This window comes from Vipera ursinii (assembly GCF_947247035.1).
Source record: "Vipera ursinii genome assembly, chromosome: 1".
NCBI classification, from domain to species: domain Eukaryota; kingdom Metazoa; phylum Chordata; class Lepidosauria; order Squamata; family Viperidae; genus Vipera; species Vipera ursinii.
Genome location: NC_139512.1, coordinates 311,193,064 through 311,314,959, shown reverse-complemented (window position 1 = coordinate 311,314,959; position 121,896 = coordinate 311,193,064). Strand labels below are relative to the sequence as shown.

The 121,896-nt window shown below is 38.2% G+C and overlaps 4 protein-coding genes across 7 annotated transcripts; 3 read left to right on the top strand and 1 right to left on the bottom strand.

Annotated features, from left to right (window-relative positions):
• The first annotated feature begins 4,393 nt into the window (after nt 1-4,393).
• Nucleotides 4,394-34,289, top strand: RCOR3 (REST corepressor 3). Its single transcript, XM_083367679.1, has 12 exons — nt 4,394-4,650; nt 5,632-5,688; nt 16,019-16,096; nt 18,787-18,839; nt 19,756-19,917; nt 23,207-23,331; nt 25,002-25,080; nt 25,697-25,915; nt 27,876-27,953; nt 29,062-29,119; nt 30,906-31,144; nt 31,589-34,289. The coding sequence occupies exons 1-12, from the start codon at nt 4,482-4,484 to the stop codon at nt 31,931-31,933; spliced, it is 1,662 nt and encodes a 553-aa protein (XP_083223805.1). The 5' UTR covers nt 4,394-4,481; the 3' UTR covers nt 31,934-34,289.
• A 7,225-nt stretch (nt 34,290-41,514) lies between these two features.
• On the top strand, nt 41,515-59,944 carry TRAF5 (TNF receptor associated factor 5). Of its 2 annotated transcripts, XM_083379887.1 has the most exons (13): nt 41,515-41,858; nt 42,121-42,189; nt 47,622-47,863; nt 49,349-49,406; nt 49,883-49,984; nt 51,801-51,965; nt 52,960-53,037; nt 53,367-53,441; nt 53,682-53,774; nt 54,991-55,062; nt 56,370-56,510; nt 57,421-57,589; nt 59,036-59,944. In XM_083379887.1, exons 3-13 carry the CDS (start codon nt 47,646-47,648, stop codon nt 59,611-59,613), a joined length of 1,749 nt encoding a protein of 582 aa, XP_083236013.1. In that variant the 5' UTR covers nt 41,515-41,858; nt 42,121-42,189; nt 47,622-47,645; the 3' UTR covers nt 59,614-59,944. The 2 variants fall into 2 exon arrangements, with proteins under 2 accessions (XP_083236013.1, XP_083236014.1); XM_083379888.1 differs by lacking the exon at nt 54,991-55,062.
• Nucleotides 59,945-61,144: 1,200 nt separating this feature from the next.
• LOC310632373 (uncharacterized protein) lies at nt 61,145-74,614 on the top strand. Of its 3 annotated transcripts, none has more exons than XR_014490848.1 (7): nt 61,145-61,283; nt 63,312-63,383; nt 64,041-64,187; nt 66,566-66,618; nt 69,395-69,475; nt 71,662-71,777; nt 73,445-73,462. XR_014490848.1 is itself a non-coding variant. In XM_083349569.1 (7 exons), exons 2-7 carry the CDS (start codon nt 63,314-63,316, stop codon nt 73,493-73,495), a joined length of 495 nt encoding a protein of 164 aa, XP_083205695.1. In that variant the 5' UTR covers nt 61,145-61,283; nt 63,312-63,313; the 3' UTR covers nt 73,496-74,614. The 3 variants fall into 3 exon arrangements, 2 of the variants coding, with proteins under 2 accessions (XP_083205695.1, XP_083205696.1); XM_083349569.1 differs by having other exon boundaries at nt 71,685-71,777; nt 73,445-74,614; XM_083349570.1 differs by lacking the exon at nt 61,145-61,283 and adding an exon at nt 61,327-61,742 and having other exon boundaries at nt 71,685-71,777; nt 73,445-74,614.
• Nucleotides 74,615-83,704: 9,090 nt separating this feature from the next.
• On the bottom strand, nt 83,705-85,310 carry RD3 (RD3 regulator of GUCY2D; the record flags this gene model as incomplete). The annotated part of the gene is made up of 2 exons (XM_083348400.1): nt 83,705-84,002; nt 85,015-85,310. The coding sequence occupies 2 exons, from the start codon at nt 85,308-85,310 to the stop codon at nt 83,705-83,707; spliced, it is 594 nt and encodes a 197-aa protein (XP_083204526.1).
• Between the last annotated feature and the right edge of the window lie 36,586 nt (nt 85,311-121,896).

Below are 121,896 nucleotides of genomic sequence, written 5' to 3'. Positions count from 1 at the left end.
AACTGCATAAGGGATTCAGAAATATTCTTCAAATATTTGTAGTTATACTCTATTTTGTACTAGTCAGATATCATCTCGGAGACTTTGTCTATATCTGGAATGACATTTTAAGGATTCAGACTAAATGGAATGGTCAATAAAACAGCAAAGATATTAATGAGCTTGTAAACTATGTAGAACGATTGCAATCTATGCATCTTTAACTTTGAGATACAATAACCAATAGCTGAAAGAGTATCACAACATCCCAAGATTAGGAAGCATATTCTCAAATTAGTTTGATTTCTACTGATTGAATTACCAGAAATCTGAAGTTTTCTTTACAACAATAAGTTATTTATTGGGCTTATATGTTGATCAAATCATCACCATCTTTGAGCAGTTAACATGTCCACTTCTGTAAAATAAGGTTAGGAATTATTCATACAGTAAAGTCTACATAAAAAAATAACCAATTCAGAATCTCACACTGGTGACAATAAACAGGTACAGTAAACAGACCAGAAAATCATATTACAACAAAGTAAACTACAACACTACAATAAAAACTAGTATTTTAGAATGAAAAAAGCAAAGAAAAGAGGAAAGACAAAATTGCAAAAATCAAAGAAAAAAAGGATTATAAAAATATTTCCAATTTTCTTTTACAGCAGTTATCAGTATATGTTGGAAAGAAAACCTAGCACTTTGTTTTTATATATGACATCAGCAGCAAGGTTGCTATATGCCCAAAGATGGAAAGAGAAATATAGAATGGGTTCTGAAATTAATGGAGCTAGTCCAGTGCTGAAATTGACTGTTTTGCTTAACTTGATTAAATTTCTTACTATTAAGAGAATATCTTATGAATATTCATATTTTAGAATGTTTATTAGTATTTTATTTTAAAGATTAGCATCATTTGTTTAAAGCTAGAGAAGTTGTTGTTATTATTTCTGGACTAAAAGAAACTCGAAGGTCATCTTTGTTATAAGTTTGATGAATTTTTGTCATTTTGTTTTGCTTTTCCCTTTTCCCTTTTATGTTAGTCTTTTGATATTTGATTGTGAAATTTCATAAAGATATTTTAAAAATAATAAGAGGTTTCCAATCATTATTAAACCTAAGCAATGTCTCATCACTAATTAAAGCAATTTGTCCATCTCAGCAAGTTCCATCATCTTGACTATTGATTTCCCCTTTATGGGTAAAGTTGATTTTTTTTAAGCTTTGTGTATTACACAATCTTACTCCAGTTGTCATATATGATAAAGTTCCATAATTTTTTCCAGCTTATAAATGAATCCCAAAATAAAAGTCTCAGGTTTCAATTGTATATGAGTCTTTAGAATCTTCTGTATTATTATATGTAATTGATTCCAACATTTTCTGGCTTTTTTACTTGCCCACCAACCATAACGTGTCCTTTCTTGTTGGTTATAGTTCCAGCATAAGTTTGAAGAACATTTAGACATTCTGGATAGTTGTTGTATGTACCAACAATACCTTTTATAAAATTTATGTTTAAGATCATGACATAGTGTAAATTTCAATCCTTTCAACCATATTTTCTCCCACTGATCCAATTTACATTGTAGCCAACGTTTTAGCCCATTTTACCATACATTTTCACTTCTTCCTCTTCTATTTCATATTTCAATAAAAAGTTGATACATTTTAGTAATAACATCATTTGTACATAATTCCATTTCAAATTCATCTTACATTGTTCAAAATCCAAGTTATTTTATCTAGTTTAAATCTTTCTAATAATTACCACTAACCAGAATATACTTTTACCATGAGCTCTCGTTTTTATTTTACATTCTCCTTAACAAAATTCTAATGCATCAAAGCAAACCAATCATTTATGTCTAGTCATCATTTCTATTCTATAAAATGCTTCCTGTGCTGAGATCCAAGGGATTTACCTAGGGCAGGGGTAGGCAACCTCGGCTCTTTTATGACTCTTGGACTTCAACTCCCAGAATTCCTGAGCCAGCCATGCTAGCTCAGGAATTCTGGGAGTTGAAGTCCATGAGTCATAAAAGAGCCGAGGTTGCCTACCCCTGGCCTGTGATGGCGAACCTTTTAGAGACTGAGTGCCCAAACTGCAATTCAAAACCCTCTTATGTATCATTGAGTGCTGGGTGGGCATGGCCCTTTGGGTGGGTGTGACCCATTGGATGGGAATGGCCCATTGGGTGGGGATGGCTGCAGTGATAACAGCAGACTGGGTGGGACTAAAAAGTTCAATCAATCAATTCCAACTTTGCGAGAACATTTTTTTTCCCCGCGAGAAGTTGAAATTGATTGATTGAACCTTTTTTTGCACACAGTGGCGGAGGCCTAAAGCGAAAAGGTTTTATAAAACCCAGCTGAAGGCCTAGGACTGGGGCAACGGCGTGCATGCCCATAGAGAGGGCTCTGCGCACCACCTATGGCACCCGTGCCATAGGTTCGCCATCACGGGCCTAGGGTTGTATGTTTCATATTCTCAAGCTGGCACATCTAACAAAATGAATTTTAAAAGCTGCATTAATCTTCATTTTATTGTACTTTAGATATCCATGCCACCCAAATCTCAAACCATTCTAACTCCAAAAGCCTTCTGTTTTTCACTACATCCATTCTTTCATTTAGACCAAGCAGCTGTAAAAGTCAGGCTTTAATGGCCTAAACTCCAGGAAAAACTTCCTAGTGCTGGAAGAAAAGTCTTCATCATGGTTCCTCCAAGCGGGGAATAAACATGGCGACTGCTTTGGGAAGAAGGTTGTAGTTTATTGCAGAGGAAAGCCAGACAGAAAGATGGATCCAACAGAAAAAGAAGGGCTGAGCACATGCGGGTAGTGGGTTTTTATACCCCCTGGACTCTATTGTCTGGAGTTGTTTCCTGTTTCAAGCTTTGTATTTCCTTTGACACGTATTCTGTCCTGAGCCTAGGTGTGCCCCTCCAGGATTCTTGCTGGTTGTCTGTCCCAGCCCACCTCCCTGGGGCAGGGGTATGTAGATTTTAGATGTCTGAAGTCTTCTTAGCTTCAACCTTCCTGAATGATTTACATCTGCATTTCTATAGTTGGTTCCTGCTTGGGGGAGGGAGACGTGGGGCTATTAAGAAAACCTGGGCATGCTTTTCTGCCTCTTTAACTTCTTTTTAGGAAATGTATTTTCCCACCCTTTTAATATTTCCTTCTCTGGGGAGCTGACTTTCCACACTAGTTTTCTGGGGAATTCAGAGAGAAAGTCAGTTTTCATCAATAATGCTTCATGTGTTTTGTCTCTCCAGACTAGCCTCCATCTTTGCCATTCCTTTGGAGATCTTCTAGAAAGGTAAAATATATGCGAGACCAATTCTGCTTAGTTTCAAAGCCTAAACAAGATCAGCCAGGAGTTGTCAACTGCTCAGACAAAACACCGAGTGCCAGATGCATAAAATGGTTTCAGTTATAAAATGACATATGGAATATTAGGAATAAAATCTGTTCCTAATATAATAGCAAGAACAGTTTGGCAGTGGAACTACTTAGCAAGAAAAATGGTGTGTTTCCCTTTGGGGGCCGAGTTCAAGCAGACTAGGTGGCATCTGCCTGGGTTACTTTTGAGTTCCTACCCTGAATAGTTGGATCCCAACCCACTTGATTCATTTCACACGTGGTAATCATTCAGCAATGTTGAAATTACAGTTAAGTCAGCCCAAAGGACACCTGCTTAAGCATTAACTTCAAAAAGTCCAGAGTATTTTTGTGACTATAATTTTCCTGTAACCCCAGAGGATTCCCCCCAGAATGTTTGCGCCCCCCCTCCCTTCTCACTACCCCCTGGAATATGAAAGAAGTTTTCATCCTCATCTTCCTCCCCTTTCATCGTGCCAATAACCCGAATCGCATCACGTTTACGCCTCACACTTTAAAACAGTGAAGCATAAAAATACAGGGTGACAAATTTCACAAGCCATGAAAAAAGTGCCGGAATGAGAGCAGAGAACATCAATCCACAATTGCCAAAGGCACGCTCAAAACGGCGGTGCAAGCTCTATTTAACCCGGGAGCACATCCTCCTCCGATAAGAGAGAATCCAACGTGCGCACGACCGGGTTCACGCGAGGGGTTCCGCCGAGCTGAAGGAAAGCAGTCTCGGCGCTCGGTAACCGAAGAGCAGCAAGAGCCTTATAAAGCGGCGCTCAGATAGCCGCGGAAGGAGCGGTTCTGCCAACTGCGCGCGGCAGAAGACAGCAGCAAAGCTCCGCCGCTACCGCCTTCGCCGAACGTTCCCAACGTGTGAGGCTAGATCCGGCTGGGCTGCGGCGGAGGGATCCCCTACCCGTGGGCGGAGGAGACGAGTAAAGTGAGGGGGGGAGAACGAAGGAGGCGCCGGCGCCGCGGCGGCCCGAGCCGCGGGGGGGGGGCGGGGGAAAGGGGCACCAACATGGCGGCTCCACATTAACTTTCCCCCCCTTCGGCAGTCGCTGCCACCGCCGGCCGCCCCTCTCTTGGGTAGCCGTCATGCCGGGCATGATGGAGAAAGGAGCCGAGCTCCTGGTGGGCGCTAAGAACAGGGCGGCCCCCAACGGCACCAAGAACGGCGGTGGCGGCAGCAGCCCCGGTTCCAACGGGAACTTTTACGAGCCGGAAAGCGGCAGCGGTGGCGGCGGTGACAGCGGCGACGAGCACGGTGCGGGCTTTATCTTCCCCCACCCTTTTTCTCCGAGCGGGTAGACTTGGGCCTAGTTACGTCGCCCCTCTGTACTGGCTGGCTGTGGCGACTGCACTGAGCCTCTATAGTCTGTGTTGGGGTGTATGCGCGAGCATGCGCGCGCGCGCTCGTGCAAAAGAGTGTGAGGTGCGCGCGCGATAGGGTCTACAGGGTGCGGATAACGTGAGTGTAGAGGTGTACGCGCTCGCGTTCTCTATTTCCCTCGGGCGCGCGCACGCTATTTTTGTTTGTGTGTGTGTGTGTGTGTGTGTGTCTGTTTGTCCGTCTGTCCATCATCCGTCTATCCCGTGGAGAGTGGGTGTGCATTTTCACAATGGGCACACGTGTAATGCAACCGCAGTTCAGGCGCGGTACTGCATGGCATTTTACGTGTGTGAACAACCGTACACGTTTAGTGGCATATAACCTTGCGAACGAGTACGTTGTGGGTGTCTGACTATGAAAGAAGGATTGCCATGAAGTGTGGTGCACGCAGGTCGAGCTACGTGCAGCCCTTTCTGTCTTGTTTTTCTCTGCTAGGAATGCATTCGATACATACACCCACGCAACATTGTGCTGTATCAGCACAATAAAGTAAAGGGGACTGTTTCTGTTTCTTTCTGTATTTCTTTTAACACAATTGTTGCCTCTCTGGAAATTAATCCATACCTGGAATGTTAAAGGGAAGTAGGCATTTCTTTTTCCGGTGTATATGGGGGGGGAGGAGAGTAATCTCTTTTTTTTCTTCTTTCTCTCTTTCTACTTGTTCTAAGGCTTTGAGGCTATCAAAGCAGCAAGGCTTGTGCTTATTGGTAATTGTCTATTGCATTGTCTGTGATGCTTCTCGATCACAATCTTCACATTTTAATTTGTAATGACTATACTTCAATCATTGAAGAGAAAGGCGTCCTTTCTCCTCCGCCCCTCTAAGAGATGCATTTATTTTTTCTTCCATTGCAGATGTAGGAATGAGGGTCGGAGCAGACTATCAAGCTCGCATCCCTGACTTTGATCCTGGTAAATATATATATATATATATATTTAAAATTGTAACTTGATATCTCTGTGCTATTTTCAAAAATGGGAGCTTATTGCATGTGTTCATTATAATGGCAATGTAATTGAATGCATTCTGTTGAATATTATGTGAGGGTGAAAGGAGGAGAGTTGCTTTGGTGAAGGTTAAAGGTGTAGGAGTTTCTTTGGCACCCCTCCCCCAAGGCTTTGTGCAGCTTGTTCATGGTCACTGAAGGTTTGCAGAGCCAGCTTTTGCTGTTTGGAAGTTGAAATAAGCAGGCCTTATGTATGGAGAAGGTGGGTCTTCCTGTCTAAGTAAGAAAGAAAGGATTTTAAATTTTCAAAAACTTACCTGTCTTGCATCTACAGTAGTTTGAAAAGAGTATTTTATTCCAAGAATATTGGAAAACCATGCTTCCTTGATTTTCCAATATTTAAAAGTGGAGAGTAATGAAGTTTTCAATATAATAAGTAATACTTCTGTTCCCCATGTGATGATGGAATAGACAAACTTGCATTTCTTGACACTGACTTAGTCTTAATTTGCATGTACTGTATTAGCAGGGCATCACTATTATCCAAATATAGTCTTATTTCTAGCCATATCTACAAGGAAGCACTACTAACTCTTATTTTCCGTAGACCTGGACAATCTGTGTCAGTTGATTACTGCTGCCATAATGGCGCCCTTCTCTTGAAACTATTACTTCACTCCATGGTGATTCTGAATCTTTTGTTTTAAAAAAGAAGCAAACTGTTTCTCTTTTTTAGAAATATTTCATTATTGCTATTAAAAACTTGTCAATTATAAATGTTTAATTTTGTAGCTAGAAAATTGTCTCAACAATAAAAAGCTTCAAGTTTAGTTTTGTTGTACATGTCATATATACTGTTGGCTTTTGTTTCTATTTGTCATATTTTAAAATATTGTCAGTGGTTGACAGAATTTGTGGTTGGATTCTTGATTTTAAAACTGCTTTTTACTTTTGCATATGTAATATAAATTAAGTAATACTCTAAACAATACTAGTAAAAGAAGAATTTGCAATTGAAGTATTGTCCATTCTCGGTTTGTTGTGTTTCTTGTTTGTCCCCAGAAGTTTCTTTGATATGCTGTTTAGACATTTAACAAAAGTCATTTGGCACTTCACAGCTGTTATTGTTCCTGTATGATAGAGTTCCTATTTAGTATAGTTGTAGATAATTTGGGATTGTCATATTTGTTTACAATTCATCCATTTGGTCTCAACTATAAGAGAAACATAATCTATGTATGCAATTCATCAGATAGGTTGCTGACGGCTGAAGTGTGAAACAACTCATAATCACCTAAGTTTATTATGTATTCCATAAAACTTATTGAGTCAATTGATTAATAATTTCACAGAACTGGATATTTATAAGAAAATAGCAGTAGATGACAACAACTTATCTAATAGCTTTTTCTCTCTGACCAACTTAACTTCCAGGATTATCATTTGTCATTTTAAAATATGTTTTAGTCTCCAGTCCCCTAATCATCTTTGTTGCTCTTCTCTACTCTTTCTAGAGTCTCAACATCTTTTTTTCTTTGTAGTATTCCAAGTGTGGCCTTATCAAGGTATTATAAAGTGGTATTAATACTTAACGTGATTTTGATTCTATCCCTCTGTTAATGCAACCTAGCACTGGGTTGGCTTTTTTGGCAGCTGCAGCACATTTCTGGTTCATACTTAAATGATTGTCCACTAGGACTCCAAGATCCCTCTCACAGTTACTACTATTGAGCAAGGTATACTATACCTGTGCATTTGTTTTTTCTTGCCTAAATGTAGAGCCTTACTTTTTCACCATTGAATTTCATTTTGTTAGATAGCGCCCAATGTTCAATTCTGTCAAGATCCTTCTGTATCTATAATGATGATGATGATGATAAGAGTTGGAAGGAACCTTGGAGGTCATCTAGTCCAACCCCCTGCTCAGGCAGGAAACCCTATACCATTTCGGACAAATGGCTGTCCAGTCCCTTCTTAAAAATTTCCAGTGTTGGAGCATTCACAGCTCCATGTTGGAGCATCTTAACCCTATTTTCTGGAGTGTTGGCTATTCCTGCCAGCTTGGTGTCGTTTGCAAATTTGATGAGTTCTCCATCTGTCCCTCATGAAGATGTTGAAGAGCACTGGGCCCAGAACAGAGCCCTGGGGCACCTCATTAAACACTTCCCTCCATGTAGTTGCAGTTCCAGTGAGGACCACATGCCGAGTATGGCCGGTCAGCCAGCTAGGAATCCATCTGGTGGTGATTCTGTCTAACCCACATTTTTCTATCTTATCATGTAGTAGGTTGTGGTCTACTTTATCAAATGCCTTACTGAAGTCCAAGTAAATTATATCCACAGCATTCCCCTGGTCCACTAATTTTGTCACCTGCTCAAAGAATGCAATAAGATTTGTCTGGCATGATCTGTATTTGACAAACCCATGTTGGCTTTTGGTAGAGATTTTGTTTGCCTCTAGGTGTTTGCTGATTCGTTGCTTGATTATCTTTTCCAGAATCTTCCCAGGTATTGAGCTGGGAATATTGAGCTACCTATCTATACTACAGTGCTTCTTGAGCAGTGGTACTGGTATTAAAGATTTATGGAACATGTTAAGAATGGATTGCTATTAGTATTTGGTGCCTATAGTGTGCCAGGCTAGAAGAATTGTCTTGATTTCTCATGTACTCTCTTTCCCTAAGTTTACTTTCTATTTTTTGCTCAATAGATTAAACCCATGAATTTGGTTTTTATGTATTTTACCTAGTTGTTTTCTTTAATTGAATTCTCTCTACTATTTAAATTTTACATTTACCCAGTTTACTTTCCCTAGTAGAAAAGTATCGATTGAATAGCAATAGCAATAAGACTTATATATTGCTTCATAGTCTTTATCGCACTCTCTAAGCAGTTTACAAAGTCAGCATATTGCCCCCAACAATCTGGGTCCTCAAGCTACTGACCTTGAAAGGATGGAAGGCTGAATCAACCTTGAGCTGGTCAGCAGTGACCAGAGTCAGCCAGCAATACGCAGTCTAACCACTGCGCCACCAGAGCTCATATAATATTTTATAATAATTTTATTATATTACTCATATCTTTTCTGTTCAGTAGGGAATTTGAAATATCAAAGTCTAAACATTTTCATATGAGAAATCACCCGGTTTGAGATGGATGACATGTTACCTAAAGATATTTTCTTCATTTGCGCTTACCCATGACATGAACATGCTCTGGCATTTTTTTCTTCTTCTTCTCATCTCGACCCATACCCGAGATAGTTAAAGTTGCCCTTAGCTGTTCCTTGACAAAATAATGCTTTCTCCTTTAAGCAGACAACAAGCTGTGGCAATTTGTAATCTGATATGTTTCATCAAGTGAGTCCTTTTGGTAACACGATCAAAAGATACCTATCAGCATGGTATCTATTGGGTGGTATAGGGTATATGCCTTTTCTCTCGAGCTTTTGTTGTGATTTCAGAACTATTCTACACTGGGCAGTAAGAAAGTGACTCTTACCAGATTGGGCTCTCTTTTGCATCCTTGGGGGGAGTGGGGAGCTCAGCTTCAAGGCTTGGACGAGAAAAGTTGCAGAGAGGGAAGAAAAAGAGAGAAGTTCTCTGTGTTGCTTTATGGTGAAACTCCTGCTGTGCCTATCAGCTTTTGTTTAGGCTACTCTTGAACATGAGAGTAGTACTGTTCTGGAAGATCACTGAAGCCATGTCAGAACGGAGACCAAGTTGATAGTCAAGCTCCCTTTGAATGTGCTCATGCAACATGTATGTGCAGAATCAGCAAATTTCAAAAAAAAAAGACTAAACCTACCATTCTTACTTTCCCCTCAAGGCCTAGGCCAGGGGTAGGCAACCTCGGCTCTTTTATGACTCATGGACTTCAGCCGAGGTTGCCTACCACTGGCCTAGTACCATTCCATGTTAAGGGGAGGCTCTGGTAAATGCTTTCATGTCAGCTGGAGATATGAGGGAAGGGAAGGGAAAAGAACTTCTTTCAGTTTCCATTGTAAAGTGTCCAATGTGTCACAAAGAGAACACGGTTTGCAGATGTTGTGTCTTCCAGGTTAGTTATTGCGGGGGTGGGTGGGGGGGTGCGGACCAAATTTTATATCAGGACAGGCACACAGTACTTCCACTTGGTCAAAAGAAAGAACCCAAAATGACCTGGGGACACAAGCAAAATACAAAAAGAAATTTACCAGTTAATTAAGAAGAAATCAAATTATCTGAATGATAAAATATATGCCAGTATTGTTACCATAGAATTAAACTGCTATTTAATAAAAAAAATGGGAAAATGAAGAATTTTCTTTGGTAACTTATTTAAAAAAAGCCTTCACTATGAAGGCTTGCAGGGAAGCTAGGACCAGGCGAAAGGTAGGGAAATCCTGAAAAAACCCAGAAAATGTGTGGAAAATTATTTTTTTCTCTTTTCTACTGCTGTTGGAGCTACTACTATTACAACACCGTTCTTTGTGGCGTTTTTCTGAAATAGTTGAATAAATGGAAAGATCATTATAAAATGTTTCCTAAAAGGTTCTTTTCAAATTAAGATAAAAAATTGGATTGTTCTTGGAAATACATCAATTTAACAAATATTAATACTTTATTAACATGGTTATTAATAACAATTAACAAATTAACAAACCACAAAAGGACAATGAAGTTTATTCCGCACAAATTAGATTATGATGTTGGATTTATATGATATGCTAAAAGTTTTTAAAAGGCTCAGAAGTCAAATTGCTGGTAGTATTTTAGGTTCAGAAAAACTGAAATGATCAGCTAATCACTTTATTATATAGCAAATATTATTCCCTCTTTTTTCTCACCTTGTTTTGCCTTTGAAATGAATGCTTTTCATATCAGTGGTATAGCAGGGAACATAATATACAACATTTTTCTTTTAGTTTTTCAGTTCCTTGTTTTCAGATGAGTTATAGGTAATCCTAGACTTACAACCACAATTAAGCCCAAAATGTATGTTTCTAAGTGAAACATTTGTGGAGTTTTGCTCCATTTTGCAATCTTTCTTGCCAAAGTTGTTAAATGAATTATTACAGTTCTTAAGTTAGTAACATGTTTGCTAAGTGAATCTGGCTTCCCCATTGACTTTGCTTATCCGAAGGTTGCAAAAGGTGATGACATGACCTGACCCCAGTCACCAGTTGCCAATTATCCAGATTTTGATCATGTGACCATGAGGATGCTGCAATGGTTGTAAGTCATAAATCGCTTTAGTGCGATTTGTAACTTTGAATGGTCACTAAATGAACTGTTGTAAGTTGAGGACTATTTGTATTTGGTGTGTTTTTTCTGCAACATGCAATAATAAAATATGCTAAATTTCTAGAACTGGTTTAAGTTGCAACAAAAAAATTAAAAATTAAAAGTAAATTAAATCAGTAAATGTATAATTCTTGCATGATTTAATTATATTTTTCAGTTTTCATCTTGTATTTCTAAATTAATTGTATGCAGTATTTTATCTTCAACATTATCATATATAATTTTTAGTATCAGGTAAAATGTCCTTGAATTTTTAATACTGATATTAATTTTTTACAATAAAAATAAAAGTATAATAATTCTGCAGGCTGGTTAGTTTTTGATAATATTATAGAATAATTACCTTTTCCTTCTATTAAGACCAAATTTTATTTTTATTTGTTTACAAAATTTATTACCCTCTTTTTGTATGACTATAATTTAGCAATGCAGTATAGATGCCCAGAACCCGGCTGGGTGTTTTATCATGTCTTTTCTTTTACTAATTATCTTCAAGGATATTATTCTAATTTCTCAGCAAGAATACAGGTAGTCCTCAGGCTACAACAACAGTTGGGACCAGGATTTGTGTCACTAAGTGACATTATAAAGTACAATGTCACGTGACCACACTGTTTAGCTGTGGCAATTCCGGCAATCCTGGTGACCACCATTAAGCAAGGACTGCTCATTACCACAACTTCCAACTTCCTGACAGCATTCCCATTGATTTTGCTTGTGGGAAGCCAGCTGGAAATGTAAGAAATTGTGATCATGGGATATTTCAACAGCTGGAACTACGAGGATCCATCATAGGTACCATTCATTCAGTGCCATCATAACTTTGAACAGTTGCTGAAAAAATGCTCATATTCCAAGGACTACCTATATCTACCTTTGTGTCCTGGTTTTCTTCATTGATCATGTGATCATTTTATTTACTGACTTGCCAATCATGGTAATTTTTAGATGCCTCCACACAGAAATCATTCCGTGTCGCACTCAGATTCCTGTTGTATGCCAACTAGTCATTATTAAATGTATAAATAAATGTATATTATAAAACATTTATTTATTTCAATTTATATGGCTGCCATCTCAAATTCATAATTGAGCAGCTAATAAAAAATTTAATATACGGCTTTAATAAATACTTCATGTTTTCTGTAGTTATGGTGTTCTAGATTTTATCTCAGTTTGAAGATATTAGAGTTTGGGAATCTTTATTTTCTTGTTTTGAAAACATTCCTAGGATCTTTGCCACAAGTTGAATTCAGAGTTAATCATAGTAAAATAGATCCATTCAAATCATCAATTCATGACAAATCTGATTTTGGTTGATCTTCCCTAAATGTGATTATATATCCTAAAACACATATATGAGATTTTTGCTCTAATGGGGAAAGACTGATCACTGTTCTCACAATCCTTGATATCAGCACCTTAGGATGGAAACAGATTTCATCTTTAATTACTAATGCTCATGTTTATTTAGCATCACAAGTGCTAGTACTTTTATTGCTGACTGCATTCAATCCCTATTAGATTAGGTGCATGTGACTGAGGTTTGACTATCTATTGCCCATGCCTTGTTGACTACCTATCCTATCTTAGGCATGTTAAGTTTGTTTTTGCTGTTTTCTCATCTTTCTCTTTTCTGCATTGGGAGACTTTCAGCTTACGTTCTTATCACATTTCCACATCATGCTTATATAGATTAATGATTAAGCAATGACTGCTGGTCTTTTCCTTGAGTGAGTATGGCAAGTAAGCTACCTGGTATTTTTGGCCTAGGTTAGCATGATGTAGGAACACAGGGCTATGATTTCATTTGCTTTCATTAAACTGGAGAGTCAATTATTTTTTCCTCTACTTTATGTGGTTTCATTGTCAAGCTTCTAGTTTAATGATGCAACAGTCCGATGTTTATGTATCATGCTTAAACTAGGCTAAATGAACTACCGTATTTTCCGGCGTATAAGACGACTTTTTAACACATGAAAATCTTCTCAAAAGTTGGGGGTCGTCTTATACGCCCAGTCGCCTTATACGCCGGAAAATAGTAAATCCTCAGGAGCAGAGACGTTAGTGGAAACGGACAAATCCAGCGCTCGAGAATGGCGAAAGACGGCCTCCTCATAAATAAACCGACCAGCCCAACCGAGGCTGAGGCTCCAGCTTACCGGCATCCTAGGGCAGCAGACCCTTTTTTTTTTTTTTTTTGGGAAGGGAGCGGGAGTTAAGCGCGTGCCGAGCCGCCAACGCTCGGCGAGCACGAGAGCTCAAGGGAGCACGGGAAGCCAGGCGGAGGCCGACCTGACATGTTCGCGCGGAGCTGAGCTTCACCCGACCCTGGGAGTTCGACTTCAGGGCGTGGTGCCGTGGCCAGACCTACAGCAACACCCGCCCGGGAAGGTGCAGCTCGGGAATTGCGACAGGCAGACCGCAGCGGAAAGCTGGCGCTGGGGCTTCAGCAACCCGGGGTTGCCCCTCCGCCCTGAAGTAGAAGGCGGCCTTTTGAAAAATAAATATTATAATATGTGTGGGGGTTTTCCCCTTTATTTCTTTTTCCCCTTTCTGTATACTCCAGCGATAACTTATGCAAGTGAAAGGAGGAAAAACCCCGAGTTTGCATTTTCTTGGAAAACTTTAGAAAAGTACAGCAAAATGCAGGGGAGGGTAAACGGGCTTCTCGATCTCAGTGCCATGCAGGGCTCCTTCTGGTTTCTAGTTACTTGGAAACTCGGGGCTTTCTTTGAGGGAATCTCAAACTTGCGGCGCAGGGCTGAGCCCGTTTCTTTCACCACCACCACCCGCCCTCCGCCGCCCTTTTCATTAACTAACCTACGGAAATAACCACTTTCTTTCAGACCTGGTGCCTTCCCGAAGTGTTGGGCCACAATGCTCGTCGCTCCTGGCCGAAACAGCCAGCACGTGTGGCTGAAGTAGAAGGGGGCGCCAACGCGAGAGGAGACGAGGTTTAGGCGAGGCAGAGCAAAGCTGATCTCGAGGCCAAAAGCTCTTGATAAACCTTCACCTAATTGAGAAGCAGCCCTGACTTCCTACTTACCCGTATTTTCCGGCGTATAAGACTTTAACCCATGAAAATCATCTCAAAAGTTGGGGGTCGTCTTATACGCCCAGTCGTCTTATACGCTGGAAAATACGGTATTGTCAGCATTTTAATCATGCATATAGGAGAAACAGGCATAATGCATTATCATGAGCATGGATAAATCTGAGCAAATCTGCCCTTTGTTTCCCCTACCAAGAGACTACTTGATCAGGAATTCAGTTGTAATTTCTTTTCTTTTTTTAATATTTATTCAAATATATTATAGGGCCAACAATTTTAGATACATAACTCTAGATAGCTAATAATCAATAATACTCTAATATAAAACTGTATAATCAATATTAAGAATAATCCAAAGTAAAGAAGAAAAACTGAGGTATTTTAATTACACAAAAATAAATACTTGAGCTTCAGCTCCCCTAACATCCTAGCCCTAATGCCATAGTGAGAAAAAAAAAGCCCTAATGCTCTAGGTCCGGGGTGTGAAACTGGCGGCCTGCAGGCCATACGCGTCACATGCAGGCCATACGCGTCACATGCAGGCCACACCCTCAGCTCCGCAAAGGCAAAAAATGTGATATGTCACGATACATCACGTGACGTGATTGAGTTTGACACCTGTGCTCACAGCCTTTCAGACTATAGAGGGTCAAGGTCTTCTGAATCTCAGAGATCCATGATAAGGCATGCCTGCTTAGTCCCGCAAGATGACACTATTTAGTAGTGGAAACCTAAGTATGTCCATTTTCTTTGCCCATTCTCTGCTTTTGCCAATTGCCTGGTGTGAGAACATTTATTTAGTGAATAATATGAGTGAACATATTTTTAAAAAAATTGCTTCCCCCATCAGTGTGGCCCTAAAGCTTTTTATTCTCAGACAATTTTATTTTCATCTCATAATAGGATACATTTGGAGCTAGTGGTAATCTTCAACTCTAACACTTCACAGCATTTCTATTAATGATGTAGAAAACTAATGGTAATCCTTCAGGAAGGGTTGAATAGTCTCCGAGTTGGAAAATTTTGCTTTAAGCAACGTTTTTTCAGGACATGTCTCATAGCATTCAGTGATATGAATTAGTAATGATTCCTGGTGGCTTTACAAAGTCCTTATTGTTTTCTTGATATCAGCAAAGAAGCGGCTTGCTGTTGCCTTTTTTTGACTTTCCAATCTAGTCTAAAGCCCTAGGATTTTCTGGTGGCTTCCCATCCAAGTAGTAACCAGAGATGAAGCTTCATAGCTTTTTAAGATAATCTTTTCTAGATGGTGCTACTTGCTACGACAAGGGTTTGAGAAGCAATATAATGTAAAGAATGCATTATATTCCACAACCTCATAGGAAAATAAGTAAGAGGTTCAGTTTGTATTTCAGATTTAATTTTTTCTGTTACCCCTCTTGTTAATTATTTTGCAAGGATAGATAACAGCTATCTTTCATACGCATTAACTATGTCTTCCCTTACATGGTGTTAAGAGCTTTTTCTTAAGATAACTTTTTCATAATAGGGATAAGAATTAAATGTATTATTCTAGATCAGACATGTCAAACTCACAATGTCTGTCATGTGACGTGCAATGTATCGGGACAATTTTGCCATTGCCGGCAATGGGGTGGGCACAGCTTTCATGTGACACATCCGGCCCATGGGCCAGCAGTTTGACAACCCTGTTCTAGATGCTCAGCACATGAAATTATTTTAGATGTACCAGGGGTGGTGACTTTTGAAAGCAAAGTTCTCATTGGAATGAATTCTAGCCTATGCTACTTGAAAAAGTTTTCCATTGTTTCTGTGTTTCATTACTGACAAGGTGAAAAATACAGAATAGTTTTGTCTAATTGCATATTAATAAAACATTGATCAGGTTATGCTTCCTTTGACTTAATACGTTTTAATATTTTTATTATCTCGATTAGGTATTCTTTGAAGTACTGAACATATTAACTTGTCTTTCAGGAGCTACAAAATACACAGATAAAGACAATGGAGGGATGCTTGTGTGGTCTCCTTATCATAATATTTCTGATGCCAAATGTAAGTTTGATAAACTGCATTAAATAGAGTCCTGGGAATTAATATGTATAAGGATTACATCACAGATTATAAATCGCAACATATAAAACATTTCATTGCACAAATTAATGTGAAACTGATGTGCAGGTGATACAAGCATAGATTTTTGCTCTAAATGTATATATCTGATCAGTCAATAATCAGTTATTACCTGTCTGTGGATATTGTATTGATTTCTATTTGAAAATGCTACTTGGAATTTTATAATGTGCAGAGCATCTCTGATGCATGTACTGCTTTAAAATGTTAAAATGCTTTTTAAAAGCTACATCTTGAATGCTATTCCAATTTTGTGTTTTGACCTCAGTGCAATGAATAAGTTAAATTTTTGGGATGTAATTGACCTATCTAGTAAAAATTATCCAATCTAATAAAATATTTGCAAAACTTTACTTAGTACCTGGTGGCAAAACCCTTGTTGGCAATCACAGAGGTCAGATGTTTCTTGTAGTTGGCTACCAGGTTTGCACACATCTTAGGAGAGATTTTGTCCCGCTCCTCTTTGCAGATCCTCTCCAAGTCATTAAGGTTTCGAGGCTGATGTTTGGCAGCTTGAACCTTCAGCTCCCTCCACAGATTTTCTATGGGATTACCGTCTGGAGATTGGCTGGGCCACTCCAGGACCTTAATGTGTTTCTTCTTGAGCCACTCCTTTGTTGTCTTGGCCGTGTGATTTGGGTCGTTGCCGTGCTGGAATACCCATCCATGACCCAATTCAATACCCTTGATGAGGAAAAGTGGTTCTTACCCAGGATTTGATGGTACATGGCCCCATCCATCCCCCTTAGCAGAAAAACACCCCCAAAATATGTTTCCATCTCCATGTTTGACGGTGGGGATGATGTTCTTGGGGTCATAGGCAGCATTCCTCCTTCTCCAAACACAGTGAGTTGAGTTGATGCCAGAGAGCTTGATTTTGGTCTCATCTGACCACAACACTTTCACCCAGGTCTCCTCTGAATCATCCAGATGTTCACTGGTAAGCTTCAGATGGGCCTGTACATGTGCTTTCTTGAGCAGGGGGACCTTGTGGACACTGCAGGATTTCAGTCCTTCCCGGCATAGTGTGTTAACAATTGTTTTCTTGGTGACTATGGTCCCAGCTGCCTTGAGATCATTGAAAAGATCCTCCCGTGTAGTTCTGGGCTGATTCCTCACCATTCTCATGATCATTGAAACTCCATGAGGTGAGATCTTGCATGGAGCCCCAGACCGAGGGAGATTGACAGTTATTTTGTGTTTCTTCCATTTGCGAATAATCGCACCAACTGTTGTCACCTTTGCACCAAGCTGCTTGGCGATAGTCTTGTAGCCCATTCCAGCCTTCTGTAAATTTACAGTCTTGTCCCTGACATCCTTGAACAGCTCTGGTCTTGGCCAAGGTGGAGAGTTTGGAATCTGATTGATTGATTGCTGCTGTGGACAGGTGTCTTTTATACAGGTAACAAGCTGAGATTAGGAGCAGTCCCTTTAAGAGAGTGCTCCTAATATCAGCTTGTTACCTGTATAAAAGACACCTGGGAGCCAGAAATCTTGCTGATTGATAGGAGATCAAATACTTATTTTACTCATTAAAATGCAAATCAATTTATAACTTTTTTGAAATGCGTTTTTCTGGAATTTTGTTGTTATTCTATCTCTCACTGTTAAAATAAACCTACCATTAAAATTATAGACTGATTGTTTCTTTGTCAGTGGGCAAACGTACAAAATCAGCAGGGGATCAAATAATTTTTTCGCTCACTGTAGATTGTTGATATTTAATACGTTTATCTGCATCTCAATTCAGAAAATAGTTACAGTATAAGAGAAATGGCATCAAGTTAACAAATACATCACATTTTTATGTTGCATATTTCAGGACTTAAATAAAGTCTTCACCTTCATATAAGCTTGTAAGCCGCCCTGAGTCTTGGGAGAAGGGCGGGATATAAATGGAATTAAAATAAATTTAAAAAAATTGTAAATAAAGTCTGTCCTTCTAAATGAAATATTCTTGCTCCCTGTTTTCTATCAGACTTTCTGAGAATGTCACATTTATCTCTCCACGTTAGTTTTATACTTTTAACACTCTTCATCTGATTCTTCTCTTTCCTTGCTACCTTATTTAACCATTCAGAGATCCAAGCTGCTGTTCAATAAAGATCAAGATCCTTTAGGTGCAAAAAAGGAAACACTGCATTGAATCTCCTTGTATTGCACTCATATTTGAGTGTAATATTATTTCATTGAAGCAGAAAAAAGCTAGAAGGAAGAAAACTCAAAGTAATATAGCTAATGAAAAGGTGTTTGAAAGCTCTGCTGTAGTAATGAGTTGGATTTTTGACTTTCCATAGAATTACTTCAAGATGGGCCTTTCTGTGCTTATGGTTCGATTTCTTACTGCCCTTGAATAATGCTGCAGGAATTGCAGTTTTGATGAACAGCTTTTTTCCCTTCCTATAGAATCTCATATTTTTAGAGATGTGTAGAATTGAAGCACACTATAAAGATAAATAAAACTATAATTAACATAAGTAGCACAAATATTATTTCAGTATTTAAATAAACCAGAAAGGAATAATATGTAATAGGGATCTATGATCCTAAAATGTGGGGGGTTTTTTTGTAAATATATTAGAAAATAATTCTAGCATCCTTCTGTTACACAGTGGATGAATATATTGCTATAGCAAAGGAAAAGCATGGATACAATGTGGAACAGGTAAGAGTTTTAAAAGATTAATTACCGGTAGTACAAGACAATTTAGCATTTTACTTTGCAAGGCTTTGTTTGATAAGTAAACTATATAATCATAAAATAGTGCCTATTGTTTTAGAAAACAGAGAAGTAATGTTCCATCTTTTGTTTGTTCTAAAGGAAAATTTTAATGTTTCTGAAAGTAAAGGGGGGAAAGGGGGCATTCAAGTATCCCCAGGAAAGAGTTCTATAATAAACGGGTCATTGGTAAAAGTCTCACTTCTTATATCAACTAACCTAACTTCCAAAATGAGTGGAACGTAGTGTTAAACTTCAGATTTGATTTGAATATGAAAAGGGAAGATTTTCAAATTACCTCAATGTCAGCTTGTTTAGAAAATTAATGAAGCCTTTGGCCAATTAAAATGTCAACTTCCATTAGATGTAGCCAGCATTGTCAAAGATGATGGAGCTGAATATTTTAATCCCAAATTACAGTTTTTTATTTACACAAGTGTAGTTATTTCAGTGTAAATATTACTTAAGTTCTGTAGCACAGCAGATACTCTTCAATAATCTACTTGAAACTTCTTTGTGAGAATAAGTCAATAATGTAGAAAGGGCAAAATTCCCTTTTTTAAAGTAAACTCTTTGAACTTGTTCATGTAGAATATAAGCAGAAGCAAGGGATTAAATGGTGGTAACATTGTTTGCAACAATATACTGTACAATGTGAAGCTGTGCATTTCCTTTTTCTTTTTTTTTACATTAGAATATATAACTTGTATTGGAGAAAGTCAAAAACATTTAAGTGCAGCTAGGTGGGTAAAATGTGTCTTCTGACATACCTAGATGTGATCTTGCACATCATTAACATAAGAAAGTAAAAGGTCAGTATGGCACACCATGAAACTTATACCTGCTTGGTTCTTTTTTAAAGGCACTTGGAATGTTGTTCTGGCATAAGCACAATATTGAGAAATCCCTTGCAGATCTCCCAAATTTTACACCTTTTCCAGATGAGTGGACAGTTGAAGATAAAGTCCTCTTTGAACAAGCTTTCAGTTTCCATGGAAAAAGCTTTCACAGAATTCAACAAATGGTAAGGAAATAAACTGCTGATAACCCCACCCTTCAGAGTATTTCACAAGGGTCAAGAGAGTAAGTGGTATATGATTGAAGACAGTGGCTAAGGCAAACTACAGTATGACATGCTAAGAAGCACATTTTTCTTTCCCAAATAAAAAAATCTGTTTTATTATGATCTAATGGCATATACAGAAACTACTCCGAAAAGAAAAATTCAAATTCATTGAAATAATACAATAATGATGCCATAGAAAAACAGTTCCCCCAAATTTTAAGATTCTCCAGATAGGAGTTCAGAATTATCCGGAATGAATGACATAAATTTATAGAATATGAAAATTAATACAAAAAATCTACAAACATTAAAAGAAATTTTAAAAATTACAAAATGGATGAAAAGATACAAAATCATATTTCCTGTTGATGGGTATAAGAGCATCAGAAGCAAAGAAAGATGAAGTGTAATAGGAAATAAGCTCTCATTAGGAAAATTCACACACTCAAAGTACTTGTCTTTGTTCTAGGGAAACAGGATCATTGTATAAAGCTGCAAAATCCAAGTGATGCAGGTGCACTTACAGAGTCTCTTCTTAAAGGCAGGCATACGTGTGTGCATATAGAGACAGATACATATACATACACACATACAGAGAGGGAGACAGAGATTATATTGATTTATAATATTTCCAACGATAGTTACTGGTTAAATTGTGCATTTGGTGTGAATTAAAACTGACGATATATAGTACTTAACTAATTCGTGGTGTACATTTTGGTGTGTTTATTCTTTTTCATTTTAAAAGGTAAGATCTACATTTATTCATTCCAAATTTTCTTTCTTCAGTTGGGAAGATGTATTTAACAGTAATATAAATCTGTCTTCCAAGTTCCATCCCTTAACAGAAGCTAGAACTTGAGACAACTTTAGCTTTAAAAAATAAATATTAGAAGTAAAAGGAAAGCATTTGTTAATAATTAGTAATAGATTTATAAGGCTAGTGCTGTTTCATCTGAATTAATGATTAAGGTAAATTCCGCTTTTTAAGATTAAGAAATAATAGACATAAATATGCTATATTCCATCAAAAGAGGACCCTTTATGTCAGTGTGTCTCAACCTTGGCAACTTTAAGATATGTAGACTTCAATTCCCAGCCAGAATGGTGACTGGGAAAGTCTGGGATTTGAAGTCCACATATCTTAAAGTTGCTAAAGTTTAGAAAAACTACTGTAGCAGGGTGTTGGGGTTTCCATATAACAGTTATAAAACAGTAAAGAATGTGTTTAGGAAAAAATCAGTATTTTTCTTAACTTTTTATCCTTTTCCCTAAATATTCTAATTGAGTTTTTATTGTTCCATTATTAAACAAGAACAATTCATAGATACCATTCAATTGGAAGAGTTATTTAACTGGCTTCCATAATTCTACCTGACTTAGAAGAGTTCTCAGTTGCCTTCCTCAGTGGTGTATGGTCCAAGAGGCTTATTAGAATAGCTCTCTGCAATTCAGCAAGCATGCCTGTCTGGTTCTTTGATTTTGGAAAGAAAAACCTCCTCAAGTTAATGTGCCTTGCTCACATTATCCCAAGGCCAAAAGGTTATGTTAAACAAATGTGTAGGTTAATACTAGCTATCTGTCACATTTATTTCTCCTGAATGCTTTATTTCCCATATGAGTACAGATAGAGAGATATTCTAGAAAAATGAAAGTTGCCATGTGAATATTTGCGCGGCTTGGCATACGTTGCCATAGTTATAATTTCTATATAATCACTTGTCCAGTATTGTTAGTCCTTTTCAAAGTCTCAGACTTACATGTATCACTGAGCACGTTACAGAACATTGTCTTTGGTAATTCCTTTTTTAAACATAAAAGTAAACATCTGCCAAATTCCACACGTGGCCCAGATTTTATATTTCTATAATGTGTGAGTGAATTTAAATTTAATAAATGTTCAGACTTGAACATTGGGTGCTATCTAACAAAATGAAGTTCAGTGGTGAAAAAAGTAAGGTTCTATATTTAGGCAAGAAAAACCAAATGCACATTTATAGTACAGGGGGTACGTTGCTTGAATAGTAGTAACTGTGAGAGGGATCTCGGAGTCCTAGTGGACGATCACTTAAATATGAGCCAGCAGTGTGCTGCAGCTGCCAAAAAAGCCAACACAGTGCTAGGCTGCATTAACAGAGGGACAGAATCAAGATCATGTGAAGTGTTAATACCACTTTACAATGCCTTGGTAAGGCCACACTTGGAATACTACATCCAGTTTTGGTCACCACAATGTAAAAAAGATGTTGAGACTCTAGAAAGAGTACAGAGAAGAGCAACAAAGATGATCGGGGACTGGAGACTAAAACATAAGGAACGGTTGCTGGAATTGGGTATGTCTAGTTTAATGAAGAGAAGGATAAGGGGCGACCTGATAGTGTTCCAATATCTCAGGGGTGGCCACAAAGAAGAGGGGAATCAAGCTATTCTTCAAAGCACCTGAAGGCAGGACAAGAAGCAATGGATGGAAACTAATCAAAGAGAGAAGCAACGTAGAACTAAGGAGAAATTTCCTGAGATTTGGAACATTTAATCAGTGGAACAACCTGCCTCCAGAAGTTGTGAATGAAGTTTTTAAAAGACTGAACAGCCATTTGTCTGAAAAGGTATAGGGTTTCCTGTCTGAGCAGGGGGTTGGACTAGATGACCGTCAAGATCCCTTCCAATTATTAGTATTATTATTAATATTGTTATTTTACATAAAATGCATAAATAAATATAAGAATGGATTATATAAATATAATGCTTTAATATTTGAAGTTGTATAAAGCCTGTGAGATAAAACAAAAAAGCACTTAAAATCTTGGAGACAAGCTATGTCAAAAGCTAAAGAACTTCAAGATAAAAAATGGTACAATACAAACTCAGTTATATAATTTCATCAATCATTTTTTGTTTTAATAGATGCTTGTAATATTTTGTCTTACCATTATGAGATTATATTTAACAGTTTATGGAATCTAACTCTTGTGTACCTGCCCACCTTGTTTTTCTCAATAAATGTGTAGATAAGGAAACAAAATTGTAGCAAATGGCTTTAAATGTGTACTTTTATTTTTTTATGTTTTATTCACATTAAGGAATGTTCTTTATATTTAAAGAACTTCCTGTTTTACTATTAATCTTCAGTAATATGTATTTTGTTTACAAAATTATACCTTATGATTTTTTTCATACATACTAAACTATGTGCCAATTTTTCTATAGCATTTATAACTAGAGTCTGCATACTCTTACCATGTTTCAGCTTCCAGACAAGACTATTGCAAGCCTTGTAAAATATTACTATTCCTGGAAGAAAACACGTTCTAGAACAAGTTTAATGGACCGCCAAGCTAGAAAACTAGCTAATAGAAATAATCAAGGTGATAGGTAAGCAATGCAATATCTGTTTTAAACAAGTAACCTGTTTAGAGAGAGTAATTCTGTTTGTTTTTGTCTTCCTTTGACTGTTTCAAGTTTAAGGGAATAAGTTCTATGCCAGTTTTGTCCATTTCCGTGCTTTCTAGTTTGTTGAAAGTATTGGTTCCCAGGACCGCAAACATTGAAATTCTGAAAGTTCCCAACATTTCTGAAGGACACCCAGTTGGGGAAAACTGTTCTATTTCTCTGTACCTGTTTTTGTTAAGCAGATGGAAATCCCACTTCTTTACATCAGAGCATAGAATTTGTTAAATTATAGCCACAGATATTTTTGTGTTATTATAAACAATGAAAATAAAATGCTGTATGCTGCATGTTCGACCTTGTGGTCTCACATATATAGTTCTATTGTTAGAAATAGCTGAACAGACACTTCTTAAATAGCCCTCCCCTCATTTCTAAATACCTTGCAAGGTAGAGAGGAGTTCTTTAAGATTTATTTACAGAGCCTGTTTCTATAATTACATGGATTTGTTTAGATCATTGAAAAAGCAATATCATAAAAAACACATAAAAGCAATTCTCATAATTCTTTCCAATGCATACATACAAGACCACAGCAGTTGATTGTGACTGTAGTGAACAGTAGTCAACATTTCTGTTTCACACTAAACTTCATTTGTAATTGCTTCAGATTTCTGAATAGATAACATATAGTTTGGGGAATACTACTAGTACAAATACTGATTTTTCCCTCTACCTTTTTGCTAGTTTTGACAAGGCAGAAGTGAATGTTTTTTCCTACCCATCCTAATATTTCTGGTTGCAGCAGAGCACATGACATTGTATTGTGAACCAAGTATTTCAATAATCTCTTAGTCACTCCAAAGCAGGTATTAGATGATTGCATGGACTCTATTACGTTTTATAGTCTTAGAGAAGGTATCCTTAATTGTACATTTCTTGTAAAATGAGTAGGGGTTTTTAACAGTCCTGCACATTGGCCTGAGATACTTTAAATAAAGAGGAAATGTTTGAATTTGTTTTAATGGGTTTGGCTAGTCTAAAGAAAAGAAGAAATAGGGGAGACATGATAGCAGTATTCCAGTATTTGAGGGGCTGCCACAAAGAAGAGGGGGTCATGTTATTCACCAAAGCACCAGAGGGCAGGACAAGAAACAATGGTTGGAAACTGATCAAACAGAGAAGCAACCTGGAATTAAGGAGAATCTTCCTGACAGTAAGAACAATTAACCAGTGGAATAGCTTACCCCCAGAAATCGTGGGCACTCCATCACTGGAGATTTTTTAAAAGAGGCTAGACAGTCTCTTGTCTGAGATGCTATAGGCTCTCCTGCTTGAGCAGGAGGCTGGACTAGAAGACCTCCAAGATCCCTTCTAGCTTCTATTCTATTCTATTCCATTCCGTTCCATTCTATTCTAATTTACTTAGTATGGATATATTGCTTAAAATTATTTTAAATCTGATATTCATATAATAAAGACAAGAATTTTAAATAATTTGTAGTTGTGTATTTAAAAATGACTGCACTGGTAATATTTAAAACTAAAGTGAAATTTTATGCTGTAGAATACAATAAACAGGAAGTCTATTTGAGTCCTTAGGGAAGAAATTGAGTAGTGAAAATAAATATTGACTAATCATTTTCAATCCTCAGCGATGATGACGTTGAAGAACCTCACCCTATGGATGGAAATGATAGTGATTATGATCCCAAAAAGGAAAGTAAAAAAGAGGTAATACAAACTGAAGTTAAATTAGTCACCTGGAGGTTCTATTTTTATTATTATATTTTGGTCTTCAGAGGCTGCAATCAGTGATAGGGATATTATGACATCATAAAGGAACTTTAGCAGCGATCTTTGTCCTCTCCCTGCATTTATGAGCAGAATTTAAGTTTTATGAAGTTGCTGAGTCTGTCAGAGATTTAACGTAATTTCTTTTCCTAAAAATACATTGGAGTTAGTTTATTTAGAACATGGATACCTGTATCATATAAATATATATTGATGCTTACACTGATAGGTAGAAAATGTAATTTAATTAATACTTATACTTCCTGTACACTTGTAATGCAAATACAGTTATTCATACAGAAATCTCACAAATTAGTTATCATTTTAGAGGGTCATGGCAACGTAAAGTTAAGAACCCCCAACTTATCCAATCACATGTCAGCCATGTGGCCTGTTTTTGCCAAGGAAAATCTATACAGTTGATTTTATTCTCTTGTCTGATGATATGTGGTATGAGAACTATGTGTTAAGAAAGATTTTAGAAACAATGTGATAATTTGTTTTTGAAGTAATGTATTGTGCTTAATTTTTTTAAAAAAAAATTCAAACATTACAGGGGAATCATGAGCAGCCTGTGCAGTCCAGCAAAATAGGATTAGGTAGAAGAGAATATCAAAGTTTGCAACATCGTCACCATTCTCAGCGCTCTAAATGCCGTCCTCCAAAAGGCATGTACTTAACTCAAGAAGACGTGGTAGCGGTTTCATGTAGCCCCAATGCCGCCAATACACTTCTTAGGCAGCTGGATATGGAGCTGATCTCACTGAAGCGACAGGTATTTTAATTACCAGGTTTACTTGGGGGGAGGTGTATGTTTTTAATATTTTAGGTTCTAGTAAACAGAAAAATCTGAAACATGTCTAGTAAGTGAAATGGTAGGTTAAAAATACATTCAGTGTGTGAGTTTCTGTTTATTAAAATAGGTTCATGAGTTGAGACTTCAGCATAACTATTGGTTCTCTCAAGTTTACATAGATAGCAATAGCACATAGATTAACATATTGCTTCATAGTGCTTTACAGCAGAGGTCTTCAACCTTTTGGACACCAGGGACAGGTGCCATGGAGAAAGGTTTTTCCACAGACCAGAGGGGGTGTGGTTTTGAATACTGTTTGCATTCTGAGTATGGAGCTTTGCTTATGTGTGTGGCCTGCTTGCTGGCATGCTGCGGACCAGTGCCGGTTCACATACCAGGGGTTGGGGACCCCTGCTTTACAGCACTCTCTAAGCGGTCTATAGAGTCAGCATATTGCCCCCAACAATCTGGCTCCTCATTTTACCGACCTCAGAAAGTTGGAAGGCTGAGTTAGCCTTGAGCTCATTAGGGTCAAACTCCTAACAATGGGCAAAGTTAACTTGCAATACTGCATTCTAACCAGTGTGCCACCACGATTCTTACCTAAACTTATTGACTTCAATAAAACTAAATTCATTGTTTCAGTTTTAAAGTGTGGTTTTATCAGTATCTTAATCCTGTATTGAACTTTTGTAGATAGTTTGGTCTAGGAGTTAAGGCAGCAAGCTAGAAACCATAAGGTTTTGTGTTCTAGTCCCAGCTGAGCCCTTGAAATCAACTGTGTGTCGTTGGGCCAGTCTTTCTCTCTCTTCCCATTGTAGAGAATAGGAGGAGGAAAGTGTGTTGGACTTGAGTTATTTGTAAAAACAATAAAGACAGGATATGTATGTATGTTTGTATGTATGTATGTATGTATTTGGTAAAGGTTCCCAAACTTTCTTGGTTCATGGCACCTTTATTGTTTTAGTAATTTTTTCACAGCACTCCTAGTCTTGTAGTATACACAGTGTCCAACAGATGTCAAGTATCACTTTGTTATTCCACAGAATCCCTGTGAGTTTACTGTGGTGTCCAAGAGTGTCATGCTGCAGTTTGGAACCATGTAGCATTTTAATTTCTAGTAGACAGTCCCTTTCAACTGGATGGGAAAAAATGGTCTAGAACAGACATGTCAAACTCGCAATGTCACATGACATCGCACAACGTATCAGGACTGTTTTGCTATTGCTGGCAATAGGGTGGGCGCGGTTTCCGCGTGATGCGTCCGGCCCGCAGGCCAGCAGTTTGACACCCCTGGTCTAGAAAGATAATGAATAAAAGTATACCCTTTCTAATGCTTTCCCATTTTCAGCAAGATAAATGTTTAAAAGGAGTTATGAATTTACATAAATACAAAATAGCATGGGGTGATAGAATATGGAAAAAAAGAGAAAAATAAGTGGTGGTTCTATTCTGTGATGCTTAATCACAAGGATTTAATGAAGCTCTCCAATGCTTGAAGCAAATAACCCTGATTCTTAACTAGGTATAAGCGGATAACAATATTGGTCTCGGATTTTACGTCAGGAATTCAAGATCTTGTTGGAAGCCACCATTTTATTTCTTGCTGTTTACTTCATAGTTTCTATATGCCACCTCAATTAATATAGATTCTAGGTGGTACACCGAAAGAAAATACAATCCTACACCCACATTAAAACAAACAATATTAATATTTAGATATCACGTTCATTTTACTAACTCAGTTTATTGTTTGTGCATGGAAACAGGCAAATTGCTTTGCTCCTTGAGACAAGCGTCATCTCTTCAAAATTTTATTTTATTTCATTTTATTTTTGTTTAGGGCCTTTGGTTTAATTTTCAATTAATCACTTAGCAGTTGATATTTACATTACTTTGTAGCAGCTAATTTTCATTCCTATTTTGTTCATTGGACAAGGTCCAGAATGCTAAACAAGTAAACAGTGCACTTAAGCAGAAAATTGAAGGTGGAATAGATGAATTCAAACCTCCTGAGGTGAGTCACTGTGAAATGTAGGTGAATTTTCAGTATTGTTATTCTGCTAGGAACTGAAGACTATTCTGAAATTATTTTCATTGGTGACAATTTGCTTTGATGAAAAAAGTTGATGAGAACCCTATATAGGTTTTAAAACATTTTAAAAATGTATTTAAAACATTTTCATATATTTTATTGAGTGACAACCGTTCATTCAGTGCAAGTTCAAACGCAAATTTAATGAAGATTTAAACAGAACTTAACTTTTAATTACTTTCTGAAAGGATTGTTCCAATTGTACTTTCACTCTAGATTGTAGTCATTAGTTGGCATACAAAAATCCACTGAGATTTTCAATGTACTTGCCAGTCTGTATGAGTGATTGTCTCATTTGTTTCAACTCTGGAGTGGACTAGGCCTATCAGATGTGTTGCTTTAAAAAAGAATGGAGACCGCATTTTCTTAACAGGAAGGGCTATAGCTCAGTAGCAAAGCAATGTATTGCAGGCAGGATTCCAACTACCTGTTGTGGTACAGAACACTACCAAATGTCCCTATCATTTTCATGTAAGCTTTCAAAAAATTATTGTTTAAACTTTAGAGAATCGCTGCTAGCTTTAGACCAGGGATTCCCAACCAGGGGTGCAAGACGATATTCCAGGGGGTGCAAAAACTTGGGTTTTCAAAATTATAGTGTATATGCATAATTTGTTGCCACTATTTTGAACTTTTGTAAAGGGTGCAAGAATATATCAGAAGCGTTCTAGGGGTCTGGGGTATAGAAAAGGTTGGGAGCCCCTGCTGTAGACAATGTTTTGGATGTCAGCTGTTACTACTTTAACTAGCATGGCCAGTAGCAAGGGTTTGTGGAAGTTGTGATTCAGAATATCTAGAAAGCATCAGTTTGCCTACCACAGAGATAGACCAAGAATCTAATGTTTTAAAAGATACTTTTGTATTCCTAATTCAGTTCATGGAGTTCTGGGGAAACATCCTGAGCTACTAAAATTGGCAAATGTAAATCAAGGTAATTAAATTGAAAGGTGGTGTTGTGGCTGAAATTTTCACTGTTGTTTTCAGATATTTAATAGTTTGCTATGTGTTGTCATTCTTTATTTCTTAATAGTCAAATCAAAAAATAAATGCCCGTTGGACAACAGAAGAACAACTTCTTGCAGTTCAAGGTACACTAATGTTACTAATATTTTCTTTCAGGTTGTAATTCTTGATACTCTGAAAAAATTTTTTAAAAAATGTAGCCATATGTACTTGTGTCTGTTGGAGCAGGAAAAAGTAGCAAGTGAGGAAATACATATGATACAAAATACCATAACAGATATTTGCATTCAAATTTTGGAATGCTAATAAGTAAACATGGAGTTTGCACTGTGAGATCATTTCATTATTTTAAAGTCAGAAAACACGGATAATGTTTAAAACAGAAGTAAAGATTTTTTTTGTATGCTGCCTTATTAATATAAATGCTTTAAAATCTTTCAGGCATTACAGTTTATTCAAAAAATGTAAATAAAATCAAACAAGTTGAAAGATTAAATAGAGAGCATAGATTCAGAGTAGCTCACCCATCACAATTTGTGAGTACCCCCCTTTTTAAAAAGAGGTGGCCAACTGCAAAAAGATAGGATAACATTCCCAGTGGGAAAGCTGGAAAAGTTCAGATGTAGGCATTGTTTTGAGAAAGAATCTTGCTAGAGAGGATTCTGGTAAAAATTTGTCACTGAAAAAAATTGTCACATATTTTGAGAATACAAAATTCTCTTAATCTGGAATATTGAAGATACTGTCCCAATTCTGCATATACACATTAGTTAAATTATTTTTCTTGGGCTGAAATTCTATATTCATTCACTTAGTAATATAATTCTTTGAACTAATAGAATAGTATTGGTCAGTGAACTTATTTCATGGACATTCTGAGTCTCTATTTCAGTATGTTATTTCATTCAATGGAGTAACATTCCAGTCTGGAATCGTCTCCATATCAAGACTGTCAGTGGATTAGTGGAGTACCAGAGCTTTAGAAATGGACTTGTAATCATTTCTAAAATGGTAGGCATCGGTAACTTTTTAATCAAGGCCGTTTTGAGCAGGATATGACATGTCTCTGGAGTCTTTGTGCTGAGGAGTTCCTATTAATGACCATCAGGTTTCTGAGATTTATATGGAACAGGGCTTGGCGGAACTAGCCCTGTTTAATAAAATACTCAGCTGGCCCTATTATCACTTTAATTGAACTGATTGAACTAGTTTAATTGCTTTTTCACACAATGACATTGCTTACTGATAAATTTGCTTATCAACTAAATGAAACAGGTACCACACTTTGCTATATTTGTTCAGATTTCTTTTATATATCAGGATCTACATGAATCCATGATAGCACTCCATGCAAAAGTGTGCAAAAACTCAAGACATTCCACTGAAAGAAGAGGGTTTTTTTCCCCACAGAAATGTTTTATCTAAATCAGGGGGTCACGGGTCACTACCAGGCCATGGCCTGTTCGAAACTGGTCTGTGTGAGTGATGGGCAACACACACACACACACAAAGCTCCACTCGTGTGAGCAGTGGACCTTTGGAGCTATGCATGCATGCCATTCATATGCCCCCCCATGCCAGAAAGCAAGGTGGAAAGGTTGAGGACCGCTGATCTAAATAACTAATAAACAGTTATGGCTATGATTTGCTTAACTAAAAAGCTTTGAGTCAAATAAATGATACTGTGAATGAACTGTGGTACTTTTAGAACTAGTGATATTCACAATATTACAGTTTGATCAGTAAAGTATACCAACTGCTAACAGTATTACAATGTTTTCCCCTGTGATCAATCCTTACAGAAGCACTTCTGCTTTTAAAATTGGGGTTTCCTGTCACCTGTAGAGGGCATACATATCATGCAGATTTCTGCTTCTTAAATTGAATCTTACTTATTTTGTCTTTTTTTAGGTGTCCGCAAATATGGTAAAGATTTTCAAGCTATTGCTGATGTAATTGGCAATAAGACTGTTGGCCAAGTGAAGAACTTCTTTGTAAACTACAGGCGTCGTTTTAACTTAGAGGAGGTATTGCAGGAATGGGAAGCAGAGCAAGGAACCCTGGCTTCTAATGGTGATGCTTCTGCTTTAGGAGAGGACACAAAAAATGCTAATGTGTCATCAGGAAAAAGTACAGATGAAGAAGATGAGGTGTGTTTCTGTGTACCAAATAATAAATAAGCATAAGTTCAGAAATGGCATTACATTTCCTATCACAAAATGTAATATTTAACTTGAAGAGGAATGCATCAGTGTTGGAAACTTATTGCCTCCTGATTTGTAGAGCTCTTTTCTCATTGTGATTGTGTTAGCCAAGCACTCCCAATCTGGGCTACCTCTGGTTCTTCCCACACTATTAATATGGAAAACATAGCTGAATAATCCTGAATATTATTAGATTTTATTATTTTATATTGAATATTTTATTTCCTTACATTGCTAAATAATTTAGAAATGGTTTTTTAAAAAGAGGTTTCTTAACTTACAAATATGGCTACACTAACAATGCTTCCTTGTTTCTGGAGGTAGCAGATACCCAAACTGCATGATGATGAAGAATGGCTGCTTTTACATATCTTATCACTTAATTTACAGGCCCAAATCCCTCAGACACCTCAGTGTGTAGGGTCTTCTCCACCAGCCCAGGCGTCTACTCCAACACCAGCAACCCCAGTAACAACTTTGAACCAGCCTCCTCCATTGCTTCGTCCAACCCTTCCAGCTGCTCCAGCTCTCCATCGTCAGCCTCCACCACTACAGCAACAAGCTCGATTTATTCAACCCAGGCCAACCCTAAACCAGCCCCCTCCACCACTCATCCGTCCAGCTAATTCCATGCCTCCTCGTCTAAACCCAAGACCAGCACTGTCCTCCACTGGTGGGCCACAGCCACCTTCACTTATTGGAATCCAGACAGAATCACAGTCCCCGCTACATTAAACAAGTAGGGCAGAACTATGATAATTAAAGTAGTATCAGTGTGTACTTTCCTCAGCTAATGAAGAGGTGAAGGGAGGGAAAGAAAGCTTTCCACAGTATGAACTGTCACAAAGGAGGTGGAAATGGATATATAATATGTGAATGATCTTCTGAGCGAGAGAAACTTCGGTGCAGTAGATTATTGCAAAGAAAACCATGTCTACAAAGTCAACATTTTACAAAGCTAACTTTTTAAAAAAGAAAAGAAAATTCACTGCACTATGACTTCAACTGATTTTTACTCTATTTATTTTATAAAATCCTTTGTATTCAACCTCATGGAAATAAACCATCTGGATAGTGAAAGCGTTTCAATTTAAGATTCAAACAGGGCTGTAAATGTGATAAAACGGGAAATTATTTTTACATTTTCCTATGTTAGGAGCGCAAGTATTACTGACAAGCCTGCCATTCAGATTTTGACAGATACCACCACTTCATACATTTTTCTAGGCTTGTATTTTCTATATTTCTTCATAAAGTACTTTTCTTCAGTCTACTTGTTGGGAAAGTTTTGAAGAGTGCAAAGCTAAGGTACTAAAGAGGTTCAACTATATATGTGGTCTTCTAATACTGGAAATATGACTTACTAGTTCAAACTCTGTGATAGACAGCAAGTGAGCTACCATTTGCATCCAACACTGGTAGCCAGGTGGCTAATAAAGTCACAGTTGTCTTCTTTTTAATAAACTTTGTAGTACAACTTCTTACCTGAAATTTTATTCAATTAAGTTCTGGAAATAATTTGGCAAGGAATGCTGAATTCCATACATATAGGGGCATGGTGAAACAGTCTTAATATTAAGGATGTTTCCTCCTTCATTTCTTGAGATATCTCAGTCTCTTTTTGCTGTTCCTTGCCAATGCATGTCCCCTCTTTTTTTTCTTACTATCAAAAATGATACCAACTCATGCCTTACTTATCAGTTGGAGTTTAACTGTTTATGATCAAAGTGACATGCTTTTAATTTTGGGCAAGAAATACCAAGCAATGAAAATCTATTTTCTGAAAGATGTGCATCTCTTTAATATAGTTGACTTCCCCACTTCTTACTAAAACAAACAGTGTTTTAACTTTCAAAGTTAAAATTCTGGATGATTTCATGTATAGCAAAGCTGTACTAGTCTCTTAAGCACTGCATTTTACAGCTCAAATATCAAAACTTTTAGACTAACACCTTATCATGATTAAGGCGTTAAAGGGATTTGCCCATTAACTTTCATGTTCTTAATTTTTTAAAATTCTTATTTAAATCAAATTTTCTTTGTAGTATATTAAATAGAAATTCCTTCAATGGATGTCTCTTGTACATTATCTGTATCCAACCAGAGTGTTTGGTTTTTAATACTGGCTTTTCAGTGGGGGGAAAAAGCATCACTATCCCTTGCCAGAATTCTTGGTACTTCGCTATATTTATCCTTTGGTTCTAATGTCAATATTAACCCATTGTATTCTTCCAATTTGCCATAGTCCTGTTTGTGCATTTTGGCATAACTCTCTAAATACCAAACTATTAACAATGCATCTTCAGTATTTAAATATGTAGATCAGGTTTCCCAGTGACTGTATTGTCTTTTTTTTTGCTAACTTTTGTCTTGTCTCTTGTTGCTAGAATTTCAGTATGCAGAAAATTGGGTGCTGCCATTTAAATGGCAATTTTAGACTATTGAAACTATAACTGGGCACTTGTGTGTTTCGGTATGACGGTATGGTATGTAGTATAATACTGCTTTACATACGCTATGCCATACAGTGACAAAATGTTTAGCATTTGTAGTACTGAATATGTACATAGCAAAATGTTGTCCTTTTAAAAAATTGTGTGCTTTCCAGATTATGTGCATACAGCTTGCACGTCCTGTTTTGGGTAGGGGGTTGTGTTAAGCAGTGTTTTTGCCTGGAGGAGTGAAATGCTTGCTGCTTAATCAAAGAATTAAAGTTTCCAAGGAATCTGTGTCTATTTTTATGTACCTTGTAATAGTTTTAAGATACTTAGGCCCTATACTGTGATTCTCTTCTAAATTCATTTATATTTTTTTAAAGATTAGAAATAAAACTATACAATTTTTTTCATTTCAAAGAAATTTTCTTTTTGGGCAATATTATAAAAATCTAGTTTGACTTTGTACCATTTCTACAAACCACAATCTATTCATCTTGGTTTATTTTTGTCACTTTATGAAATGTAAAATATTTGCACTCCCTTTTAAGTTGGGCAAAAATTTATTTCTTACAGTGGATATGACAAATGTAACTTTGCATCTTCTTTTTATGTACAGTTTTCAGTTACAATAAAGAAATATAAAAACTTTTAAATGAATGGCCATCAATAAGGCCTATGTGTATATTTTGAAAAAATATTTCTAGGATAAAGTATTATGTGGTTGGAAGATGTTTGTGACTATACATGCAGACTGGATACTTGATAATATCCTTTTTTAGTTAAGTATAAATTAAAAATGATGGAACACTAAATTGATATTGCAGTTATATTCTTAAAAAATGTAAGGCCTATAAGACAGGCATATGGGACACATTGTACAGCTTTTAGAATATAGGATTGCATAATTTTGAAATGGATGGTTAGCTTTACTCTTAGATCCATTATTCTGTCACCTCTGAATAATATATGTAATAATAACATAATAGTAACTAAAAAAAGTTGGAAACGACTAGCACGCATGTGCAGGGGAACCTTTACCTTTTAACTAAAAAATCAGATTAGAGAAAAGTATAAACCATTCTGAGGTTAAGCTAATGATGAAAGTTAAGAATACATTAGCGCAATCTTGAACTTTTCTAAGAGTTTCTGTAAAAAGTGGAGTATAAGCATAGAAAGGACTTCCATCAAATAGTTTTCTAATACTCCCTGGCAAAATCATTCAAAGACTTGTGGGAAACTTGGGTTTGCAAATTCATTTGCAGCACACATTTCTTTTTCATGTTTTGCTTTCCATATTCTATCTTCCCTCAAAGGTGCCAAAGGTAACAATATGTGTAATCACCTCTGATCGTTATGCAACTAGATTTAAAAGAGAAAGGAAAATTGAATAATAAAAAATGTGTTATCAAGAATTTTCTTCCATATTTTTTGTTTACTTCTTCCCCAAGCCCAGTTATGAACATGGTAGATATCTGGTTGTTTATTCATGCACAGTTATATTGTTTATATCCTGCATTATTTCTTTACAAGCAAGATGGCAAACATATTCAACACAGCATCTTTTATTTTTCCCACAACCACACTGTTCGGTTGAGAGGGAGTAACTGGCCCAAGGTAACCCAGCTGACTTTCATGGCTAAGGTAACCCAGCTGACTGTGACTTGAACTCAGAGTCCCTTGCTTTCTAGTCTGGTGCCTTAATCACCACACCATATATTACCTTTATTAACAATTTGACACTTTACTGCTGACATTTATATTTATTAAATTTATATGCCATCCATCTTGCTATCTGAAGTGAGTAGGTGGCTTGCAATAGGAATATGAAATCCAGGAATGTCTTATCAAGTTCTTTTTGTATTAACCATTTAATAATTTTCTATAATTAATAAAATCTAAATGAAGATTGGAAGACTAAATACTATTGCATATTCACATTCCAAAAATCATGACAAATACGTGACTTACCAATCTGGTTGCAAAAATGTGCATGTTTTCACTATACCCTGGAAAAAGGATCCCTTTAAATCAGAGGTGCCCAAAAGTTTGGGGACTGGTTACGTGGAGAGAGGTTTTTCTGCGGACCGAAGGGGGCATGGTTTTGTGTGCTGCCTGCATCCTATGGATGGGGTTTTCCTTGTTTGTGCAGACCAGTTGCTGGCATGCTGCAGCCTGGTACTGGTCCACAGACTGGAGGTTGGGGACCCCTGCTTTAGATCATTTACTAGTTCTGGAAATCCATCTAGCACACATTGTCCAAACACAATACATATGTAGTAAAACTGTGAATCACAACAAGTATCTGTGGCACTACCAGAGGATTGGAAAAGAGCTGATGTAGTTCCCATCTTCAAAAAAGGGAAAAAATGGATCCAGGAAATTACAGACCTATCAGCCTGACCTCAATACCTGGGAAGATTCTGGAAAAGATAAACAACGAGAACCTAGAGGCAAAGTCATTACTAAAAGCCAACATGGGTTTGTCAAAAACATCATGCCAGACAAATCTTATTGCATTCTTTGAACAAGTGACAAAATTAGTGGATCAGAGGAATGCTGTGGATATAATGTACTTGGACCTCAGTAAGGTATTTGATAAAGTAGATCACAACATTCTACTTGATAAGATAGAAAAATGTGGGTTAGACAGAATCACCACCAGATGGATTCGTAGCTGGCTGACCGGCCGTACTCAGCGTGTGGTCCTCAATGGAACTGCATCTACATGGAAGGAAGTATGTAGTGGGGTGCCCCAGGGCTCTGTTCTGGGCCCTGTGCTCTTCAACATCTTCCATGATTTGGACAAAGGGATAAATGGGGAACTCATCTAATTTGCAGACAACACCAAGCTGGCAGGAATAGCCAACACTCCAGAAGACAGGCTTAAGATACAGGAGGATCTGGACAGACTTGAACACTGGGCACTATCTAACAAAATGAAATTCAGTGGTAAAAAAAGTAAGGTTCTACATTTAGGCAAGAAAAATCAAATGTACAGGTATAGTATAGGGGGTACCTTGCTCAATAGTAGTAACTGTGAGAGGGATCTCGGAGTCCTAGTGGACGATCACTTAAATATGAGCCAGCAGTGTGCTGCAGCTGCCAAAAAAGCCAACACAGTGCTAGGCTGCATTAACAAAGGAATAGAATCAAGATCATGTGAAGTATTAATACCACTTTACAATACCTTGGTAAGGCCACACCTGGAATACTGCATCCAGTTTTGGTCACCATGATGTAAAAAAGATGTTGAGACCCTAGAAAGAGTACAGAGAAGAGCAGCAAAGATGATTAGGGGACTGGAGACTAAAACATATAAGGAACAGTTGCTGGAATTGGGTATGTCTAGTTTAATGAAGAGAAGGACGAGGGGGGACATGATAGCAGTGTTCCAGTATCTCAGGGGCTGCCACAAAGAAGAGGGACTCAAGCTATTCTCCAAAGCACCCAAAGGCAGGACAAGCAATAGATGGAAACGAATCAAGGAGAGAAGCAACCTAAAACTAATGAGAAACTTCCTGACAGAACAATTAACCAGTGGAACAACCTGCCTCCAGAAGCTGTGAATGCTCCAACACTGGAAGTTTTTAAGAAGAGACTGGACAGCCATTTGTCCGAAATGGTATAGGATTTCCTGCCTGAGCAGGGGGTTGGACTAGATGACCTCCAAGGTCCCTTCCAACTTTATTATTATTACTTCAATCAAAATGACAAAAATAGTACTGTATGTTGCAGCAGACTCCACCCTTTTTGAACATGGGTGTATATTCTATTGCTTTCAAAATAAACTTAACCCTAAATTTCTATCTCCACTATTTATGTATCAGTGGAGAGTTAATGATCAAATAATGTCAGACTTTATGGAGAATCTTTTAATATGTCAATTATCCAAGTTTATTCATTTACCACTAACACATAAGCAGTGGTAAATGAATAAACTTGGAAAATTGACATATTAAAAGATTCTCCATAAAGTTTGACATTATTTGATCATTAACCCAGTACTGTCTTTCATATATCCTGCCTGTCTATTAAATCAACACCACTGTGAACAGTGATGCAGACAAATATTTATAAAATGTATGTCAAAAAATGGAGGAACCCAACATGCTTTTAGAATAAATTACGATTCGAGAGGTAAACACTGAGGCTAAAAGTTTTAGGCATGATGCCTGACTATTGAGCAAAATTTTTCAGCATCAGGTAAGAAAGGAATGATGAATACCAACAACTACTAGAGGAAAACAAGTAAAAGAAAAATGAGTTGCTTTTAAGAAGAACATAGTAACCACAGGTAAATTTACATATAAAGTAGAGCTACTTAAATCCTACAAGAAAGACTTCTAATAGAGACAAAAGAAGGTAAAAGTAGGAAATACTATACTGAAACTTCCACACACAGAACTGTAGATTTGCAGAAAATTTGCATCTGATTCCATTTAAAAATGAGCTAGGAGAATCCGTAGGGATCTCGGACCCCAAGGCAGCTACCTACCCTTATATTTGCTTCCAAGATTGGAAGAGGACTATATCGGTTAAGTGTTCAATGCAGGGATGGTCCACTGTCCATTCCTAACAGCAGGTGGCAATGTAATCATTACTGTTTGAAAACCTTAAGGGAGAGAGAGAGTTCCCCACTGTTCTGGGCAGCTTGGGAACTTTTAGTGTCAGGAGATTCCCCTCAACATTTCATCCAGATCGACCACACACCACACCCACACCCACACCCACACTTCAACTCTTGACTCTCAATTCTTTCTTTCGATCCTGTTCTCCTTCCAGGGGATAACGCATCGGCTCTTTTCTGCAGCTAAGAGACTTTCAGATACGTGCGGACCATGATGATATTTCCTCTTACTTTTACCTTTTGCCAGCTAAAACATGCCCACGCCGTGCCGTGCAGTAAAAGGGTTTGCTTAGCAACCTGCTCCCGATCCCGACTGAGCAACCTAACGGAGCCGCGCGTAGACTCGGCCACACACAGAACCGAAGGCTGAACGCGGCCTCGCGCGTGCTTACCTTGGAGTAACTGAAGTAACTTATCAGCGATACTTCTGAGAAACAATGCCGCGGATTGGCTGAACCGAAGCTTGGCTGTCTGCCTTGTTTTTCACCACAAAAGGCTCCCAGGCTTTGGAAGGAGGAGGCGCCCAGAAGAAAAGACACATCGCGAGCCCGCCCTTTCCGACGCCTCTAATTCAGTGGGTGGGTGTGTGTGTGGGGGGGGAAATATCCCAAGTACCGGGAGGAGAGTCCCTCAGCTCAGTTGCGGAGCTGGGTCTAATCTCTCCTCTCCTCTCCTCCCCAACCTCAATCTAATCTCCTCGCCTCACTTTCCCGGGGTTACCTCTGACGGGACGCCTTGAAGACTGCGGGCACCCCTCGCGCTTGGACCGCTCGAAGATCGGCGGCCGCTTGCGGAAGCGAATGCGGGAAAGGCGCCGCAGGTAGGCAAGCAGAGCGCATTGCAAAGAGTGAGCTCTGCCCAAGGCAGTTGCGGCTCCCTAACTTTGCAGCTCCGTCTCTGGTTTTGCTGTTTTATAGTGAGCTCGTGGCTTCACAAGGACGCGAGCGGAATATGTGTAACTAGGTGGGGAAGGGGGGGTAATAAAGGCGTGACTACTTCTGCAGATTTATAGGCTGTCTGAAATGGTATAAGGCAGGGGTCTTCAAACTTGGCCCTTTTATGACTTGTGGACTTCAACTCCCAGAATTCCTCAGCCAGCTTTGCTGGCTGAGGAATTCTGGGAGTTGAAGTCCACAAGTCATAAAAGGGCCAAGTTTGAAGACCCCTGGTATAAAGCCTCCTGCTTGAGCAGGGGGCTGGACTAGAAGACCTCCAATGTCCCTTCCAGCTCTATTCTGATTAAATCAAGCTCCGGTGAGATTTTGCTGGTGCTTAACCTTCCCAGAAGCGTGCCTGCGATGGATTGTTAGTTTGGCAGCGCAGTCGCTTCATTCATCTAACTGAATTAAATCTTACCGAAGTCAGCGGCGTTAAGGTTTCAAGATATCAATCAGACTGGTTTGGATTTTTGGCTGCGCTTGAGTTCAAAGGCAAAGCCTGTTCCTTCAAATACAGCTGAGAGGGATGTACAGTGGATTCGAACTCTTGAATTTTAAAACCGTAGCTGTAGAAACGTCTGAAGGTTTCAAAAAGGACGGTAGGGAATTAGGAGGACTCTTCTCGGGAAAACAGTAACTGGAGGATATTCGGGAGATAATGGAGCAATTTATAATTGCTTGTATGTGAATCCAGGATTCAGTTTGTGAATTCCACTCCTGTAAAACAACACTGTTGTTTTTTTTAATGGAGATAATGATATTATGAGTAAAGAGATAATGTAGAGTAGGAGGCTCTACACCTTTCCTCAGAAATAGGTCCTACAGAGCTATTGGGTGTGTAAAGCAATAAATATGCTAATATAGCACTGACAGATAGTAAAGTTATTCTGTTTCTCAAAGGTATACACTTGAATGGATGTACAGCTATTATTTCTTTCTGACATGAATATAGACAAACTGGGAGGAGTGGTGGTAACCTTCACCCACTTGCCCAGCAATCGTAATGCTCTTTTCCTGCTCTCCAAACAGGTCAGTGGTTCTTAAACTGGAACAATTACCCCCAAATGGTAATTGGAGGATATTCTGGAGATAATGGAGCAATTTATAATTGCTTGTTTGTGAATCCAGGATTCAGTTTGTGAATTCCACTCCTGTAAAACAACACTGTAATTTTTAATGGAGATATTGATATTATTTAAAACCAGGAAAGGGAGAATTTGGACAAACAATTAAGAATCACTGACGTATGGAATATCTATCAAATCCCCATAGCTGTGGTGATAAGTGATCAGCATGGAAAATGCAGTTATGATCTTCATGGCCTACATAGAGAGCTTTGAAATACTAGTTCTGGAACCAATTTGTGACATGCTTACACAAGATTCTTTGTTGGGTCTAGATATTCCAAACAATATAAGCATTGGAATGAATCAAGAATTCCCCTCCCCTAGTGCAAGATCATTTAATGGAACAAGACTGGATATGAGGGGTTTTTTTTTGTTTTTTGCCATTCTGGAGATAAAATACGCAGTCATGCTCTTTGAAAACTACTGGAAGACTGCCAAAGCCCCCCTCATTTTTGTGGAGAAAGGCAATTGTAAACATCATCCAGTTGTATAAGTTTTCCTCCTATCAGTTGTGTAGTTGTGGCGGAAGCAACAAGCATTGACAGTATATCCTGAGGTGTGACTAGAAAGGAGGAACTGATCTGCAAAAAGCCAAGTCTGACATCTCTTAAGATCTGGGCTATTCATTTCTGCTATAGATATTAAAATAGTTACTTCCTATTTCATCCCATGTTGCAATATCAGTATTTATATTTTTCTCTTCAATTTAGAGTAAATTGTTAAATATTCAGATATACAATTAAAACAAGAAACAGCTTAAAACAGCATACTTAAAATGCATAGAAGATGCTGTGGCACTGAACAGAATGCTCAGCAAAACAATAAATACTTTAAAATAGAAGAACAAGTATTGTTGATTTAATTAGAGCTACTACTTAATTGAATCTATCTAAAAAGAAGACAACCCACCATATCCTCATCAGCCCTAAGGATAGCAAGTTCAGCTGAAACTAATCCTGGAAATTTCCTCCTCCCTATTAACTGTTTAGTAAGTTACATTCATGCATAAAATAAATCTCTTAGAAGCCATACTCCTAAAAAAGGCAAACCCAAGAGAAAAGAGTTAAACTAATGCTTTCTGATGTTCATTTTTTTTAAAAAAAGTATAACTGATTCCCCATCTGTGTGTAACAGCTATTCTCTCATTCATATACAAACTACTTTCATATGTAAACAATTAAATGGGTCTTATTTTGCCAGAGATTGCTTACAGTGTTCGTAAAAATTTCCCCATGCATGGCAATTGGCTATGTGCTTTTATATATGCAAAAGAACTTGGTAATTGTGTATAATATGCTGACTTTCTATCTTATTATCAAGTCAACAAAAGCCTTTATTCAGATTAATATTTTCTGAGAGGTAAATGTGTTCATAGTAGACACTGAAATTTTTTGGGTGCACTCATCCCCTTTGAGTCATACAGAAGAAAACTCCTTCACTCTTCATGCCATATCCTGGTTTGATAAGCTGTGTTGCTTCATACTGTCTTCTGGTGTGAAATGAAAATTATGTCCCGCTTTTGGATGAAAGGTATGAAAACAACTATTTTCACATTCTCAGCAATATGTGTACTTCCGACAAAATATCTTTTCATCTACTATTCAGATTGGTAGGCATGCTCTGTAAAATGTGGTAGTTCTATCTTTATAGTACTTTGTTTTTATATTTATACTACTATCAACTGTTAGCATAAAACATGCTATAATTCTGTGTAGTTTTTTTAGATTGGCATCTTAGTATATATGCACACATTTGGAAATTAAGTTTTAATGCTCTTTGTTTTTCCTGTTAGCAAAGAAGTGTAATCCAGTGATGCTTTTTACTAAGAATTTATAGTCTACAAACAGAAATAAAAATTCAGGTACAAAATCTGAGATTAATATATATGTCATTATGTTTTTTATATAACTAATGAAGTTTATGATTTAAATTGCTTTGAAAGTTTTAGTAAATGCCTCCTTATTATAATTATTGCTTTTTTTCAAAAACTGAGCAAGTCTTTTCTTTACATACTTTCAAAATAATAAAAATGCAACAAAATGTTTTAGAACTATTTTGGGAGTTTTGAATTATTGGAGTTGTATTTGTTTTTGTAATATGAAAATAATCACAGACTTGTAAAACCTAATAAGAAGAAATATTAATTGTTATTAACAATTAGGATTATAGCTGCATATACTTTAATGTGTTAAGAACTGAATAAAACTAACTAAAATGTTTCACAAAATGCAGTTTATCTTAAAAGGTATTTTAAATTGCATGGCCAGTGTTAACACACATTGTGAACTAAATATATAGTGATATGCCACATCAATATAGTACTTTATTTGAATTTGCATTGGAAAATCTTTTTGATTATGAATTTTAATTAGCCTAACAAGATTCTCAAAGAGACAATTAACTGTATTTTCGCAAAGGAATCTAAAACATTTTAATTTTTTTTTTAATTCCATTTATATCCCGCCCTTCTCTGAAGACTCAGGGCGGCTTACAAGCTTAGCAGTAGCCTTCATTCTATGTATATGCCTGCTTATTAGGGCTTTCGCCCCCCCACCCAAGCGGCATTATTACAAAGTCAGCTTATTGCCCCCAACAATCTGGGTCCTCATTTTACCTACCTCGGAAGGATGGAAGGCTGAGTCAACCTTGAGCCTGGTGGGATGCGAACCTGCACTAATTGCAGGCAGCTGGTGTTACTTAAGGAGGCATTAGCCCACTGCTCCACCAAGGCCGTAGCAGGCTCCCTTATTTGTAGTTCCAATTTCCAATTTCTTGCAATTTCTTCGATCTCTAGGATAAAGGAATACAAGCAGTCCTCAACTTACAACTACAGCTGAGGCCAAAATTTATGTTGCTAAGTGAGAAATTTGCTATGTGAGTTTTGCCCCATTTTACAACTTTTCTTTCCACATTTAAGTGAACCACTGCAGTTGTTAAGTTAGTAACACAGTTGTTACGTGAATCTGGCTTCCCCATTGATTTTGCTTGTCAGAGGGTTGCATTATCCTGGGACACTGCAACCACCATAAATATGAACCGGTTGTCAAGCATCTGAATTTTGATCACATGACCACAGGGATGCTGCAAGGGTCATAAGTGTGAAAAATGGTCATAAGTCACTTTTTTCTGTGAAGTTATAATTTTGAACGGTCACTAAACAAACTGTTGTAAGTTGAGGACTACCTGTAGTGTCATAGATTTATTTCAGATTTTCATTATTTGTTTATTTAATTTATATTTTGTATTTCTTAACTGCCCAACTGCTTAATTATGCTCATTAAGGCAAATCAAAAGCATCAGAGTATGAGTGAACCAAAACTCAATGTTTATACTTGTAGAGGTGTTATTGTTTTCTTGTCTGAACCATTGCCAAAACATTTAGTGACAGATCCAATATTGTACATGACTGCAGCCAATGATGTATTCACGGGTGGATTCTGAGGACAAGACTTATGATGGAACTGAAGGAGGGGGAAACTTTTATTCCCGGGTTTTCCCCCTAGCCATTTTCTAGGAATTTTTGCAGATCCTTTTGTGAAACCTGCCTAATGCTGGACTTTCCCCACTAAGTCACAGATTACTGTGTATTATTGGGGGAAAATTCAAATGATTCACTTGCAGACTCCTCTGACTGCAAGTGAGTATAGTTTGATGTTCTGACTAATGTGAAAGAGTTGAGTGGGGTGATTTACTTTACAAGGCAAAAGTATTGGATAGCTGAGTGCAGGGCAGTTATGCTTGTGGTTATTCTGCCTTTTATCACACACACACACACATCCCATCAGGCATCTTTTGATTATAAGGTGGTCCTTAGCAATAACACTTAGAATTATATACCACTGCAGTGCTTTACAGTATTCTCTGAGTGATTTACAATGTCAGCATATTGCCTCCAACAATCTGGGTTTTCAAGTTTTACCAACCTTGGAAGGATGGAAGGCTGAGTCAACCTTGAGCCCAATCAGGATAGAACACCTGGCAATGGGCAGAATTGGCCTGCAATGCTGCATTCTAACCACTGCACCACAACGGCTCCTTGACTTAGGACATTTGGAACTAGAATTTCCATTGCTAAACAAGATAGTTGTTAAGTGAGTCACGCCTAAATTTTACAACCTTTTTTGCCATGGTGTAATCACTGCAGTTATGAAGTGAATAAGGCAATTGTTAAGCATATCCAGCTTCCCTTATTGTCTTGTCACAAGCTGGCTGGGAAGGGTGCAAATTGCAATCACATGACTCCAGGACACTTGTAACCATCGTAAATACATTCCAGTTGCCAAGTGCCTGAATTTTGAACACATGATTGTGGAGGCAGTGCAGTGATCATAAGTGTGTGGACTAGTCGCTTTTTTCATTGCCGTTGTAACTTTGAACGTTTATTAAATACTTATAATTCAATACCATTTGGCTCATAGAAACAGTTTTGCAATCAAAATAATCTGAACGCTATAGGGAAACATCTCAAGCTGGGGAAATGTTTTAATTGACCTGATGTCAGCCATACATGAATGGTGGTGCAGTTAGTAATAATTTGGAACATTTTAATAAGATGGCACAAAACAAAAGAAAAGAAATACAGTATATATTCTGTAAGAATGTTAAAGATCATGTGATACAACTGGGGTTAGAGGCAGGAAACACAAATGTAGAAAAGTTGCTTCCTGTCTCACAGACTTAAATTTAGTTTCTGACAAATGCAAGCTGATGGAAATGTGCATTATGTTTTTAAAAGTAACACAGCTCTGTGTGGTATTTAAACTTTTATTTCCTCCTTACAGTTACTTTTATATTTAAATCATACTGTAAAAAGCAGTTTTATAAATCTTAATTTTGGAATGAAAACCTTTTTAGAATTTAATTGCAATAATAAAAAATGAAACGATATGTTAATTCAGACCATATGTTTTCTTGATATACTGTATGAAATCAAAAGAAGAATTTAGATTTATTTTGTGTCTCTGTGTTATCTCTATTATGATGATTTTTGTGTAATTAAAAAAAACTCTTCCCACTGATGATAGGATCAAATGTAATGCAATTAATTTTGAGCTTCCAGAATGGGGGAGTCTACATCAGTGTTTCTCAACCTCAGCAACTTTGAAATGTGTGAACTTGGACTCCCAGAGTTCCCCAGCCAGCAATGGGTAACTGGAGCTGATTAATTGGATGTCAGAATCTAGACCTCTGTGCCCAGTTAATTAGCTCCAGTTATCAACCTTAGTGTTAGAATAATGTTGGTTTTCTGTCATGTGGCCAAAATTAACCTTCATCTCATTAAATCACAGCATTTTCAAACTCAGATTGTAACTATTGTATATAATTGAGGGTACTATAATTTTGTTTGTGTTTAAATTTTTGAGAGGACAGTCACGATACTCTCTTGCAGTGAGTATGTCCTACATTTTTGTAGATAGTCATTTCATTTGATGCCACTTAGATGCCTGAATCATCATCCTTGGAAATTTAAAGATACATTTAACTATTGTTGGGGAAGGGAGTGGAAGGAAATACCAAAGGAGATGGGAGACATCAACAATTTATTGTAAAAATTAGTCTATAGTAATATTTAAGATGAGTGCACAGCATGCTGGCTGCAAAATGCTAAGGATGTAACAGTCTTAGGCCAGCACTGAAGATAACAGGGTCCTAATCATTGAGCTGCACTGAGAAGTCCTGTCAACCTTCCCCACTGCTCAGGATGATGTACCAATACTTGAGTATAAGCCGACTCGAGTATAAGCCGAGACCCCTAATCTTACCCCAAAAAACTGGAAAAAGTTATTGACTCGAGTATAAGCCGAGGCTGGGAAATGCAGCAGCTGGAGGCTGGATCCCCCGAAAGACGCCTCTGCTGAGATGAGAGAACGGGGTGGCAAGCCGCCGAGAGAATGGGGCGGTGGAGTGCTCCGCCGAGAGAATGGGGCGGCTTGCTGTTCTCTCGGTGCAGCACGGCAGAGGCTGGATCTCGCGAAAGAAGTCTCTGCCGAGAGAATGGGCGGCAAGCCTCCACCACCCCATTCTCTCAGCGGAGCGCTCCAACGCCTCATTCTCTCGCTCAGCAGAGACTTCTTTCGGGGGTGGCAGAGGCTGGATCCCCCGAAAGAAGTCTCCGCTGAGCGAGAGAATGAGGCGTTGGAGCGCTCCAACGCCTCATTCTCTCGCTCAGCGGGGCAGCTGAGAGAAGGGGGCAGCAGAGGCTGCATCCCCCGAAAGAAGTCTCCGCTGAAACGAGAGAATGGGGCGGTGGAGCGCTCCAACGCCTCATTCTCCCGTCTCAGCGCCCATTTTCTCGGCGAAGATTTCTTTCGGGGGATCCAGCCTCTGCCGCCCCCTTCTCTCAGCTGCCCAGCTGAGAGAAGGGGGTGACAGAGGCTGCATCCCCCAAAAGAAGTCTTCGCCGAGAAAATGGGTGGCAAGCTTCCACCGCCCCATTCTCTCAGCGGAGGCTTGCAGAGGTGGCGGCGGAGCTGCGCGCGCAGCTCTCCAAACCGCCGCCACCCGTTTGGAGAGCTGCTGCCTTTGTCCATGTTTGATGAAAGCAGCAGCTCTCCAAACTGGGGGGTGGAAGTTCTTTTTTTTTTGTTCACTGGAGTATAAGCCGAAGTGGATTTTTCAGCCCAAAAAGTGGGCTGAAAAATTCGGCTTATACTCAAGTATATACAGTACTTTAGCTATGGAAATAAAAGGAACGTTAATAGAAACAACAATTTTCTTATGGTATGGGGCTTATATTTGGCAGTTCTCAGAAAGTGGATTGTTACATAATGATGATAATGAGGGGGAGGGGAAGAGGAGAATAATAATGATGATGGTGATGTTGATGATATACAGTTTATAAAATGTGATATCACAGCTGCCAGTTCGTTAGCTACTGTTGGCCTTCATAAGCATCAAGTTCTTCCCAGGAACTTAAGATATCCTAATGTATTATAGGTGTGGATCCATGCAGTGTGGCCTTTTGTAACTGACAGATGGAAATTTTGTCAATAAACAATATTGTTCTATCTAGACTTTTTTGGTATGGCATCCAGTCTGCCAAAAATCAGTGGGACCACCACTGCTAGTTTATGCCATAATCCACAAACTTCAATTTTCAGATCTTGATACTTTGTGATCTTCTCCTATTATTTGACTTCTATTCTACCATTACCTGGCATTGCAGCTGTTTATGCTCAGTGTCTTGATTTGTGGACAAATTGTTGGCATTTTGTAACATTTTAATTTCCTTAACAAATTAAGATAAGGATCTGGATAAATACATTACTACTCAAGTATTATATTCCTCTTTAGGATTTTATTCATAGTTTGAAGTCCATGGCCTCTGAAGATCCTGCAGGCCAGTTACCAAATTTCTACATCCGACAGAACTCCTCAAATGCAGTTTCTCTAGAATTTGACTCTGATGTCAACTATCAGTTCGTGGAAATCTTAGATGAACGATACAAATGTACACACTGCCACCTTGTCCTCCATAATCCGCACCAGACAGGATGTGGACATAGATTTTGCCAGCATTGCATTGTTTCTTTGAGGTACAAATGGCTTCTTTTTCTTACAATTGATTTGTGCAAACCAATGCTGTCATAACAACTATACAGTTTGTGAATGTATAGAATGTGCAAGGGTAACCCAGAACTTTAAAGGGATGCTCATTTAATTTTGTTCTTCTGAGGATGCTGTAGACCTCCAACAGTCTTATGTACTTAAGTGCTCCCTAAAATAAATGAATTTCAGGTATATTTAATGCTCTCTGGTTGCTCTTCATAGTATTTTCCCCAGCAACTTACAGCTAGCGCTGTACCAAAATAAGTAAAATGTGGGCAGGTTTTATCTTTCCTGGGTAATGCTGTGAAGCACAGGGTAATGCTTAAAGTCCCTAGTGAGAAATATCCCATGTATTCCAAACATAAAATTTTAAATAGCTAAATTTTCCATCGAAGTTTTGTTCTTTCCAGCACTTGAAATCATACAGTATGTGACTTTAACAGCACAAAAATATTACACTGATTAACTCAAGTGTGGCTTTGTGTTATATCTTTACAAAGAATTGATAATTTTTTTTAAAAAAAATTCCAATGTGTCTTGTTAAAAGTCTCATTTCGATCCACTAAGTTTTCATTTCAGAGGATTGCCGTTTTCTTTTTCTGAAATATCCAGAAGCTTCTGTTTATATATTATGAGTGAAATGGACATGTAGGTGATAGCTGTTATCTCAAGGTAATTAGGGTGTTATTAATGAATGTGTGAGGGCAAAGCTGTGTAGAATCAGGTCTGGAAATACTGGCCTCACCTGCAACTTTTCTTCCCTCTTTTTGCTGAATGAACAGCTCATAAAAGGTAAAGGTAAAGGTTCCCCCGCACATGCGTGCTAGTCGTTTCCAACTCTAGGAAAAGCCGTTTCAAAGCCGAAGAGCCAGCGCTTGTCCGAGGACGTCTCCGTGGTCATGTGGCCAGCATGACTAGACGCCAAAGGCGCACGGAACGCTGTTACCTTCCCACCATAGTGGTCCCTATTTTTCTACTTGCATTTTTACATGCTTTCGAACTGCTAGGTTGGCAGAAGCTGGGACGAGTAACAGGCACTCACTCTGCTACGCGGCACTCAGGATTCGACCCGCCAAACTGCCGACCTTCTGATCGACAAGCTCAGCATCCTAACCCACTGAGCCACCACGTCCCTGAACAGCTCATACTCATACTCAATTGATGGTGTTCCTGGACCTACTTCACTCAGGTCATGTGGAAAGCCATCTTTATCTTTAAACTTCCCACAATAGCATTTTGAAATTAGAGAAATCTCTCTCTATGGATATAGATATAGATATATGGATATGTAGATATAGATAGAGCTATTCTCATGAAATATATATGGCAAACTAACAATACAAAATAAATTTTATAAACTTTATTATTTTTATGCAGGCAGCAGCATAAAAATAATAAATAAAGATCAGTACAAAACATAAATACAAATGTTTCAAGTCTGTAACCAAAAAAATTTGTTTCTATCCCTATAGAGACTTAAATACAGTACCTATATGTCCTATAGACAAAGAAATAATAAAACATCAGGAGGTAAGAGAAATATTTATATGATTTTCTTATATTCATTTTCATATAATCAGTATCATGCTATTCGGGACAATCTGTTACTGAGTTTTTCTAATGTACTGCTAAATGGCAATTATAATCAAAGTAAGGGAACTTTAAACCCAAATGAAAAAGAAATACAAAATATGAAAATAACTCCTACTAAATAGTATTTTCAAACATGATATAAAGATTGTACTGAGACTTATAACTAGCATTAGATGAGATTTCCAGGTATGGGAAATCTTATCTTAATAATGTAGTTCTTTCCCATTTCTTTCATTCCTCATGTAATGTTGCAGTTGTCAGAGTATCATCTATATTAAAATGCACATAAATAATATATAAAATGTAATAAATTAAATTTTAGTAATGTTGCCAGACTTTGTCTTAAAGGCAAATAATTGTTATGAACTAGGTACTGTGTATATCGAAATAATTATATATATTTTTTAATTTAGGTTTTTAAAGATAATTGCTGCAAAAGAGAAGTACTCAATTTGCAAGTATTTTGTAAAAATTCACCAGCCTGCACTGCAAAATTATGTCTAGGGCGATACCAGGTTTGTACTTCGGTATTATGTCAAACAAGTTAAAAATAAATGCTTCTAGAAACTGAAATCACTCTTTCTTCACTTTTTTATCAAATATCTTTTTGAAGAAGAAAACAATGTCAGAAAATTGCAATTCTTTCTCTATCCATTGAAACTTTTTGTAACTCATTCTCAAGATGCACAGAGACATTTAGCCTGACAGCGTAAACAAGTTAGTTCAAATTTATTGTTAAAGAACATGAAAAGATCAGAATTTTTCAGAAATCTGTTCTGTATTCCTCTTCCTATCCATCTAGCTAATGGTGAAATGGAAGTTTAAGCTACATTATTCAATTCTTTTGAGCTAGATGTTTGTCCATTGAGTTAGTCAGGAACTTAATGACATTTATTATACTGTGCCTTTGTTTTGCTTTTATTTTGTTCTATAAATGAGCAGTTATGCTCCCCACTGTCTCTGGGTGACAAACTGCATATATTAAAAGCAGTGAGAATAGCACTCTACTTCACTGTCCTGCCTAGTTTTTAAACAAAGTTGTTTTGAGCACAAAGACATGCAGACTAAATAAAACAAAATAGGGATTTGGTTTGGGAACACATGACTTCTAAGTAGTTTGAGAATGCAGAAACCCCTTTGATTCTGCAGGTAGAAGGAAAGGTAATTTGCTGCCCAGGTTATGTTCCTTGAGGCCCATCAGATTCCCTGTCCCAAATTTAAAAAATAAATGGGACATTATTATTATTATTATTATTATTATTATTATTATTATTATTATTATTATTATTATTATTAATTTTAATTCCATTTATATCCCGCCCTTCTCGGAAGACTCAGGGCGGCTTACAAGCTTAGCAGTAGCCTTCATTCTATGTATATGCCTGCTTATTAGGGCTTTCACACACACACACCCCAAGCGGCATTATTACAAAGTCAGCTTAATTGCCCCCAACAATCTGGGTCCTCATTTTACCTACCTCGGAAGGATGGAAGGCTGAGTCAACCTTGAGCCTGGTGGCATGCGAACCTGCATTAGCATGCAGTAATGCATCAGCTTTCCCAAGAGACCCCTGCCCCAAAGATGTGTGGCTGCAACCTAAAGCTTTGCTTAGTATAAAGGCGTCTCCAGCTTAGATTAAGCTGCGATAGAAGAAGCATCAAGAAAAAGTGGTGACAAGGAGAAACTGCCCTTTCTTCCTTTAAAAAAATTGGTGATGTCAGCAATTATTGTTACCTTGGAACTTGCTATAAGGTCACATATGAACATCTTTAAAGTTACCAGTCCTAATAAAGATTCTTGAGGGATCCCTGTATTCTTGTCCCTTCGTATGTAGGAATTTTCATGTATTTCTACTGCCGTCTTTCTGTTTTTCCCCAGAAGAATGCAGTCTTTTGTTTAACAGAATTTGACTTAAAATTATTTTGTGAAAGTTGAAGTTAAACAATGTCTACCATTGTTATTTACATAGATTTTAAAAGAGGAAACAACTCTAAAATATATAGAATAGGACAGAGGTTTTCAAACTTTTTCAGGATACAGAACCTGTTAGTTAAAAAAACAATCCAGAATCTCTGATCAAAAGACAGAACTCTAGTGATAGAAAATCAGCTCCATCCAAGTGAACTTTTTGTTCTTAATCGCTCATTGAATGTCTTAAAGTTCTTATAGGACCCTAGAGTTCTGTGGAACAGTTTAAAAGACCCTGTCTTCTTTGATGTCACAGTTCATAAGTAGAATCCTAGAAGCTATGGCTTTTTCTCTGCATATTATAGCAATCTGTCTAAAGTGGGTAAAATCTATAATGCATTATTCTACTTTTCTACTTACAGGATCACCTGCAACAGTGTTCGTTTGAAACTGTGCAGTGTACTAATGAAGGCTGTCATGAAAAAATTGTTCTGAAGGATTTAAAAGAACACCTTATTCAACAATGTAACTTTCGAAAAGAACAGTGCCAGTACTGTAAACAGCCTGTGATATCAGTTAATTTAAAGGTTAGATTCAACTAAAATGTTTTAAAGTATGTACTTTAAATGACATAATTTTATTTTTTACAATGCTATGAATTTTATATCAACAAATCCATATTGGAGAAAGTTTACAGATTACTATCTCCTGTCTTGAAAATAACGAAGGCACTCTGGACTATGCTAACATCTATAAATTTTGAAAATGCAAATTAGAAACATTTTGGACACTGGTTGAAATTCATAGGCTGCTAAAGAGCTACCAACTGTGAGATGCTATCATTTCTGTATCAGACCTCATTAGAACTGCAAGGAGTAGTTCAAGTTGTCATAATTTTCTCAGACGTTTCCTGAAATGCTTTTGTATTCCTGTTTCTTAAGTATCAAATCATTGTCATTTACAGCAGCTTCAGGCTGGGAGACTGACATTTTTGCTTTTTGCTGGGGGCTTTTTTAATCAGCAAGAGGAATACAAATTCTGCAACTTTTATGGAGTAATTTCTAAAAAAACTACAAACATATACCAATTAGTTTATTGCTAGTTGTTTCAACATATTTTCAAATAAGGACCATTTTCTTCTGCTTAAGAACAGCAGAAAATGGAGGAAAATAAAGCAAGAGAAACCAGTAACTATAATGGACCCTTCCCTGGTTCTTTGGAAAGTAAAGGCTTGGAAGATCAGGATTGCCTTTAAACTTCTGTCACTCTAACCTTACGATAAAGGTAGTGTTAGTACTTAGGATTTTGATTTCTTGTCCCAGTTAGCTTGAAGAGCTGAGATCAGCTTTGCAAATCTGAAAGCTCTTCTTCCCTTCCTTGCTGTTACTTTCCAGAGAACTATTGACGGTCCCTCCTGAGTCCCTTCTCACACATTCACTCCTTCAGTGGGCTGAGATGGCTCTTGCCTAACCTCTACCTTGTCTAACTATTGCAGCTCTTCCTCCTCCTGTCCGTAGGTTTATTCTCACAGACCACTGCAGTAATATAATACATCATCACCATATTCCAATGTATTTTCAGACTCATGAGAAAGTAGATTGTCCAGATTATCCCTGGATTTGTCCCTATGGCTGCATGCAGATGATTCTGATGAAAGAGGTACAATATTATTTTTGGCTCATTAGGAGAATTATAAAACATAATACAATATTTTAATAACAAACTATGCCTAGTTTTGCTTGTTTTTATCTGGTATACGAAGAACTGTATTTAATCTTACCAATGTAATTCTATATTTCCATTAAAGTATAATGTAGTATTAAAATTATTATTTAAATTGTAAATGATCATTGGACAATTTACTTATTCCAAGAAAATTGTCTAATTTTTACCAAAGTTTTTAGAGAAGGTAAAAGTTACTATTATTAACCCTCTTTCTCTTACCAAAATATTTCATTAATGCCTACCTTAATCTGTGATTTTTACAGGCGGAAGATCATGTTTTGGTATGTCCTGAAATGGAAATTGATTGTCCGTATAAAAAGTGTGGCTGTCCTAAAAAGGTACTGCACAATAAGACAGACATAATTGGTGCTACAGTGGAAGCAGACTTTCCAAAACACAAAAGGGAACCAGTTAATCAGTGAATATTTTTCCAGTCCTCTTTGAAGTTTGTGCAACAGTGAAGATTTCCCCAATATCCTAATTATTTTTAAACCATCCTAAGAAGAGAATGTATTAATCAGGGTGCTTTCTTAATTATCTATTATATTTGATATAACTTCTACATCTATTTTTTGTAGATTAAAAGAAGCAAGCTTTTAGAACATGAGAATATCTTCTTGAAAGAACATATGCTACAGATTGCAGATAAGAACTCAAAGCTGGAAGATCAGGTAAAGAGCACATTCTTGTAAATTCCCAAAAGTTTTTTGTTAAAAATGTAAGCTGTTTTGGGAATAGATGTAGAATGAGATTTTGAAACTGATTTCACATCTCATGGAGTACCATCATAAATGTGTAAATTTGCTTTAGTGTAATTTGCATTTCTCTTTCTTATCTTTATCTTTATCTCTCTTTAGCTGTTTCCCATCTTGCTACTGATTAGACCAAAAAAAATTATTTCTGTAAGCTGATTGCATCCTGTTTCCTCAGAAGCATATAATACAAAACCGATCATTGCAACAATTCTTTTGAAACAAGAACTTTCAATGTTCTCTCTTGACCAAAAGTTGGAGACAAATACTGGACAAGATGAAATACAGCCTAATGTGTTCCAGAGGGTGATTTTTTATATATCTCTTTTAAATACCAATTCCACTTTCATAAGTTCTTGTCTCAAAAGATATAAATGATTTTGGCCTGACCACTTTGGAACACTACAGATGGTTTGTTTTGATCAATGACCAAAACTATTATAAGGTAAAAATAAATGTAAGAAATACATTTATTTGATGTATTATTGGGTGAAAAAGATAGAATATAGATATTTAAATATAGATAATGTAATGTAATCAAATGGCAATATAAATTCTAGATTAATAATTCCACCATAAACACACTCTCCAACAATTGCTTCTGAACAGAATTTAGCATCCTTTTTTCTGATTATTTCAGAAGAGAGATTTACTAACAGAAAGTATTCACTTCTTCCAGGGGTGCTCTCCTCTGTGTTAAGAATATTTTAAAATGTTAACTAGTTGGCTAAGATAAATGCATAAATTATCATAGTAGTGGTTGGCTAGACTATGATTGTTCGTTAAAACAAAGTAGTTGACTGGTTTATCTATAGATTTTTTTATATTTTCACTGAAATAAGAGTTGAACTGAGTTGAAAACCCACAAAAAATTTAAATGTGGATTATAATAATGAAGTTAGATGGAATTATCTCAACAAGTTGATAGTCCAAAATGATTAGGGATACATATCTCAGAATTAAAATGGGACTATAATAAATGGTCAAAATAAGACAATCCTCAAATTTACTTGCTGGCCTATCTAGGATAGCTTTTTAAGAAGGCACTGAAAAAAGCTAAAAACTCATTCTCTTCTTTTTGGGATATCTTGAGTGTAGAAGTATTTGCCTCCTTTTTGTATTTTCTGAACTATAGCAAATGTTTGGCACTGAAGGTTATCAAGAGCTTGAAATAGATCCTACTGAAAAAGGCAGCTTGGGTGAACAAGTAACCAGTTAGTAAAACTGAATCTTGAGAGAATGTTATGAAATATTATACAATATATTAAGACCAGAGATCTTTCTTCAGTGACTTCTCCCCACACACTTTTTTTTGCACTACATGAGGAAAAGATGCATATTCCTATATTTGGAGAAATATAAATATCTTACACATAATTTGTATGGTGCTACACATTTTTGTAATGTATTTAAATATTGTCATTCAATTCCTCTTCATAAGGTTGTATTTATCTAGTGTTTGACAATTCTGAGACAATATGAGTATTGTGTGTCATCAGGGTTTGAGTTTCTTCTGACATGTCAAAAGATGCAATTACTAATGATTTTTAGCAATGGTTTTGAAAAGTGTAATGCCACAATACATAATATTGCTTTCAGTTCCTCTGACAATGCAGAAATTATGAATTCCCCTTACACTTCAGAACTGTATTAACTATTCCCAGTTTTCTGTTGATTAAAAATTACTATGCTTGTAGCATACACCAGAAAACCTTTTTTTAATTGAAAGCAAATATTTTAGGCAATATGGTTTTCCAAGATGTGACTGGAAATTAAAGTAGACAGCAGATCCTATTGGTACACGAAAGTGGAAAGTTATATCCTTGTATAGTAATTGAACAGTCTGAGTATCTTCTGACTCAGGATCCAAATGCAGTCTTTTTTTCCAGGCATTTTGTTTCAGGAAAAATTGCTAGGCAGCTAGCAATATAGGAAATTATTACAGCTTTAGAAAGCTGCAGTGTGGCTTGACAAGATGGTCATAATTCTATTCAGGAAAATGTAAGAATGAAGGGCAGATCAGTAAAAGAATCTGAAATGTCCTGTTTGAGTCAAAAATGGGACATAGGGGGTATTACGACTCTCCTTAGGTGCATTTTTCTTAGGCTTTCTATGAGAGATGTGAATTAGTTAGTCCTCCACTTACAACTGTAACTGAGTCTGGCAATTGCAGTTGTAAGTCATGAAAGTCATAAAGCAGGTCATGAGAAGTACCTTTTATGCGGTCCATCATAACTTTGGATACTCGCTAAGTGACCACTCTTAAGTTAAGGACTACTTGTAGTTGGCTTGTTATTTGGTACAGCGAACAGATCTACGTTAAGTGATATTTTGTGTTTGTATGTGTAACTGCTGAGGCAAATGTTTCAGTACAGCTCCTAATCAAGATGAGCCTAAGTTGGGAAAGTTTACTGTGGGCTGTAGCATTGCTGCGTTTATGTGTGTGTATGTGTGTGTGAGAGTTGTTCTGTTTTTAATTGCTTACGCTAACACATTTAATCTTTCACTTTGCAGATTTCTGACCTTTATAAGAGCCTTGAATATAAAGAGATAAAAATCTTGCAACTATCAGATAAGATTAAAAATTGTGAGAGAGAATTCAGACAAATTTCACAGCTATTTTGCAAAAACAGCAACCTGCTGGCAAGCACTCAGGTAAAATAATTCTTTCCTAGTACCTTCCTTACTTACCTCAGTGGAAAATCAGTGAGAATCTATTTGTGAGATTTTAACTTTGCTATAGCTGATGCATGAGATTTTTAAAAAAAATTGTTTTTGTTATATAGAGTATATTCTGAAAACATTGAATAGTTTTAATGTCAGTAATATTTTATTAATATTTTTTTTGTCTTTTCAAATTTGTGTTCTTTTATCAAACTCAGATGTCCTAGTCATGTCTCATTAACTGAGATGGTCCATAAGTCTGTAGCTTATGTCATAAATAAAAAATAGTAATTATGCATCTCATTCCTCTATGGAATGTCAGAATTTCAAAAATGAACCAAATAGTAAACAAGCAATTGCCTGCATTTCCAAGAAACTGCTACAGCAAAAAAATTGAGGGAAGAAAAGGCTGGAGGCTCAATTTTCTTAAATCCTCCAAAGAACAGTCTTGTCCCCATGTCACAGTGCTATTGTAGAGGGCACAACAGTTAGAGCAATTAGAACTTAACACTTCTACCTATTCAACTCATATACATATTACCTTCATAGATCGCCAAGCTATCTGTAGTTCAGGTAAAGAATGCAACACTTTCGCCTTCTTGAATTCTTAATTATGCAGAATAATAATACAAGTAGGATTTCTATTACATTCTCTCCTTCTGAGATGTAGAGAATTTTTATTTTCACCTAGTTAATATTTTGAACAAAGTTCACGGAAAATGTTGACTAATCTTTTCTGCTGAAAATAATTATTTGGAAAAATTCCAAAAGGAAGAAATCTTGTTCCTAATATATTCATAGAAGGTTTAATAAAGATATTAAATAACGCTAGTTGCCATATTTTCATTTTATTTTAAAATTATGTGCCTTCTCTTACCCTCCATCAACAATGCAACTGAAGACTTTGGCCATTCACATTGATAAAAATACCTTCCTGGAAACACAAGTAAGACAGCTGGTACAAAAGACAAATCAGCAGCAAAGCAAACTGGACCTGAGAACACTACTGGACACTGTTGATAACCTAAAGCAGAAAGTTGCTCTTCTTGAATCATATGATCAGCGTCTAGGTATTATGTTTTTCTCATAGATCTGGTTGGCAGCCCCAAGTAGAAGTCAGTAAAGATGATCATGCAGATAACAGCTCTCTAACTTTTGCTTTAGTCAGGCAAAATTCCTAGTTCTTAAAGTATTTCTTCAGCTTTTGTTGTCTGATTGAGTAATATCGATCTGTCTGTAGATGTAAGGATCCACTTTTGTGCACCTTAAATCAAAGACATAAAAGCCAAAATGGGCTGTGCCATCTAATAGGCTTATCAGTTAACTATATACTAATTCACTTAAATGCACGTTTGGGATCAGTCCAACCTACTCAACAGGTTTGTTATGGGAAAAACTGCTAGATATTCCCTTTGAGTTCCTGTAGATTTGGGACAGACAGGTAACAAAAGAGGACACCCTACCCTACCCCCCAGTCAATTTCCATGTGTGTCTGAGGGAAGGAGGGAGGGTAGATAGCAGGAACAAATAGATCTTTTGTGACTAAGAGCAGCACCATTTTTCTTGGTGCCCTTTGCAACAGGGCAGTAATAATATTTTTCAGTTCCTGCACTAGACCCCTTAATATCTTCCCCCTTGATCATTCTTCCTTGTTGTTTTCCTCTGTGTGGTGGAAACACTAATGCTAACCACTCCAAGTTGTCATGGCTAGTTGGTGGCCTATTGACTATCTGCTTTCAACACGTTAGCTTTGGAGTTTAAACATTGTTTGGTTTATGCTGCTTGGGGGGGGGCGAAAGCCCTAATAAGCAGGCATATACATAGAATGAAGGCTATTGCTAAGCTTGTAAGCCGCCCTGAGTCTTCGGAGAAGGGCGGGATATAAATGGAATTAAAATAAAATAAAAATAAATAAAAATATTTGTATATTATTTGAACTCAATCACTGCAGTTTCAATGCACAATTCACCATTTTCTATCAGGTCATTTATTTTTTTATTGTTTGTTTAAACAATGTATATGACCACTCATCTTTCTTCTGATTCCAGATGGCTAACACAATATAGTTTATTCAGTAAATAAAATTCAGTAAATTTTGGCTTAGTAAAATCTGATAATCTTGCATTTGAGTTTACCCTTATTGGTTTATTTTTCACTAAATATGGGATTGTTCTCTACAATTTTTTTCAGGAGGGACCAATTTTAAGTTGCAGAGCAGTCATATCCATATGTAATTAAAAAGGAGAAGCTAACTTAATACCAATTCTAAGTAGAGTTGGTTTCAATCAATAGAATAGATTGGGTCTCAAGAAAAGCAAATATTCTTCATACAGAAATTTGTGTGATGGATTGTGAATAACTGATATAAACAATAAGATATTAATTTGGAACATTTATGTTGAAGTAATACAAATGCTGCTTTCCAAGTCTGTATGTCATTCTCACCCCAACCCCACCCCACTGCCCAAAAAGCCCCAAAGAGCAAATCTTGAAATGTACCTCTCTTACACCTCTAGTTGTTCTAGAAGACTTGGCTGCCCAACAAGATGCTCTCTTCAGAATGCACAAGGCACAACTTAACAAAAACGAAGAACGGTTCAAGATTTTGGAAGGAGCAAGTTACAATGGAAAATTGATCTGGAAAATTATGGACTATAAAATTAAGAAGAAAGAAGCTATAGAAGGACACAGCCTCTCCATATTTAGCCAATCTTTTTATACCAGCCACTGTGGATATAGATTATCTGCCAGAGCATATTTAAACGGAGATGGCTCAGGACGAGGAACTCATGTTTCATTGTATTTTGTAGTGATGAGAGGAGAATTTGATTCATTATTACCATGGCCTTTCAAGCAAAAGGTTACACTTATGCTTCTGGATCAAAGTGGAAAGAAAAAACATATATGTGAAACTTTCAAAACTGATCCTAACAGCAGCAGCTTCAAAAGGCCAGAAGGAGAAATGAATGTGGCTTCTGGGTGTCCTCGGTTTGTTGCACACTCTGTGTTGGAAAATGCAAAAAATACCTACATCAAAGATGATACACTCTTTTTGAAAGTAATGGTAGATTTGACTGATCTTGAGGAATTATGAAAGTACCCATTATAAAACATTAGAGTGAACACTTGTATGCTGTCTGGATTCTTTCAAATTTATGAAAGCTGTTCTGTGGTCTACCAATTTGTTTTTTGTAATTTTGAAAGACTGTTCTATTTTTGTAGTTTTAAAATGTTGTCTTAATAAAACATGTTCATGGTTCAGAGTGAATTATAAACATCCAGCAAAATTTGATATTGTGATTATTATTATGCTCTATTATCTTTCAGTTTAATGACTGAGAAAGCTTTAAATGGTTAATTATGTGGCATCAAGTCAGTATTGACCTTTCGTGACTACATATATCTTCTCCAGGACAATCTGAGCTGAACCGGATTCTTCAAGTTTCGCAATGATGTGCCACTGTTTCTCAGTGCAACAGCATACCTCCAGTCCATGACATTCTGGTTTGACAATTAGATATTAACAAAATGATCCTTTAGAAATAAACCAAATACTAAATGTCTCTACTATTTGCTCTATACTCTCTATCAGTATCATTTGAAACCAAACTCAATTAACAGTTATGAAGAATGGAAACATATTTTCTGTTGCCTTCAGAATTCATTATTTTCAATCTGATCCTTCATGTCATATTTTTTGTAGCCCAATGCAAAAATACAGATTTAATGCATAAGTAAAAGGTAAAGGTAAAGGTTCCCCCGCACATGCGTGCTAGTCGTTTCCGACTCTAGGGGCCGGTGCTCATCTCCGTTTCAAAGCCGAAGAGCCAGCGCTTGTCCGAGGACGTCTCCGTGGTCATGTGGCCGGCATGACTAGACACCAAAGGTGCACGGAGCGCTGTTACCTTCCCACAGTAGCGGTCCCTATTTTTCTACTTGCATTTTTACGTGCTTTCGAACTGCTAGGTTGGCAGAAGCTGGGACAAGTAACAGGCGCTCACTCTGTTACGGTAGCCCAATGCAAAAATACAGATTTAATGCATACATCCTTTCAATTTTTAAATGGAACCCATCTGAAACATTGTCCCAATTTAGCTCATTTTTGCCTGCAAGAAAAATCCATTTATAGTAGCATATCCACTAATTTTTAGTGCCTTCAAGATGGGGATCTGCGCGATTTTTTTCTAGAATCCATTTATTGCAAATCGGAGACCACATCCCATGCATAGTCACGAATTTCAAGATTTACACTAACCTTGTGCTAAAGATGGCAATGCATAGGATCAATGTTTCTCTACATCCGGCTTGAATCACATTGCCCCTGATTTATCGCTAGCTTAATTGGGTTTATTCAAACCCAATTTCCTGAATTCATAAGACATCGAACCCTACTATTCATAAGCGAGCCTAAAAGGTGAGTGAGGACAGTAAGAATAGTTTGTGGTTCGCCATCTCCTTCAAGCACAGTCCAAGCTGCTTAGGACGAACGCAAACGCCTCTCACTCTATGCTTCCTTCTCTGCTATGCGCTTCTTTCGAAACTGCCGAGAAGCGGCGGGAAACGAAGCCCCCTGGTATTCGCTTACAATCATTTCCGGGATGTGGGCGCCGGCCTCGTCCCGACAGGCGGCGGAGCTCAAGATTGTGGTTCCGGGTTCCTGGAGATCACGGGGCCGCAGCGGGTGTTTTTCGTAAATCGCCGCCGCCTTCGCCTCCGCTGTCTTCCAGAAACCCCTCCTGAGAGTAGCCGGTGGTGAAGTTGTAGGTGGGCTTCTCAGGATTGCTGGACACGTTCGTGTGGCTCTCGGTGTTCTTGCCTAGTTCTGGGGACGCGTAATTCGCAAACATAAGCCTAAGCATTACGAGCGCCGTCTTCCTTTTTGAAACGGCTACGGGAGTGCAAATAAACCCGAGAGACTCTGGGTTGTGAGGTTGCGAGGAAAAGTCTGGGTGGAGGTCTGGGCGGTGGGAAAAGAGAGATCGCACGTCTACTTGTAACCCGGAGCCTTTAGAGACGCCCCGGATGAAATGAATTCCAGTTTTTGCCACGACCATACTGCTGTTTGCATGCAATCGGAGAGGTTACAGTCATCGTTTCTCCTTTTGCAAATAAAGGATAGATACAACCGACTTTTCCATGCACCTGCAATGGGGATATTTTTTTCCTTTAAAAGAAAAAAAGTAAAAACAGCGGAGACGCGTAATACCTAAAAGATTTATTACGGTATAAGCGGTTGCGATTTGTGCTATTTAGAAAAATATGCTTACCTTGCTTGTATATATTGGGGTTTAGTGCATCATTTTCTGCCTTAACGTGACACAGTGAAGCATAATGAAATATACAGACTGGGTTTCTACACTGACTAAAATTAGTTAATTTATTGCTTAGTGAATCATACAAAAACAGATTGCATTCTATCTCTGTCTTCCCTGTGGTTCAACATTAACAATTTAAAACTCAGGCTTTTTCTTTGTTTCCTTGGAAAACAATAGTCCGTGCTCTTTGGTAATTTCACAGGATTCTACTCTTCTGTAGTTTTTTGTTCTCACCTTTTAATTTTCTGGTTTCAGTCAGCAATCTTCTGACAAAATCTTAACTTATGTATATAATGGGTCCTTTATTTAATGTTTAACTGATTCTTCATAAAATGTAATACAAAATGTTCATAAAGTAGCATATGTGTTGATTGATTGATTAAACAAATAAGACTAAAGGCAACACTTTATGAATGTGGCAACTCTGTAGCCTTTAATGAAAAACTACTTAAGGAATAGGCTTAGGGTTTTGGTACTGCTGTTTTGATTTTGCTATGATAGATTGATATGGCTATTGGAAGTACTTGGCATTATGATTCAAAATAAATTCCCACAATTAATGTGGATAATTAATTTATAGTTTGATCTCATGTAATATCAACCACTTTAGTTTACAATTTGTACTTTGTGAACTTAACAAAGTAGTAACAAAACCATTATGAGATAAATCATGTTAAGTATAGACAACCAATGTACACTTGGTAAAAGTTGTAGAGTGAACCTATAAGTATTTGGCTTATGTATAAGTTCCAAAAATTGGGATTGAAGTGTGCATTAAGGGGTATTTAATTTGTGCTACTGTAAATTTTTATAAACTCTTATTAAAGATTCATGCCAAATTTCCTTATGTGATATGAAGCCACTTTTCAGAAGCCTTCTCCTTAAATTGACTATTCTATTATGACAGCAGATTTATCCTATATAGAAGCCTATGAAGTTATAATAATAAAGTTGGAAGGGACCTTGAGGTCATCTAGTCCAGCCCCCTGCTCAGGCAGGAAACCCTATATCATTTCAGACAAATGGCTGTCCAGTCTCTTCTTGAAAACTAAGTTGATTATCACTTTGAAGAATTAGATTACATGTGCATATACGTAACATTTTACTGCATTAACCCAGTTTTTTGAGTTCTCGTGACACACTGAATTGTAAATTAACCAAATTATGTATGTATAATTAGCCTAAAATATAATTGGTTAGCTTGTGATTTACTGTGTTATGGAAAGATAGCCATAAAGCAGTGTAGAGTCAGGACCACAAGCAAGTGCATTGATGGTCTGTTAGAATAATTAGTGTTGTTACATAAGAATTTGATGCTTCTTACAAGTATTATGTTGAAGCTGGCATTTAAAGAAGCTCTACAGATTATAATTCAGTAACAGAGTGTATTGGTATTAGAAATAGGCAGTGGAAGTTAAGAGGTCATTTTCATTTCTTTTATAAACTGTGATTATATGATGTATATAATATCTCACAGACATGGATGACCACCATGAAGCAAAAAATGAGATACGGTGTGCAACATCACAAGAGAAAACAAAAGTCAGAGGTAAGAATGATTGTTGTCCCTTTAATAGTAGCGTCAATAAATATATTGGAATTTTGATTCTGGTACAAGCTAAACACAACAAGAGATAGAACTTTTAGTAATTCTTCTTTAAAAAAAACTAAAGTTGATAATGTAAAATCAATTTCCCATTTTCAAGGCTCCAATATTCATAAATAAGCTTAAATTATTTTAAATTAAAACTGATTGTAACATGAAGTAATATTGATGTCTGGAAGTATTGTAGCACATAATGCAGCAGTTTTGCTGAAGCTAACCTGGCATGGTTCAGATAAGGCAGGAATATTGCTTTTAATATTAACTTTACTGTTTTCCTTTGATTTGTTTTAATGCACCATGTGTTACCTATAGTTAATGAGTGATTAAAGTGAAATAACATTTTTTTAAAAAGCAGGATCTAGATATATTGTATATCAATTGCTATTCTGTGCTTGTATTCTAGATGGAAAAAAGGCAGAATGTACCAAATAAATTCATGTATTTGCTTTTTTTATTTAATTATTTCTTACTTAATGTATGTTTCAGTCATTCAGTACTCAAGATAGCTGACAAGCATTTAAAGGAGTATCTAACACTAATGCTATTCAACATATGAAAAGGGAATTCTAATCAGTCTTCCTGTATTTTTTGTTTCCTTAGAGGAAAGTAAAAGGAAACGGAAGCGAAGCAGAAGCAGATCCTCCTCCGTCTCTTCCTCTACTTCTTCTAGTTCTTCTACATCCTGTTCTTCAAGGTCTTCTTCCAGGTCTTCTGCCTCACAGAGCAGAAACAGTTCAAGTAGCAGAGGTGGGATTATTTTGTTAACAACTATAAATTCATTTTGTAGATGGTGCCTTTAGATGTTATATAGCCAAAAAATAGTTATTGATCTAGCAGAAGTAAATACGTCTTCCCTAAATATCCAATTATTTAGCCACTGTTGGAAGTTACTGAAAACCTGAACTTATGACTAGTCTTCAAAGTCCTGGCTATTGCAGCACCCCCATGGCCATATGAACAACATTCAGGCCCACTTTTGTGATTCCGTGTGAGCCAGTGGACCCAGCAGCTGAGTCTGGGGAATCAGAGGAGGTGGAGGAAGGGCCTGGAGAGTCATCAGAGTCAAAGGAAGGCTCTGATGAGCTCCAGGACTTAGAATATGATGAAGAGCCTGGCCCCTCCACTTGTGCTCAGGCTGAGACCCAGCTGTGCTGGGAAGCTGAGTCAGACTCTGAGGACTCACAGTTGGAAGACATCATAGATGCAAATGCCGACAGGCAACAAGAGTAGGACAGAGGGAGGCAATGGGGCAGCTCCAAGGGCGGAGGAGAAGGCATTGAGAAGCCATGCCTTGGGGCTGCATAATAAAAAGGGAAGGTGTGCTGGTTGCTGAAGGCAACCATTTGCAGAGGACTCAAGTTTCATGGAATAATGTTCTGTTTGCCTTGCCTGTGAACAATTCTCTGTTTGAATCATGTTCTGTTTGCTTTTGGATAATTCTCCGTTTGAATCGTGTTCTGTTTGCCTTTGGACAATTCTCCGTTTGCCTTTTCTTTTGGGACATTTTGCAGGTCTGTAAATAATAAAAGGGGTTTGTTTTTCCTGCATTTCCAGCCTACTTGTTAAAAGAGGGGTTTGTCCTTGTGAGTTAACAAGGACTCACATAGGCTGGGACAGAACACCCACTTGCATTTAGGACCATCCTTACTGCTGTTGCCACACATACACGCATCCCTAACAGACAGTCATCTTTTCCTGCCACTCACCACCCTGGCTATGCACAGAGTAGACACTGTGAAAATAACCTACAGAATGGTAACTGAGAGCAGACAGGTGTGCATCATACACCACTAAGAGCTTCATGCTAGTGCAAAAGAAGGTTCTGGCCAGCACACAAAGCCAGCAAAAGAAAGTAGGACTAGCAGGTATGTGAAAGGCAGGGCAGCAGCATGAAGGTAGCAGCCCAAAGAGAAGAGCTTGGGAGAAGATAAGTGGGTGAGTGGAGTTGCAGTAGTTCTTTACTTTCTTCCAAGAATGGCTTGGATCAGATGGGTCCTCACCTAATGATCGTTTGGGATTCACTGAGTGACAGCAACCGGGATTGCCAGAATTGTTGTTGCTTAACCATGTAGTCATGTGATATTTTACTTAACGACCGGGCCGCTCACTTAATCTTGGAGTTGCTGGTCCCATTAGAATGGTTGAGGACTATCAGTAATGGATTTTTCACGAAAATATTCAGAAGTTGAGATTAAAAATGAAATATAAATATTTGTTATAATGAATACTGGTATGTATAGAAAATCAAGTAATATGGTGAGTTTATGTAATTCATCTGATATTTCTGCTAGCAGCGGCCGTTCATTTCAAATGAACTTTATGGGGAAATATCACCTAACCCTCCATGACATAAGCAGCATTTTCCATTATATCCTTGGGGACCAATAATCCAATCCATTTCCCTAGGATAGTAATTCTAATTGGGCAAAACAGTTTCAACAAATCATTATGACAGTGAATTTCATAGTAATGTGTCGTTCTTTATCTAGTTACAATGACAGAGTGGAAGAATATCTATATGCAGCCCACTCCTTCACATGTCACAGAATATTCCAAAATTATTGTTTATTTTTTTAAATATACATCATGTCCCCTTCAGGAGCTTGGGCCAATGTGCATAATACTTCCTTCTGTAATTCTTTTCCACATTGAAATCTATGAGGTTAGAGTAGACTTAAAAATAATGGCTAGCTAAATTTCAGGAATTAAGTTTCTACAACCGACTAAGGATTTCAATCTAGGTCTCCTCACACTGATGGCCCAACATACTACTAATTAAATTACATATACTTAAAAGTTTTCATTTTCTTTCCTTCTTTTTCTGGAACGGAAACACACATAAACATACAAATGCAACAGACTTCAATCAGAAAAATTCATATAAATAGAAGACCAAATTATGTTAATCACTGATCCTACATTACCCAGATTTATTCAAAACAAATCGTCATTTTGTAAATTATCAAAAATAATAAAAAAGCTTACCTTTCATTTTTATGGCAAGCACCTATGTATTAGTATCCAAATAATAAAATTCCTAAAAATTGTGTATTTCAATGTTAGTGACAAAAATCTATAATGTTGTTCAAGCCTTAATATGCATTTATTACATTTTTAATGCTTAGATTCTTCAAAAGTAAAAACTAAGAAGAGAAAAAAGGAAAAACATAACAAAAAGGTAAAACTAAAATTATTAATTTAATTCCATTTATATCCCGCCCTTCTCCGAAGACTCAGGGCGGCTTACAAGCTTAGCAGTAGCCTTCATCCTATGTATATGCCTGATTATTAGGGCTTTCGGACCCCGCCCCCAAGCGGCATTATTACAAAGTCAGCTTAATTGCCCCCAACAATCTGGGTCCTCTAAAATTACTAAAAGTATTAAGTAAAAATATGAACAGTACTGTCATGTGCATTTGATTCACATTATAAAGGAAAAGCAGTTATATCAAAATTATTATTTCTACTTTTGCACTCAAGGAAAGTATTAATCATGCTGCTTTGGAGCAACTCTGCCTTAACAAATGTTGGCAACATCAATGGGGCAGGCTTTTTTCTCTCTCTCTTTCAATCTCCCCCAACAGCTGTGATCCTCAGTTTGATCACTTTGAACCCTTGTGGCACAGTAGTTAGAATGCAGTATTGCAGGCTAACTCTGCCCACTGCCAGAGTTCGATCGTGACTGGTTCAAGGTTGACTCAGCTTTCCATCCTTCCAAGGTCAGTAAAATGAGGACCCAGATAGTTGGGGGCAATATTCTGACTCTGGAAGCCACTTAGAGAGGGCTGTAAGAGCACTATAAAGTGGTACATAAGTCTAAGTGCTATTGCTACTGCTGTAGCTATTGGTCTTAACTCAGTGATGTACTTGCATAACCAAATTCATGGGAACAGTATTTCGTTATTCATTCAGTACCCCAATTACGTTGACTGAAGTTATTCACATGTATAAGTTTCATATATTTTGTAATAGGCATCTGGCATTGACAGTGTACATGGCAAGGCCTCTGGAAAAGAGTTTCTTGCTGCAATGTATCATGAGAAACAAAGGAAGTTCCATATGTTATGAATATCATAAAAAGGTTACCTTTAATTCCTAGGTCACAGTTAAAAAAGCTTGTCTGGGAAGATGTTGAGCACCAAACTGTTATCATATTATTATTTCTTGTAGATTGAGAGATTTAAGAACCCTATTTCCTCAGTTAATTTTTCTTTTGTTAAATTTATATTATTTTTATTCAGGAGCTAAAGGTAGCATGCATATTGTTCTATTTTTTTTTTCCATAACAATCCTCTGAAGCAGGTTGGGCTGACTGCTTCAAAGCCACTTACCCTTTGTTCTTTCTCATTTTGGAACAAATCACAATGCCAGAAAGAGCCTGGAAAGCATATCAAGGGACTACAAGAAACTAGGCAGGAAAACAAAATAGTTTGTAGTAAAGGTGATGTTTTCATCAATGAATTCAGCTAAAGGTTTTATCCTAAAGAAGGAATGAAAGATTCTAGAGGTGAACTGCTGGCTTGAAGAAAACTGCCATCTTGAAAACCTGAACAATCTACAGGAAGGCCTGTACCTTGCAAAGACTGGGAAAAATGGAAGAGAGCTTTAATTTAAATTTGGAGGAAGGTGCTCTAAGGGAAGACATGATACCTGAAGGCTGTCACAGGAAGGAGAATGTGAATTTATTCTTCTTAGTGCTCGAAGGTAGATCAAGAACCAGTGAGTGGAAGTTTTACTAGTTTGGAATAAATCTTTTGGAGATTCAAACTAGAAATGAGGAATTTGCTGAACACCTAACTCCTGGAATCCAGGAGTGCTCTATCCCTCGGAGGTTTTCAAAGAAAGGTTGGACAGCTATTTATCTGGAATAATCTGAGGATTCCTGGCCTAGGCTATAGGTTGAACAAGAAGACTTCTAAGGTAACTTCCAAATCTTTGATAAATCATCTAGCGTGCTCTGTAATTGAGGATTGATTTGAATCTCCCTGGGAACAGTCCTTCATTTTAACCACAAAGTGCCATACACTTTGATAGGAGGAATAATTGATTTATTATTTCATATAATAACTCTAGAACTTAACGTGAATATGTTTGAGTTTTCCATGGTCCCTTTATAATATAAACTTTATATTAATAATATTATTGTCATAGTCAAGTTGCCCCTTTTTCTTTAACTGAGGAGAACATCTAAATTGATACAAGTGGGTGATAGGCATTTAGATTTTGGGCCAGGATAATTGTCACGTTCCTTCCCAACCAAGTCCTGATGTGCTGCCACCTCCTGGCAGGGGGTGTTCCTGAAGGATTAGCAACAAATATTGGGAGCTTATCCTAGGAGTATAGCAGGGTCATTCAAGGCATGAAGGGCTGCCCAGGTAAAGAAGCAAGCACCTATATTGAGGAGCAGTGATATTAAAAAAATGCTAGAGGCAGGTTATCACTTTTGTGACAGTAGAAAAGAAATCAATTCATATAGCATAGGACAAGGCAGTGGAAAACCACTTATGTATTTTCACCAAAAAAAAAACCCACAGGGATAAGCAATGATATTAGCAAAAGTTGGAATTTGAAGAAGCAGGATTGGAAGAGTATTAGTGCTTATGAACATCAGTGTTTAAGAAGATTAGTGAGAATATTATGGACAACCAAGAAAACAGATTATTGAACAGATCAGCCCAGAGTTCCCACTCAAGGCACAAATGAACAAGCTCAGATTATCCTACTTCTAGAGAAGACTGATACTGGGAAAAGTCGAAAGAGAGAGAAGAGTGCCACCAGCAACAAGGTGTATGGATTCAGTTGAGTGACAAGGAATGCAGTGTTTGAAGAGTTGAAGGCCAGGTTAAGGACAGATTGTCAAGGAAAAAAATCTATATTGTATGTGGTTGCAAAGAGTCAAAAATAACTTGGTGACACATAATCAAATTTTCAGCTATCTGTTTATTTTTTAATAGAAAAGTAAAAAAGAGAAGATGAAAAGAAAGAAAGAAAAGAAGAGAAAGAAAGAGAAATCAGGTCCTGTACAGCTTTCTAAAGTAAGTGCAAAAACTGAATGCAAAGTCTGTGTTTTTCCTCTTCTCAGAATGAGACAATCTGTGAAAAGTGACTGGAATGTCTTTGATTAACTGTTTTCTATAATTCTCAGATTATATTTTACTATAATGCTATTTCATGGTTATCTTTTCTTCTTTTCCTTCCTTATATTTTCTTTTCTGGCATATTTCTCCAAGTAATCAAGGATGGCACATTTGAATCTCCCACCCATCCCCTTTTAGCTTTCAAAACTAGCAGTTTAGGTAGACTTAATCAGTAATGATTGACACAAAGTCCTTCAGTGAACTTCTAAACCAGAGATTTCAACCCAATTTTCTAAATACCAACTTTGACGCACTAAACATGTCACCAGAGCGTCAGCTATGATAAAACAGAATGAATTTCAATAGAAAGAATGACCAGATTGACATCAGGAAAGCAAGAGTATAATGCTATTAGCTTTGAGCTAGTGATTTTAATTTTTATTCCAGTGATAGTTAACTTATTAATTATAGAGTATGGAAATGAGTTGTGGCTAATTAGACATATACCATAAAAGTACTTCCACACTTGGTATTTAGATAATGGGAGTAAAATTAACCAAGTCAGGGGATATCAAGTTTCCTATCTCTATCTTGGACTACACTTAGATGCCCTGGGTTTTTTTCTATCATTTGAACATTGTTTTGGGAAGTTCCAATTCTGTGATTATTGAGAGAGCAGTACCATATTTGATCTAAGTCAAGGATCAAATTAGCTCTTTTTGAGGAAGGAGAAGAGACCTGCTTTTGGGAGCTGGAGATCTGATGATAGAATAACCTTCTAAGATCCTGTGGAAATCTGAAATATTTGCCTCTGCTATAATGGAACTTGGGGAAGCAAAAAGGTGAAGAATTAAAAGGCTCAAGATTACCCTTGTCAACCCTTGTGTTTGTCCAAAAGTGTGTAGGGGAAATTAATATCAGCAATGGAATATAAGTAGTTCTGTTTGCATAAAACTTAACCCTGATAACTTCATAGGTATATCCATACTTCTTTGGCAACAGTATTGAAGTAACTTACCACTATTTATTTTCAACATTATTTATTAATATCATAATTTTTGTGCCACCAAATTTCATACATGTGAAGTAGTATACAAAAATTTGCCTGGGCTGTAACCCTGGTATTTCCTCATTTTACCCACCCAAGAACTAACCAGGTGGGACTTTGCTTAGGTTTCTAAGATCAACCAAAGTTAATAAGTTCAAGGTCTTCATTTTTTTTCCAGTGATGCAAAAAAAAAAAAAAGAAGAGAAAGTGAATTAAAATGCTGCTCTTTCTCTTTTTTTTTCTTTTTCCTACTGTTGGGAGCCATCATTGATTGCTTTGCCTAAGGCAGTTCTTCTGTGTTCAGATAGAATTAGTCTACCAATTTAATTATTTGTGAGCAGAAATCATTATTTTTATTGGTTTAATTTATATGCCAGAAGGCTTTCTTAATGTGACAATATTTGCTAGCACTGTGTGTTTTGGTATATGGGACTAATAGGACATCCATGTCAACTCAGTGAACATGCAGGTTGGGACTCTGGCTTTATCCAGCCCAAAGAAAATAGAGGGGAAAAGCTAAAATATAGCTTTTAGTAGATCGTGGCTTTATATTACAGTTTCATTCTTTCAAGAAAAGTCATGGTCCTATAAAGACCATAACTTTGGCTAACAAAGCCACAAATAGATATAAATAAAGATGATAGATGATAGAGATAGGTAGGTAGGTAGGTAGATAGATAGATAGATAGATAGATAGATAGATAGATAGATAGATAGATAGATAGATAGACAGACAGACAGACAGACAGACAGACAGACAGACAGACAGACAGATAGATAGATCCCATCCTTACTGCTTAATATGCTTTACTTTCCATTTCTCAAATTTATTTGAAATTTTGGCTAAAATCAGGCAACTAAGCAAAAAAAAGCAGAAGAATTCTGTTCGTATGAGAAAAAAAATCTTTTAAAGTTGTTTCCTTGGGAACAGTGTTCTTTCGTTTGGGGAACATAGAGTAGCTTTGGTTTTTGTTCTTTTAATCAAGTTTTATTCAGCCCAAATTCACACTTCCTTGTGATTGCTGTGACACTAAAAAGGGAAATATAATTTGTAAGTCCTTATTGATGTATTTTAAAATGTACATTTTATTTATAGATCACAATATTGTATTGTTTTAGTATTTCAAAGACAAAAAGAAGAATCATAACTACAGTATGATCACAGGAAAGAAAATTAAGATGAAAATAAAGAAGAGTAAAAAGGATAAAGAGGTACTCTTTCACATCAACCTGTTTAAAAATTAAAAAAACATTTTAAACATTTAAAATGTTTACAGATGGTGTTTATCTGCATTTATAATGCATTAGCATTTAGGGTGTTCAGTAATTCAGTAATGATTGTAAAATAGAGATCATTTCTATATTGTTTCTTATATGTTCCATCTAAAACGTTGGAACTCCCAACACCTTTACAGTGAATCTGGAAAATAATGACCTCTGAAAAATAAAGATCAGTCCTATGTAATTGGGCTACTTCACAAATAGGCAAGACTATATATGCTTATAACTTAAGACAACTATTTCTAACCTTCAGACCCACACACAAAGTTACAAAATGTTGATGCCATTGAAATTTGAAGTGTGAGTCAACAGGTATCAGAGGAAAGGCAGCAGTACAAGACCATTATTTAATACTGAAATATGTGGATATGAGCAGTGAGATACGGCATGTGATTTGCAAATCCCCTGTTGGAACAAAATAAAGGAACACAATGGAAACTCATTTTTAGAGTTGACACTAGTCTTCTCAAGGTCATATCGTGGAATTGGTCAACTTTAGTTACATTAACTTTCTGTCCTCTGTTAATTGTTTGGCTTGTGGACCATCATATCTATCTTTATTACCTTAGACCAGGGGTAGGCAACCTCGGCTCTTTTATGACTCATGGACTTCAACTCCCAGAATTCCTGAGCCAGCCAAGCTGGCTCAGGAATTCTGGGAGTTGAAGTCCATGAGTCATAAAAGAGCCGAGGTTGCCTACCCCTGCCTTAGACTATTACAAGATTGCAAGAAATGTTTATTTAGAATATCTCTTACAGACTTAACTATGCAGTTTCCACAGTGGTTCCTCCCTCTCATATATAGCTGCCTGCTGTCCTTGAGACTAAAAGAAAGCTAGAGGGGGCAAGGGAGAGGGTACTTTAACTCCACGTGAAAAGATTTAAACAGACCTACAGAAGTTCTGCCAGGGTTGTCTGGAAACCTCATTGTAGAGCAGGAGTAGAGAGCTTCCACACTGTGTCTATAGAAGCTTCCCTCAGAAGAATCTATGCCTTCCAGAAAAGTATTTCTTGTACATTATTCTGTGCAGAAGGACAAAAATGGAGGTCTTTTTGCAGAAGAAAAGGTAGAGACTAGTCATTCCCCTTCTCTTCCTACCAGGGGGTGAAGGGGGAAGGGTCAGGGAAGCCCTTGTTCAAGTGTCAAGGAGCGCCCTCTGTTGAAAATACTGTATGATCCACAGAAGTATGTGGAATAAGAGAAACTGGACCTTTGCACAAATTCAGTATCTCTCTCCTTTCTTAGGAGATGAGATAAAATATGCTAAATATCCAAGTGTTTATTTATTAAATATATACTGGCTGTATATCATTTCCAGTTTGTAATTTGCAACACTATGTAAGTACATACAATTTTAGGCATACTAATTTGCCCTTGCTACCCTAGAATAGTATCTATTACAATTTCTTAGCTTAATTTATTCCTGACATGCAGCAGTTAAAAACTTATTTATGTACCTATGAATGACTGGGTAGCAGAATAATTTGAAAATAGTAATGGGGGTACCATTTTTGGGGGATACTCTTTGAAGATGATCTGGAAAATGGATTTTCGATCACTTAAAATTATATTTTTAATGACTGCTTTTTTTTTCCAGCGAGATCGGAACCGAGCAGAACTTCTTGATTTTTTGAACTCTACTTTTTAGTGAACAAGCTGTTAAATGAGGACCAATAAGTCTGTCAGCTTATTTAGTCATCTTGCTCCTTAAAGCACCAAATACAAGCTCAGGGTGAAGCATGAAAGAACATCTTGATGCATGAGGAGTTGAAATTGTCCCACTATGAAGATAATTGACAGCTCCTTTAAAAAGGGCAAAATAATTGGTGACACTTTATCAACAAAGAGCCATATTTATGTTGAAGAGAACCTAACCAAACTAGGATGAAGGCATAACCATCCATTAAAGTGAAAGGATATGTTGGAATTTCGGCCTACTTTGAATATCCAAATTGCATGCAGAATGCGACTTTACCATTGGTTGCCCTTGGTCATTTTTCTGATTAAAACCAAATACTACTAGCAAAGAAATTCTTAAAGAAGAATCAGACCCATGTATATAGATATTTTTAGTATTGAGAATATTTGCAAACAGCAAAATACCTCCTCCTGAGTAATGTACATTCTAAAGCATTGAGTAAGATTTTTTAAAATAAATTTCTTTTGTAAAGTGTTTTCTTTTTCAAGTTAGTAACAAACACTCTAAGTTCAGTTTATTTAATGAGGTGCTAGGCATTTCATTTAAAAACTCTGGGTGGTACCACTGTTAAATGAACATTATGAAATTAGCTTACCACCCACTGCTGCTTGGTTTTGTTCTTATTTTGGGTATGATTAACATTGATCAGTATTGTGACCTTTCTTTCAGAGAGGCATGTATCAAAGTCCACATTATGAAAATCCCAGTGGGCTATCAATTTCAGTTGAGTGTAATGGTATGGCTAACAGAGTGCTCAAAAAGACTGGTTGTGTTATATAACCTCACTGTGTGAAAGTTTCATTTTGTAAGAAAAATCCAATAAAACTTAACTGCTTTTGAATTTGATGTAAATTGTTTTAGTGAAATATTAACAAGTGTGAAGAAACCATAGGGTTAGTATGATGCTGTGGAGAACTACAGCTGCTACATAGTTTTTTTCTTTCCCCAAAACACTTAATAAGAAAAATATCTAGCAAGTTATGGCTTGTCTTCATTTTTGCATTTTTTATATTGCACTCCTAGGTGGCTTGTTTAGTACAAAAAAAACCCTAAAATACTAACAGTACATTTACAATTTAAAACAATTTATTGAAATAATTCTAAATAATTAAGGATTGTTTAATTTATCAATAATTAAAACATAGTTATTATTCACTCTTCCAATGGTCATTGAAAGAACTTTGTGGGGTTTTTAAATATAATCAAGGTTGGGGACACCTGGATCTCAGGTTGGGGGAAGAGATAATTCTACAGATGGAATAGCTGCCAGGAATGTCTGTTTCCAAGTTCCTTTGCCCTAACAGGGGTAGGCAACCTCGGCTCTTTTATGACTCATGGACTTCAACTCCCAGAATTCCTGAGCCAGCTGGCTCAGGAATTCTGGGAGTTGAAGTCCATGAGTCATAAAAGAGCCGAGGTTGCCTACCCCTGCCCTAACTTTTTAAAGAGGGGACTCTCATCAATTTTTTTATTGCTTGGACAGCAAAGGCAGATTCTGTTTGGAGAGATGATTCATTATGCAACCTAAACCCAAGCCATCTATGGCTTTTTAGATCATTATCACCCTCCTTAATTTGAACCAGGAACCTATCAGCAGTGCTTGTAATATTAGTGTTACACTGTTGAAACAGCTCTCACCCACTTACTGATTCTGAACAGTTTCTGGGTAGTGTTCAAAGTCATGACTAAGAAGAGTGCATTGTAGAAATGCAGTCATAAAGTAAGGGTGGTGGTGAATGATTGGGTAAGGAGACATCCTTTATATCTGTATCATCCCAAATCAGTGGATGACCTCCTTTGATGATTTAATATAGATGATGAATAAGACGGGGAAAGGAGAGAGCAGAACTCTGAGCCACCCATTGAATCACTGGCCAAGAGCTAAATCGCTCTCCATCTCTGTTGCAAAAGAGTGCTTCCAACTCTTCGCCCTCACATGTATTCCAGCCTGAGCCCTCGATTGCTGGTATCAGGTGCTGCTGAGGGATCTAATAGAACCAGAAGGTAACACACTAACCAGGTCCTGATAGAGATCATTGAAAAACTCAGTGCTTTTTTTGTAAAAGAAAAAGGTGCCGGAACTCACACATGTCATACAACTCGCCTTGCCTACCCTACAAGGTTCCATCCAAAAAAGGTGCCGGAACTCCGTTCTGGGCATTCTGTGAGGAAAAAAAGCCCTGGAAAAACTAATATAGTTTATGTCCCTAACTGGATCAAAACTGATTGCAAACAATCCAGAGAATGTAACTTTTCCAAGGCCCATTGGAATTGCAGCACCACCATCTTCTCTAAAGGAGGGCATGGATTGCCTCAAGTCCTATTTATTCAACTGTCTGCCCTAAGAAGCCAACAAAAGGCATAGATCCAGACCAAATGTGGCAGAGCATATGCTGCTAATCGCTCCACTTTCTTAGACTCCACAAGATCAGAAGAATTCCGTGTAGGCTTGCAGGAAGTTGTCCAAGTAATTTCATTTGATTCTGCTAAGCTGGAGATAAGATCTGAGCAAACACAAATTAATTTATCTGCGAAACATTTTGCAAACCTAACAGCAATGTTTACATTGGGAACCCATTTTGCCCCAGTCGGGTGCAGATTGCACTGAAGAGTATTGCCAAATGTCAGTCTACTGATGCAATGAAGTTTCAGTAATGGTTGCCATGCAGGAGGGAAAGTGGAATGTATTTACAAGCAATGTTTATAGTCTACTTGTGCATGATTCTGGGCACCCAATAAAAGCAGTGTAACAATTAAAAGAGGAATAAAACAGCCATCCAGGGAAAGGAAACCATTCAAATTAGTTTAACTCATTCTCAATGGTAGGTGTGCATAGTATCCTAGTCTAGTATTCATGGAAAGAGACAGGTTTTCAAGGCAAGGTCAGAGTTCTGTGGATTTCATAGGCTCTACAAGTGACCCTGCTTAGTAGGACTCGAAGCATGCCAATTCTGTTTATTACTCATTTATTACATTTATATACCGCCCATTTCACTTTAAAAAAGGATTACTGGATTTCACTGGACAAATACAACGGAAGGCAGACAGGCCCACAACTCCAGAACTTGATCCATATGGGGCTTATAGATGACAACCAGTACTTTAAACTGCATTTGGAAGCTCTGATTGACCACTGGAGGAATACGCATGCTGAAATTTTGAATGGGAATAGAATAGAATAGAATAGAATAGAATAGAATAGAATAGAATAGAATAGAATAGAATAGAATAGAATAGAATAGAATAGAATAGAATAGAATAGAAGCTGGAAGGGACCTTGGAGGTCTTCTAGTCCAGCCCTCTGCTCGAGCAGGAGAACCTATACCATTTCAGACAAGTGACTGTCCAATTTCTTAAAAACACCCAGTGATGGAGCGCCCACGATTTCTGAAGGCAAGCTGTTCCACTGGTTAATTGTCCTCACTGTTAAGAAGTTTCTACTTAATTCCAAGTTGCTTCTCTCTTTGGTCAGTTTCCAACCATTGTTTTTTGTCCTGCCCTCTGGTGCTTTGGAAAATAGTTTGATTCTTTGTGGCAGCCCCTCAAATACAGGAATACTGCTATCATGTCGCCCGTTTTTTCTTTTCTTTAGACTACCAAACCCAAGTCCTACAGCCGTTCTTCATATGTTTTAGACTCCAGGCCTTTGATCATTTTAGTTGCACTTCTCTGAACTTTTCCCAAGGTCTCAATATCTGTTTTGTAGTATGGTGACCAAAATTGGTTTCAGTATTCCAGGTGTGGTCTTACTCGGATTTTATAAAGCAGTACTAATACTTCACGTGATCTTGATTCTATGCCTGATTTATATAACCCAGGATTGTATTAGCTTTTTTGGCTGCTGCTGCGCACTGCTGCCTCATAGTCAAGAGATCGTCCGCTAGGACTCCAAAGTCCCTCTCACAGTTACTGTTTTGAGCCAGGCCTTGTCTAATCTGTACTTAAACCTTTGATTTTTTTTCCCTGCCTAAATGTAAAACTTAGCTTTTCTCCGCTGTTCTCCATTGTTCAAGTTTGTCAAGATCTTTTTGGATCCTGAGCTTGTTGTCTGGGGTGATGGCTATTCCTGCCACTTTAGTGTCATCTGCAAATTTGTTGAGTTCTCCTTCTATTCCAGACATGTCAAACACAAGGCCCGGGGGCCGGATGCAGCCCGCAAAGTGGTTTCATGTGGCCCACGAAGCCATCCTGGAAACAGTGAGGGAACGGCCCCCATTGCCTTGGCCCTGGCCCAGAGACCCTCCTTCTGCCAGAGACCCTCAGATCTGTCCCACTCCAGCCCAGGCCCCCATAGGCACCCTTGATGCGAACGATGTAGAGCTGGCCATGCCCACCCAGTAGGCCATACGCACTCTAGCCACGCCCACCCAGTAGGCCACGCCCACTCTGGCCATACCCACCCGGCCCCGAGGGTAATCGCAATGCTGATGTGGCCCTCAATGAAATTGAGTTTGACACCCCTGCTCTATTCCCTCACGTAAGTCATTGATGAAAATATTGGAAGAGTATTAGGTCTAAGACAGAGCCTTGTGGTACCCCACTGCTTACTTCTCTCCATGTGGAGTACGGTTTGTCAGCCAGCTATAGATCCATCTGATGGTGGTGTTGTCTATCCCACCAACTAAATAGGCATTTGGTTGATCCAATAGTTTTCTTAATATTTTTATTCTGTGATTTGCCTGGATAATATGTAATTGATGGAATAATGATTATAATACATAGTAAGCTGTTGATGTCCCTAGGATTTGACCCATTTGGTTGTAAGATTCACGCTTTGTGTTGTTCTTGCTTCAATTATCAATGCACAATGCAATTATTTTTCTGTTGGCTTGTTACAAAGTCCGATTAGTGTGAGAAGAAAGGACTGAGTCAAGGTCACCTAACTGCCTTCCCTATGACTAGAACATGAGGTTCCCTACTCTTAATTAGGCTCATAACTCCACAACATACTGGCTATTCACAATTCAAACCAGGTGTAGTGCAAAAGTAACAACTCAGAGTTGAACTTGGCTCCTGCTGCCATGGACTCTGCAATAGTATGAAAAAAGCCAATTTCTTCCAGGATATCTAAAGTTTGATGCAACCCTTAAGTAACACCAGAGGGCACCCTGTCCACCTGTAAACTGACCAAGGATTGATAATCAACATGAAGGATTTTAAAAACCTATTGCTAAAAGCTAAAAGCTACTAAAAGCTACTAAAAGCTATTGCAACATAGATATCGTATTCCTAAACCCTGTAGCTTACCCTTATTTTTACAAACAGGAGAATTTTGAACTTTAAATGCACTAACTTGTTAATTTAATTTTTTTATATTCCCCACAACACATCCCTATATTCTGATGTAGCTCAATAGTGTTCTTAGTATCTAGTTCCGTGTTTCTCAACCTTTGGCAGCTGGTGGACTCCAATTCCCAGAATTAGGGAATTTGGGGAGTTAAAGTTCACACATCTTCTAAGTGCCAAAGTTGAGAAACATTGGACTAGTTCCTAGTATATTGACTCCATGTTAGAAAGCTTAACTAGATCAGTTTAATCTATTGTTAGATTTAACTTTTTTTGTAATTCAAATGTAGTATCTCTGAGAAAATGGTTTCAGTCATTAGTTAATTTTCTGATTAGCTGATTAGAAAGCAAAAAATACTTTGCAGCTAGGCAAAACAAGAGTCTCTTAAGCAATTGGCTTTCACCTATCTCCAATTCCCATAAATGAAATGTTGCTTTCAATCTGCATTAAACAGGAAACTAAAATGGATACTCTCAGGTTGTTTTCACTGAAATAAATTCCACATGTAACCTGAAGCCAGCCTACCTATATCTTTCTGTCTGTCTACCCATCCATTTAAAATGAGGGGGGGGTTAGGTTAATTTTTTAAAAAATTGAATTCATAATTTAAAAAGCTGTGAATTTGGTTTTGGCACTCATATATAGGCTAAAGTGGAGGGTTCCTGGTAGAAGAGCTTCAGCCAGCAATTGCAAGCTTTCATTTCTTTCCCCTTCCCCCCCCCACCCCAAGACACCTTCTGAGAGAAAGAGCTGGCCAGTGGAGAAATGGCATTTTTCTGTGATTTGTAACAAATTCAAGAATAAAAGCCAGGTAGCATTATAATGAAACCTACTTAATTCCAAATACAAATCATAATTGTTCCAATGCTTTATATACTTTTCCTTCAAACAAATCTAATCAATCAGCAAGAGAAACAAAAATGCAGGTATTAGCACAATCCTCGGGGTAATGTTTAAAAGGATAACCTGTTGAAGAAAGCAGCTTGACCTTTGGACAATAATTTACTTCATGACTGCAGATATAATTTGGGGAGGAAATTTCGTTGCTTTTTCTTATTTCTACTTTCTTAGACTTTCAGTGATAAACAGCTTGAAATATTTAAAAAGCCCAACTATATCAATAGGTAGATGATCTAACCAAAGAAAATTCAGATAATAAGATTGATTTTTCTATGTGAAAGCCATGCCAATTCCTCAGCATGCCAGCAGGTTTTGTTTCATAGATATTTATTAAATTTATATGCCTCCCATCTCACTCTCAAACAACTCGGGTGACTTACAACATCATAAAACAATAATATAAAACAATTAAAACATGTAACATTAAAAAGCCATAAACATCAAAAGTTAACAAAAAACTAAGATAGGAACCAATACATAAATCAATGGTGGGATCTTCTTCTTAATCTATTAAACACATCCAAAGTGGATACCTATTTTAATCAACCATTTAATAGGAATGCTTTCTGCTAAATCAGATTTTAAAGCTTCTCTTTCCACTTTACCCATCTTTCTTCCAGTTGTTTAATTTAGCAATTAGCACTGAAATCCTATTTGTAGGTACTAAGGTGTACAGCTCTCCACTGTCTTCAGTGGGATTTTCTTGGGGAGGTAGGAATATGGGATACAACCTGAGTGATATATTCCAGTAAAAAATAAAATCTTTCAGTCCTGTGTGTGTGTGTGTTTCAACCACACAGTTGTGTTCAATACTACTTACTCTCAGGTAAGAGTGGACACTACATTCAGATATAACTATATAACTCCTGAACAAGCAGTTTGTATTTTGCTTACTCGAGGAATTGTATTTTAATAGCAGTAGAAAAACACTGCTAATTGTAGTCAAGATATATAAACTGGATACCTGAAGTAACCCTGAAACTGTTAATCAACAGAACGCAGCATATCTGTATCTATGGTATCACAATCAATCACAAGGCAGCTAAAATTAAGGGACACACTTTTGTAATTGAATGCAACAAGCATTTCACTCCTAAATACAAAAGTGATCATGTGACTTGATAGGGAATGGCTTTCTATTTTTGTAGTTTTTCCCCACAAATCAGGCCCTAATGCAAACAGGACCATGCATCCAAAACACTAGACACAGCGACGGAGGAGCCCACTGTACAAGAGATGTAAATATTTACCATGTTCAAAATGTGCTGTATAAAACATGTCCAATATAGACAGAAAGGATTCACCAGCAACTTCCTCACATTATCAGTCTGCCTGAGCAGAAAGACTGGAGAGGTTCTCACAAGTTTCTGCTCTTCTGCCTTTAAATCAGCCTTGACTGATGGAGTAATCCTCCCAGTATGTTAGGTTTATAACTCACCATATGGCTGGGAGTTGTAATTCCAATCTATCTGTAGTTCATGAGATTTGACCAGGCTACTTTAGAGTTAGGGTTACATTTGCATGTGCCAATCTTTAAACACTGGAGAAACAGTATAAAAAAGGCCACAATGAGATTTGTTTTCTTAGATGACTTAGAAATGTATGATTGTCAGGTTTTCAGTATTTCTGTACTCCCATTCTCACATAATTGATAACTGAAGCCCTAAATCCATTTGGTATTAAACAATGCTATTTGCTGGTGTCTTTGTCAAAAATATTTGAGAAAGAAGATAAGGAGGAGTAAAGAAAATTCTTCAGCGCATACTCTGCTTATTAACAGGAAATTCAACATTAGCAAAAGCATTCTAAAATGAATCTGAAGCCACCACAAAAAAAGAAAGCCAAACAGCATTTCTTGGAATTTGTGTTCTGCAAGTAGCACAAAACCCTCTTAAGTGCTCCTTTAATTTTCAGTAATTGGTCTGAAGCTCTAATCATAAACCACCACCTGTACATGTACCAACAAGATATCCAACAGAAACAGAAAAGCATTTTTTCTTTAGACAGATGACTTTTCTTTAGACAGATGAGCCTTGGTGGAGCAGTGGGCTAATGCCTCCTTAAGTAACACCAGCTGCCTGCAATTAGTGCAGGTTCTCATCCCACCAGGCTCAAGGTTGACTCAGCCTTCCATCCTTCCGAGGTAGGTAAAATGAGGACCCAGATTGTTGGGGGCAATTAAGCTGACTTTGTAATAATGCCGCTTGGGGTGTGTGTGAAAGCCCTAATCAGCAGGCATATACATAGAATGAAGGCTACTGCTAAGCTTGTAAGCCGCCCTGAGTCTTTGGAGAAGGGCGGGATATAAATGGAATTAAAATAAAAAAATAAATAAAATAAAAATAAATACCATAGTGTACTAGTTGCACAAAAGACACTGGCATAAGTAAGACAGTGACTCCTCCCATCTTCAATACCAAAGTTATACACTCTCTCTAGGACAGTAAAACACTGAAAAGGACTTAACCTTGGCAGCTTGAGAGGTGCCTCTGGTGTGAAGAGAATATGCAAGTAAGAAGCCATATCAAGAACTCAAGGGACCATTGTTAAACTGAACTTATGGCTTTTAAGTATTACACAAAAATAAGCCCAGTAAAATTTATGACTCAGGATTGGAGATACATTCCATCATGGTCATGGCAGCACTATATTTCACCAAAAATTGTATACATCTAACTTGACAAATATGTTTCTTCTTGAACCAGTGGTGTAGAAATGTGTGCAATAAGAATAAAAATAAGGGAACTATTTTAGAAATTTTCAACCCGGGGAAGGGAAAACGGAAGCACTGCCTTGGTGATACACCTTGAAAATGGTGCTTCAAAGCATTCCTTTTTCCTCTAAGCATAGAAGCTCCCTGCTTTTTTTCCAGTTTTTCGGTTTTAAAGAAAAAAATTTCCTTAAAATATCTACATAGAGGCCCCTATTTTTTTAGGATAAAGATAACATGATAGTTACTGATTACCCAAGATATATTGTATATAGTTAAGGCTATATAGCAGGGGTCTTCAAACTTGGCCCTTTTATGACTTGTGGACCAACTCCCAGAATTCCTCAGCCAGCATGCCTGGCTGAGGAATTCTGGGAGTTGAAGTCCACAAATCATAAAAGGGTCAAGTTTGAAGACCCCTGCTATATAGCAATTACCAAAAAGGAAGAATTTTCAGGTGCTAAAAAATTTTAACCATTTGTGTATGCTTCCCTCCCCTCAAATTTGATAATTGAAAGTAACCTGCGAGGCTCACTTTTCTATTTAGGAGTTATTGGCATTCCTCCAGCTGGTGATATCAACAGCAGGGTCCGATAACATTTTGGCAAAAAGAAAAGAAAGAATAAACTACTGCCATTTTGTAATACTTACTTTTGTTTCATATTTAATGCTGGGAAATTTTAAATGAGATATTTCTGTCTTTTTATGCATGGATCCTTGCATACGATACAAAATGGCTGGTTAGGATTTGTGGTTGGGTGTTGTGTGGGGTATGGCAATTTTTGTGTGATCACAAAAGGATTGAGCAAAAGGATTGAGAGGAAACCCCCCAAAAAAAGCTAAAATAAATAAGCAAGCTTTTCACTATTACTCCCTGGGCCTCTCTTTTTGGTGACAAAAAAGGAAACTTCAAATAAGTGTTGGCTATAAGATAGGCCGCTATATAAATGTTTTAAATAGGCAAACACATACCCAGGCTGACTTATGTGCAGTTTTTCATGCAAGCTCATAGCATAATTAACTGGTAATAGGTGAGAATAATCTGCCTGAGTGATTTCTTATGAACATGCCCAAGGAAAACAGGAACCTACAGGCATAAATGCCTGGATTAAAAGGTACCTAAAAAGAATTCATATGAATTCCTTACAACAGAGAGACAATCAGAAACAGGACAAAAATAATCATCCCGCAAATAAACCCGCCCCCGCCCCAAATAAATAAAATAATCTGTTTCTAAAAAAAACTACTGTCACAAATAAAGTCAGTAGTCCTTGGTATCCTTGAATTCAGGCATGCTCCACATTCTTCTAGTCGGCTCCATGTCCCTCTCCACATCTTCTGAAATGGTCTTGATATCACTGCTGAAGGGGGAAATCCTGACGCGGGATCTGAGTGTGGTAAGGGAAAGGCTGGTTCTGTTCTTGGTGTTCCATTGTCTTGCAAGTTTCTTGGCCTCCTCTTCCTCTTTGATCTTCTCGGTGGCATCGTGGAGAACAGAACGGAAAAGCCGAGGTATTTCTCCAGGCTCTGGTTCATATTCAGCAATAAGTTGCCGAAATCTAAGAAATAAATGAACCAAAGATTCTAGTCTTAGGAGGGAATATTCAGTCCAGCTTCACTTAAACCCTCAAATCAGAGACATATAGGTGTTAACGTATGTCATTCTTTCATTTATCAGGATTTACACAACTTCTACCACCATCCCTTTGGGAGGGACGGGCACATTTCTGTGTTTCTGTATTTTTACACAGTGTATATCCTGTGTGGCATTATTTCTTAAACTGACCTGTATCTGACTTGCACTGTTTTTACTTAATATAGTAGTTATACTAATTTATTTCTATTTCATAATTCTAAATCACCCATCTCCCTCCCTCCCTCCCTTAGACACACTGTTTCCTGGTGGTCAGTATAAATGAAGGAAATAAGAGCTCATCACCTATTTCCATCATTTGAATTTCCCCATCTATATAAACTATGGGTCCTCTTTAAAAAGAATCACTTGGCATTATAAATTACATTCAGTGGTGTTAATTTGGTTAAATTGGTAGCAGGCAGAAAGTTATTTATCCAAATTTTGCCAAGCAAAACATTATAATAATCAGACTTCTGGATAAAACCAATTAGACCACTGCAAACCTTTGCCTAGAAAGACAGAATATGGACTTGAAGCAACTGATTGCATTTGTGATATATTTCTGCAAGTTATTTCCAACAAGTTTCTAAACAGGCACTCAGTACTGAATTCTTCATACATACAAATAGAATCAGCATTCAGTAATGGATTCTAGACAAGTCATTTAAAAAGCCGTGAATCATTTTTGAATTATTCATAAACATTTTTAAAAAAAGAAAATGGTTTACTCTGCTGCTTTTAGTCCAGTTCAGCTACAGGGGAAAATCAATCAGGTTTCAGTGCTAGATATTCTACCCAATTGCCTGCATCTGGTGTTCTCTAAATGTGATGCATTTTAGAATCCATAATCTCCAGCCAGAACAGTCTTTGGGATTAAGTTATTGCTACTTCACGCTCATTCTATATACAGTGCATGAGAGATTCCAAGCAAATACCTAATAATGATTGGTCCACAATAGGATGGATGTATTTTGGAACAGATATCCTCCAGCTGCAGACGCTCCCCTGGACTGATATCATAGCTGTGCTTGGGGTAGCTAACCAGCCAGCCATAATCAACTCCTGTTTTGATCTTGCGATATTCGTTTTCTTTCTCCCGCTGTTGTTTCTCAGCTTCTTTGATCTGCCAATCAAGCTCCATCATCAGGGTTTCAGTCACCATTTCCATTGGGCTTCTTTGAGAAATACGATTAGAAGACTCATTCCATCCAAACCAGGATGCCAATGCCATGTTCTCCTTTTTTCCTTCCTTTATCTGCAAAGAGCAAGTGAAAACATAATGTTTTTCTGCTTACAACAGATAGGGTGGACAACTTACATGTCTATTCATAGATATATAAATACAGAGAGAGAGAGAGAGAGAGGCATTCATGTACAATATACACACACAAATATTATATTGCTCAGCTATTATTGTTAACAATGTTTATATTCTAGTGAGCAAGAAAGAACAATATGAGAAAGAACAATATGAACAAAGCAGTAGCAATAGCACTTAGATTGATATACCGGTACTACTTCACAGTGCTTTACAGCCCTCTCTAAGCGGTTGACAAGAGTCAGCTTATTGCCCCCAACAATCTGAGTCTTCATTTTACCAACCTCAGAAGGATGGAAGGCTAAGTCAACCTTGAGCCACTCAGAATCGAACTCCTGGAGTGACCAGTCAGTTAGCCTGCAGTACTGCATTCTAACCACTGCACCACCACGGTGAATATTAGTCCTGAAGGCTGTTTCAGAAGTAGCAGGACTCTGAATTCTATGCAGTGTTCAATAGTACTCCTATTGACCTCCAGTGGACATATGAGGGAGGGAGGGAGGGAGGGAGGGAGGGAGGAAGGAAGGAAGGAAGGAAGGAAGGAAGGAAGGAAGGAAGGAAGGAAGGAAGGAAGGAAGGAAGGAAGGAAGGAAGGAAACGGAACAGCCATAATCAAATAAATATTCTTGCTAATTGGCTTTTCAGAAATCATTCCCAATCCAGTTGGAGATTCCTTGATCCTCAATGACAGAGCTGAAATTTCCCTAGTTTTTTTTCAGTGTGATATTTGATTGATATTTCAGAAAGTTGAAACTTTCTGAAAAATGGCCATTCTCATATCAAACATTGCTCCATGCTCAACAACAGCTTCCCACACAAGTGGCCTTTTCTGACAATGAATGCACCGATTTTCATTCTCTATACATGAGGTTGATTGGCTTTCCTCACCTCTGTTGTTCATGATTTTTCATGCTACCTCACAAAACAACAAGAAGCTACTTGCAGCTAGTCCAACTTGGGAAGGAAAGACTTGAAAAGCTCACTGTAGTCAGCCATTCTCTCAACATCAAGGTTAAGAGGTTCTTCAACATTGTCTTAAGGAATGTCTCAAGCATCTATAAAGTAAAACACTGAAAATTGCTCAGCTAGATGAGTGCCTTGTTGTCCAAAATATGAGGTTAAAGCAGATGAAAAGGAATAGGAAATATGCTTTAAAAGAGTTTTCCTCAAACTAAGGGAAATTCTCCCATTTCTGGGAATCACCAGCTTGTCAAGACTAGTTTTAACAAAGTCACCAGTAAGTCACTAAACAGTGGGGGAAAAACCCAAGTATCATTACATCCTGAATTTAGAAAAGGCATGAAAGATTCATCTGAACAGTTAAAAATGAGGGATAGTCAAGTATTTGGCCTTCTCTAAATGAAGCAAGGTAACTCTCACAATTAGGAAAAACTTTCTGTTCACCCTAAATAAACATTTTAGATACCGCAAGTTAAATAAGGGATAAGTATATACAATTCAGAAGGTTTCCAAGAGTGTCTGTTGGAAAAAGCAAGCTTTTGGAGGGACGAAATGACTGTCAATTTACCATATCAGTTTTCAACTGTTTCAAACAAGTGGCATCTACATTCCATTTAGGAGCCAGTAAAATCTCCATGTTTTCAGCAGCATATAAGGGACTAATGAAAATTTCCTAGTAAATCCATATACAGGTGAAACTTGAAAAATTAGAATATTGTGCAAAAGTTCATTTATTTCAGTAATGCAACTTAAAAGGGGAAACTAATATATGAGATAGACTCATTACGTGCAAAGCAAGATAGTTCCAAGCCGTGATTTGTCATAATTGTGATGATTATGGCTTACAGCTCATGAAAACCCCAAATCCACAATCTCAGAAAATTAGAATATTACCGTACATGCAATCAATAAAACAAGGAGTGTACATAGAACAATATAGGACCTCTGAAAAGTATAAGCGTGCATATGTACTCAGTACTTGGTTTGGGCCCCTTTTGCAGCAATTATTGCCTCAATGCGGCGTGGCATGGAAGCTATCAGCCTGTGGCACTGCTGAGGTGTTATGGAAGACCAGGATGCTTCAATAGCGGCCTTCAGCTCTTCTGCATTGTTCGGTCTCATGTCTCTCATCTTTCTCTTGGCAATGCCCCATTCTCTATTGGGTTCAGGTCGGGGGGGGGGTTTGCTGGCCAATCAAGCACGGTCATTGAACCAGGTTTTGGTGCTTTTGGCAGTGTGGGCATGTGCCAGGTCCTGCTGAAAATGAAGTCAGCATCCCCATAAAGCTCGTCTGCGGAAGGAAGCATGAAGTGCTCCAAAATCTCCTGGTAGACAGCTGCGTTGACCCTGGACTTAATGAAGCACAGTGGACCAACACCAGCAGATGACATGGCTCCCCAAATCAACACAGACTGTGGAAACTTCACACTGGACTTCAAGCATCTTGCAGTGTGTGCCTCTCCATTCTTCCTCCAGACTCTGGGTCCTGTTGTGACTCAGGGCCAGCCTGTGGGTCCGACAGCCGGCTCCGATGTATCGGATGACTCAGATGAGGGGGAGGAGGGAGACGAACCGGCTGATGATGGTTTGGAGGCTTTGCAGAGCCCTCAGCCGGGGACCTCTTCTCAGCTGCGTGAGCCCGAGAGTGCGGAGGAAGATGACCCACAGCTGGCCCTGTTCAAGGACGCCCGACGCAGGAGGCAGTCGAGCAGGAACAAACAAAGAAAGGCTGTGGGACTCCTCGGGAGGAGGCACAGGGAGACCACGCCCTGAGCTCTCTATAAAAGGAGTGTTTGGGGAGGGGCTGGTTGCTGAAAGCAACTTTTCCGCTTGAGAAGACAAGCTCTAGTGTTTTTGTTAACTGCGTAATTAAATCTTGGCAGATGCCTTTTAGCCTTGGACGCTCTCCAGTCTCTTCTTTCTGAATAGGGGTTTGCCTTACTACAAGGCCAGAAGAGAGCTGGTTCAGAACAGTTTGCTTTCAGCCACCCACCCCTTATTACTACGATGGAGCAGCTTCTTGCCGAGAATGCCCAGCTCACCCAGCAACTCACTTTGCTGGCAGCTCAGGTGGCTCAACTGCAAGCTCAGGTACATGCTGCACCCCCACCCAGGAGGAAATGTCAGATAGCTATGCCGGATAAATTTGCTGGTAATCCAGAACTGTTTCCTGCCTTCCTGGGACAATGCCAGCTTTTTATCTTGGCAGATGCCTTTTAGCCTTGGACGCTCTCCAGTCTCTTCTTTCTGAATAGGGGTTTGCCTTACTACAAGGCCAGAAGAGGGCTGGTTCAGAACAGGTCCTTGGTTTCCAAATGAGATGCAAAAGTTGCTCTCATCAGAAAAGAGGACTTTGGACCACTGAGCAACAGACCAGGTCTGTTTTTCTTTAGACCAGGTAAGACGCTTCTGACATTGTTTGTTGTTCAGGAGTGGCTTGACAAGAGGAATACGACATTTGAAGCCCATGTCCAGGATCCATCTGTGTGTGGTGGCTCTTGATGCACTGACCCCAGCCTCAGTCCACTCCTTGTAAAAGTCCCCAACACTTTTGAATGGCCTTTTCCTGACAATCCTCTCCAGGCTGCGGTCATCCCTGCTGCTTGTGCACCTTTTTCTTCCACACTTTTCCCTTCCACATAACTTTCTATTAATGTGCCTTGATACAGCACTTTGGGAACATCCAACTTCTTTTGCAATTACCTTTTGAGTCTTTCCCTCCTTATGGAGGGTGTCAATGATGGTTTTCTGCACAACTGTCAGGTCAGCAGTCTTCCCCATGATTGTGATTCCTACTGAACCAGACTGAGAGACCATTTAAAGGCTCAGGAACCCTTTGCAGGTGTTATGGCTTAATTAGCTGATTAGATTGGGACACTTTGAGCCTAGAATATTGCACCTTTTCACAATATTCTAATTTTATGAGATTGTGGATTTGGGGTTTTCATGAGCTTTCCCTTTCCCCCACTAATGGACCAATCATTTCTTTATTTTTTTCTTGTTTCTTATATGTTGAAAGAAGCTTTTTTTTTGTTATTTTTGACTTTGGTCGCAAGCCTTAGTTCATTTTGAGCCTTAGCTTCTCACACTTCATCTTTGCTGGCACGGGCTGTTTGCTGATATTCTGCCTTAGTTATGTGCCCCTCTTTCCACTTCTTATACTTGTCCTTTTTATCTTTCAGTTTATCAGAGAGTTCTTTATGCAGCCATGCTGGTTTCTTTTGAAAGCTGTTATTTTTCTTCTTTGTTGGTATTGTGCTAGACTGGGCCTTTATTATTTCACTTTTCAAAGTTTCCCAAGCTTCTTGAGTTGTTTTCCCCTTTAGGATTCTCATCCATGGAATTCTTCCCAAGGTCTCTCTAAGTTTATTGAAATTAGCTCTTTTAAAGTCCAAGACTCTAGTTTGGCTGTATCTTATTGCTTGTGCTTCCATAATGTTGAATTCCAATATTGCATGATCACTTCCCCCCAAGGTTCCTGTGGCTTCGACACTTTCTATCATTTCATCTCTGTTAGTGAGAATTAAATCCAATATGGCTAATCTCCTAGTTCCCTTCTCTACTTTTTGGGAGAGAAAGTTGTCTGCTAGGTTTGTCAGGAATCTGTTTGATCCACTTCCACTTGCTGCAGAATTTGTCTCCCAGTTGATATCAGGGTAATTAAAGTCCCCCATTACTATTGTGATGCGCTTCCTACATACCTTAGTTAACTGACTAGCAAAAAGTTCATCTATTTCCTCTGCTTGGTTGGGCAGCCTATAGTATACATACACCTATGGCAATGTCATTTTTCCCCCTTTTATATTGACCCAAATACATTCAAGTTTACAGTTTTCATCATTGTTGTGCTCTATTTCTGTAGAGATAAAGTTATTTCTTATATAGAGAGCAACACCACGTCCTCTTTTGTTTAGTCTGTTTCTTTTAAATAATTTAAATCCCTCTAGCTGTGTGTTCCATTTGTGGGTTTTGTCCCACCATGTTTCCGTAATGGCAACAATATCGTATCTGCCCTCATTTACCTGAATTTCTAGTTCACCCTGCTTACTGTTCATACTCTGTGCATTCTATACACTTTCTATTTTAAGTAAGTTAACATGCACATATTACAAAACAACCTCTAGTAATTACATTCATCCTCATGCACACTTTCCTACTAATGGCACCATCATTTTGCAGATGGAATCCTAAGTAACAGAAGGAGTTTGTCTTCATTAGAACTTTGCCACTGATCTTGACAGTGAGGTGCTCAGGCTAATCTCTAGATAATCAGTTTTCTTGATATTAAGTCACAAACCAAATCAGCTAAGACTGTCATTCCATGTCTAGACAAAGCATGCAGTTCTTCCCTAGTGGGTAGCTGTGAGCAAAACATCATCAGCACAGCAAGGCCCAGGGGACACTATAATGCAGATCTTGCATGATGGTATCCATGACGAGAATGAACAGCGATGGTGATAACATCTTGGTGCCTGATAATTTTCACAGGAAAGCCATCTGAAAGGCCAATTGTGCATTTTACTCGGCTTCTGGTATTCTGGTATTCTTTCACAAGTTCACCATGCTTGGTAAAATGGTCATGTTTTCCACATTTCTAATACTGATTAAAAGTACCTTTATACATCTCAGATAATTTCCCAGGTGCCACAAACCAATGGTACATTATTTTGTACGTGTTATCTTTTAACACTGTGTGAATTTAGTCTTTTAAACAACTTCTCTTCTCTTGCTCCATCGGTATGACAGAAATTCTTAGCCCATTTCATCATGTACCCTAACTTTTTCTTCTTCCATTTCAAATTTCACCAAAAGTTTATACACTTTAGCAATCACATGTTCTTCATCTGTACATTATTCATTTTCAAATTCCATCTTGTATAATTTCAGTTATTCTTATCTGTATTACATTTCTCTTAATTGTGCTTATGAAAACAACTGAAAACCAAATCCATCTGCAATCAATTATTCTCTTGACTTCATTTTAAGTTCCTCTCATTCCTGTATTAGCATTAGAGTAGTCTTGACTTAGTGAGTATTCATTCAGTGACCATTCAGAGTTACAATGGTGTTAAAAAAAATAACTTGACAGCCTGTTTATGACCATTACAGCATCCCTGTCATGTAATCCTCATTACAATCAGTATGTGTTGTCATGCCTGATGTGTGCGGGGGTTTTTTTTTCTCTTTTTCCCTCACTTCAAAGCGGAGAGATGGGAGAAAAAGGGACTCCAAGAAAGTAAGTTGTTTGCTTTTCTACACATGAAAGGCAATGTGATCACACCAACACCCTGGGGCTGAGAGCTGTGGGTGCCTATGCAAAGAGTTTTTGAAATCTCTTTTTCTCCAACTTCTATGCTCACTGGGGGAAGGAGGAAGCAAGAATTTTCTGTAGGTAATTTTTCTTTTGCCTGACCCTTTCCCACTGCCAGTGCTATCACATTGCTTTTGTTATATAGAACAGTAAATATTTTCTTGAAATCCCTTTCTCTCCATAAGGGGGATGGGGAGAACAAAAACATGCAGGCAACTTCTGCATGCAATCTCTCCTTTTCCTGACTCTTTTGCAACAGAGTTGAGAGATTGGAGAGAAAGTAAACTGTTTGCTCTTCTATTCAGGTAATTATCACTTCTTCTTTTTTTGCTTGCTGCTGGAAAATTCTTTGAGTTGAAGTCAACATATCTTAAGGTTGCCAAGATTGAGAAACACAGATCTATTCTATATAGATCTATTCTAAGGTAAAGGTAAAGGTTCCCCCGCACATGCATGCTAGTCGTTTCCGACTCTAGGGGCCGGTGCTCATCTCCGTTTCAAAGCCGATGAGCCAGCGCTTGTCTGAGGACGTCTCCGTGGTCATGTGGCCGGCATGACTAGACGCCAAAGGCGCACGGAACGCTGTTACCTTCCCACCGTAGTGGTCCCTATTTTTCTACTTGCATTTTTACGTGCTTTCGAACTGCTAGGTTGGCAGAAGCTGGGACGAGTAACAGGTGCTCACTCTGCTACGCGGCACTTGGGATTCGACCCGCCAAACTGCCGACCTTCTGATCGACAAGCTCAGCGTCCTAACCCACTGAGCCACCGCGTCCCTTTTAGATCTATTCTGCTATATCCTAAAAAGAAAAGCGTGCCAGTTTCAACGTTTGAGTGAATACATGATAGGATGCCACAGATTTTCATATTCATATTCATATGGCCTTCTATACAAATATTGGACTTCAATTCTCTTGGTTTTCATTCATATCATACAATATGGATATATTTACTTCTAATTATTCTTTTAAATGAAAATAAGATTGAACATGCACTCATATAGTCACAACCAGAGTTACGTATCACTATTGAACTCTTAGTGATTACTTGATTCTAATTAGTCATAATTTTAATTACTTTGTCAAAAAGTCCCACACCACCCATCCCACTACAGCACAATCAACAAACGCTGTGAAAAAGATAACACTACCATATATCAAAAATATCTCAGAAACAATCAACTATTACAACCATACCACATCACTATAACACACAAACCAACTTTAGGCTTCCAAAACCTTAAGTAAACCAAAAGGTTGAAGGCAAAAAACCAGAAGTCATCTACAACTAGCAGAATGCATCCATGAACACCAACTAGCAGTTAGAAGACATGATGAAAACTCCTTAATTTCACAACAAATGAAGAGATTCAACCACACTTTTAAATGAGAAACTATGGCTAAATCCAAAAATACCAGAAAATTCCTGGAAGCTTGCTGTTCAAATAAATCAACCATCAATAGACACATAAACCCTAATCTAGGAACTACCAAGGAGAAAACCACACAGCTCAAAAGTTGCAGACCAAGCTACTATACATAAATAAGGAGCAAATCCCACATTCACTAGCTCTGATGATACTACTAGTTGGATAATGAAACACCTGAAAGCAAACAACCAAGCTCAAGAAGAGCACCAAGAATTCCACCATCCCTGGGCTATATATATTCTCCTCTATTGGAGTAATAATTTAGCTATGCTCCCATTATGAAAATGGCAACTACTGTGATAAAAATAAGATTTCTACTCTCTGTGTAAGAAGCAGCTTCAATATAAGAAAAGCGAGTCCCCAAAGACACACACATTTTTTAAATAGATACCTAGTACACTAAGATGAAACTGGGGGCAATAAGCCAATTTCAGAAGAATAAGGGTACCAGTTGGGGAAATAAACAATGAAACGGCACCTTATAAACCAGCATTGTGCAAGGCAATTTAGCCAGCAATTAGGAAATTATAAAAGGTATGAAAGAAACCATTCCGGCAGAACCCCTAAGTCTAGACAGAGAAACCCCATGCTCTTGAATTACGGTACATGTTGGACCAGCTCTGGTTGCAAGTCAATGAAGGAATTACTGCAAAAGTGAAAGTGCATCCAGTGCTTGTTCTATTTCAGTAAAACTTAGTAATTTTTGAAACTGTGCCTAGTGGTACGGTGAGGTGCAGACGCTCACCTCACGCTCAGGAGGCTGAGAATTCAATCCTAGGCAGTGACAGATGTTTCTCTGTCATGGCGCAAAGAGTAAATATCTGTTGCAAACTCTGCATAGGCATCAGGAAGAGCATCCAGTCAGTCACCCCAACTCCTCCCTGATACCAGAGCTTACAGGGCTGTAAAAAGCAAAAAAAAAAAGTTTGTGTATATACATAATTCACTAAAGGATTCTAAACTGATTATTTAATTGGCACCTAGAGAAATTAGAGAAAGGAACTACACTGAGTGTGTGTGTGTGTTTTCTCTGAACAATTTACTGTAGCTGTGCAACCATTAGCTCTTTCAAGAGGTCTGGTTATAACTATTTACAAATTGCTGATCAAAACAAGGGCCAGATTAATTTAGAAAGGAAATTTTTGTTAATATAATGTATATTTGAAGGTTACTGAGCAAATGAAGTTTGTTTCTTGAGAAATAATTATATGGAATAATTCTTCTTAATGGCAAATTATGAAGGATGAAAATAGAGCTCTTACTCGTTACTGAGCAAATGAAGTTTGTTTCTTGAGAAATAATTATATGGAATAATTCTTCTTAATGGCAAATTATGAAGGATGAAAATAGAGCTCTTACTCTAGGTTAACTTGTTAATTGTACCTTTAAGTGTTTTGAGAAGTTGTAAAAAGATATACCAGTATCTCACCAACTTGATAAATGACAATATATTCAATTAAAATATTTACTATGTTCTTAATTTAAATATAAAACGTTAAAACTCTCAGAAATTCCTGTCATTTTAATTATATTAGGCAAAGATTTATCTGCAACTGAAAACTTAAATATAAGTAACGTATAAGAAATTTGGAATAAATAATTGGAGGAATCCCGAAGTTGCTGGGAATCAGGCAGCATACATTATATATTTATATTATATATATAAAACAATAGTAATAATATTGACCTACACAATATACCCTCTTCAGAGAAGACCAAACTAAAATAAGAGTTCAGTAGTTCTGTTTTTTTTTGCAACCAATTAGCATTTTGGATTTTTCATTGAATTCTTTTTCTTTTCAACATATCTGGAAAAAATCGTGCCATTCTTAACACCCTTTACCAATCTCAGCTCATTTGAACTTTGCTTTTTTGACATTATTTCTATAGCAATAAAAAAGCACTTAGATTTATATACCACTTCATACTGCTTTACAGCACTCTCTGGATGGTTTACTGATGTCAGCATATTGCTCCCAACAATCTGGGTCTTCATTTTACCATCCTTGAAAGGATGGAAAGTTGAGTCAACCTTGAACCAGTCAGGATTGAAATCCTAGCTATGGGCAGAATTAGCCTGCAATATTGCATTCTAACCACTGCACCACCACAGCATTATAGCTTCAAACTCCCTATTGGTACTGTTTTTCAAACTCCTTTTCAGTTATTTTTGCATTGAAATTTGTTTAAAATTCATGCTTTTAATATTTTCTTCTTTAGAAACTTTGATTAGTTTCAATCAATGACATCAATATTATATGGTCATTTTTCTTCAATATTTTTATTATCTCCTCTTCCTCAACTACATTTTCTGTACCAATTAAAATCAAGGTAAGGATAGCTTGTTCTCTGGGACTTTCCTCCACCCTCTGAAGGAGAAGGATTTCAGTAAGACAAATTAGGAATTACTCTCAATGACAATGCTAATTGAATCTGTGCCTCATCATTAGACAGTTAATTCAAGTCCCTCTCACTGCTACTTCATGTATCTTTGAAAGAACTTTGGAAACATAAACCATCTATTTTTGGGCAGACAGACAACAGCAGACAGCAAAAGCAGATGCTTTCCATTTATTCTTCTACTTATATTAACCTAGATGCTCTGTGTCACCATTGATTTGGATTTCTGAGCAGTTATAGATAACATACACTGTAACTGCTTCTTCCTTTTTTCTCCTGTTTCTTTTCAACTGATTAGACATTTCAGTTGCTATATGTTAATCATGAACTCTTCCCACTAGATCCTTATTATTAAATTGTATTTGTATTAATGCATAGACAACAAAGCCACTGAACTTTATTTATTTATTATTTATTTTATTAAATTTATATACCGCCCTATTCCCGGAGGACTCAGGGCGGTGTACAGGGAAGATTAAAACAAACATACAAAAATTAAAATCAGATTAAAACAATTAATTAAAGTCCCCGAAATTTAAAACTAAAGCCTAATAAAAATTAAAACCCCTCAGCCTGGGCCAGACAGCTCAAAGAGCCAAGTTTTCAGGTCCCTGCGGAATGAGCGAAGGTATAAGCCAATGCTGCTTCTGATTTTTCATTTGAGTGGTTTAGTGCATAAGTTTTTATATAAGGTGTTTGAAACAAGTTTCAGCAAAATATATTTTGCTTTGTGAAACATAACCCATTCCATTCCAGCAGTTTATCCAGATAACTCAGAGTAGTTCCAGAAACCAATTTTCTCCCATTAAAACATAATTTGCACAGGCAGTTGCAATATTCTTCTTTTCCTGACCAATTTTATTCTGTGGACAGATGAGCTCTCTTCCTAGATCTAGTCCAGAATAATATGCTCATAACTGCTCTTACAAGTATTATTTGTCTCCTAAGAAAGAATTATTTTCAATTATCTTGATAAGACTTGGAAGTTGTCCTGTAACATTCCAATCTACACTCTCAGAAGACAGTACACTTCATAATCCAAGGGGCCCAAGTTGACATAGGTTTAATTGGATTTCTTATAGCACTGAGTCACCAAATACTACAGTTTTTCTTTTTGTCTTTTTGCAGAATGATGTTGCTTTGCCTAGTTGCTGTTTGTTGGTGGAATACCAAGAGCACCTTCTGACTCTCTTTCTGGGAAATCCTCTGTACAAGTCCACAAAGAACTTGAGATGCACAGATTTTCAAAACACTTCAATAGATATGAATGTAGTATATCATGTTGTTCTTAGCCAGTTACTTGGATTTCTCACCGATATCCTTCCACCACAATTTACTATTATTCTCAGAATACAGATACTACAGATCTGGTATCTATGACTGTTTTTTTTTAAAAACCCTCTCAGCTTTAATAACCAAGAGAAGTTTTTGAAAGAATAAGTTGGAAATTGTTTAAGGAACACATTGGATTTTGAGTCAGCTGAATGATACCTCAAAAAATCTATGCCATCTAATTCTCAACATTACAGATAAAAATAAATGTGAATGCAGAATAGACTGAAATATCCCAACTTTAATAAGATTAAACTCTTAAGATCTGTAACCAACCTGAAATAGAAGCTTACAGAACAGGGACATTATTTGTTTTTATCTAGGCTGTTTTGCTTTTGGATTTATTAACTGGTATAATATTAAATCTGCTCATCACCCAAGCCTGTGAGAGACAACAAATTGAGAAGAAGTCAAGCTATGTATTCCACATCCATCCAAGTCAAGTCATAGGTTAACCATAAATCCATATAAACTCGGCAATACTTTTTTCCTTAAGGAGCAAGCCAAACAATGCATAGAAGACCAAGTAAGAATGCTCAACAATGCTGCCTGTATGTTAAGTTTGTACATTATATTTCCTACCATCTGTTTTATACTGATGGTTTCCAAATGGATTACATTTTCCAGAAATATTTATGTGCTTATCCGGAAAGCTATAGATAAAAGCAATCAAAAAGAGTTTTAAAAAATATCACTGCTTTGTTCAAAAGCACAATTTTCCAACTTTCTTTACCTAGCAAGGAAGCTAATACAGGATACTGTTACTTGCATTTCTTATCATAAATCCAATACATAACAGAATTTTTTTTAGAATGGGATAGAGCATAGTGGTTCTATTCCCTCTTCTCCATTCATTTCTATGAGATGTAAAAGGGCTTTCTGACAACTTATGGCATAAGGTTTGCCACACTGCCAGTGGAAAGCTGCTTTACTTCTCGCCCCCATAAATATTGTTACAGTTAAGAGTTTTAAAACATGTCCAATTCACTTTTTTCAGTCTTCAACTAAACATACATTCTTTAGTTGCATTTGTGTCCCTTTAAAAATCAGAAATTATTATTTATAAATACCTAGAGTTTATTATCCATGAGATATCTGTACATTCTTTCATACACATTTCAAGTACATGTTGTCTGCCTGATGACCTTTCGGGTGCAGAACAACTGTTTAGAGTCAGGTCTCTACAACATTGTAAGAGTGCTACTGCAAAGCATGGAAACAAATATTCATGCCTTTCCAAATACTGAACAAAAATCATTGATGGAAGGAAACTCGCTAGGCAGATAGTATTTGCTTAAACAATATTTCTTTGGTTTCTGCATTTAGGCCAGTCTTCTCCGATATGGTGCCTTCCAAGTAGGCTAGATTCAGGTGAGAACAATTTGAATTCTATCTCAAAGCAGTTGGAGGGCACCGGAGTCTAAATGCTAAACTAGGCTACCGTGGAGCACTGAAAAAGCAACACTTAGAAGTACAGTCACCTTCTGACTGAAGATACATGGATTTATCCACAATATTTAAATTTTCTTTCACTAAAAATCAATTGAATTTATAAAGTCCTTAATGTGGAGTTGGTTTTATGAAATATATCTCACATTCTACAATTTGAGGTTTGGTATTTACTAAACTAAATCATTCTTTAGGGATAAAAAATAGTACTGGTTCTTTATGGTGCACCAACTCCTCACAAAACATCCTTTATTTTTATTTTACTGAAAACATTTCATTACATATTACTGCATTTTATACTCTAGAAACCTATCATAAGCTCATCCCAATCTGTCATCCATTTAAATCAAATGGTTTTAAAATAGAATATTCTCAGTTACAGCTTTTTTAAAAATCACTGATTTGGTTTTTCACTAAATATAATAGCTATTAAAATTCAACACTTTTTCAATGCAGATTACATTCTGAGGTCATGTGATGAAGAGAGAACTATTTTTCTTGATAACATGATAAGTCATTCCTGGTTTGTAACCTTTGCAAGAAAGCATTGGCGGTAAACCAAGCAAGTTCCTATAAATAGCTTTGCAATAATGCTGCTGAACCTTAATACCTATGGGGGGCGGAGAACAGCTATGATTAAAATAATGCTGAAAATCCCCATTTTAAAACAAATTGCAAAAAAAATCCTCTACGGCTTAAATGAAATTGAAGTTAATTCAATTTTTAATTTTGTTAACAGATTCCAGATGTTAATAATTGTTGAATGAAAGCAATGTATTAAATTCAAAATACAAATGTGAAACAATTAGAGAAATCCGATGCAATATTTCATTTGGTCTTTAAGTTTAATATAGGAATGGTGACTTTGAGATTTATTCAAATAAACTTAAATAACTTTTCTGTCTGAATACTTCTCAACTCTTCAAACCACAATAGGAAAGATGATTAAGAGGTAAGATGATGGGAGGGTGGTTCTTTGCACACATGTAGGTTAACTATGCATAGATTAGTGTCTATTTTGGGAGTATTTTCTCCCAACAAACAGCTGGTACTTTGTAGTGTGTAAAAAGCAAATAGTATCTTTCAAGTCAATGCCTTATTTCATGGATACAATCATAGAAGTATAGAAGTATTTTGGCACTGCCTTCCTTCAAGATTCCCCCCTCCCTCCCAGTTCTCAGTCTATTGAACATACCATTTACTCCTTGTAAGCCTCCTGTGCAGATACTAAACAGACTAAAGTTTGCTCAGCTTCCAAGAATAAAGTTAGGTAGGTGCTTCCACCTGCTGAATCCTCTTAAAGGATGATGGTATATAAAATAAATGGAACAAGGAAAAATGGGATCAGTCATTACTCAAAAAGTGCTGAGCAACCAGTGATGTTAGTATTATGTGGACTCCTTGGTTTTCTCCGAGTTTGGTTGTTATTTGCAGACATTTTGTTACCCAGCTAGGTAATATCATCAGACCAAGTAATGCACAGTTCAATCCTGAACACATAGTTCAAACTATATATTCCCTTCTATTGGAAGGGTTAGTATCAGTTATAAACCCTGAGTATAGGATGTACATTTCCCTCCTTTTCCTGCACTCTTTGTTATGCAAAGTCTCATTTGGACAGAAATCCATGCACATAACATTATTTCCATTTACTAAAGGCTAGAGCATTTCTGTATAATGCACATTTTGGTACTATTTTCATGACAATCTCCCAATTGTGTGGTTCATTTTCTTCCTCTTATTAGCTACATCCCTGCACCTGGTCTTCATTAACTTTTCACTTACTAAGAGCTGAACTAAATTCCGTCTATAAACAAAATCCATGGTCAATGCTCCAACCTCCTCCACTAGAATTATTGCTGGCTGAGAATTCTGCTAGTTGTTCTAACCTGTTCAGAGTGTTCCAGATTCTGGAGAAATCTAAAAGTTTAAGCTTTCTTCCCTAACAATACTTAAAATTAAAGCGAAGAAAGATGGTAGGTGAGAAATGAAATGAAATAAAGGCACGTGCAACAGAAATGAAAGCAAATACAGGCACGTGCAAACTCATTTCAAACCAGCCTCGAGTGGAGAAAGGGAAATTAACTCTTACTACCCAGGCCACTAACTATACTTCGCAAAATTTCAGAGTTGTATATACTCATCTTGTATCTCACACACACATTTGTCCATTTGGAATAAACGACTTCATTGCAGAATATAGTGATGTTCCACATGCAGTTAGAATTAAGCGCCACTGATGTCCACTAGGTCTCACTTCCAAGAAGCATTTTATGTGTGTGTGTGTGTGCGCGCCTATGTGTATATCTAAACATACACACACAGAGAGAGCATTATTTACAACTTAGATGTTCGAACTATCACCTGCGCTTTACTTCATCAGGAGGACTACGCAGGCGCCCAAGAAGCAGAAAGCTAACCTTTGCTTCTCCTCCTGTCTTTTCCTCAAACTTTCTGCGAGTTGTCAACTTACCGAATGGCTTGTTCTCCCTGAGGAACAAATCCAAGCACAACTCTCCCAAAAAGTCCCTCGGCCAAGGCGAGAGGGATGCTCCCAGATTGCGCGCCCGCCCGAGTGTCGGTAACTCAATTCAGCGCGAGGTTGCGCGCAGCCACTGCTTCTCCACCCCCGATCCCTGCCTTTGCCAGAATAATCAGGGTGGGCTGAATTATTTTTTCCGAAGAACTCCCGCCTTCCTGGCTTCTGATTGGCTGTTGCTATAGTGACCATCCTAAGCTTCTTTGGCCTGTGGCAGGAGGGGAGCGGGCTGTAATAGGACCAGATGAGAGGGAAAAGTCGGGGTGGGGAGGGCGGAGGGAAGGGGTGGGGTGCGATTCATGTGGAATAAAAGTAGATGCAGGCTGTTTTCCCGGCTGGTGAATTATAACGCTATTCACCTATCCGTGAATTCATTTGAAATTTTCTGTGTCCATTGCTTATTCTTATTCTGTCTTTATTTGCCAGGGAGTCCCAATGGGTCCCAAAACCTATGAGATTGTACAACCTTTGAGGCAGGCTATCCTTGGATGGTTTTGGAATAAGAGGGAAGTTCTTTTATAAACACTGGTCCAGCTAAGGGCGATTTAAGCCTGTTGGGCCCTTTCCCTGTTTGTATCAAATCAAGGCACAAACATCCTGTAGTAAATCTTTTTATCTGTCCAAATTAAAATCAGTAGAGCAAATTTAACTCATGATCTAATAAAATTACATGATGGTTCAACACAGTATTTTTAATTTGGATAGTTTTCATATAATATACACCTATATAATATTTTCTGTAAATCATTTGCATTCTCAGCTGACATGGCATTGTCTACATATAAAAACATACATTCACATCCTGGTATATTTGTCCATAACTGCATTAAATAACCAAAGGAACATCACACATTCTTTTTTTAATCTTTATTCAGTACTGAATCATTGATGAAGCATTCTATTTTCAGATCGGCTATAGTGCATTCATGCATGCATACATTCATATTTATATGGCCTATTTCACAAAAAAGAGTGGTCTACAATTTTTTAAAAGAATGATATAACAGTGATATAAATACAATTAAAAATATTAAAATTAATATTAAAAAATAAGGAGAGGGCAACAAATATCAGCACAATGGAACCACCTCAACAATTCACCATTCTCTTGAGACCCCCAGGCCTGATGGCTTAAACAATATTTGAAGGACTCACAGAAAGTTAATAGGGATGGAGCCAATCTTACCTTTGGTGATGGTGGGGAATGATATTCCATAAGGCAGCTATTATGGGATAAAAAGACAATCTCCTGGGTCCCACTGGATGTACAAGATCCTTAGCAGACAGAACAATATACTTTTTCTGCTAAACCTGATGGGACAGGCAAATGTAATTGATGGTCCCTCAAATAACTGAGCCCTATGCCATGAAGGACTTTACCCAGCATTTTGAATTAGATTTGGAGACAAAACAATTTATGACATAATATAAATGTAATAAAACATTTTGTATGCTGATGTTTCACTGTGCTATTTGCAAGGCAGATAAGTCTCTGAATGTAGCTCCAACTTTTCCAGTGAAGGCAGTACATTAGAAGCTCTGTCAATGTCAAAGGACCCAGATTGTTGGGGGCAATTAAGCTGACTTTGTAATAATGCCGCTTGGGGTGTGTGTGAAAGCCCTAATAAGCAGGCATATACATAGAATGAAGGCTACTGCTAAGCTTGTAAGCCGCCCTGAGTCTTCGGAGAAGGGCGGGATATAAATGGATTTTTTTTTTAAAAAAGGAAATAATTCTGAAAAGATGATCCAATGGGTCCTGAATTGTCTAGTATACTACTAAAATTCACATATCTGCAACCTTCAACAGGGCAAAAGGGTACATCACAGGACAAAATATTTTGAACCAAGATATCTCAAATGGGCTAATTTACAGAATGCATCCAAAATCCAGAATCCATGACTCCCATGAAATTGAAATTTGGCAATTTTATGACACAAAAACTATCCTAAAACATTTTATGACACAATACAAAATGTCATAAAACACTTCTTGTCAAGCTCTGATGTTTCATTGTGCTATACAGAATACAGAATAACAGATTTTGAGGGGACCTTGAAGGTCTTCTAGTCCAACACCCTGCCCAAGCAGGAGACCCTATTCCAGACAAATGGCTGTCCAGTCTCTTCTTAAAAATCTCCAGTGATGGAGCAGCAGTTTCACTGATTGTTCTCACTGTCAGACAATTTCACATAAGTTCTAGGTTGCTTCTCTCTTTGATTAGTTTCCATCCATTACATATTGTTTTGTCCTCTGGTGCTTTGGAAAATAGATTGTTCCCCCTGTTCTTTGTGACAGCCTTTCAAATATTGAAAGACTGCTATCATGTCACCCTTATCTTCATTAGATTAAACATTCCCAGTTCCTGCAACTGTTTGTCATACATTTTAGCCTCCAGACACAAGCATCTTTGTTGCTTTTATCTGCACTCTTTCTAGAACATACTGTTCAAAATGGGCTACTTTCAAGGCAGATATCTCTCTTAAAATTTATCTGAATTTTTAAGAATTCCAGTTTTTCTACTACATTAGCTCTCTCATTGTTGAAGGCATTAAGGAACCTGGTAAGGAAATATCTCTTATCAGGTCATGGGTTGTGTACTACTTCTATAACAACATCACAACACATATTTTGTCACGTGCCTGTTCTTCTGGATGCCCCTGCAATGGCAATATTTATGTACCACTTCTGCTCATAGAGAACCCAGATCAGCTGACTTCAGTAAAAATACAGGTAGTCCTTGATTTATGACTACAGTTGGGACTGGAATCTCAGTCATTGAGCAAAGCAGTCATTAAGCGAGATACCACATGACCACTTCACTCAACAACTGCTGTCACAGCTCTTCCCGCTGAAGTTGTTAAGTGACCTTGCAGTTTCCCTCCATGCATAAAAAGGAACTCCTGTGCTGGGCAGAAGAAACAAAGCTTGGATCTTCGCAATCCCTGCTTCATATACTGTATCCAACCCAGCAGAGGAGTTCTGTTCCTGCAGGAGAACAGAACTCCTCTGCTGGGCTGGAGAATGGAAGTGAGGATTCTGCAGTCCAGTAAAGTATTTCTGCATGAAAGGCAGGAGAAATCCTTTGGCAGGCAGTAGCAGCTTGCAACCTTCCCTGCCACCTTCCCCACTGACTTTCTGAGGAAACTGGCAGAGAAGATTGTGTTGGGAAGCACCAAGCCAGGCAGAAAGAGGCAGAATTAGCCTTCAGGTCCTTGCATAGTTGCAAGAGGTCCAGAACTTACTCCCCCTTAGGCTCCATAGAGCATTATCTATCTGTTTCTAGGCTGAAGCTGACAATCTAGGCAGTATAATAGAATATAATAAAGTAGTAAAATTGAACTGTACACGTGTGGATCTGGTTGCTTGTGTCTGACAATTTACAAATTGTGATCACATGATCACAAGGCACTTGGCAACTAGTCATAAGTACATCCAAGTGGCTAAGGACCATCATGTGACTGGGGAGGAAGGGTTTGTTATGTTTTATGATGGCCAGAAGTGCTTTATGGAGCTATCATAACTTTGAACAGTATTAAATGACTGGTCATAAGTCAAAAACTACCTGTATAATACAACTGTAAAATAATAAACTGGTAAATATATAAATTAAAAATAATGAGTTGAATCTCCATTTAATACTGTTCAGTCATGATTTATTTGCCCCACTGATTTCAATATGGCTCTGCTACAAGCATTATTATACTGCCCATTATGTGCTTTATTTGGTTTCAGCTTAGTCGTATACATTGTGATTTTTGGTTTAGTGTTATGTAAAACAAACATGGCTTGTTCAATAAATCACGGGTAAATATAGTAGATGAATCTAAAATACATAATCTGAAGTAGCAATCATTAAAAAACAGAAGTGTAAACTGCATATTAGCCATCTATAAATAAACATCCCTTAACTTGGTATGAAAATTATTACAGAGAGACCAAGCTAAATCTCTTTCTGGATGTTTTAATTTTAATTTTAATTTTAATTTTAATTTTAACTGGGGTTTTATTTGTTCAGGGACGGATATAATTTTTTTAATCTGTTTTTAACTTTTGTATTTTTTGTTTTAATCACCCTGTAAACCGCCCTGAGTCCTTCGGGAAAGGGCGGTATATAAATATAATAAAATAAATAAATAAATAAATGTTTTATGCAGCTGCAGAAGCACCCCTGAGATGGTCTTGTTTTTGTGCACAACCATTACAGTCCAAGAGCAGAGTCTAGCAAATTTCTAAGAGACAAAAAGTTCTTAAGGCAATGAAGTCCAAGCTTGTTTAGCTTAGAGTTGGCTTTTGCATGGTTTGTTGAGATAATTCATTAAAAGAATTCCCAGTCACTATAACACTGGGAGTTATCATTTTAGCTCATTTGGATGGTACTGAGTTGGGCAATAACTCTGTAAAAGTTATGACTACTTCTTTAACCCTTTCATGGATTACTGCCTTGTCGTGGCGAAGGGGCTTGCGTAATTCAATGAAGCTATGAGCTATGCCGTGCAGGGCCACCCAAGACGGACAGGTCATAGCCGAGAGTTCTGACAAAACGTGATCCACTGGAGAAGGAAATGGCAACCCACTCCAGTATCTTTGCCATGAAAACCCTATGGACAGTACCAAAAGGCAAAACGATATGACGCTGGAAGATGAGCCCCTCAGGTCGGAAGGCATCCAATATGCTACTGGGGAAGAGCAGAGGGCTAGTACTAGTAGCGCCAGAAAGAATGAAGCGACTGGGCCAAAGCCGAAAGGACGCTCAGCTGTGGATATGTCTGGTGGTGAAAGGAAAGTCCAATGCTGTAAAGATTTTTTCTCCATAGGAACCTGGAATGTAAGATCCATGAATCAAGGCAAGCTGGACGTGGTCAAACAAGAGATGACAAGACTGAACATCGACATCTTAGGTATCAGCGAACTAAAATGGACAGGAATGGGTGAATTTAATTCAGATGACCATCAGGTATACTACTGCGGACAAGAATCCCTCAGCAGAAATGGAGTAGCCTTCATAGTCAATAAAAGAGTAGGAAAAGCAATACTGGGATACAATCCTCAAAATGACAGAATGATCTCAGTTCGAATCCAAGGCAAACCATTCAATATAACAGTAGTCCAAGTCTATGCCCCAACCACCAGTGCTGAAGAGGATGAAATTGACCGGTTCTACGAAGCCCTACAGCACCTTATAGAACTAACACCAAAAAATGATGTCCTTATCATCATGGGGGATTGGAATGCTAAAGTAGGAAGCCAAAAGATAACTGGAATAACAGGCAAGTTTGGCCTTGGAGTACAAAATGAAGCAGGGCACAGGCTGATAGAATTTTGTCAAGAGAATACGATGGTCATAGCAAACACTCTTTTCCAACAACCCAAGAGACGGCTCTACACATGGACATCACCAGACGGTCAACACAGAAATCAGATTGACTATATGCTCTGCAGCCAAAGATGGAGGAGCTCTATACAGTCAGTAAAAACAAGACCAGGAGCTGACTGTGGCTCAGACCATGAGCTTCCCCTTGCAAAGTTTAGGCTTAAACTGAAGAAAGTAGGGAAAAGCACTAGGCCACTCAGGTATGAATTAAACCATATCCCTGTTGAATATACAGTAGAGGTGACAAATAGATTTAAGGAATTAGATCTGATAGACAGAGTGCCTGAAGAACTATGGACAGAGGTTCGTGACATTGTACAACAGGTAGCAACCAAAACCATCCCAAAGAAAAAGAAATGCAAGAAAGCAAAATGGCTGTCTGAGGAAGCTTTGCAAATAGCTGAGGAAAGGAGGGAAGCGAAAGGCAAGGGAGAAAAAGAAAGATACGCCCAATTGAATGCAGAATTCCAGAGAATAGCTAGAAGAGATAAGAATGCCTTCTTAAATGAACAGTGCAAAGAAATAGAAGAAAACAATAGAATAGGGAGGACCAGAGATCTTTTCAAGAAAATTGGAGAGATGAAGGGAACGTTTAATGCAAAAATGGGCATGATAAAGGACCAAAATGGCAGGGACCTAACAGAGGCAGAAGAGATTAAGAAGAGGTGGCAAAATTACACAGAAGAACTATACAAGAATGAGCTTAACGTCCCTGATAATCACAATGAGGTGGTCACTGACCTCGAGCCAGACATCCTAGAATGTGAAGTGAAGTGGGCCTTAGAAAAGCTGAGCAACAACAAAGCTAGTGGAGGTGACAGTATTCCAGCTGAGCTATTCAAAATCTTAAAAGACAGTGCAGTAAAAGTGCTACACTCAATTTGCCAGCAAATTTGGAAAACTCAACAGTGGCCACAGGATTGGAAAAGATCAGTTTACATTCCAATTCCAAAGAAAGGCAGTGCCAAAGAATGTTCAAACTATCGCACCATTGCACTCATTTCTCATGCTAGTAAAGTCATGCTTAAAATCCTACAAGCTAGACTTCAGCAGTATGTGGATCGAGAACTACCAGAAGTACAGGCAGGATTTCGAAGAGGCAGAGGAACTAGAGATCAAATTGCCAACATACGCTGGATCATGGAGAAAGCTAGGGAGTTCCAGAAAAACATCTACTTCTGCTTCATTGACTATGCTAAAGCCTTTGATTGTGTGGATCATAACAAACTGTGGCAAGTTCTTCAAGAGATGGGAGTACCAGACCATCTTATTTGTCTCTTGAGAAACCTATATGCGGGTCAAGAAGCAACAGTGAGAACTGGACACGGAACCACTGATTGGTTCAAAATTGGGAAAGGAGTCCGGCAAGGCTGTATACTGTCGCCCTGCCTATTTAACTTAAATGCAGAGCACATCATGAGAAAGGCAGGGCTAGATGAATCAAAAGTTGGAATTAAGATTGCCGGAAGAAATATCAACAACCTAAGATACGCAGATGATACCACTCTAATGGCAGAAAGTGAAGAAGAACTAAAGAGCCTCTTGTTGCGGGTGAAGAAGGAGAATGCAAAACTTGGGTTGAAACTTAACATTAAGAAAACCAAGATCATGGCATCTGGCCCTCTCAATTCCTGGCAAATAGATGGGGAAGAAATGGAAGTAGTGACAGATTTTATTTTCCTGGGCTCCAAGATCACTGCAGATGGGGACTGTAGCCAAGAAATTAAAAGACGCTTGCTCCTCGGGAGGAAAGCCATGGCAAATCTAGACAGCACACTAAAAAGCAGAGACATCACACTGTCAACAAAAGTGCGTATAGTCAAGGCTATGGTCTTCCCAGTTGCAATGTATGGCAGTGAAAGTTGGACCATAAGAAAGGCTGAGCGCCAAAAAATTGAGGCCTTTGAACTATGGTGCTGGAGAAGACTCCTGCAAGTCCCTTGGACTGCAAGGCGATCAAACCGGTCAGTCCTAGAGGAGATCAATCCTGACTGCTCTTTAGAAGGCCAGATCCTGAAGCTAAAACTCAAATACTTTGGCCACCTAATGAGAAGGAAGGACTCACTGGAGAAGAGCCTAATGCTGGGAAAGATCGAGGGCAATAGAAGAAGGGGACGACAGAGAATGAGGTGGCTGGATGGAGTCACTGAAGCAGTAGGCGTCAGCTTAAATGGACTCCAGAAGATGGTAGAGGACAGGAAGGCCTGGAGGAATGTTGTCCATAGGGTCGCGATGGGTCGGACACGACTTCGCAGCTAACAACAACAACTTCTTTAACTTTAGAAATGTAGAGGTAGTGTGTTTGATTTCTGGGTTAAATTAAGTCAAAAGAGTTTAATTGTCTGGAGGGTGCTGTGTTGGGAAAAGTTGTCAAGAGTTTATCCATGTACAGTGCTTATAGTGTTTCCAATAAAAAGCATGTGCTCCTTAATTATTTTTGTAGTAAAAGAAATGAATGAGATGAGATAATTTCTAATGTCTTCTCCTCTCTTCAATTTTCAGCTTGGGATAGGGAGAATTACAGTATTCTGTATAAACCTTGTCTTGAAGCAACAAATGGTTGAAATAAAATTTAAGACAAAAGTCCATGTTTTCATATATACTCATGTGACTGTCAAATTTTGCTGGGCACAACAATTCAGAAGTGTGACTGACGTGCTTCAGCCAAAGCAAAGGCCAATTAAGTACAGCCCAATAAAACAAAGGATGGTAAGATATTTGCATCTCTCTGTTGTTTTCCATTTGTTTCTGCTCATTTGTTTTTAGTTTATCTCTTCTCCTATTAAAATCAATTAATTTAGAGTAGCCAAACAGCAAAGCTGATTTACTTCTTAGACCAGAGAAGTTCAGATTTTTTAGACATTGAAACCCCCAGTTGGCTGGTTCCACATTCAACCCTTGGATTTGAAATGGATTTTTAAAAACAGAATACTTATAAAAATAGTAACAGTGTCAGAGTATGAGAAGTTTCTGGAAACATATAGATGGAAATATCAGGATGAAAAAATGGAATAGATATGTCTAATTATATTAAAAAAGAGATTTAGCAATTTTATTTCATGTAACTGAAATTGTCTGTCAAAGCAAAAAGTAAAAAATGGATTTTAACTTTTTTATTAAATAATTCTACTAAACTAACCAAGGAGTTAGACTAATGAGGAGTTTTCAGTTCCCCATTAATCATGGAAGATTATCTGTCTGTCGTCACAAATCTCAGCTTTAGTCTGACAGATTTATCTCTACTGTCCTATATATCTCAAATTAAATAGTAATTAGTATATAATCTGTCTAGCATAAGCTTCTAGGTTTGTAATTAAAAGTGGACTGAACAGATGACTTGGTCTCCATTGGTTTCCATCTAGAAATAACTTATTAGCTCTGATCAACTCAGAGAAATAATTTGTTATGTTCCAAATAATAATTTGGAAGAAAACAAATGTCAGTAATATTAGGCATTTGAGCAACATTTAATTTATAGAAATGCTTCATAGTTAGTCACAACATCTCCTGACTTCTGCTTCTTATTCAGTTGGGACCTCCATATAAGTTAGCCAGTAGTTATATATGGGGATAACATGGTTTATGAAGATTTCTTGTTTAGGATAACAATCAGACTCAAACATTTCTCACAAAAGTTTTTTCTTTTTCTTTCATATTTATCAACAGTTCTTCCTTCTGAATCAAGGTGTGAAATTGTTTTGTTTTGTTTTCAAAGGCAGCTATAGGCAAGTTGGAGCAGCGTTTCCCAACCTTAGGAACTTGAAGATGCGTGGACTTCAACTCCCAGAATTCCCCAGCCAGCATAGCTATGCTGGCTGGGGAATTCTGGGAGTTGAAGTCCACGCATCTTCAAGTTCCTAAGGTTGGGAAACGCTGAGTTGGAGAACATTGGTGGTGAACAGAGAGAGGAGTGCATTGCTTGAATATTCTACTACCGTATTTTCCGGCGTATAAGACGACTGGGCGTATAAGACGACCCCCCAACTTTTGAGATGATTTTCAAGATTTTTCATCTTATACGCCGGAAAATACGGTACTTTTTTCAGTTCCAATGTATTTGGAACTAATTCTTAGATCAATACAAAGGCTAATTACATGAATGGAGTTATATGTAATTTGCCCAATAACTGCAGCAGTAATACCTGTACCAGCCTTTACTTATTGGCAGGAAATTGGAGGCTTCTCTGCCTGGTCATTTTGTTCAAAAAAAAGATGTACTTATAACTTATGATTCAGTTATACAATAACTTGCATGTGAAAAGTGTGGGTTTCTTTCAACCAACCTAAATTAGTGAGTTAAAAGGTTGCCCACCTCCATAGTAGTGTCTCTTTGTCTAACTTCATTAAATATTCAGTTTTGTGTGAATCATGCCAAAATGATGTTCTTATCAGGAGGGGCTTCAGAAATTTTTCATGGTGAAGCAGAAACAGGAGTACAATAATATATAAAAACTTCTATGATTTCTGGGAACATGGTATATGCGATACTAAGAAATCAACCCTTTGCAGCTGCTGATGCCATTCATATAAGATGTACACTGTTTATAGTTATACTGTGACCTGTCTAGAAACCAAGCAGGAAGCAACATAAATCTTTTTCAAATAAAATCAGTAATTAATGTTTTCTGTTCAAAAGATGGAAATATTGGCATGCTAGAGTCTTTAAATACTATCTATCTAAATACTTTGTCTAAATATTTTAATCTCTCTCTCTCTCTCTCTCTCTCTCTCTCTCTCTCTCTTTCTCTCTCTCTCTCTCTCTCTCTCTCTCTTTCTCTCTCTCTCTCTCTGTCTCATCACAACTAATCTCCATCAAGTCCATACCTGCAGCACTGGCCAAATAGATGGCCTCAGGAAAAGTCAAATACAAGACCTGGCAGTTAAAAGTCGTTAGAAAAACATTAACTTTTACTTTCTAGTTCCTATATCCAGTGGTGGGATTCAGCCAGTTTGCACCAGTTCGATAGAACTGGTAGCTAATTTTTTGTTGTCCAGGCCCAGAATGCACTTCTGGAAGCAGCATCCACACAGAGAACCGATTGTTCACATAATTAAATCCCACCACTGCTTATATCTATTAGTAGGCATCTATATTGATTCCATTTTTAGCTGTCATGTTAATACATCTGCTCTCTGTAATGTTGTCTTCTATTTTAAAAAGCCATTTACACTTAAAGCCTTCACCACAACCCGAAAAAACAAATTCAAGACGTAATATTTCATTTGCATAGAGAACTGTTTTTCATTTGGTTGTTTTGTTTGATCAATTTTATTTAACAACATGACCCTAATTTCCAGTCAGCTTTGAGAGAGGAAGGGGTGTGAATGAGAATCACTGCTCCCTCAAATTAGCATTAGCTTCACTATCCAGGTGCAAACAGTTGCTAAGAAACATATTCATAAATCTTTTTTCTTCAGGAGATTTTAACCACACTTCCTACACTTTCTACTTGTCGACTTTATATGCTGCCTGGCCAGCTTTGTGAGCTGAATCGGTGTTCTGCAATCCAAAGTCTCTGGAACAATTTTGGAAAGATCCTTATCCATATATCTTGAATACTATACAAAATAAACATTAGACATATATGATTGTGAATGTTCATATACAGCAAAAGAAAATTCATATTCATGAAGAAAACATTCCTGGGGTTGTGGGTGCCCCATCACTAGATATTTTCAAAAATACACTGGACAACCAATTGAATGGGATGGTCTAAGGCAGGGGTCCCCAACCTTGACCACTTTATGACTTATGGACTTCAACTCCCAGAATTCCTCAGCCAGAATGGCTGGCTGAGGAATTCTGGGAGTTGAAGTCCGCAAGTCATAAAGTGGCCATGGTTGGGGACCCCTGATCTAAGGCTCTTGCCTTGAGCAAGGGGTTGGACTAGGAGAATGTTATGTACCGGGCTCTTGAGGAATAACACGTGGGTTGCTGGAGCAGCTAACGGCTCTCCAGCAACCCAGACTACAAGTCTCTTGTGCTGCAGTTGGCTATCTCCAGGCGGCAATGGTTGATTCAAATCTATTGGCTGCCGCCTAGGAGCTAGACTATATATTGCGGCTAGTTGCAGCCATTTCCCCAGTACAGTTTCTGCACAAAATAAACTATGTTACCCTGTACTCAGTTATGCATCTTCATTCATGCGCCAAAGAACCCGCTATTTAACAGTGGCAATGAGGGTGGGATCCTGCTTCACTGAATAAAGAGTTGAAGTCTACAAGGGAAAGACAGCGCACATCGGAGGGAAAAGGCATTTCCCCCCCCCCCAAGGTTGGCCAGCAAGCTACGCTAGCAACCTCGTGCTCAGTGGACTCATTCCCTGAGCCTGGAAGCAGGATTCAGAAGAACGCAGGAACCAGCAAGAAAGAATGCCAAAGGTCAGAAAACTGTGAGAATTTGACGTGAAACACCCAGAGGAATGGCCATCATATTTATCACAAGTAGAAAACTACCTCAGGGCCAATCAGATCGCGGAAGAAGGACAGAAGGCCACAACGCTACTCTGTGTGTACAGCTCAGCAACCTTTGATTTGGCTGAGAACCTTTTCACGCCAACATCTCCTACGCAGATCTCAGAAAGAAGCTAACCGGGCATTTCCAGCCCAAGATGTCTGAAATGGCTTGGCGGTTCAAGTTCAACCAAAGAGTTCAGCTACCTGGTGAATTAGCTTCGGAATTCATAGCAGGCCTAAGGCAGGCCACACGCCTATGCACATTTTCAAATTTAGAAGAGTGACTACAAGACTGGCTCGTCTGTGGCCTACGGGACAGAACGCTTCAGCAGAGACTCTTTGCTAGGCCAAACTTAACATTTTCTGAAGCACAAGACGAAGTGATGGCCGACGAAGCTGCCGGGGGCACAGTTCAAACAGTACAGCCCGCCAAATTAACAAAGTTTAAAGAAACGGTCCACCTTGAGGATGCCAAATGCACCGAAGATTCTTCCGAGGAAGAAGAACCTGAAATCAACCAACTCCAAAAGCAACCCAACGCGCAACACCACAACAGCCAGCAGCGAGAGGACAGTTACAAAGCAGTTCTGTTACCGAGATGTAAGGGGTGCGGCGGCAACCATTTTCGCGCCTATTGCAGATTTTGATCAGCCACGTGCAGAGCTTGCAGAAGGACAGGCCACATCGCAGTGGTTTGCAGAGCCCGCCAGAGAGACCGGCCACCCAAACACCAGTTGGAAGAACCGACTAGGAGAGGTACTGGGGCCCAGGGTCTGGTTAGTGTGGGGTTTTTCAGAAGCCGTAGAAGTGTATGCCGCACCGGAGCTCAACGCCCCCTCAAACCCAAACTTAAGCTCATGGTAGAGCTACAAGGAGTTCCATGTAAGATGGAATTGGACTCTGGCTCTGCAGTCTCAATTATTTCTCAAGACACTTTTAACTTCGTGTGTAGGTGCAGTAACAATTGGGCCAAACTAAGACCCTCAGATATAATCCTAATGGACTTTCAAAATGCTCACATTAAAGTTAAGGGAGAAGCCACTTTGTTGATAAAGTTTAAAGGGTTTTTGGGGCACCTGGATGTAATAGTAGTAGGGGGCCAGAGAATGAGTCTCATTGGACTCGATTGGTTTGATGCCTTAGGTATTCCGATTACTGGCATAAACTGGACACAAACTACAGACCTCGCATCAGTATGCGAGGAATATGCGGATGTTTTTGATTCAACCCTAGGAACATACACAGGCCCACCTATCTCATTTAAGCTAGATCCCAACGTAGTTCCAATCAGGGTTAAGCCTCGTAGGGTCCCCTGTGCCTTAAAACATAAAATTGATTCTGAAATCGATAAGCTTGTAGAACAGGGCATGTTACAGCCTGTTGATGGTGGGGAGTGGGAAACTCCTATAGTCACTCCACTTAAAGCCAACGGGGAAATTCACATTTGTGCTGACTATAAATGCACTCTAAATAAAGTCCTCAAGCAACATGCTTACCCAGTCCCAATGGTCAACCATACTTTAGCCTCCTTGCAAGGTGGTACTATTTTTGCTAAACTTGATTTAGCACAGGCCTATCAGCAATTGCCGGTTGATGAGGTCACAGCCGTGGCTCAAACGATCGTGACTCACAGGGGGGATTTCAAAGTTAAACGCTTACAGTTTGGAGTCAGTGTTGCACCAGGTATTTTTCAGGGAATTATGGAGCGTACACTCAAGGGTATTCAGGGCATCTGCCCTTATTTTGATGATGTTCTTATTGCAGGGGAATCCCCAGAAGTGTTGGCCAGTAGGCTCAGGGCTGTCTTGCAGAGGCTTCACGAAGCAGGCCTCAAATTAAAAAAGAACAAGTGTAGTATTGGGGTTTCTTCAATAGAATTCCTGGGTTTCCAAATTGATGCTAATGGCATTCACCCCACTGATTCTAAAGTGAAGGGCATTAAAATGGCTCCTAGGCCCAAATCAAAAGGAGAGCTACAAGCATTCTTGGGCCTCCTAAACTCCTATCACACATTTCTAACTCATAAGACCACAATAGCAGAGCCCCTCCACAGGCTTCTAGATAAGAAAGCTCCATGGAAATGGACTAACTTACATGAAAAAAGTTTCCAGGACTTAAAAGCACTATTGTCAGAAAAGTCCACTGTAACTCACTACAAAGAGTCTAAACCTGTATGTCTTGCATGTGGTGCATCTCCCTATGGGGTGGGGGCAGTCTTAAGCCACATAGAAAAAAATGGGAAACAGGTTCCTATAGCATTTTACTCAAGGACATTGTCCTCTGCTGAGCACAACTATGCTCAGATTGACAAAGAGGCCCTAGCCATCGTTGCTGGAATAAAAAAATTCCATGACTATTTATATGGCAGTGATTTCACAGTCTACATTGGCCACAAACCTCTGTTGGGACTTTTCAGAACTTATCTCATCAGACATGCAACGTCTGCGCCTTTTCATCCATCTTCTAATGGTCAAGCTGAACACATGGTGAGGACAATGAAGGAAGCACTCAAGCACATTGTCACAGGGGACTGGCATCACAGATTGGCAAATTTTTTACTCTGCCAGCATTCTACGCCCTGCACTGCTACAGGCAAAAGTCCTGCAGAACTATGTTGGGGGAGGCGTTTGATCACTAAACTGGACAGGTTGCATCCAGATAGAGTGGCAGCAGAAGCCTCTCAACCAAAACCCCCCGAGGGTTGGGTTTGGGCCAGGAACTATGGTCATGGGCGATTGGGTTTGGGCCAGGAACTAAGGTCATGGGAATCTGTGGGTTCCTGGTCAAACTACCAAGGCATCCGGACCCCAATCGTATGAAGTGGGGTTGGACGGAGGGCGAGTTGTCAGACGACACATTGATCAGCTCAGGAAACAGTTTCCAGAACGGCCACTAAGTGAGGACTGCATCATAAGTCCCTCCCAAGGTCCTCAAACTTGCGGCCAAGCCAGTCCTCACATGGACTATCAGGACTTTTCCTTCTTAACTGAGGTGGAACCAGAGGGGAGCCCTGGAATGCAACATGGATCCCCTGAAGGAGCAAGCCAACCGAACTTCAGCAACCGCTGTGCCTACTCTGCTGAACAGTCTGACTCTGGGGTGGGCCAACCTGGAGAGGCCAGCCAGAGTGCATCGAATCCCCTTGACTCAGGAGCACAAAGGGACACAAGTCTACCCAGCCCACTGGGTAAGCTGGTAGACCACAAAGTGATGGGAACTCCAAGATGCTCCTCTAGGGCACACAAGCCTCCTTCATATCTTGCAGATTACGTTGTAAAATAAAGAGCTATATATTGTTGTAATTCCTGTTTGCCACTATACTACAGAAACTAGTGCTATGATGTAACTGTCTAAAAGTGCCATCTTTGAAGCCTATTCATTCAGACGTTGTATAACATTGTAACGTACATTGTTTTTTATTTTTTATTATTATTATCACTTTTACTTTAGTGTGTTTGGATAATGAGTCTTGACAATTGTTGAGACTAATTGGTGTTATTATGGTCTGTTCTAAGAGGGGAGGGGTGTTATGTACTGGGCTCTTGAGGAATAACACGTGGGTTGCTGGAGCAGCTAACGGCTCTCCAGCAACCCAGACTATAAGTCTCTTATGCTGCAATTGGCTATCTCCAGGCGGCAATGGTTGATTCAAACCTATTGGCTGCCGCCTAGGGGCTAGACCAGGGGTCAGCAACCTGAAACAGTGAAAGAGCCACTCGGAACCCGTTCCCTCACAAAAGGAAAAGCTGGGAGCCGCAAAAAATGTGTGCACATTTGCGTACATGCGCGCATGCTCAGAACAGGGTTTGACTGAAGAGTGGAGCCAAGGCGAGATATGCACCTACCCCGCATATTTGAATTGATTGGTTGAACTTTTTTAGTCCCACTTTTTTTTTTGGACTGCACATGGCAGAGGACTAGGAGCCGCATGCGGCTATATATTGCGGCTAGTTGCAGCCATTTCCCCAGTACAGTTTCTGCACGAAATAAACTATGAGTTACCCTGTACTCAGTTATGTGTCTTCATTCCTGCACCAAAGAACCTGCTATTTAACAGAGAGGTCCTTTCTAGCCCTGTAACTCTATGAGCAAAAGAACACATCTCTCGTGAGCTTTCCTCTCTTCTTTCCTTCCTGATAAGAATTGCTTAAACTGGATGCTCTTTAAATCAAGTCCTTTGATTTTTCTTGCAATTGTTCCTGGTTCATTTTTTTTTAAATTACAATCCCATCAAAAGATTTTTTTTTATTCATTAATTTCAGATATTTGGCTGCCAATTTTAAGGCACAGAAACCTTCCTTGTTGGGAAGGTTCAGTTTAAAAAGACTAATTTCAAGTATTCTTCAGTAACTCCATGACTATCTGAGATTAGTTCTCTTAAATCTTCTTGCAATATTCTACCGTAGATTCCGGCGTATAAGACTACTTTTTAACCCATGAAAATCTTCTTCGGGTGCTGAAAATTTAGGGACAGGGCTGGCTGGAAAACCTGGAGCGGATCTTCCATTTAGTCTGCGCAGGGAAAGCGGGACCAATTGGAGTAGAAGCTGCAGTCTGTGATTTTTTTACAGGCTGGGGTCTGGGCTTTTTTCCTTCTAAAGTTGAAGAGCAGCTGTAGGCAGGTGGGGAATGCAAGAGCAATTTGAAAGGCAGGTGGGGAATGCATAGCCAGAGCAGCAGCTTAGCTCTAAGGACACATTTGACTCAGGAACTGGGCGGGCTGGCTGGAAAACCTGGAGCGGATCTCCCATTTGTTCTTTTTTTTTAATCCCATTTATATCCCACCCTTCTCCTAAGACTCAGGGCGGCTTACAATCTAAGCACAAATCAATGTGCTTAGCAATAGCCTTCATTCTATGTATATGCCTGCCTATTAGAGCTTTCACCCCACCCCCACCCCCAAGCAGCATTATTACAAAGACAGCTTATTGCTCCCAACAATCTGAGTCCTCATTTTACCTACCTCGGAATGATGGAAGGCTGACTCAACCTTGAGCCTGGTGGGATGAGAACCTTGCACTAATTGCAGGCAGCTGGGGTTACTTGAGGCTCTGTGCAGGGAAAGCTTTAGAGTGAATTAGGAAAAGTGAAAAAGTGAATTAGGAAAATAGGAAAAGGGTTGCTGGAATTGGGTACGTGTAGTTTAACGAAGAGAAGGGTGAGGGGTGACATGATAGCAGTGATCCAATATCTCAGGGGCTGCCACAAAGAAGAGGGAGCCAAGCTATTCTCCAAAGCACCTGAAAGCAGGACAAGAAGCAATGGATGGAAACTAGTCAAGGAGAGAAGCAACCTAGAACTAAGGAGAAACTTCCTGACAGTTAGAACAATTAACCAGTGGAACAACCTGCCTCCAGAAGTGGTGAATGCTCCAACACTGGAAGTTTTTAAGAAGAGACTGGACAGCCATTTGTCTGAAATGGTATAGGGTTTCCTGCCTTAGCAGGGGGTTGGACTAGATGACCTCCAAGGTCCCTTCCAACTTATTATTATTATTATTATTATTATTATTATTATTATTATTATTATTATTATTATTATTATTAAGTTTAATCCACTTGCACTGTTTTATGTTTACATGTTTGATGACAAACAGCCTTATGTTTATAAGTGACAGTTTTCCTACTAAGTACCTGCATGTCATAAGCATTTGAATTAAAATTACCATATTAAAATCAAATCTGATGTTTTTTAATTTTTATTTGGTGTGCGTTGGAAGAGGGGTAGTCTTATACGGCGAGTATAGCCCAAACCCTATAATTTAACAGAAAATGTAGGGGGTCGTCTTATACGCCCAGTCGTCTTATACGTCGGAAAATACGGTACCTAAACTAGTTATTAATAGTTTGCAGGGGTTGAGCTATTTTAATTAGGGCTTCTACTGGAAGTATGTATCTCCTGAAAATAGTTAAGCAAGTTAAAAGTGGCAGCCTCCATCCACAATGGCATAACTGGGATTGGTATCTCCAGTTAAACAACCAATTTTGATCTTTTCATTGCAGTTTGATCACACTAGCCAACATTTAAAGTAGGCAACTGAATGTGTGTGTTTAATTACTAATCATTACCTAACATCTACTGTAAGTTACTTTAAAGGTTTTTTGCCTCTCAACATAGAAGATGCTAAAATGGCTATCTGGTCATCTAATCTGTAACATTTATAATCACTTTGCTTCTAACCATGTATATATGTTCCCATTTTTTCCCCTCTTATTGATGCCTTCCTCCTTTATTTCTATTGCTAATTTTTGACTAAAGATTCCCTTTGCTTCATACGTATCCAGTAATGTGTTAGCCTAGAAACCGCATGTTTCTAGGCTAGTTTTTTTGTTTTAGGCTTCCCTTAGGCATTAAAGCTGGCAAGGTAACTTTGGGCTAATCACAGCCTCTCATCCCAACCCACAAATATACGACGTATATTTGCCACATTGAGTTTACCTATATAACTATTTCTATTCGTGTGTTTAATTTGCACAAGCTACAAGAGCTCTTGATACATTCATATTCTTTCTTCATCCCATAACAAGGCTACTTGTTATGCTACTGAGAAACACTAATTATTTAATGAAATGCAAATATTAATGTATACTGTATGTGTATTTGTTTGTAAATAAGTTAGAAATTAATATAAGACCCTAGTTGAGAAACATGAGGTTCAGAAATTGAGCAATTGGACCTCAGGGTTGTTGTTGAGGAAAGAAAAAGTAAAGGGATATTATATATGTCCACTACTCTGAGTTACTTATAAAATAATATAGGCAGGAATTTAAAAATTCAAATAAATAAAATGCTAAGACAACTTCCATTAAATTTGTTAGTCATGTTCTACTCTCTGAATTTTGGTTGAAGAATTTACTGTTCTTGCTCTGAATATTTTGCACCAATTCTGGAATTAAATCAACCTGTATGATCGAGTCTTTTTTTCTTTTTCTTTCATTGTCATGTCTGATATTCAGTGACTGCTGGTCTAGTCCTTGTCCTTTCTTGGCAAGATTTTTCTAGAAGTGGTTTGCCATTGCCTCCTTCCATGATCTATACTAGTTTACCCAGTGACAAATTATGTTTTACATGAGTACTATTACATAAATTACTAAAGTAGGCCTCCTGTTGAACAGATTATCAGAAAGTAAATACTGTAGAATGCATGAATGGGTAGGCAACGAGAAGAAATTTCCAAATATTCATAATTTTATAACTGTCACTGGACAACAAGAGAAAGGATTGCCAGTGGAGTTTCTAGTAAGAAATTTTCCTTAGTTGATTGGTCCGCTTCTTATTTATTATGGAAAGTGTCCAGTCAAAAACCCTGGAGAACAACATTCACTGCAGAGTTTTATGGATTAATACTCTGACTCATTATAAAGCAGCTTCCTGACTTCCCATATTTATCACATGGGTGGTTGTAATCCCTGAAGTGGTGTTTCATAAAGCAAGCAAAAAATAAATAGGAAAAAGATGTTGCCAACTGTTAAGTCCAGAATGACGAGCGTGGACAGCGAGGTTGAGCAAGAGAACGTTTATTGAATGCACATGGGTCAACTGGCTAACAGCCGTTGAGCCCTATCTTATATACTAAGGTGCCTTTAAACATAACCAATCCCCGGCTCAGAATCTCCCGCCGAGAATGTAACAACCAATAACTGCACCCGGTTTTCCCGCCTTGGGAAACCACTCCCATTAACTATGGACACAACACCCCTTCCCCCCCCCAGATAAATGTTAATTACTTAACATAGTCTTTTAGGTAACTTGGTGGCTTATGATTCCTGGCTGGGTATCTGCCCGCTGTGCCGACAACTGGGGTGTCTACTGTTCTGCTGTTAGACTCTGCTTCAGGCCCTGTGGTTTGTGGCACTGACTCTGGCAAGGCCACCCTTATGGGTTGTTGGGGTTCACTGGGCCGTTCAGGGGGCTCTGTTGGGCTGCCCTTGGAACGTGGTTCAGTTTCTGCTGTGCTACTAAGGGGAGTTGCTTCAGCTGCACTGATTTGTATTCCCATTCCCTCACCCCCTGATGTTGCCCTTAACTGGTCATGACTGAATGCATTGTCAGGTGTGGGGATGCTCCTGTCATTGTTGGTCTGTACAATTTCAGGGGACCTTTTTCTTAGCTGATCGATGTGTCTCCTGATCAGCTGATTCCCTTCCCCCTCAATTAAGTAAGATAAAGGTCCAGTTTTGTCAATGACTACTCCTTGTGACCATTTGTCCCCCTGCCCATAGTTCCTCACCCAGACTGTGTCCCCAATATTTAAAGACCGGGTCGGAATGTCTCTTTCAGGTTCCGCAGGTAGCCTGTCAGGGTGTAATCTGTCCAATTTGGTAGTTAGACGTCTGCCCCACCTCATTTCAGCTGTGCTTTTCCCTGTGGCCGTGCAAGGTGTCGTGTGTTGGGCCAACAGGAACTGAGCCAGTCTCTGATGCCAATTCCCCTGGATGATTCTTCTTAAGGCGTCTTTGGTTGTCCTGACATTTTGTTCAGCCAATCCGTTGGAGGAGGGGTGGAAGGGTGCCAAAGTCGCGTGCCTAATCCAGTTGGCCTTGAGGAAGTCCTGAAATTCATTGGATGTGAATTGGGGCCCATTGTCAGAAACAATCACGTCAGGTAACCCATGGGTGGCAAAGAGTCCCCGCAAGACCTGTATGGTTTTGGCTGAAGTCATGGACTTTACAGGCACGACCTCCAACCACCGGGAGTAGCTATCCACGACAACTAGGAATGTGATGCCCTGGAATGGGCCTGCAAAATCAATATGAATGCGAGACCAAGGGTTTCTAGCCACTTCCCCCTTATGTACAGGTGTGTGTGCTTGTTCAGGCCTAGACCGTTGAAACTGATAGCACCCGGCTACTCTGTCCTCGATTGCTGTGTCTAACCCAGGCCACCATAAATGACTCCTTGCCAGGGCTTTCATTCGGACAATCCCTGGATGTCCCTCATGCAATTCCCCCATCACTGCGTTCCTATGGCCCTCTGGGATGACAACCCTATTTCCCCACAGAATACATCCCAGGTGTGAAGACAATTCATCCTTCCTTCTGAAGTATGGCGTGAATTTGGGGTCCGGATTTTTGTTAGGCCACCCCCCCCCCTGTACCCACGCTGCTATTCTGCTAAGGATGTGGTCTTTTCTGGTCGCTGCTGCAATGTCTTTGGCTGTCAGTAGGCATTCTGAGAGTTCCTGTAGAGACATGATTTGGCCCACAGGTGCTGGGTCAGTGCCAGTGTCAGCTAGTGGCAATCTGCTA

Excerpts from the sequence above, each read along its gene's own strand:
- RCOR3 (XM_083367679.1), top strand. The coding sequence starts at position 4,482 with ATGCCGGGCATGATGGAGAAAGGAGCCGAGCTCCTGGTGGGCGCTAAG. Across the intron at positions 16,097-18,786 it reads TAATATTTCTGATGCCAAAT|TGGATGAATATATTGCTATA; the intron begins GTAAGTTTGATA and ends TCTGTTACACAG. Across the intron at positions 27,954-29,061 it reads ATGAATTCAAACCTCCTGAG|TCAAATCAAAAAATAAATGC; the intron begins GTGAGTCACTGT and ends ATTTCTTAATAG.
- TRAF5 (XM_083379887.1), top strand. The coding sequence starts at position 47,646 with ATGGCCTCTGAAGATCCTGCAGGCCAGTTACCAAATTTCTACATCCGA. Across the intron at positions 47,864-49,348 it reads CATTGCATTGTTTCTTTGAG|AGACTTAAATACAGTACCTA; the intron begins GTACAAATGGCT and ends CTATCCCTATAG. Across the intron at positions 49,407-49,882 it reads AAATAATAAAACATCAGGAG|GTTTTTAAAGATAATTGCTG; the intron begins GTAAGAGAAATA and ends TTTTTAATTTAG.
- LOC310632373 (XM_083349569.1), top strand. The coding sequence starts at position 63,314 with ATGGATGACCACCATGAAGCAAAAAATGAGATACGGTGTGCAACATCA. Across the intron at positions 63,384-64,040 it reads AGAGAAAACAAAAGTCAGAG|AGGAAAGTAAAAGGAAACGG; the intron begins GTAAGAATGATT and ends TTGTTTCCTTAG. Across the intron at positions 66,619-69,394 it reads AGGAAAAACATAACAAAAAG|AAAAGTAAAAAAGAGAAGAT; the intron begins GTAAAACTAAAA and ends ATTTTTTAATAG.